General features: G+C 32.5%; 5 protein-coding genes, 1 long non-coding RNA gene and 1 pseudogene across 11 annotated transcripts; 2 read left to right on the top strand and 5 right to left on the bottom strand.

Moving 5' to 3' along the window:
* Positions 1 to 21495: 21495 nt before the first annotated feature.
* On the top strand, positions 21496 to 24781 carry LOC18101019 (alanine--tRNA ligase-like; annotated as a pseudogene).
* Positions 24782 to 35959: 11178 nt separating this feature from the next.
* On the top strand, positions 35960 to 49921 carry LOC7456318 (MAP3K epsilon protein kinase 1). 3 transcript variants are annotated; one of them, XR_008059687.1, is made up of 25 exons: positions 35962 to 36215; positions 36604 to 36738; positions 37239 to 37259; positions 37770 to 37843; positions 37941 to 38031; positions 38120 to 38203; positions 38715 to 38816; positions 38971 to 39102; positions 39392 to 39463; positions 39985 to 40085; positions 40442 to 40556; positions 40736 to 41128; positions 42563 to 42895; positions 42977 to 43021; positions 43647 to 43826; positions 43924 to 44007; positions 44250 to 44341; positions 44429 to 44512; positions 45049 to 45941; positions 46256 to 46635; positions 46732 to 46866; positions 47643 to 48049; positions 48253 to 48367; positions 48984 to 49378; positions 49541 to 49921. XR_008059687.1 is itself a non-coding variant. In XM_002310046.4 (24 exons), the coding sequence occupies exons 1-24, from the start codon at positions 36156 to 36158 to the stop codon at positions 49158 to 49160; spliced, it is 4305 nt and encodes a 1434-aa protein (XP_002310082.4). In that variant the 5' UTR covers positions 35962 to 36155; the 3' UTR covers positions 49161 to 49478. The 3 variants fall into 3 exon arrangements, 2 of the variants coding, with proteins under 2 accessions (XP_024461027.2, XP_002310082.4); XM_002310046.4 differs by lacking the exon at positions 49541 to 49921 and having other exon boundaries at positions 48984 to 49478; XM_024605259.2 differs by lacking the exons at positions 48253 to 48367; positions 48984 to 49378; positions 49541 to 49921 and having other exon boundaries at positions 35960 to 36215; positions 46732 to 46861; positions 47643 to 47811.
* Positions 49922 to 52658: 2737 nt separating this feature from the next.
* On the bottom strand, positions 52659 to 57424 carry LOC7456321 (eukaryotic initiation factor 4A-3). Its single transcript, XM_002310627.4, has 8 exons — positions 57060 to 57424; positions 55859 to 56099; positions 55664 to 55744; positions 55125 to 55232; positions 54910 to 55029; positions 53934 to 54101; positions 53339 to 53425; positions 52659 to 53102 (listed from the first exon to the last, which is right to left on the bottom strand). Exons 1-8 carry the CDS (start codon positions 57362 to 57364, stop codon positions 52989 to 52991), a joined length of 1224 nt encoding a protein of 407 aa, XP_002310663.1. The 5' UTR covers positions 57365 to 57424; the 3' UTR covers positions 52659 to 52988.
* A 12910-nt stretch (positions 57425 to 70334) lies between these two features.
* Positions 70335 to 71319, bottom strand: LOC112328210 (uncharacterized). Its single transcript, XR_002982904.2, has 2 exons — positions 70972 to 71319; positions 70335 to 70807 (listed from the first exon to the last, which is right to left on the bottom strand). It is a non-coding gene; the product is annotated as an uncharacterized LOC112328210 (long non-coding RNA).
* Positions 71320 to 83873: 12554 nt separating this feature from the next.
* On the bottom strand, positions 83874 to 99918 carry LOC7462548 (uncharacterized). Of its 4 annotated transcripts, XM_024605547.2 has the most exons (26): positions 99550 to 99918; positions 98486 to 99090; positions 98235 to 98359; positions 98045 to 98139; positions 97735 to 97956; positions 97132 to 97222; positions 96615 to 96666; positions 93738 to 93803; positions 91133 to 91290; positions 90840 to 90910; positions 90553 to 90747; positions 90356 to 90394; positions 90114 to 90221; positions 89353 to 89442; positions 89129 to 89204; positions 88714 to 88810; positions 88567 to 88636; positions 88297 to 88473; positions 88096 to 88218; positions 87412 to 87495; positions 86314 to 86498; positions 85984 to 86122; positions 85838 to 85894; positions 85631 to 85699; positions 84530 to 84601; positions 83874 to 84400 (listed from the first exon to the last, which is right to left on the bottom strand). In XM_024605547.2, exons 2-26 carry the CDS (start codon positions 99055 to 99057, stop codon positions 84293 to 84295), a joined length of 3141 nt encoding a protein of 1046 aa, XP_024461315.2. In that variant the 5' UTR covers positions 99058 to 99090; positions 99550 to 99918; the 3' UTR covers positions 83874 to 84292. The 4 variants fall into 4 exon arrangements, with proteins under 4 accessions (XP_024461315.2, XP_052310341.1, XP_024461320.2 ...); XM_052454381.1 differs by lacking the exon at positions 93738 to 93803 and having other exon boundaries at positions 99550 to 99917; XM_024605552.2 differs by lacking the exon at positions 85631 to 85699 and having other exon boundaries at positions 99550 to 99916.
* Positions 99919 to 105181: 5263 nt separating this feature from the next.
* Positions 105182 to 110482, bottom strand: LOC18109315 (glutamine synthetase cytosolic isozyme 1-1). The gene is made up of 13 exons (XM_006387529.3): positions 110247 to 110482; positions 110112 to 110151; positions 109924 to 110027; positions 109671 to 109719; positions 109473 to 109579; positions 106695 to 106782; positions 106475 to 106603; positions 106317 to 106391; positions 106174 to 106227; positions 106044 to 106081; positions 105760 to 105919; positions 105588 to 105648; positions 105182 to 105500 (listed from the first exon to the last, which is right to left on the bottom strand). Exons 1-13 carry the CDS (start codon positions 110318 to 110320, stop codon positions 105409 to 105411), a joined length of 1071 nt encoding a protein of 356 aa, XP_006387591.3. The 5' UTR covers positions 110321 to 110482; the 3' UTR covers positions 105182 to 105408.
* Positions 110483 to 125083: 14601 nt separating this feature from the next.
* LOC7462551 (uncharacterized) lies at positions 125084 to 135446 on the bottom strand. The gene is made up of 9 exons (XM_024605233.2): positions 135227 to 135446; positions 131974 to 134758; positions 131815 to 131895; positions 131292 to 131444; positions 126996 to 127159; positions 126717 to 126864; positions 126509 to 126631; positions 126036 to 126123; positions 125084 to 125505 (listed from the first exon to the last, which is right to left on the bottom strand). Exons 2-9 carry the CDS (start codon positions 134683 to 134685, stop codon positions 125312 to 125314), a joined length of 3663 nt encoding a protein of 1220 aa, XP_024461001.2. The 5' UTR covers positions 134686 to 134758; positions 135227 to 135446; the 3' UTR covers positions 125084 to 125311.
* Positions 135447 to 142158: the final 6712 nt, after the last annotated feature.

Below are 142158 nucleotides of genomic sequence, written 5' to 3'. Positions count from 1 at the left end.
TGTCTTTAAGACCCTTGTCTGCTGATTTTCCTCCACCCTACACTTTGTTTATTGACAAAATATATAATAAGGCTATGGTACAATTCTTTATTATGAAAAGTTCGCAAAGAAGGCCGTAAGGAAAAAAAAATTGTAAATATATCAATTCGACTCACAAATTACTTATCTTCTATCTTAGAGGTGAATTCTCGAGTTTGAGTATCATCTTTGTCAATTATGTTTGAGTTTTCTAATGGTCTGCTAACGAGATGGTTTATGTATAATTCGAAGATATATTGTAAAATTTGATTTCAAATATAAAATGTGTGAAGATGTCTCAAAAATCCAAGTAATTTAGTAATAAGGCTTATATATGTTAGGTAATCAGTTAATCTCTTAATTCTAGCAATCCGGTTTATTTTTTCTAGTTAAGGTGGTTGGTAGCCAGAACCTGGTAACTGATACCTACAAAAGGTTCTTTTTGATGGATTTGAAGATCCTTATATGCTTAAGTAAGTATCTTTTTAGAGAAATAAGACAATAATATTTTAGATAGAGATACTTTAAAAATACATATGCAGTAGAGAATGGATATTATGAACCTGGAGCTTGAAGATTCATGGGGTATTTATACCCTATTAGTCTTGTCCTTTTGTGGAGATAAAAGGCTAGAGTGTAATTTTGGATAATAGTTTTAATAAGGCTCTTCCTCTCAGTTGAGCCTATAGCATTGGGTTCTTCCCCAAATCTGAGACCATGGACAGTTTTGTCTAGGCATGTTGCCTGAGATCATGGATTTTGAGCTTTTAGGGTTTTTGAGCTCATTAAATTTGGGGTTATCTGTAGCTCCTAAGTCTTTGTAAAAATATTGTACAACGAGTTTGTTGAATTTTCTTCATATGAGAAGAGGGGTGAAAACCTCAAGTAATATACCAAAAGGTCCATATATAAGGGTATACACCATGATTGAAAAAGAATTTCTAAACAAGTAAAGGGGAATCATGGAGGAAACTATACTGAAAAAAAATATTCTAATTGGTGTAGAAACCCATGAAAGAGGAGTCTGTACTTATAAAAATTTCTAAGAGACAGAGAGGACAGACCTATGTCGATGCACATACTTAAAAAAATATTTTAAGAGGCGGAAGGAAAATTTAAGGATGATAAGTCTATACTTAGAAAATATTATAAGAGATTGAAGGAAACCCGAGAAAAGTGAGCCTTATACTTAGAAAATTTTCTAAGAGGTTAAGGGGAATCCGAGGAGGGTGCTACTAGTTCACTAGGGAAACCTCTGGTCCATCCTTTGAAGATGGGGGGAACTATGGCGACGCCCATACTTAGAAAAACTTCTAAGGGGCAGAGGGGACGGACCCGTGTCGCACTAGAATAACTAAGTCAATCACTTCCAAGGTTATGCAATTGCACTAGAGAGACAAAGTCAATCTCATCCTTGAAAGGTTGTGATGTCTATCATATTCTTAGATAATTGTGCAATCGCATTAGGATGACCAAGTCAATCCCTTCCAAGGTAAATTATGCAATCGCACTAGGGAGCCCGTGGTGATCCCTTCCAATGTAAAATGTACAACGCACTAAGAAGACTAAGTTAATCTCATCCTTGAAAGGTTGTGGTGTATATCCATTCCTTGAAGAGTTATACAATCGCACTAGGGTGAGTAAGTCAATCTCTTCCAAGGTAAATTATGTAATGAAATCATGGTAATTCCTTCCAAGGTAAATTATGCAATCGTACTAAAGAAACCAAGTCAATCTCATTATTGGAAGGTTGTGGGTGGAAGCTTACGAGACTTAAGGCCTAGTAAGAGCCAGGAAGAACATACTTACAATGAGTAATGTCACCTTTTATCTATCATTAAAGCTCTTATCTCCTAATAATACTTTTTGGCGTGTTCAAGTTGCCATAAAAATTAAAGTTTTTTTTTCTCTGGGGCAACATTGTTATTGATTAAACATTTGGTATGAACAAGAGATTTTTTTCTATATCTTTGGTAACTTTTAAATTTTAGGCTTAGCTACATTCCCTACCTCTAAGAAACCAATAGCATCATGATTAGTACTTAAAAGTGCATTTTTATCAAGGTTTTATATCATCATTTTGCACTTGAAGTATCAATAACTCCTTAACTAAAGCATGTTTTATAATAACATATCTAATAATATAAGATACCTTTAATTTATGGTAAATGTTTATCTTAAATGCAGGCCTATCACATAAATGAAAGAATTGATTGATGAGTTGAAGTACTGAAATTAAAAGGACAAAGAGATGGCCAAACTTAGAAAAGAGATGATTGGTGCAGTCCAAACTGGAACACTGTTTGGTAATCGGGTCATATCTGGAGCTATAGATCTCGGATTTAAGTCTGCCTTATATGGATGGAAAGCTAAGACATAGGCCTACAACGTTCATGGGAGTCCAAGATTTAACAAGGCCGTTTTCAAGTCCAAATTGTAGCAACAACAAAGAAGTCTGAATCTGTCCTGCAGCCCAGACACTGTTCAGTGTTCAGCCCATATCTCGAGTTCTAGAAGTCCAAAGGATCTCAAATTTTTACCCTGGAAAGATGAGACAATTTCCTAGAACTTTCATGATTTAAGTCTGTTCAAATTATGACGTTATCAATGACGTTTTTGGCAGACAAAGAGATTCACCAAGTCAAGATGTGGCCACCCATTCATCAATTAGTCAACAAATCAATAGTTCCGAATTTTGGCCTATAAAAGGAGGCATTTGCCATGTATTTAGGCATCTTGGTGTTCAGATCAAGATCATGCTCTTGCTCTCTCTTTTGTAATACTTAAGTTTTGTTTATATTAATCTTTTGTTTATGCCTTTCATTTCCTTTTGTTTACTTAGTTAACTTCTTTCTCATTTATGTTCTTATCTTGTTTATTTATGTTTCTTTCTTTCATTATGTTTAGCTAAGTTAATTATGTCAAGGTAAAAAGGGTACACTAATGGTGTAAGAATAAGTATAATATAAACTTAACATGGACCTTAATGTTGGATACTAACATGCTTTATATTTGTTATCTTGTTCACTTTTAATACTTTGCTTGTTAAATGGTTAATCTAGATTTATGTTGTATAACACTTGGTACAACAAATACTTGGCACTTTCATAGCCCATACTGTATGGTATAACCGACACCTGAGCTATGAAAGGAACTTGATTTGTTATTAACATAAGTTATAATCATGAATGTCTGACAACATTTACAAGTATTAACATTATTCGAATAAGATAACTAATGTAATCATGTTAACAATTTATAATCTGATTGGAACCTCCTTTGTGTGTGGTTTCCAATTGAATAATAAGAGTTTATACTATACTTGTTTGAAATACCATTAGTGGATCCTCTAACCTTGACATTTGTTGTTATCTTTGTTTAATCCTTACGTTAATCTTCCATCTCAAAGTTCTCATCAACTTCTTCTTCTTCTTCATCTTTATTATTATCATTATTAATGGTATTATTGGTATTATTATTATTACTTCTACTACTACTAGTACTACTACTAGTATTGTTATTGTTATTGTTATTGTTATTGTTGATACTATTGCTGTTGTATTATTGTTGTTTATAATTTATACAGTTAACCTTCCTGTGGTTCGACCCCGGTCTTGCCGGGTTATTTATTACTTCGACACTCCTGCACTTGGGAGAAGACATCAATCTTTTGGTCGTGTCAAGTTTTTGGCGCCGTTGTCAGGGAGGTAAATTCTTGTACAAATTATAGTATTTATTTTATTTTCTCTTTTCACTTTTCTTGTATCTAACTTTGTTTATTTTTTGTTTTGTTTCTTTTTGTTTTGTTTTCTTCTTCTTTTTATTCTCTTTTTACACGTGCATGAGAGTCTGGTCACGTACATTAAGTGGTAGACTTGGTAGGGTATCCTCATCATTTTCAGAAAATATGGCCGAAGAAGATAACCAGTCGCTTCATAATGAGAATAATGAGAATATTCGGGTTAGAACACTTAGAGACCACATGAATCCCACAAGAACAAGTGCACCCTCATGCATAGTTTTTCCTCATGATGCATCTAATTTTAATTTTAAGACAGACATTATTCAACTTTTACCTTCTTTTCATGGTTTAGATTTAGAAAATTCATACTTGCATTTAAGGGAATTTGAGGAGGTCTGTAACACCTATAATGACTCAAATTGTAGCATGAACACCATTAGGTTAAAGCTTTTTCCTTTTTCATTAAAAGATAAAGCTAAAACTTGGCTACAAAATTTGAGACCTGAATCTATTCGTGCTTGGGATGAAATGCAACAACAATTTTTAAAGAAGTTTTTTCCGTCCCACAGAACAAACTCTTTCAAAAGACAAATCATCACTTTCACTCAAAAACCAAGAGAAACATTTTATCAATGTTGGGATAGGTATCGAGACTTGCTTAATACTTGCCCTCATCATGGTTTTGAAACATGGAGATTGGTTTCACATTTTTATGAAGGGTTAACTCCTAGAATAGGCAAATGGTTGAATTGATGTGCAATGGAACTTTTGAGGATAAAGACCCTAATGAAGCCATGGAATACCTAGACTTACTAGCTGAAAATGCGCAAAATTGGGACACTACAGGAACTTATGAGGCACCAAGTAAAACCCAACCTCATACATCTAGTGGAGGTATGTACAACCTTAGGGAAGATCATGACCTCCAAGCCAAGTTTGCATCTTTAGCTAGAAAAGTCGAGGCACTAGAATTAAAAAAGAGTGGTCAACTAAAATCTGTTCAAGACATTGTGTGTCAAATCTGTGAAACCAATGAACATTCAACCAATGATTGTCCAACTTTGCCTTCTTTTAAGGAATGTCTCCATGAACAAGCTCATGCTTTAAACAGTTTCCAAAAGCCCAATCATAACCCATAATCGCAAACATACAACCCTGGTTGGAGAAATCACCCAAATTTCAATTGGAAGAGTGATAATAATAATAATAATGCACAAACTTCACAGCCACCGTTTCAAGCACACCATAATTTCCAAAATTCTCATGGATATACACCTCCTTATGCTCCACCTCTTAGAAGAAATCTTGAGGAAACATTGCATGCATTCATGGAAAAGCAGGAGACAATCAACACTCAACTTGCTCAAAGCATAACAGATTTTAAAGATACTCTTGCAAAATTGACATTTGCTCTCAGTTTCCAAGAGAAAGGTAAGTATCCATCTCAACCACAACAAAATCCCAAGGGGCAATACAATGTGAATGCAAGTAGTTCTGGAAGCCAACACATGGATCAAGCCAAATCAGTCATCACTCTTCGCAGTGGTAAGGTTATTGAAAAACCCATTCTTGAACCTTGTGAGAAAGATGATGAGTCAATCTCTGAGGGTAAGGAAGGGGTTGAATCTGAACATTGTAAAGAAAAGACTGATTCTTCGCCAGCACTTCCATTTCCTCATGCCATGACCAAATAAAGAAAAGTCAATCACAACTCTGAAATATTTGAAACTTTCAAACAGGTAAGGATCAATACACCTTTGTTGGATGCTATTAAACAGGTTCCTTCTTATGCTGAATTTTTGAAAGATCTGTGCACTGTGAAGAGAAAACTGAATGTGAAAAAGAAAGCCTTTTTAGCTGAACAAGTAAGTGCCATTCTTTAGAACAATAATGCATTGAAATATAAAGACCCTGGTTGTCCTATAATTTCTTGCTTTATTGGAGAACATAAAATTGAAAGAGCCTTACTTGATCTTGGAGCTAGTGTGAATTTACTTCCATATTCAGTTTTTCAAAGTCTCAATCGAGGTCAGTTAAAACCAACTTATGTAACTCTCTTACTTGCCGATAGATCTGTAAAAGTGCCTAGAGGAATAATTGAAGATGTGTTAGTACAAGTCGATAAATTCATTTACCCTATGGATTTTATTGTCTTGGATACACAACCTGTTGAAGCATGTAATTCATTTCCTGTTATTTTAGGACGTCTGTTTCTTGCAACTTCTAATGCATTGATTAATTGTAGGAATGGACTGATGAAGCTATCTTTTGGAAACATGACATTGGAGATGAATATTTTCAACATTTGCAAGCAACCTGGAGATGATAATGATTTACAGGAAGTGGACTTTACTGAAAAATTAGTTCATGACCAATTTCAAACCACTTCTAGTGAAATTGAGATAGATGAATCTAATGATTTGCAAATGGTTTATTTTCAAGAAGAATCAAAGGCAAATAGTTGGGGACTGAAAATTAAGGAATTGCCACCACGATCAATTGAGTCCATACCTTCAAGTGTTCAACCACCAAAACCGGATTTGAAGCCGTTACCATTCAATCTCAAATACTCATTTTTGGGAGAAAATGAAACTTTTCCGATAATAATCTCTTCCAAACTTAATGCACATCAAGAAGGTAAGTTATTACAAACTCTGAAAATACACAAAAATGCATTAGGATGGACCATAGCTGACATAAAAGGAATTAGTTCTTTGATTTGCACAGACAGGATCTATTTGGAGGAAAATGCTAAACCCTCTAGAGAAATGCAACGAAGGCTTAATCCTAATATGAAAGAAGTAGTGAAAAATAAAGTCATTAAGCTTCTAGATAATGGAATCATTTATCCTATTTCTGACAGCAAATGGGTAAGTCCTACCTAAGTTGTACCCAAGAAGTCTGAAGTCACTGTGATAACAAATGAGAAAAATGAGTTAATTCCAACTAGGACTATTACTGGTTGGCGCATGTGCATTGACTATAGGAAACTAAATTCAATGACTAGAAAAGATCATTTTCCTTTACCTTTCATGGATCAAATCCTAGAAAAAGTTGCAGGTCATGAATTTTATTGTTTCCTAGATGGCTATTTAGGTTATAACCAAATTGAAATTGCATTGGAAGATCAAGAGAAGACTACTTTCACATGTCCATTTGGTACGTTTGCATATCGAAGGATGCCTTTTGGATTATGTAATGCACCAGCCACGTTTCAAAGATGCATGCTCAATATATTTAGTGATATAGTTGAATGTTTTCTTGAAATTTTTATGGATGATTTTTCTATTTTTGGTGATTCATTTGATGATTGTTTGACTAACTTAGAAAATGTTTTGAGCAGGTGTGAAGAGAAGAATCTTGTACTGAATTGGGAAAAATGTCACTTTATGGTAACAAACGGTATTGTACTTGGTCACATTGTTTCATCAAAAGGAATTGAGGTTGACAAATCTAAAATCGAGTTAATTGCTAACTTGCCAACACTAAAATTTGTTAAAGATGTTAGATCATTCTTAGGACATGCTGGTTTTTATAGAAGGTTCATCAAAGATTTTAGTGTGATATCTAAGCCCTTGAGTAACCTTCTAACAAAAGATAATATTTTTAAATGGACTGAACATTGTGAAGAAGCCTTTGTTAAACTTAAAAACCTACTTACTTCCGCTCCTGTCATTCAACCTCCTAATTGGTCATTACCTTTTGAAATAATGTGTGACGCTAGTGATTATGTCGTGGGTGCTGTCTTGGGACAAAGAAAAGATAAGAAACCCTATGTGATTTACTATGCAAGTAAAACTTTGAATAGTGCTCAAATGAATTACACCACCACTGAAAAAGAATTACTTGCAGTAGTATTTGCATGTGAAAAATTCAGGTCTTATCTTATTGGCTCACCTGTTGTTGTTTTTAGTGATCATGCAGCATTGAAATATCTTCTTTCTAAGAAAGATTCTAAGGCTAGATTGGTTCGGTGGATTTTGTTACTTCAAGAATTTGATATCACAATCAAAGACAAGAAAGGCACCGAAAATGTTGTCGCAGATCACTTGTCAAGATTGACAACATATTCGAGATCTGACATCACACCAATCGATGACTACTTTCCTGACGAATCTTTATTTTCTGTCTCTACAATGCCTTGGTATGCTAATATTGTTAATTTTCTTGTTTCAGGACAATTGCCGGCTCATTGGAGTACCCAAGATAAAAGAAAGTTCTTGAACGAAGTAAAGAACTTTTATTGAGATGACCTTTATTTATTCAAATATTGTCCTGATCAAATATTTCGAAGATGCATTCCTGACAATGAGGTAAATAGTGTCATTAAATTTTGTCATTCTGAGGCATGTGGGGGTCATTTCTCATCAAGAAAGACCACTGCAAAAATCTTACAAAGTGGATTTTACTGGCTCACCATGTTCAAGGACTCACATGCATTCTGCAAGACTTGTGAAAATTATCAAAAGTTGGGATCTATTTCAAAACGTCACATGATGCCCTTAAATCCTATTTTTGTCATTGAGATCTTTGACTGTTGGGGTATAGATTTCATGGGTCCATTTCCTCCATCATTTGGTTTCTTGTACATATTAGTCGCAGTAGATTATGTTTCAAAATGGATAGAGGCAATTCCAAGTCGAAACAATGACCACAAAACAGTCATAAAGTTTTTGAAAGAAAATATTTTGAGTCGATTTGGAATCCCTCGAGCCATGATAAGTGATGGTGGAACACATTTCTGCAACAAGCCATTTGAGTCTTTAATGAAGAAATATGGAATCACACACAAAGTTGCCACCCCTTATCACCCTCAGACAAGTGGACATGTAGAGCTTGCTAATAGGGAGATCAAACAAATCTTGGAGAAAACAGTGAACCCTAATAGGAAAGACTGGTCTTTAAGACTTAATGATGCACTTTGGGCTTATCGAACTGCTTATAAAACATCATTAGGTATGTCACCTTATCGACTAGTCTATGGAAAACCTTGTCACTTGCCTGTGGAACTTGAACATAAAGCTTATTGGGCTATTAAAGCTTTCAATTCAAACCTTGATGATGTTGTCAGCTGTGTAAGTTACAAATAAATGAGCTTGAGGAAATAAGAAATGATGCATATGAGAATTCAAAAATTCATAAAGCAAGAATCAAAGAATTTCATGACAAGAGAATCTTGAGAAAAACATTTGATATTGGTTAAAAAGTTTTGCTTTATAATTCTCGACTTCATTTATTTCCTGGAAAGCTAAGATCAAGATGGAGCGATCCTTTTATTGTGAAACATGTATATCCATATGTGGTCTGTGATATCGAGAATCCAAAGAATGACAATGTTTTCAAGGTAAATGGACATCGTTTGAAAGTTTACTTTGACAATTTTTCAGTTGAAAATGACTCTATTGAATTGAGTGATCCTGTATATAAAGAATGATTCTTTTTCTCACATTGTTTTGTGTTTCGTTTTGGTGTGAATTTTGTTTTGCTAGTCTCTCTCACCCCAGTCAAATGGCGGATAACGGTACTCCGTGACTTCAGTCGGTTCTTTCAGTTTCCCATAATAACTGATATCTGTATATATTTGTGCAATTCTTTGCTCTTTCTCCCTTCTTTGAATCTCTTCTCCAATTCTCATTTGAAAATGGACACCACTCTTGAAAAATTGAAAAAGTACTTTCCCGCTCTGCCTCAGAATACGATTACAAAAATTTACCGTGCTAGGTGTGCAAGATTGAGGTTGTTAATGAATCATGGAATTCCTGAAGATATATGTTGGTTGATTGAAGCAAAGGTTCGATTATCAGGTGAGTCCTCCAATTCTTTCATCTCATACATGCTTGGAACAGGTAAAAGCACTTTTGCAAAGAAACGTCGTGCAAAACGACTGAAAGTCTATCACAGATGTTCCAGATGGACTTGTAATACAACATGTCGTTCTTTAGGAATGATATCTATAAACCGTGAAGATAAAATACAATTCATTAAGGATGGCCTGAGTAAGGGGTTGATGCAACCATATTATTCAATAGTTTCACCCATATTTAACTAGTGTTTTGCCTATGTTTTATATATAAAATCCCTTGATATTTTTTGTTTTATGTTTTGAAGGCACCTTTGGATGAAAGATGCAAAAAGGAGTAAATTGGAGATAATTGACAAATTTGACCTTCAGTCGATGTTTTATGCAGAGAGTGAGCTCTAGAGGTTGAAATGAAGTGATTCCAGTGGCATTAAAAAGATAACATCCATACCTTTCTGGACATCTAAGGCAAGAAAATAAAATAAGGAAGACCATGGAAATCGCAGCCTTCAAAGTCAAATCTCGCAATCTGCCATATTGACCTTCATCCATTCCAACTTGAATATATGGAGCTACAGAAGTCCAATTGATGCAAACTCAATTTTTTTGGATTCATGACTTAAAGGTCTATAAACTCTCCAAATTTCAGCCACAACCGATGTCATATGAGGGATATATGATTTTTCAAAGATGACATCTGAATTCTGTCAGCAAACAGGTTTCGTGAAGAAACGAGTCCAAATTACGTTCCGAAGCATCTAAACCGATATCCAAGTTTTTATTTCAGCAATTTAGCTCCTCTAAGTCAAAGCTTGAAGATTTCATGCAAGGCTATTTCTCCTTTTTTAGGAAAATAGTTATTGAAGTACTTAAATGTAAACAGTCTACTTAATGGAGGACTATTTTGTAAAATAGAGACCTAGGGTTTCCTAAGATATAAAAAGAATGAAAGAAGAGAAGGGGGGCAGCCAGCCAAGAAGAGAAAAACGCTTCCTTCCTCTAAGAAACCCTAAATTATACATTCTTCCTTTTTTTTGATTAGTTGTTCAACAAACATGCAAGGTTAAACACTTTTTCTTGGTTGCAAGGACACGGAAACCTTCGGATTTCAAGAACGGTGAGATTTATTTTACCTTTTCTTTTCAGTTTATATGATGAATATGTTTGTTCTCCTATGCTTATTTTTCCTATGATTGTTTATTTTAATTGCTAGAGCGGACTCTAAGTTATTATTGTAGACAATCTATTGTTAAGTTTGATATCAAAACCGGAGTTGTGGTATATGAACTTGTGAAGCAACTGAGTTTAATAATTGTGGCGGATCTACGTTATTAATCTTAGGGAGAACATTCAATCAAATCAAACATAGACTGCGGACAGTTATGTTTTCTTGATTAATCAACTTATCTAGTTCTTAAGGCTGCCATTAAATTAAATTACTAGTGCGGACACTGTGGTTGTTTGATGGTTAGGGTTAGTTATACGGCGGATCCGTTAACTAACCAATGTTAAGAAGAGATAAATATTCAGAATATAAATTGATGTTTCGTTTCCATGATCAGTTCTGATTTCTATAGGTGGATGTGTGTTGTAACCAAGGTTTGTTCTCTTGATAATTTTCTGATTTTATTAAATTTCGTTTGATAGTTTTTTGTTTTCTTTTGCTTTAGCCTAGATAACGTCCAAAACCCCCCCCAAATTGCATATCATCTAGCATAAAAATCTAACTTGAATCTTCCTCATGGGATCGACCCCTTGCTTGCTCTATACTATCTCGTGTGTTGTGTTTGAAGTTAGGGTAATTAATTTGTGCGACCGCGACATCGCAACAAATTTTGGCGTCGTTGCTGGGGAGGTAATTTTAGTTGATTCTTGTGCTTGTACTGTTATTTTTATTTAATGTGATTCAAGAAAAAAAAAGAGAGAAACAAAATTTTTGCTTGCGGCGGTACTGTTCACTTGCGGCAGCGGTACTGTTCAAAACAGAATTTTTGGTGGAATTAGGTTTCGACCTTTTGTTTTCTTAAGGGAAACGACGTTCTGAACATGACTAGTGATAAACAACTAGCCTCACCCTATCGAGGCCAAATTCCACTGTTTTCTAAGGTTTTTAGGCAGTTTTAGTTTTCTAGCATAGGATTTTCATATAATTTGCATTGTTTTTTTTATCTCTTGTGTGGGTTGCTTTGTTTTGAGTTTTCTTAGCGATTTATGCCTGTGACCCATTCTACTAATCAAATTCAAGTGCAGGTTGATCTTGAAATAGAAAGCAATTTACGCAAGTTAAGAAAGGAAGCTCGCCTCAACATCATGGCGGTTGTACGGCAACAAACACTCAAGGAGCTTGCTGCTCCTAACGTGGAAAATCAACCATTGTGCATAAACATTGACAATAATGCAAACTTTGAGCTCAAATCTGGTTTTATACATTTGTTACCAACATTCAATGATCTTGCAGGAGAAGATCCTCATACTCATCTCAAGGAGTTCCATATAGTTTATGTTGGCATGAAACCGAATGGAGTTGATGAAGAACAAGTTAAGTTGAAAGCTTTCCCTTTCTCTTTGAAAGGGGCAGCAAAGGCATGGTTTTTCTCTATTCTCCCAGGTTCCATTGGAACTTGGAATGCCACGAAGAAGATTTTCCTTGAAAAGTATTTCCCAGCATCTCGAGTTGCCAACATAAGAAAAGAAATATGTGGGATTCGACAATCTCATGGAGAGACACTTTCCGAGTATTGGGAAAGATTTGAGCAACTGTGCATTCAATGCCCTCATCATCAAATACCCGATCAGCTGCTCATTCAATATTTCTATGAAGGATTGATGCCTACTGACCGTAGTATCATTGATGCTGCAAGTGGAGGGGCATTGGTAGATAAGACACCCGAGGTTGCACGCCAATTGATCTCAAACATGGCAGCCAACTCGAAACAATTTGGCACCCGTGGAGACTTCTCAAACAAACGAGTAAATGAGGTAAGTATTTCTAACCTTAAAAATAAAGTTAATGATCTTACTTCTCTTGTGCGTTCTTTGGCTTGTGGAAATGCACAGCAGGTGAAAGTTTGTAGCATATGTTCCTTACAAGGACATGCCTCAGATATGTGCCCAACAATGCAAGAAGATTACATTGAACATGCTAATGCAGTTGATGGAGCATTCAATGGACAACCCTAGCGTAAATATGATCCCTTTTCCAACACGTACAATCCCGGATGGAGAGATCATCCAAACTTATGTTATGGGAACCCACCTCAACAAGGCAATCAAGGCCGACAGTTCCATCCCCATGGATTTCAGCCCCAACAGAATTATCAAGCAAGACAACCCCCTCCATTCACAAACTCCAATGTTATGGGGTCGTCATCCAGTGATGATCTTCGTGAGATGATGAAAACTTTGGCTTCTAACACTGTGACCTTGCAACAAAATGTCATGTCTTTTCAACAGGAAACAAGGTCAAGTATTCACAACTTGGAGAAGCAAATGGGGCAAGTAGCTTCAAGTGTGGGGAAATTGGAAGCACAAATGAATGGAAAATTGCCCTCCCAAACATTGAATCCAATAGAGAATGTTAGTGTGATCATGCTGCGATGTGGGAAACAATTTGAAGAGAAAAGGTCGAAACAAATTGAGATGGAGGAAGAAGAAGAGATAGAAACTGAATTGAGTACAAAGAAGGAATATCCTCCTCCTCCACAAACTGAAACATCGACCAACACTCCAAAGGTAACTCCTCACTCAATGAATTCCAGTTTTAAAACAATTCCACCTTTTCCTGTGAGTTCTTCTAGGTCAAAGAAAGAGGACAAAGAAAAAGATATTTTAGAGGTTTTCAAGAAAGTAGAACTCAACATTCCTTTGCTTGATGCTATCAAGCAAATTCCCAAGTATGCCAAATTCTTGAAGGAGTTGTGTACTACCAAGAGAGCTTTCAAACTAAAAGGTCATGAAATGGTAAGTATGGGTGAAGTTGTATCTGTTATTGTTCAAAAGAATATGCCTTTGAAGCAAAAAGACTCAGGTGCGTTTACTATCCCATGTGTTATTGGTAATGCTGGTTTCAAAAGGGCCTTGTGCGATTTAGGTGCATCCATTAGTGTTATGCCTAAACATGTTTATGATTCTCTTAGTCTTGAACCTTTGAATAAAACTAGCATTGTAATACAACTTGCGGATCGTAGTTTTGTTTACCCACTTGGTGTGATAGAAGATGTCCTAGTCAAGATTGATAGTTTGGTCATTCCATGCGACTTTTATATTCTTGATATGGAATATGATTCTTGTGATTCATCAAACAACACTCCTATATTGTTTGGGAGACCATTCTTGAAAACTGCCAATACAAAAATTGATTGTGGTAAGGATACTTTGTCTATGGAGGTAGGAGATGAAAAAATTGAATTTAATTTTCATGATGCAATGACATATCCTTATAGCAATGTTTATTCTATCACATGTTATGACCAAGTTGATAAGTGTGTGCAACAAGTTTGTGATTTTGATAGTGAGGATGAATTAAGCGTGGCTTTGAGCAATGACTATGAATTTACTAAGATAAAAGAGATGGAAAGGCATATATGTGTTCCCCAAAACATGCATGAATCAGCATTGGATTTGCAAACTGTTCCCCATGATACAGGAGTCATTCACCCCATCATGGACAGTGAATGGGTGGCGCCTATCCTTTTGGTGCCTAAAAAGATTGGAATTATGTTGGAAGAAATACAAAATGATGCTTATGAGAATGCAAGGATTTACAAAGAAAAGACTAAGAGTCTCCATGACCGAATGATTACAAGAAAAGAGTTTAATGTTGGAGACAAAGTCCTTCTTTATCATTCACGTTTGAAACTTTTTCCTGGAAAGTTACACTCTCGTTGGATTGGACCCTTTGTTGTTTCTAATATTTTTCCTTATGGTGCAGTTGAAATTACAAGTTTAGAAACCAACAAAGTACTTAAGGTCAATGGGCATCGCTTGCAACCTTTCTATGAAGGTTGGACAACAGAACTCACCGCTTCTGTGGAGTTAGCTGAACCAATCTATGAAGAATGAGCATGCAACATGTCGAGCCAATGACATAAAACAAAAGCGCTTACTGGGAGGCAACCCAGCACAAAAAGAAAAAAAAAACAGATTTGCTTTCTTTTTCCCTTATCTTTTATTTTTCGCATTTTACTTTATTTTTTTCATTCTCTTATATTCCTTTTCTTTTATTTCAACATTGAGGACAATGTTGTGTTTTAAGTGTGGGGGTATTGGGAGAATGTTGGTTTTCTAATTTTGGTTTTCTTTGTTATTTTTCAAAAAAAAATTATGTTTGATCTTTTGAACTCCCATTGGTTTTTGAGAATATAAGTATTATATATGAGAATTAATTGAGATAGATTAAGATATAAATCAAATGAATGAGTGTGCATGCAAGTTTTAATGTTTAATTGGTTTAGGGATTGACTTTGAGAATATGTCATGTTGACTTTATAATGTTATACCAATGCAAGCTTTTGAGCCTTCAACATTATATTCTTTGATTATGCATTCTTTCAATGATATGTATCTCTAGAATTTGCTTCATATCTTGTTGAGATTACATTCGCATTACATATATACATGAAGATGATAAAGGCATTAGGAATTTTAACCACTTGAGCCAAAAAGCCAACCTAAAGCATATTATCCTTAGTGAGCCCCTTTTGAGCTTGTTTATCTTTTCTTTGCTTTATCCATGTATAAGCCTTAACTTTTTATATGTTTTCCTTTTCCCCTGGCCAAGGATTAGTAGAGCATATACTTATGATATCTCATGGAATTATGGTTGAAAATTATGTGAAAAGAAAGAAGAAGTGATGCTTGATGAAAAGATAGGCAAAGTTGCCAAAGGTAAAAAAAAAAAAAGGAAAAGGAGAAGAAAAAAAAAGTGTTCCTTTATGTTCTTAAGATTTTATGTTGAAAAAGCTTGAAATCAAAAGAAGTTAAGCATTGGTGATTAAAGATGGAAAATTTATGTGCTTTGATGGAATATCTTGTTTGAAATATCATTTTTTAGAATGCTCTACTTTCTTTGGTTTGAACCTTTTTCTTTTACTCTCTTTTACCTCACCTTAACCTTAGCCCCATTACAACCAGAAAATAAGACCTTTTGATTCATGCATTGTTTGTAATATGTTAGTAATGGAGATGAGATTGAAGAGCAAGCTTATGGTAGAACATATTCATTGATTGAATTTGAGAGATTTAAACACATAAGCCTTAAACACGTGAGTGTTAGAGTGTATATCAATGAGAGGACCTATCATTTTGGCATGGCATAGATTTCATTTAAATCTCGACGATTAATTGAATTTTGAAGTTTGCATGTAAATAAATTCATGAAAATTTATACTCTTTATCCTTCTTAATTGTGTTCTTGTTTATAATGCATATATTCTTGGATATTGATGGGAGATTAGAAGATTAGTCATAGTGATTTCATTTAATTTAACTTCAATTTGATTTTACCTATCCTTTCTCGAGGACGAGCAAGAGCTAAGTGTGGGGGTATTTGATGCAACCATATTATTCAATAGTTTCACCCACATTTAACTAGTGTTTTGCCTATGTTTTATATATAAAATGCCTTGATATTCTTTGTTTTATGTTTTGAAGGCACTTTTGGATGAAAGATGCAAAAATGAGTAAATTGGAGATAATTGGCAGATTTGACCTTCAGTCGATGTTTTGTGCAGAGCGTGAGCTCTAGAGGTTGAAATGAAGTGATTCCAGTGGCATTAAAAAGATAACATCCATACCTTTCTGGACATCTAAGGCAAGAAAATAAAATAAGGAAGACCATGGAAATCGCAGCCTTCAAAGTCAAATCTCGCAATCTGCCAGTGTTGCCCTTCGGCCATTCCAACTTGAATATCTGGAGCTACAGAAGTCCAATTGATGCAAACTCAATTTTTTTGGATTCATGACTCAAAGTTCTATAAACTCTCCAAATTTCAGCCAAAACCGATGTCATATGAGGGAGATATGAGTTTTCAAAGATGACATCTGAATTCTGTCAGCAAACAGGTTTCGTGAAGAAACGAGTCCAAATTACATTCCGAAGCATCTAAACCGATATCCAAGTTTTTATTTCAGCAATTTAGCTCCTCTAAGTCAAAGCTTGAAGATTTCATGCAAGGCTATTTCTCCTTTTTTAGGAAAATAGTTATTGAAGTACTTAAATGTAAACAGTCTACTTAATGGAGGACTATTTTGTAAAATAGAGACCTAGGGTTTCCTAAGATACAAAAAGAATGAGAGAAGAGAAGGGGGGCAGCCAGCCAAGAAGAGAAAAACTCTCCCTTCCTCTAAGAAACCCTAAATTATGCATTCTTCCTTTTTTTTGATTAGTTGTTCAACAAACATGCAAGGTTAAACACTTTTTCTTGGTTGCAAGGACACGGAAACCTTCGGATTTCAAGAACGGTGAGATTTATTTTACCTTTTCTTTTCAGTTTATATGATGAATATGTTTGTTCTCCTATGCTTATTTTTCCTATGATTGTTTATTTTAATTGCTAGAGCGGACTCTAAGTTATTATTGTAGACAATCTATTGTTAAGTTTGATATCAAAACCGGAGTTGTGGTATATGAACTTGTGAAGCAACTGAGTTTAATAATTGTGGCGGAATCTACGTTATTAATCTTAGGGAGAACATTCAATCAAATCAAACATAGACTGCGGACAGTTATGTTTTCTTGATTAATCAACTTATCTAGTTCTTAAGGCTGCCATTAAATTAAATTACTAGTGCGGACACTGTGGTTGTTTGATGGTTAGGGTTAGTTATACGGCGGATCCGTTAACTAACCAATGTTAAGAAGAGATAAATATTCAGAATATAAATTGATGTTTCGTTTCCATGATCAGTTCTGATTTCTATAGGTGGATGTGTGTTGTAACCAAGTTTGTTCTCTTGATAATTTTCTGATTTTATTAAATTTCGTTTGATAGTTTTTTGTTTTCTTTTGCTTTAGCCTAGATAACGTTCAAACCCCCCCAAATTGCATATCATCTAGCATAAAAATATGACTTGAATCTTCCTCGTGGGATCGACCCCTTGCTTGCTCTATACTATCTTGCGTGTTGTGTTTGAAGCTAGGGTAATTAATTTGTGCGACCGCGACATCCCAACAAGGGTCTTTAGATAATCTTCTATTAACCCTTGAGACGCATCCTAGTGGAGATGTGCATCGTGCTATTCATGATTTATGGTCACAATTCCATAAAGAACATGATCGACTTAGTCTTGGGAATCTGACTATAAAAGACCCTGTTTGTCAATTTTTAAGAAAACTGGATGGGAAGCCTATCCCTGACCCATAGAGGGCGTTTAAGCCGTTCTTGGATGTAAAACCAAGGGAAGATGTGAGCCACAATCACAACTACCTGTACATACACATGCTTTTTCAAAATAAATAAATAAATAAAGAGAGAGAGAGAGTGTGAGACTCCAGCTGGCCTACATATAGGTGGTATGATTGCATCTTCAATTTCTCATCTATAAAATCTTATCTTCCTTCCCCTCATTTCTACTCAACCCATACAATTAACAAATATAAAAGTGTGTAGAAATGGCAGGTTCCTCAAGTCATCACATCAGAAATATTTGTGTTTTTGGTGGATCCAGTCCTGAGAAAGAAAAAGAGTTTTTAGAATCAGCAAATCATCTTGGTCAGGTATTAGCTGAGAGAAAGATTCATTTAGTGTATGGAGGAGGCAGCCTTGGGTTAATGGGGGGTGTGTCAATAGCTGTATTTTTAGGAGGAAGTCAAGTTTTGGGGGTCGTCCCCAAGGCTTTAGCAAAAGGGGACATCATTAGAAAAACAATTGGAGAGGAACTACAGGTCTCGACAATGTTTGATCGAATGAATGCAATGTTTAACCATGTTGATGCCTTCATTGCCTTACCAGGAGGTCTGGGCACATTGGAAGAGATCTTTCGTATTTCCTCTTAGGCCCAACTTCACATTCACCATAAACCTATAGGTCTGTTAAATTTTAATGGTTTTTATGATAATTTGTTGTCTTTTCTTGATCAAGCTGTGGAACAGGAATTTCTAACATCTTCGGCACGACAAATCATAATCTCTGCTGCTACTGCTGAACAATTGATCGACCAACTACAATCTTTCACCCCTGTAATTGATTCTTCCATGAGTCGCATAAATTGGTCAACTAAGGAAAGCCATAAAAAGCTTAGATTGGATTTGAGCCTTCATTTGTGAATCCTCGTATCTTTTGGTTTTATTATTAGCATATTATTTTGTTTTGTTATATTTGTTTAAGTGTGTTTCAGGTTTGTCAGTGTTCGTTGTTTCAGGTAATGTCTTATATACTCTATCTTTCTATCTTATGACATTGAGGACAATGTCTCGTTCTGGTTGGGGGGAGAGGGTAGTAGTTGACATTACAAAAAAAAAAGTAACTTACCAACTGTTTTTGCTATTATTAAAACCATTTGACAAAACTGTTATTAGGATGGCAGAGTAAGGAGGAATTTTATTGACTCTTGAGACACATCTTAGTAAATATTCTTATCAAGGCCTATCATAATACTTCTTGAAATATTCAGGTTTACAAACTCTCACATTGTTATCACTTGATTCTGCTCATACACTCATTTAACAAATATTCTTAAACCTTCATTTTCACACACACACTTTAACATATGATTGTGGGTTGCACATTGGATTATTACATTATTTATGTTTTTTTGTTAAAGGTAACAACTAAGGGAAAGGGATAGTATATAATTTTCAAAAAAAAAAAAACAAAACAAATCGATAATATTGATGATAATAAAAACGTAGATAAGTTTGGTTTCGTAGCCTCCCTAACCTAAGCAATTAAGCCCGAAGGGGTGTTTTAACACCTAATACCCTAAAGTCAACTGACTTGGGAGCTATTGGCCCAAAGCTTGTTACATGGGTTAAGGAGAAAAGCTTAAGGGAATCAAACATTGCACTATCTACGTATCAGTATCTGCAACCCGAGTTACTAAGCTCGTAGGGGTGTCTCAACACCTAATGCCCTAAGACCAACTGGTCTGGGAGTCATTAGCCGAAAGCTCGTTACATGGGTTAAAGATGCATTGTGTTTTAAGTTATATATATTTCAAAAAAATAATAATAGTAATAATAGTAATAATAATCTCAACCCATGGAAGTTAACCTTAAACATTAGAACAAAATATTGTTTTCTTCCAATAAAAGCCCTATCATCTATGTTTTCATACATTGAGCACATAACAAGGAAGGTTTATTAATATTTTGTTTAAGAGCTATTGAGCAGATATATAACATTTAATGAGAGTTTGTTTATCTGGATAGATTAATGGAAGTTGAATGATGAATATCTTGCTTTGTGGAATTTGCAAATTGTTTTTTCTATTTTAACGCTTTGATTACTAGGGACTAGTAATAAGCTGGTTGGGGGGTGTGATTAGTACTTAAAAGTGCATTTTTATCAAGGTTTTATATCATCATTTTGCACTTGAAGTATCAATAACTCCTTAACTAAAGCATGTTTTATAATAACATATCTAATAATATAAGATATCTTTAATTTATGGTAAATGTTCATCTTAAATGCAGGCCTATCACATAAATGAAAGAATTGATTGATGAGTTGAAGTACTGAAATTGAAAGGACAAAGAGATGGCCAAACTTAGAAAAGAGATGATTGGTGCAGTCCAAACTGGAACACTGTTTGGTAATCAGGTCATATCTGGAGCTGTAGATCTCGGATTTAGGTCTGCCTTATATGGATGGAAAGCTAAGACATAGGTCTATAACTTTCATAGGAGTCCAAGATTTAACAAGGCCGTTTTCAAGTCCAAATTATAGCAACAACGAAGAAGTCTGAATATGTCCTGCAGCCCAGACACTGTTCAGTGTTCAGCCCATATCTCGAGTTCTAGAAGTCCAAAGGATCTCAAATTTTTACCCTGGAAAGATGAGACAATTTCCTAGAACTTTCATGATTTAAGTCTGTTCAAATTATGATGTTATCAATGACGTTTTTAGCAGACAAGAAGATAAGAATTGTCACCAAGTCAAGATGTGGCTTTAGCAAAAGGGTACACTAATGGTGTAAGAATAAGTATAATATAAACTTAACATGGACTTTAATGTTGGATACTAACATGCTTTATATTTGTTATCTTGTTCACTTTTAATACTTTGCTTGTTAAATGGTTAATATAGATTTATGTTGTATAACACTTGGTACAACAAATACTTGGCACTTTCATAGCCCATACTGTATGGTATAACCGACACCTGAGCTATGAAAGGAACTTGATTTGTTGTTAACATAAGTTATAATCATGAATGTCTGACAACATTTACAAGTATTAGCATTATTCGAATAAGATAACTAATGTAATCATGTTAACAATTTATAATCTGATTGAAACCTCCTTTGTGTGTGGTTTCCAATTGAATAATAAGAGTTTATACTATACTTGTTTGAAATACCATTAGTGGATCCTCTAACCTTGACATTTGTTGTTATCATTGTTTAATCCTTACGTTAATCTTCCATCTCAAAGTTCTCATCAACTTTTTCTTCTTCTTCTTCATCTTTATTATTATCATTATTAATAGTATTATTGGTATTATTATTATTACTTCTACTACTAGTAGTATTACTATTGTTATTGTTATTGTTATCGTTATTGTTATTGTTATTGTTAATACTATTGCTGTTGTATTATTGTTGTTTATAATTTATACAGTTAACCTCCCTGTGGTTCGATCCCGGTCTTGCCGGGTTATTTATTACTTCGACACTCCTGCACTTGGGAGAAGACATCAATCTTTTGGTCGTGTCACATCACTAATAAACTAAAAGTTTTAAAGTGTTTTAAAGTGCAGATATAACATATATCAATATGAGAGTATTGTTGGGTTTACTTTAACATTGCATCAATTTCTTCTTAGTCTTTGGCTATTGATGTGTTCCCATTTTCTTCTTTTCATGCTTTTATTGGTGATACTACCTTTTTCAAATGAACCTGGATTATTTCTTTGCAATGCCACATGTCTATTTAAAAACTTTGATTGCTCTTCATCTTATTTTTAGGGTATTGAGAAATTTAAAAAGGCTACTCAAGAGGTTCAGGGAAAGGTGTCGAGTAGGCAGGCAAGTACTTGTCTACATAATTCTAATTTGTAAACTTTCACTATTTTACATGAAGAAGGGAGAGGAACTCACCTTGTTTTACATGTTTTCTCTTCAACTTAGTTGATCTGTTTGTTACAGGATGCAATTGTCTTGTGGGACATATATGGCTTCCCATTATATTTGACTCGGGTACATTCTGGAATTCGTTTTTTTATTTTGCATGTTCTCATATGTGCATGCATCCTAATTATTCTGCTATACCAGCTGATGGCAGAGGAAAGACGAATGCGGGTTGACGTTGAAGGTTTCAATAATACGATGGATGAAGCAAGGGAAAGATCAAGGAATGCCCAAGATAAGGTATTGCATTCTTCATTTGTAAATTCATTGTTAATCTATTACTATTACTCGGATGAGCTGTTTGGGTTAAGGCCTTCACAATAAGAGAAGGAAAAAAAATGAACGGAATAAGCATCGTGGAGCTACAAAGTAAATCTAAATGTAGAAAAGTTTAAATTTGTGTAAAGAAAGAGTTATTTGCACCGTCCTCTTTTCTACTAATATCATTCTTTAGGAGCAAGTTGGTGGTGCTATTGTCATTGATGTTGATGCTACATCAGCATTACACAAGAAAGGTATTTCTGCAACAGATGATTCCTTCAAATTTATTTGGTTTGAGGTCAGCGCATGAGATTTTTGTTTGTTGCAAGATTTTGTTTCCAGTGATTTTGAGTTAGATTCAATTTATGTAAAAATCAAGTTGTAAAACTTTTCAATTTACTTTGCCTGAATTTGTGTCACCTGTGTTTTTTTCAAGACCATGAAAGTGAAATAAAGGCTATCTACACCGGTTCTGAGTTCTGGGAAAGTGCCTCTAGCGTTGGAGGCGGTATTGTTTTGGAGTCTACTAGTTTCTATGCTGAACAAGGTGGAAACTTAATTGGAAAATGCCATGGATTTTATTTTTTTTTATGTTTCAGAATACTACTTTTTTCTTACTGTCAAATATCAGATTCATAGTCTTGGAGAATGATACACAAACTGCTTATCATGATAGTATTGTTGTGTATGTTTCCCTTTTAATCTTTTTTGTTTTGTTAAACTCAATCTTCTGAGTCTTAATTTTTTAGTTCTAGATTTTTTATACTGGAATAATTGAAGGCCCTTTTGGTTCATTCCAAGTTTGCGATGTCCAAATTTTTGTTGGATTTATTCTTCATATTGGTTCTCTTACTGGAGAAAGTGGCAGATTTTCTATGGGTGACAAAGTTATATGCAAGGTATAACTAGTAATATATGCTTCCTTTATACAAATTATTTTGTGATTCCTTCTATTTGTGAAAATTTTCACTTCTCCTAATGATATTGTGCAGGTTGATTATGACAGGCGTAAACTCATTGCCCCCAACCATACCTATACACCCATGTTGAACTTTGCTCTCAGGGTACGCTTGAAAGGCCCTTTATCCTTGAATTTGTTTATTATTTATCTTGTGGGGTGAAAAACTATGGTTTTCTGAATGTTCTATGTAATATGAAATCAGGAAGTGCTTGGCAATCATGTCGACCAGAAGGGATCAATTATTCTTCCTGAAAAACTAAGATTTGATTTTTCTCATGATAAGTTTTATTAGAGGATATCTAATGCTGAGAGGTTTGTTCAATGTGCTTGTTTTTATTTATGAAGTTTTTTTTAAATGTTATTGGAATTTGTATAGGTAAACCAGTGGATCCTGAACTTTTAAGAAAGACTGAATCAATTGTGAATTAATGGGCAAATTAAAGATGAATTAGATGTATTTGCAAAGGAAGCAACCCTTACTGAAGCCAAGCAGATCAACAACTTGCAAGCTGTTTTTGGAGAAGTGAGCTTGGTAGCTTTATTTGCTCTTTACTAAAGATGTTTTTGCTTGTTTTCTTCGATCTCTCTCTCTCTCAGGTCCATCATGATCCTGTTAGAGCCATTTCAATTGGTCAAAAAGTTGAGGACCTCCTAGCTAATCCAGAAAATAAAGAATGGTTATTAGTTTCAGCAGAACTCTATGGAGGTTAATGTTGATCCTACTTATAACAAATACGCGGGAAGCCAAGGCATTTGCTCTTTTATCTGAGGAGGGAATTGCGAAAGGAATTCAAAAGATAACTGCTGTCACAACTGACTGTGCTTTTAAAGCAATGGAATTGGCACACTCACTTGAGCTGGAAGTTGATGATACATCTAAGGTGGATGAAAGTTTGCTGGAAAAGATCCTTTTCAAAAACTTTTTCAGTCATTTACTTTGTTTTTTTTTTTTTTTTTGCATTGGCTTTATTTATATTGCTTTAGAAATGGTAGGATTATGCTTTTATCCAACCTGAAACCAGTCTTTAGAAATGATGTAAATGGACATTTGCTCTGGATGTCTATTTACTTTCGATAGAGACTTTAAATTTCATGTTTCAACAAATTGACTGCTTTTATTTCTAGTTGAATTTTTCTGGATGTGGCTTCTGATAAGTAGATAAGAATAGTATGCGGATTTATTTAATCATGGATTATGAACACCTTTCAAGTTTTAAATTTTATATTTGTTGGTCATTAAATATCTATCTATTTATTTATTTATTCTTTTCATTTAACAGAAAATAGCTTCTCTAAAAACTCGGGTGGACTCGACACTTATTCCTGCAGTCAAAAAAGCTCATATTAGGGCCAAGATTTCAGTACTGCAGGTATTATAGCCAACCTACAGTGCTAAAAGTATTCCTTTTGGTAAACGAGTTTTCTATTCCTTGTTTGTTCTTGTGGTTTCCTTGTTTCTGTTTTATATTTCACATCTGGTTCTAGCTTATTCTAAAATAGTTTTCTGCATCAAAATCAAGTGAGGAAAGCACAAAAGAAAATCGCTGAAGAGAATATTCAGAAGGATGTCAAGTTCGCAGTTGAGATGGCTGAAGTTGCTTCTTCAGATGGGAAAGGCTTCTGCATCTCTCATGTTGATGTTGGTCTGGATGCAGCTGTTTTGAAAGTCTTGGAGCACAAGGTTGTTAGCCTTTTCTGGTTCTTTATGTAGTACAGTTTGCATTGATTTTCCTTTAAAGCCTGGATTATTAACACTTTAAAGCCTTGTAACAGTTATTCAATTTTCAAAATCTTATGGGACTATCAAACTGAGTAATAGTTATTTTAAAGATTTTTCCATGGTTTAAGATGACTGAATTACTTTGTGGGTCGTGGAAATATCTGTGACATGGTATTTTGTGTGCACAGAAAATAGAGCAAAACCATTTGAATTTTGATGTCTAGCTATTTGTCTAACAGAGATGAAAGTTGTGTTGTTTCTTCTCTGATACTAGTTAACAAACTTGGGCAAGTCATTGTTGAAATGAAAACGGAAACAATGATTATACAGTTGCTGCTACAAGCAACTAGGTGATCAAAAGCAATGAATTGCAGATAGTTACTGCAACATGACTTCTCTGTATGAACTGTTAATTTATAGGAGGTGCTGTTAATTTTTACAGTCATTTACCTTCTGCTTTCTTTTAAAAAATTCTTGCACCTTATAATGGTTAACCTGTGTTGGTAACAAAAGATGAAGTCATACTGTTCCAAGTAATTCAATCTTCTCCCAACACATTCTTTCCCATAAGATGAATCTGTAATGTCCAATCTCTATTTTTGTTTTTTTTTTCTTTCTTTTTGTTTTTATTTTTGAAAGGGCTTTAGTTTTTCGAAGTTAGGGTGTGGACTATCTGTTTGCTATGAATAGACATGTTCATGGGCTGGACTACTCCGATGGACTAGTTTGAGCTTGAGGACTATTTGTTATCCTTGGATACGGGTTTTAAGTTAACTGGGCTTCGACTAACCTGGCAAGTAATAGGGTCAGATTTGAGCTCATCACTCTTATACCAGCCAGGCCTACCCGGCAGAATCAGTGAGGTAATATTATAATAAAAGCTAAGTGGTATGGGAAAATCATTGTAAATTAAGAGATATTTTACTGTGGATTGTAATAGTAGTTTGACTTTCAATTTCTCATCTTTTCGTGAGCGGATAAATGTTTCTTTGGCTTTCTTCCACAATGACAAACATGTTTTCTCAATTTCCAAGCACAAGCTAATAACGAATTTAGCCTTAAAAAAGACAAAAAAAAGCTTTGCCTTTGGGGGTATTTTAGTATTTTTACATGGATATTTTGTGTAATTAAGAGGATCATGGGGGTGTCTTAGTATTTTCACGTTATATTTTGTATTTTTTTAATCAAAAAGTTGTTGGAGCATGTTCCACACACCTCAGCGAGTGGGTGGTGCCTGCACCATTAAGGAGGCACGTAAAACACTTCCCGGTGGCTAAATCTACCCATCCTTCGTATCACTAGATGCACAGTCGTGCCCTCTTCCACATGGAACGACGCGTGTAGACATATCATAGTTGGATTGCTGCCAATGATCAATTGTTTAAGATCTTTCTTTCTTTTCTGTCTCCTGACAACACTATTATCATCTCTTTGTTTGTTGTTTGCCTGGGTCTGGCAACCATGTGTTATGCCCAGACGCAGGCGCAGGTCTGACATGACTATCACATCCAAGATACTTGAATCTAACATCCTTAATACAATATTGACATTGTAATATATATATATATAAAAGGTAAATTCAACTCATCATCTAATTAGTAAAATTTTTGAAAAGAAAATTCTTAATTCATAAAAATTGACTATTTTATAGAATGTAGCATAAAATACAGATTACTCTTATTTTTAATTCATACACCATGTAAAACTCTAAATAATACAAATAAGCTACTTGACAATTAAACTATATAGTACTATCATTATACTTTATTTCAATTATCAAAACTCTAAAAAACTTTAACAAAAAATATAAACATTAAAATTTAAAAATAATTATTCTACTTCAAAACTCATCAAAATAAATTGAACTTTTTATTAATTTTTTTATAGGTTATTTTTAAGCTACTTGACAATTAAACTATATAGTACTATCATTATACTTTATTTCAATTATCAAAACTCTAAAAAACTTTAACAAAAAATATAAACATTAAAATTTAAAAATAATTATTCTACTTCAAAACTCATCAAAATAAATTGAACTTTTTATTAATTTTTTTATAGGTTATTTTTGCTACTGTCTTACCTTGTTTTTACTATTTTAAACAAAAAATGATAGTTTCAAAGCTTTTCTTGATTGTTGTTTAGAGCATGATAATAGTGTCTATTTCAATTCTTTTCACGAATCTGAAACTAATTTATTTATTTATTATTAATTATTAATCATATAGCATATAATTCAATTTTGTCCCTAATTTTTAATTAAGGGAAATTATAAATTATATTATGTGTTTCAAAAATTAAATAAATCAATTATTATCTGATAAAACAAAAGGTTAATCTGGTAAATATTCAAATTTATTCATTTATAAATAATTCTAAATAATTTGACTGCTGGTTGGGTCTGGTAAAGCTGTCAGACCCAAATTGCTAGGGTCTGGAATCCTTAATACAATATTGACATTGTAATCTATATATATATATATATATATATATATATATATATATATATATATATATATATAAAAGTAAGTAAATAAATTCAACTCATCATCTTATTAATCAAAAGACCAATATTAGTAAAGCATTTGAAAAGAAAATTCTTAATTCATAAAAATTAACTATTTTATAAAATGCAGCATAAAATACAAGCTACTCTTATTTTTAATTAATACATCATGTAAAACTCTAAATAATATAAATAAGCTACTTAACAACTAAATTATATAGTATTGTCGTTATACTTTATTTCAATTATCAAAACTTTAAAAAGCTTTAAAAAATTAACAAAAAATATAAACATTAGAATTTGAAAATAATTATTATACTTCAAAACTCATCAGAATAAATTGAACTCTTTACTAATTTTCTTATAGGTTATTTTTTGTTACTGTTTTACGTTGTTTTTACTATTTTAGTATCAAAGCCTTTCTTGGTTGTTGTTTAGAGTATGATAGTATTGTCTACTTCAATTCTTTCCACGAATTAGAAACTAATTTATTTGTTTATTTATTATTCATTTATATCATGTGGCATATAATTCAATTTTGTCCCTAGTTTTTAATTAAGAGCAATTATAAATGATATTATGTGTTTCAAAAATTAAATAAATCAATTATTATTTGATAAACCAAAAGGTTAATATGTAAATATTCAAATTTATTCATTTATAAATAATTCTAAATAATTTGGTTGCTGGTTGGGTTTGGCTTGGCCACCAGACCTAAGGCTCTTAGGTCTAGCATGGCATCTCAAAGAGCCTCTAAAAAATAAAATTAAAATTAAAAATAAATAATTAGAATTTTTGTTTATAATACTTCAAAGATAATTTAAATATTTTTTTATAAAAAATAGAAAATATTTATAAAAAAATATTATTTAGTATACTTCAAGAATAGTTTAAATGTACTTCAAGGATAGTTTAAATTTTTTTTATAAAAAATAAAAAATTTATAAAAAAATAATTAAAATTTCTATTTAGGATACTTCAAGAGTAGTTTAAATGTTTTTTTTAAAAAAAATTAATTAACATTTATGTTTAAAATACTTCAAGAGTACTTTAAATATTTTTTATAAAAAATATAATTAGGCATGGCCACTAGACCCAAGTCTATTGGATCTGGCATGGCCTTAAAATCCAAGTTTGTTGGGTTTAGCATGATTGTCAGATCTAATGTCAGTCAGACCCAAGAGATTTAAAACATTCTTTATATTCTTAATGTTTTTTATATTTTAAAAAAATGATATTAACCCGTTATGAAATGCGGGATAATATACTAATGTGCATGCGTGTGTATATTCTTTATCTTTCCTTTAAAATGCGCATTCATGCGGGATAATATACTAATGTGCGTGCGTGTGTATATTCTTTATCTTTCCTTTAAAATGTGCATTCATAGCCTTGCTTACTCTATTGTTCTAATGTTGTTTGCATGTTTTGATGATGCTTCGTTTCCTCTCATTCATATATGTAAACAATGGCCTACATTTCTCAGTGATATTTGTTTGATTCTAGGACCTTATTAATTTCAACGAAAAAAATATCAACTTCTCCAGTCTTGGTAAAGGAATATGCCATTGATTAAAAATGGAAAATGATGGAAAGCCCAGAATGTCTCGTTGAGGTTTTCTAATACTTATTTGGAAAGGTACGGATTCGTTTGTAACAACTTTTTTTTTTTGACAATTTTCTCAAAAGAGAAAAAGAGAAAAGGTTTTCTGAACAAATGATGTGGAAATTATTTTGTTTTTATTTTAAATTTGTTCTTAAAGCTTGAATGAAGTATGTATAATGAAAAGGCCTAGGTTAAGCCGACATGAATTCAGCTCTACCTAGTCTATGAATAGGCCTCCTCGTGCTTAATGGTAACTTCGATGACCAGATTGGGCAGATACCAACGATCTTGTAACAGTGTCCTAATTCCTAAATCAACAGCTCACTAATTCTTCATACATGACTCCTTTTTCTTTCCTGAACAAGAATATCTTATTATGGCTCAATGGATTTGTACGTGTAATGCCAATGACTTTTTGTTTGGTCCTTATTGTAATAACATAAAGAGCCATGACTAATGTTTGGATGTTGTCTTTGAATATCTTTTAAGATATCCAAGAAGACAGACACCAGATAAAAAAAAAACATGTTTTGTGAATAATAAGTAATTTGACCAATGTTAGCAACCAACCTTTATATTTATATAGTTAGATTTGTGTGTAATAATAAGGATGCAATACACTACACAAGATCACAAAACTATACAAGGTAAGTAGTATAAAAGTTGTACAATATAATTTCCATGATACCCCCCACCCCCGAGGTGAAATTGAAGACTCCATATGAAGCTTTGACCGAAATCGAACAAAGGTAGCATGAAAAAGAGGTTTAGTGAGAACATTATCTAGTCGAGCCTTAGAAGAAATAAACAAAACCTAGAGCTCTTTCTTAGTAACTCTATTACGAACAAATGATATTTAACATCAACATGTTTAGTAAAAGCATGAAAAATAGAATTCATAAATAAATATATGGAACCTAAATTATCACATCATAATATAGCTGGACAAACAGGGGAAAGCTGAAGTTTTGAAAGAAAGGAGCGAGTCCATAAAACCTCAATAATACCATCACTTAAAGCCTTGTATTTGGTTTTGGTAAAAGAAAGAGTGATGATTTTTTACTTCATAAACTTCCAGGATATAGGAGTAGTGCCTAGATAAACAAGATAATAACTAGTAGATTTATGATCATCAACACTTCCAGCACAATCAACATTAATAAACCAATGAAGAGAAAAGGTTTAAACTACTAGTGATTTGTAAACCATGGCTAGTCGTAGCGTACAAATAACACAAGATACATTTAACAATAATCCAATAAGCATTAGTAGATGCATGCATAAATTGATAAACCTTATTCACTATATAACATACATCAGTCCTTGTGGAAGTAAGATATTGGAGAGCACTAACAATTTGTCTGTAGCATGTAGGGTAAGAGTACAAGACACCAAACAACATGATGAACTTTAAGGAGAAATATGTAATAGTATTAATAGGTTTACAAGAAGAAATACTAATTTTGTAAAGAATGTCAATAGTATACTTCTATTGAGTAAGCATAAGACCCATAAAAGTAGATTTAACTTAAATTCCCAAGAAATAATACAAATAACCTAAATCATGAAGCTTGAACTCTGAACCAAGAAAGGAGTTCAAATGTTAGAGCAAGGTTGATTTACTCATAGTAAGTAAAACATCATGAACATACACAAGCAAATGAAATATATCACTACCACAAAGAGAATGAACAAAGAAGTATCAACTTTAGAAGCTTGGAAATCAATGGAGAAGAGATAATCACTTAAGTGATTGTACCAAGCCCGAAGAGCCTGCTTCAAGTCATATAAAGACTTATGAAGATGGGAAAAACGAGAGGAAAAAGTACAGTGAACAAAACTAGGTAGTTGTTTCATATACATCTATTTTAAAAGTATCATATTCAAGAAGGCATTATGAACATCGAGTTGATTAATCCGCTAACCTAGATAAATGACAATAGTAAGAATCAAATAAATAATAGTTGGTTTAACTACATGACTAAAAATCTTTAAATAATCAATCATTTCCTATTAAGTAAACCTTTTAGCAAGTAAATGAGTTTTATATCTCTCAACACTACCATCAATTTGCCTCTTAATTTTATTCCCTCAATGACTATTAACAATATTCATATATGAGTGAAAGGGAACCATAACCTCTACATTAAAAATGCCATAGGCATTGGGGTTTTTTTTTTCAATTTTAATTTGGGATAATTACTAAAAACTTTTGTAGTTTAGTTATTTTTTTACTTTATCTTAATTCTTTCAAAAATTATACTTTGTATCCTTGGCCAACTTAAAATTTAAAATAAAATAAAAAGATAAATTTATCATCATATATAATATAATACAAACACACACATAACATTTCAATTCCTTCTCTTTCGTTCCCTCTCTTCATCTTTTCTTTCTCTTTAAACATCGACAATTAACAGTCAAAATTCATGTAATTAAACTGAAAAATTAACCTTTAAAACACAAAACCAAAATCAAAATTGTTCCTTTTATTGTAAATAACAAAACCCAATATGGTTTCAATTTGGATACTAAGAAAATCAAATCTTTCACACATGGCTAATGAAGAAACCAATGATCAAAGCCTCATTAATAATTAGAGGGGTGAGTGGTGTTCGTGTGCCAATGATTTGTTGGGTTTTTTTAATCCACAAGTTTTTATTTTAACAAGCACGTGACACGAATAGGGTTAAATCTGCAGTGCTCTTTCTTTTGTTGTATTGTCAGGGAACTTCTTGCTTGTGCGATGATGCGACCAATGGTAAACTTCGCTAGCCCATGGTAGTCTTTTATTATTTTATGCTGTCATTTTCCTTCTTTTTTTTCTTTTGGTTTTTCATGTTCATAAATGAAAGAATTGAAAGGATTGTCGTTTCTAAGGCTCATCAAAGAGTTGTTGTATCATAAGAGACATCTCATATTTGTCCCTAATTTCATCTTCCCAAAAGTCCAAGATGAACATCAACATCTATATTCCATATTCAATATGAGCACCAATTTCTCCACAAAAAAATGAATGTAAAACAATACACATGCAGGACTATCAAAGCACCATTTTTGCAAAGATCAGCCTTGTGGTTAAGGTAGTTTCAATTCTTCTTTCAATTCCTTTATGTTCTTTATCTATCGTACCAAGATGCGAAATTAACAAACCATCATTGAAAATGAGAAGATAGAAGCAGACAAAACAACTTTGGTCATGTGGGGTTTATTTTCTTAAAGAGATCCAATCAAAGATTTTATATTGTGCTTTGGAGGAGTAATGGTCATGTAAGATTGGTTGGAGTATGAGGTGGGCATGTTGGCGTTGTAGAGAAATTGTTTAATGAAATGCTTAAAAGAGATGTCAAGATGGAAAAGGTGGTTTTTCTTATACGTGACTCTTTAATCATTAAATAAAATATAATGGCATCTTATTAATAATTTGTCATTTTTTTATAACTTTTTTGTACGTGTTAGAGTGAGAAAATAAAGTGTCATGAAATTATAAATTTTATGATGTAAAATGTAATTTCCAAAAGAATGGAAGAAAAGTGAAAAAATATGACTACACTATAGGAAGTTTTTTGTAATTATCCCTTTTAATCTTAATTTTAATATTAAAAAGACCTAAATTAGAGGGGGGAAAGTTGAACGTGGTCAAGTTTATTATAAAAAAACTAAGAGTACCCCACCTTTTACTATACACCTAAACACATTGCAATATGAATTGCTAAGTGTAATGACAAATTTGCTCTTCTAGAAAAACAACAAACTTGCTATTAGAGGTAATATGATTTTTTCCTCAAGTTACATTGGTCATTATCAGATTCATCATAGATAAATTGTTTTTTTTTTACATTTTTATAGCATAGTAAAATGATTAAATTACCCTTAAAAGAAAAATTTATTTAACTGATGTCTAAAGGCTTTTTCAAATTTTACTTTTAAAGTACATAAAATGACTAAATTACCCTTAGAAGCAAAATTTATTGAACTAGTGTCTAGGGGATCTTTCGTATTTTCATCCTAGTTTTTAAGTTATGATCAAGTTCATCTAGGGGAAATTTAGTATTTTAATAAATATAAAATATTATCTGAAAACCAAAAGTTGCTAGCACATGTAACCCATATGTCAACACGTTGGATACGTCAGCGCCCTTCGGGTGGCGCCCACGAAGTCGTTTGTTGGCTTTCATGGTTGTGTTGGGAGCAACACACCAAGCTCTTCCAGGTGTTGGGGCGTATATTAGCGGAGGATCGACAATGTGACTACAACTAACTATTTTTCTTGCCTAACCTTCCAAAAATTAAATGTGCCTTGATAATTTGTATTTGTATTGATTTTGGTCCTCAATCTTATGATTGCTATTTGTTTTACTTTTTATACCTTTTGAAGTTGATTTTGTGTTTTAATTTTGTCTCTCAACATTTAACTTCATTTAATTTTCTTTTATCCAATTTGTTTTTTATTCTTTTAATTGCTAATTTTGATTTGTTTTTTTTCCTTTTTCTGATTTATTTTATTTTTCAATTTTACCCCTCATTATTTTATTTCATTTCATTTTTAGGGATAATTATAAAAAAAACCTCTTAAGTTTTGATCGTGTTTTCACTTTCTCGTTGTAGTTTGAGAAGTTACACTTTAGATCCTGAACTTTATATTCACGTTAAAACTTAACATCATAAAAAAAAAGTCAATAAAAAAATATATGATCATTTACATGTTTGCCATTATATTTATTTTAATGACTAAAAAGACCCTTAAGCCTTAAAATAACAAAATTGTCATCCATAATTTATAATTATAATAATGTCATCCTTAATTCCATAAACACAAATCCATTTTAAGCATTTTGTCAAACAATTTTTAGGCATTATTGGTATTCTTTTTTCTATTGCATTTGGAAAGAAAGGAACCAAATAATTCATAATAGTGTTGCATATAAAAAAAGGAACACAATTCATTCATTCAAGAACATTGCTTGACTTCATGTCTCGATGAATAATGTGTAAGATGCAATTGTGGTGTAAAAAACAAAGTCCCTTCACTACACCTCTAGCAATTACCACACATGAAGAGAATGTTTGGATATGTGAAATTTTAGTGACCTTTTTGGTTGGAGTATCATTTTTTTAGTAAATTCTCTTTTACATGGCTCTTTTTTTCTCTCATTGATTTCATGCTCTGAATAGGGAAAGTATATATCCTTAGTACCTTAAGGTCATAATTTTCCTATTACAATTGCTTCCTAAATGCGAAGCAAAGATGTAAAATGAGGAGGAAATAAAATGCTAATAGATCTAACTACTTAAGAAGAGAGATGCCTAAATAAGAAACTTGTTGTAACCAAGATAGATGCAAAAAATAAAAATAAAAAAGAGACCAACCATGTACTTGTACCTCACCCTAACATGGTAGTTGAAAGACAAATTGCAATTTATGGTATTCTTGTAGTGTCTTTAGTTGTTGTTTATTTGTCAATTTAGGAAGTTCTATGTATGTAACTCTTCAAGGCAATATGTGCAATCTCACAATCTTCTCAAGCATTGGTGATGAAGACGCCACACACTCAAATTCTGGAGGAGCAAAGTTATAGAAATCAAGTTCTTATAATTTGCAAGAATCCTATCAAGAACAGAATCCAATACAATTACAAATGACATGAATATGTGGGAGCTAAGCAAATAGATAATCCTACTCCATTCCAACATTATCTTGGGTCGCGGGGTCATTATCATATGGGACTAAACTAATTAAGAAAGGAAGGGGGGAAGAGATTGGAAAAAGAAGTTGTCGTGATTGTTATTTGTGTTACATTATATACGAGAGCAATTTCATCTTTTGATCATTTTTGAAATTTTTGTTTGATCTAGAATGTAAAGTATAATTTCTCAAACTACAATGGAAAAGTGAAAACGCAATCAAACCTTATGAAGCTTTTTGTAATTATCCTTAATTATTATACTATACCAGATTTAATCTCTATTTTTTTATTGCTATATATTTTAATTTCATCCATCGATATTTAAATAATTGAGAATTTTGCTTTTTGATATTTTTGTGTTTGCTTTCTATAGAGTAATTCTTATTTCATGACCTAGGTTATGAGTTTGAAAGATTAGTCTGATTTGACTTCGATTTGTTTTAGGTCATTTTCTTAAAATTATTTTTTCTTTCAATTTAATCCTTCGGCATTAAGTTATTGGGCCTTGAGCTTCATGATTTATTTTGCTTTTATTTCTATAGGGTTATCTTAATCTTATATCTTAGGTCTCGAGTTAGTTTACTTAACCAAGTTGACTTATGATTTTTCTTTGATGTTTTTTAATAGTTTTTTTTTTCAGTTTTGTCTTTCATTATTTAGTTTGCTTGAAAGTTAACTTCTATTATTTAATTTAATTTTTTTGTATGAGATTATCCTAATCTCACGATCGGGCCATGAATTTAGCATGATGACATGAGTTGGGTTTTTTTTGTCATTTTTATTTTTTTAGTTCTTCCTTTAATGTTTGATTTGTTGGTAATGGAACTTCATATTTTTTTTTCTCTTTATGAGGTTATCTCGTTCTTATTTAATTTTTTTTTTATAAATAAGATTATTAAGAACTTTTAAAAATATTTAAATGATATATTTTCATAATATTAGCAAGTATTTTTTTTTTATCAGTCATTGTTTATTTTTGTCATTGATTTTTTTTATAATCATATTATTAAATTAATCAAGCTTATTAAACTTATTTAAATCAATGACCAAATTTTTTTCTCATTTAAAAATACTATAATCACATGATTTTTTTATATTAAAATAAATTATCGTGACTTGTAGCATCTATTTAGTAACAACTAAATATAATTTATCCTCTTACTTCACTCTATTAAAAGGGTGTTTAACACTTTATTTTTATTTTTAAATATTTTTTAAAAGTATTTTTAATTTGATAAAGATATTAATTTAGTATTTTTTTTATTTTTTAAATAATTTTGATATATTAATGTAAATTTTTGTTTTTGAATATTTTGGATTTTAATGTATTTTTTTATTTAAAAAACTATTTTGAACCACGCCCTTAAGGTCAATTCCGTCATTGAAAAAGCAGACACTCTCACTAACACGCCCATAGTTTCTCTCTCGCTCGTATGTCGCCGGAGCTGAGGCTTCCGTAAACGTTATCCGGCTGGAGAATACGGTTATTTTGTTTCTGAATTCCCGAAATGGAGAGTCTCTAGGATTTTCTTAAGCAAAAGCGTGTTCCATTTTTGACAAGAAGAGATGTCTCGGCAAACGCCATCGTCTCATTTTCTTAAATCGAAGACTCTCGATAACAAATATGTGAGCAGTCCATTTCTCCTACAATCCTCGCTATTTATGCCACTTTTATGCACGTTATGGATTTAATTTTCCGTGTTCTGTTTGGTTGCTGGGAAAATCGAGGTTGAAAAGAGAAATTTCTCGATTCGAGGTTTTGTTTTTTTTAGTGTTTGTTTTGGTGAGTTTCAGTCTAGGATTTGAATTTTAGTTGATTAAGAGATTAAATTTGAACTTAAATTAAAATATGAGACTTCAATTTCGAATTTGTTAATTTATTTATTTTTCTTTAGTTTTATTTAATTTTAATTTTGTTTCCTGATTGTCTCTTAACTATTGGCTTTAGTCAATAACGAATTAGCGCGAATGCATGATTTTTAAGTGAGTATGGTGTATTTTGTTTTTGGTGTAGATGCTTGGAGATGAGATTGGAAAAGGAGCGTATGGTCGAGTGTATAAAGGTTTGGATTTGGAGAATGGGGATTTTGTTGCAATTAAACAAGTTTCCTTGGAGAATATTGCCCAAGAGGATCTTAATATCATCATGGTTTGTTTCTAATTTTCTCTTAAAGATATACATCTGTGTGCAAGTGTACGCGCAACTCTTTTAATCTTAAATGTTGCTAGCTAGTTGAAGATGATGAAGGGCACTGTTATAGATAATTTTCTTGTTACTGTTTTAAGTTGGCCTGAAAGACTAGAGAGTTTATTGCTGACTTTCTTCGGAAACAGCCAACTTCATTTTCTGTGAGCTGTTTAGGGGTTGGCAAAGTTGAATTAAGTAGTTGAAGCATTTACTATTGACATCTCATAGAAAGCCAGAAATGGTTTTGTAGTGGTTATAGTTATTGTCTTTTCCATATCTTCTGTAATTCCTCAAGTGGAACTTCCTTTTAAGCATTTATGTCTGTTAATAAAGCATTTACTTTTAATGTTTCATCTGGTTTTACAATGATATATTTTTTCTGTCTACTTTGTAAGTTTGGCTGACAGTTGCTTCTTTCTTTTTGGGTACAATTTCTTTGGTGGAATGGATTGATGTTTCAGCAAGAGATAGATTTACTGAAGGTAGCTCTTGTTCTTTATTGTTATGTTTGCTTTTTGATTGAATATTCTTTTTTGCTGCACTTGAACTTTTCCTTTGTCAAGTCCATAATTCATTTAAGACAGCATATTTTGGGCATAAGGTTCTGGGCTGACTTTTAAATAAGGACCACTTTGTCAGTTACTGAAACTATTATGGTATCCGTGACCATGGCTTTCTTTACTAAAACCTTACTCCCTTCATCATCTTCTAGAGTTTCTATTGTGGATCTGTGTTTCAAGCATAAAGCAGGATGAACATGATTGTCTTTTATGTCCCCTTCACGCAAGTGGCAAACCCAAAGGAACTTCTTGGGCAGGACCATAGCTGTCTAATGACCTTTATATAATAATTCATATTCATATTCATATTCTAGCATTGGAGGTCCCTGGGCTTTCATGCTTTTAAAGTTAGTCATGACGAGAGTTCCCTCTAGAGAATGCATATTCTCAGTATGTGATCATACTAGTTTGAACATACTAATTTGATTGCAGAATTTGAACCATAAAAACATTGTGAAATATCTCGGATCATCGAAGACAAAGACTCATCTTCACATAATCCTTGAGTAAGTGAGCTCTTATGTTTTTGACTAACTGATAAATGAGGTTCCATGTAAACTCTGCTTCAAATTCATATGGTTTAATTTCTTTATGTTGATGCAGGTATGTTGAGAATGGCTCGCTTGCAAACATTATCAAGCCAAATAAATTCGGGCCTTTTCCAGAGTCTTTGGTGGCTGTTTACATTGCCCAGGTTTTTGATTGTCTCTTCAGTTAGTAGCTGCTTTCTGAGTTTTTTTTTTTCTTTTCTAATTAATGCTTATAAAATATTTTGATTTTAGGTTCTGGAAGGATTAGTTTATTTGCATGAACAGGGTGTTATCCATCGAGATATCAAGGGTGCAAACATATTGACGACCAAAGAGGTAATGCACTGTTTATGGTGTTTTGGTAACGTTTCATTTAGATGTGAGCACCTTACAATTACTTTGATTTCAAATACGCTAGGGTGCTCAATCCAAAATTGTGTGATGTCATATTTATTCTCTCAAATAGTGCATTTCTGTAAATTCAGAGTTGCAGTGTATAATTGCTATATAATGTTAAATCTTGGGAATGATGCACACTTTCCATTTAGGGAAATATATAAGTGACATGACTGTTTATGGCTAATTCAACGAAACCCTTTTCCATTTGACAAGAGTTTTTGTTTGTATTCTTAGACTACTTTTAAAAAATAATGAAGAGAGACGAGGTGCCTATGTGACTATAATGTTTGTAAATGGATGTCCTGTGACGTCACTGTACTTTTTCACCTCTCATGTTTTTTACTTGAAGATTTGCCTTTTTTTTCCTTCATATTATGTTCTGTATTCCTCCTATATCTTTTAAAATGGTGTCTTTAAAGCAGTTACTTGACCTTATTTTTACTTCCAGGGCCTTGTGAAACTTGCTGATTTTGGTGTTGCAACAAAATTAACTGAAGCTGATGTTAATACACATTCAGTTGTTGGAACGCCATATTGGATGGCCCCAGAGGTATTCATCTCTTACCTGCTTTCATTTGCTATATGTTTTTTCTATTTGTTCTAATCCATTATGATCAAAATCATGGTTGGAAAGGATAATACATATGATGTAGCTATTGAGGTGTTTACAAGCCTTGATCATGTGAAACTTGTTTATTTTTCAGGTTATTGAAATGTCAGGGGTTTGTGCCGCTTCTGACATCTGGAGTGTTGGCTGCACCGTGATTGAACTTCTTACATGTGTACCACCTTACTATGATTTGCAGCCAATGCCAGCTCTCTTTCGTATTGTTCAGGTTTGATCAGCTTTATATATATATAAAGTCTTTTCAGTTTATTAAAGTGAGCAATGTTTCCTGTTAAAACCTTTTGGGTTCACTGTCATTTTTCATCTTTTCTTCTCCATGTTGATGCCATCTCATGTTTCTTGTTTAGATTTTACTTGGGATTCTTATTGTCTGGAATGCAATAGTCTTGTTTGATGTTACAAGTGCTTTTTTTAATTTTTTTTGGGGCTAATTGAATTTGTTGAACTGGTCTGAGGATTGACTGCGCTGTGATGACAGAACTCTCTTTCTCTCTCAGGATGATAATCCTCCGATACCTGATAGCTTATCTCCTGACATTACAGACTTTCTGCGCCAGTGCTTCAAGAAGGTACATTGCACACGTCTAGTGCTCTAGCTTGATCAATTTCTCAGTTCTGTTACATAATTCCTAACTGCCTAATTTCATGCATCGACGATTTCTTGCTTGGTTTCCAATTTTAAAGTTGTGAAAGAACTATCCCAGCCACACCAATTTGGTCAGGCCCAACAACCTAGACCAAAATTAGAAAGGGATGGGAATTACCACTTCCCTTTTATAGGCTAATCTTTTGCTAGAAAGGATAGATCATATACTGAGTTTTGCTAGAAAGGGATTCCAAGAAAGAAGCACAATTGCTGGTAAGACAGCATAGCATTGTCTTGTTTTCCCCTTTGTGGTTATTCCAATCAACTCTGGCTTGCCTAAGTTTGGTTTCAGATCTGATTCAGTTTTGCCTTATCATTGTATAGAGCTTTCAGCTTTGTAATTAATGTTCAATTGGCTGACCCCCAAAATTTGTCGGCATGCGTCATTCAGTTTAGATTTTATTCATTTATTAAGGAAATGAGATATTTGGTTGTGAATTTCAGGATGCTACGCAGCGGCCCGATGCAAAAACACTACTTTCTCATCCTTGGATACTGAATTCTAGGCGTGCATTGAACTCTTTCCGTCATAGTGGATCAATAAGGTTGAATTTGATCTTCTTATTTTTGTCCATCTGTTTATAGTTCTGCTTATCACTTTCTTAACCAAGGTAGTTTATATGGATTAGCCTTAAACCCCAAGCCTAAGATTTTGCATGTGAGACCATGTGTGCCCTCAGATATTCAGTTTGAGCGTGGAGATGAACCAGTAGTTAACTCTATCCAACTGCTCTGCTGTGATTTTTGGAAGTGGCATCCAGTGTTTTATGCTTTAATATTTAAACAGATGTCATGTCACCATAAATTGAACTGTTTTTCTTTGTTTGCAATTAGATGACTTCCTTTCAAAGTGTCAATGTAGTATCTTACTGCAAGCATGGATTCTTTTTCTTTTTTGTAGAAGCATACAGGAAGATGTTTCAGTCGATGCGGTAATTTTAAATGGAGATAATCAGAGTACTGGCCAAATTAGTTCTGTGGATAAAACAGAAGCTTCTGTTGCTGATTTTGAAGCTGTGAGAATCATGTGATCTTTAACATTGTGATAAGTTGTTAACTTGGGGACTTTTCTTCATATCCTTAGCGGAGAAAGAAATCAATTTTGCTTGAAAAGTGATTCACACCTTATTTTTCCATGGAGAAGCAATTAAAATATATTGGCACTACATCCTGATTCAAATCTTTTGGTTTTCAGGTTTCCAGGAAAGAATTATTGACAGTGTCTGATGATGTCAGTAAGTCTTGTAAGGATAATTCCTCAAATGATGAAGTCGAGGAAAGAGCTGATAAATTAGACAATGATCTCCATTCAGATCAAGTCCCGACCCTAGCTATTCATGAAAATTCATCTCTCAAAACTAGTTCTGGCAGACTATCTATGAATAAAGTAGCTGCTGCTTGTGCTCCGCTTCATGGGTCAGCACATATGCATGACCAGGATCAGGCTCTGAGTAATTGTGACATGGAATCTCCTGATGCAAGAGGGAAAAACATAGATAGAAGGGATGGGGGAAAAACAAATTCTACTCATGTTGAGAATGGATCATTTGGTTTTGCAACAAGAAGTCAAGATAATGGGCTTCAAAAGGTAATTAATATCTGTTGCTTTCTTGGCTATGATGTTGTGCTCATTTGTTCATTGATGCTCGCCCCCCCCCCTCCCTCCCTGCGTCCCTCTCTCTTCAAAGGCTAAGACTGTTTATTGTGCACACTGTGTCGATTCATAGTGAATAGACAATTCTTGACATGATTAAAATGACACACAAAATAGAGAAAGAGATAGATGCTTTGTTGGTTCCTATCATGCAGGGTTTCATTTGGTCTTCTAATATAATCTCAGTCTTCTATATTTTGCTTGGTGCATTTTGTGTTCAGAGTCCAATCTTTTTTAAGTAAACCATTTCTTTTTGTGAAGAAAAGGAGAAATAGAACATGAATATAAAATTTTTAAAGAGCATGAAGCTTGGACAGCATGTTAACTAAATATACTCAATATGCCTAGATCTAGGGATGTAGGTTCCTTGAGCAGTTCTATATTGTTATGCACTTTTGAGGATTTCAGCTGGTTCTGCTTTTGTTGCTTGAAGTAAAACTAAGTTGAGGATTTTTGGTGGAGCAAACTCATCTATGCCTGCAGTGATGGAGAGGAACTGTGAACTAATTGCAACTCATGGCTTAAGGACATGGCCGAAACAGATTTCTTGATTGCCCATTCCTGATATCGCCGCTTAGTTAAAAAAAATATGGTTGATTAGATTTTAGATTTCTACCTTTTAGTGATCTTTACCTTTTGGATTTCCATGATATTAGGTTCTTCTATGCCTCCTGGCCCTTCCTTCTAGTTACAAATCTTCTGTTGCGGGTTATGTTACATTTGCTTCTACCTAATCAAGTTTTTTGTGTGTTTAGTAATTCAGTTGAAAGTGCTTTTTGGCTGAAAAAGCACCAAATTAATGTCTTTTTAGGTGCTTTTCGAAGGTTTTGACATCCTCGTATATATATATATATATATATAAAACATCAATTTGCTGCCTTCTTAACTCAAAAGCACCTAAAACACAATATCAAACAGGCTCTTTGTAATGTCACTGTAGTTATGTATTCTTAATTTCCTAAAACAGTAAATGTCTGATTATTCCTCTTCGAATATTGTGTATACCTTACGTGAATAGCTTGTCTATTCTTCATCTTCTTCTTAGTGTGGGTACACTCTACTTTTATTACTTTCCTGTGCTGCCATGTTGGAATGCATATGTTATAGTTATCATATGTGCCATGCAACGCTTTAGATGTATTCAGATATATTAGAGCATATGGTTTTCTAATGTCCCATTTGTTTTCTTTCTGGTCGTAAAATATGGGGTCTTGTCCTGAGTTCAAGTTCAGGTTTCCAAGGGAGCTTGAACATTGACATTTCCTACAACTTGCTCTCCTCCTCACCCATCTCACTTTCTTTCTTCTTTCCCTGCTTGGATACAATAATTGTATTATCTTATGCTTTTGTATAACTGGGACTTTGAAGGCTGTGAAGACATCAATGAACTTGGGAGGAAATGAGCTCAGTAAATTTAGTGACACTCCAAGAGATGCTTCACTGGATGATTTATTTCATCCCCTCAATAAAAATCCAGAGGATCGGGCAGCTGAAGCCTCAACATCTGCCTCAACATCACATATGAACCAAGGGAATGCTGTTGTGGCTGATGCAGGGAAAAATGATCTGGCTACAAGGTTGAGAGCTACAATTGCTCAAAAACAAATGGAGAATGAAATGGGGAAGACAAACGGTGGTGGTGATTTGTTTAGCCTAATGATGGGTGTTCTGAAGGATGGTGTGATTGATATTGATGGTTTGGTATGTTTTAACTGCTCAATTTTGTTCATTATTTAGATAATTAGTTTAATAATTCCTGACAACATATGCTTTTCTTGGCAGGTTTTTGATGAAAAATTGCCTCCAGAAAATCTCTTTCCTCTCCAGGTAGTCAATCAAATTTTGAGCACCTCAATCAATCACTTGATTTAGACTACAGTAGCATTGCAATCCAGACTTTTTTGAAGTATTTAAATTGATGAACAAAAGACATAAGCTCATTAGCAACCTCTTTTTATTGTTTGGATTGAGTGATGCCTGCTAAAGACAGGTATTTTGAAATATGAAGCTGCACTAATCTATTGTAGCTCTTCATGTTACGTAATAACCTTAAAAATGATAGTCCTTTATGCTTTCTGTTCCTTTCTTGATAATTCGAGAATCTGATAGTATTTTAGTTTCCAATGGAGGAGGAAAGCAACCTGTTATACAAACTTGTAATCTGATGATTAATATACTGGCTCCAATCTTTAAAGTTCCTCTTTACATGCAGTGGATTGACTATTTTGATGATTTAGTGACAATGTGAAGTGAAATGACATCTCATGCTGTTGTGGGTTGGAAACTCTTGAATCTTTGTCTAATTAGTCCTCAGATAAATTTTTTCATCAATTCCTGTTGTCTAATCATAGTGGATTCTTAAAAATAAGAATGCTATGAATATCAATTCTTCACTATCCTTGTTTTTTTATAACATGGGCTGGTTGTAATTGTTATTGTTTTTGCTTTGTAGGCTGTTGAGTTTAGCAGGTTAGTTGGGTCGTTAAGACCTGAGGAATCAGAAGAGGTGATTGTATCTGCATGCCAGAAACTTATTAGCATCTTTCACCAGCGCCCTGAGCAGAAAATTGTTTTTATTACCCAGCATGGATTGCTTCCTCTAATGGAATTACTTGAAGTTCCTAAAACTCGTGTATGCCAGCTAGCTATGCATTGTATTTTGTTGTTTCCACTTGCTATGAGAGTTGCAGCTTCTAATATGAGGAGATAATTGCTTCCCGATATTTCAGGTTATATGTTCTGTCCTCCAACTTATAAATCAGATTGTGAAAGATAATACCGATTTCCAGGAAAATGCATGTCTTGTTGGCCTGGTAAGTGATTCTCCAAGGTTTGTGTTCCCTTGTTGGAAGTAATTTGCTCGAGTTTTGAGTTACTACAATCAAGCATTCTGTATTTTTTATAAAAGGATTGGCTCATTCCATCCTTAACTGGGGCTTGCGCTTTGTTCTTACATTTCTGCATGTATCTCTTATCACTAATCCTTCTTCCTGAAATACTTGGGCTAGAACATTATTTCCATCCTGATATATTTATGGCGAATGTTATGTGCCAGATCCCTGTGGTCATGGGTTTTGCTGGACCTGATCGCCCCCGTGAGGTTCGCATGGAGGCAGCTTATTTCTTGCAGCAGCTATGCCAGTCAAGGTGGAGAGTTTCTCCTTTTATAATTCCCTTGCTTTGATTTGCTAAACAGATAGGATTAGGACTAACACTGTTGGCTTTCTGGTGTAGCTCGTTGACATTGCAAATGTTCATTGCTTGCCGTGGAATACCTATCCTGGTGGGTTTTCTAGAGGCTGATCATGCTAAGTACAGGTTTGTAATTTCTTTTCTGGTATGTGTTTGCAAGGTCCGGTATTTTTTTCCTTTAAAGCTGACAAAAAAACAAGTATGCTTGGAAGTTTGAAATGGTGCCTTTTTTCATGCAGAAAGACAGGCGGTTTGGTTGTATAGTATGAATTTTATGTCACAATGCATGAGTGTGAAGCTGGTGAATTTCATTAGGATTTATTTATCAGCCACCTTTGTTCATGCTCCCCGGTCGTCTCAAACCTTATCTTGGAATAGAAACGTCACTGTTCTCTAAAAAGCATTTTCCCTAGGAAAGCTTGTTTGTTGCTGCTCAATATCACATTCTAAATCATGTAGCAACTTTGAAATCAAGTATGGTCTCTGTTTAAAGTAGACAGGATGACCCTGTACAAAAGCTCTACAACAGACTGCACAAATTTCCAAATGCTCATGGTTTTGTCATGGCAATGTTTAGAGCATGCTTGTTAGCCACACATGATTTCCTCTGTGTACCCTTTCCATTATCTTATAAATACACTGATTCAGCTCTTTGCATCCAGGGACATGGTTCACCTAGCTATTGATGGCATGTGGCAGGTCTTTAAGCTTCAGAGATCAACCCCAAGAAATGATTTCTGTCGCATAGCTGCGAAAAATGGAATACTGTTCAGACTTATCAACACTCTTTATAGCTTGAATGAGGCAACTAGGCTAGCTTCAATATCCATGGGAACTGGATTCCCACTAGATGGTTTAGCTCAACGACCACGATCTGGTCCCTTGGATTTCAATCATCCTATTTTCATTCAGAGCGAGCCACCACTTTCTGCATCTGATCAGCCTGATATCCTTAAATTTAGGCATGGAATGATCGATCATCCCTTGCCTTCTGTGACACAAGAACCATCACGTGCTTCAACTTCACATTCCCAAAGGCTGGATGCCATTCAACCAGATGCCAGATATCTTGGGACAGACACTGATGGGCCTCAATCTAGTAATGAAGCAATCGAAGCTACAGTTGCTTCCAAGTTGCCAGATCCAGCAGCTTTAGGAAAAGCTGCAAATATGGGTATCAAAGAACCTCCAGGAATTGCTTCTAAAGAGCGGGATAACTTGGATCGGTGGAAAAGTGATCCATCACGCCCAGAAACTGAACTTAGGCAGCAGCGAGTCACTGGTTCCACGCAAAGGACATCTACTGATAGGCCTCCAAAGTTGATAGAAAGTGCATCAAACGGTCTTACTTCTGTGGTATCTGCTCAGCCAGAGCAAGTTCGTCCTCTTCTAAGCTTGCTGGAGAAGGAACCCCCTTCTAAGCATTTCTCTGGTCAGTTGGAGTATGCACGTCACCTCTCAGGGTTGGAGAGACATGAAAGTATACTGCCTTTATTACATGGATCTGAGAAGAAAACAAATGGTGAATTGGATTTTCTGATGGCAGAGTTTGCAGGTAATTGGTTGTGTTTGTCTCCCTCTCTCGTTTTCTCCTTCATTTGAATTGGTCAACATGATTTCCAATTGACTTCATGTTATTTGAACTTTTAGTGGGATACGGCTCTTTTCCTGCATGGTCTGTTGTTAGCAACACCACAACAAGTTTTGAAGTCTTATTTTAGGAATTTTGTGATAATTTCTTCCATCTTGTTTGCAGAAGAATTAGTATTTCTTGCAATGTTTATTATGGAGCTGCTGTTTGCCCTCAATATGAATTTCCAATGAGGAACACTTATATTTTGGGAACTTCTCTTGTTTTTATGGTTGCAGAGGTTTCTGGGCGTGGAAGAGAAAATGGAAATCTAGACTCCATGCCTAGAATTTCACATAAAACAGTGAGTAAGAAGGTTGGACCAGTTGCACCTAATGAAGGAGCTGCTTCCACATCTGGTATTGTATCTCAAACAGCATCTGGTGTATTGTCTGGTTCGGGTGTTCTAAATGCTAGACCTGGGAGTGCAACATCATCTGGGTTACTTTCCCAGATGGTATCAGCAGAGGTTGCGAGGGAATACCTGGAGAAAGTGGCGGACCTTCTGCTCGAGTTTTCTCAAGCTGACACAACTGTAAAATCCTACATGTGTAGCCAAAGCTTGCTTAGCCGTCTTTTTCAGATGTTCAATAGAATTGAGCTCCCTATTCTTTTAAAGGTACAAAAGAGAGTGTTCTACAGCTTTGTGCTTAAACTTGTTTGAGTATTTTTTTTTATATGCTATCTCACCTTGCTGCTCTTTATTGATTCACAGATACTTAAGTGTATCGATAATCTGTCAACTGACCCAAACTGCTTAGAGAATCTTCAGCGAGCAGATGCAATTAAGTACTTGATTCCAAATCTTGAACTCAAAGATGGACCTCTTGTAGATCAAATTCATAGTGAGGTTTGCCTTCCCAAGTTACTTCCTATAATTTTAGTAGTTTGTGATTATGCTACAAGCTGCCTTTTTACTGTCTTTGAATTTGCATTTATAAAAAATATGAATATGAGTGTCTTTCTGTCATATAATAAATTGTTGGTCCCCAAGGCACATGGAATTTCTAATTTACTCCACGGACCTTTCATTAGCTGCTGTTCTGTTTTAGATTTGTTTGTGCTTGTATTTTAATACTGCACTTGTTGACATTATAGAAGTACAGTGTTCTCCTTGTATACTGTACACTCTAGGTTCTTGGATCATCCCTTCTGCAATTTCTAATCCCTGTTCCTTACGTTACCATTCATTTGCCCGGGTGCCTGGGTATAGTCAACTAGACATTTGGTCTTGTAGTGGAAAAAACGACATACCAGTTACACCTCAACACAACCTTTCATTCTACGCATGCTAAAAGCCTCATGTTGGAAGTTCTTCTCTTAGTCTAGGAAGAGAGGACATGGCAGTTGCACTGCAATGAAAGCTTTCATTCTATGGTTACCAAAATTATCGCATATCAAGTTCTTGCCTATCTCTTAAATATGGGAACTGTGTGGGTGCTTATGTATGAAATGTGAACTTCAATTTCTATCAAAAGCTGCGTAGGTCATCTTCATCACATGTTATCGAAGTTTCATGGCTAAATTGGTTTGGTTTGTTTATGTTGCCCAAGTTTTTTATTAGTGGATTTAATTATTGCAAGCATTCCAGTTCTCATAACGTTTGCTGAATTTTATTGTTTGAAGGTCCTCAATGCACTTTTTAACCTCTGCAAGATAAATAAGAGGAGACAGGAACAAGCTGCTGAAAATGGAATCATTCCACACTTAATGAATTTTATTATGTCTGATTCTCCTTTGAAATCGCATGCATTACCTCTACTGTGTGACATGGCTCATGCATCACGTAATTCAAGAGAACAATTAAGGGCCCATGGTGGATTGGATGCATACTTGAGCCTACTTGATGATGTGGTTTGGTCAGTGACAGCACTAGATTCAATTGCTGTTTGCTTGGCTCATGACAATGACAACCACAAAGTGGAACAGGCATTGCTAAAAAAGGATGCAGTTCAGAAATTAGTGAAGTTTTTCCAATGCTGCCCCGAACAACAATTTGTGCATATATTGGAGCCATTCTTGAAAATTATCACGTATGAACTTTTCTCGTCTTTCTATTCATTTATTCATTACCAATTGTTAAGTTTAACTCACGAATGGCAATCCATTGGTCAATTGAATTGTGAAAAAATGAACTATGAATGAAAAACTAGTAAACTGTGCAGATCCTCTGGGATCCAAACTGCTTAAATTATCAGTATTTTATCAGCATTTCATTCGTACTTGTTGAATGCAGGAAATCATCCCGGATAAATACAACTTTAGCTGTTAATGGCTTGACACCTCTGCTCATTGCAAGACTGGATCATCAAGATGCCATAGCTCGTCTTAATCTGCTCAAACTAATAAAGGTGAAATTTAGCTTGACTTTTACCACTGCACTGAGGAATAACATACAACATATAGATCAATGTTGCTTGCATTGTTGATTCTGCTGATGTTATCGCTCTTCTCGTGCTAGTGCTGGTAGAAACCTTGTTTATCTCAATTAGGTCTGCTTTAGAAATAGTTTTTAGTGTATATTTTTTTCTATCCAGTATTTTTGTTCCATTATTTTTTTCGATGTATGCAATTCATATGCTGATTGATATCTCCTTGCTCCAATGATCAATCTTTTAGGGATCTCTTCTTAACAATCAATGTAAGCCTTGTTTAGTAGTTTCTCCTCCACAGCTAAAACAACCAGCAATGCAAGTCTGCTTAGCATGGTGTCTTATCATGTCAAAAAACCACCAGCTTGTTCTTTTTTATATTATCAGTAATTAAGTAGCCAAGCACGTGTTCTTTTTTATCACCATGAGTCTAAAACATCACATTGTAGCATATTTGGTGGAGAGAAGACCCTAGTGCTTGCCCTTTTCTCATCAATCTCGTTTCAGTTATTTTTTTCCATGCTGGAAGCTGCATTTGAAAGTAGGTGTTTGGTTTGATCATATCATGAATTGCTCAATGAAATTTGATGTGCAGGCTGTGTATGAGCACCACCCACGTCCAAAGCAATTGATCGTGGAGAATGACTTGCCCCAAAAACTTCTGAACTTGATCGAGGAACGTAGGGACGGGCAAAGCTCCGGAGGCCAAGTGTTAGTGAAACAAATGGCTACTTCGCTACTTAAAGCACTTCATATAAACACTGTTCTGTAAATTCGTGTCTCACAGTTTCTTTTCAAAATGTACATGGTTTTTTAGGAAATTTTATTTGTTAGATTTTTTCCCCATTAAAAATATGGTTTGCTTGTGTGTGTATGCTTGCAATCATGTGGATGCAACAAGTTTTAGGAGGGTGTTCTACTTATCCAGGAGGTCTCAGAAACTCGAGAGTTCCAAAGGGTGGCTGTCTTTTTGCATTAGCGAGCTACCAGGTCGATTTCTCCCCCCCCAATTTGTTCTTAAATATTCTAATTTAAACTCCAATGTTTGTAGTGCTAACTGTTTATAATTTTATGACCTTTTTTTTTTTTTTTTTTCTTCTTATAATGGATTTTTCATTTATCATTTATTACTGGCTTTTAATTTGGAGACAGGATTTCTTCCGTGGAATAATTTGACTGCTCAAAGTGGCTATAACAGCTGCTTTTTATATGGTGGCCTCTCTCACGTAATTGTCTCGTGCCCCCCACCCCCAACTTGCTTTTGCGATCTAGTTTTTAACATTTGGGATTTTTACTGGGTCCTGGGTGGGTGATGCAGGAGGTTGAAGTTCTCAGGGAATTTTTTTTTTTTAATTTAGAAAATTAAGTAATATATTTAATAATTTTGTTTTTTCTAGTTTATTTTGAACTTTTATTTTTAGATATTTAAGTTTGTTTTGGTTGGATTTTGAGTCAATTTAAGGAGTTGTAAATCTCTTAAGAGATAGACTCCTTGAAGATAAATATTTAATAGCAAAATTATAAATTTCATCATGTCATAGTATCATTTAGAGGTTTATGAATTTCCCTTTATTTATTTATTTATTTATTTATTTCTATGGTTGGGAACCTAAAAATTCACAGGACACAAGAAAGTGATAGACCTTACTGTAAATATAGATCTCCAACAACTAACACAACAAATAGTAGTAAATGTTAACTGCCTAAGAACAATTCAAGGCTTTGCCTCTTCCTCCATGAGTAGGGAACGCTAATAGCTCCACCATCTGCACCACTAATAATTTAAGATGATGAGAATGGAATGTATATGTTCAAAGGATTTGAGGTGGAAACATTGTTCATGTATTAGCTATTCACATCTTTTTTTATATATATAGTATTTTTAGGTTTTATTTAATAATTGTAGTTTGATTTTTTAAAATTCATACTCGATAAATTATGGAATGATATTTGGATTATGAACACTAAATCACATCAAACTTTTATCTTCACTCACATCTTTTTTTTTTTTTTAATATTGGATCCTTTTTCTTTAATTTGCATATTTTTTTATCAAGTCATTTTACTTTTCATTTAACAACTATAGTTTGGTTTTGTAAAATTAAAACTCGGTAAACCTTGTAATGATGTTTATAATCATGAATATGTAAGATAATATAAGATGAAAAAAAATATTAAAAAACGATGGAAATAAAATATAGAAGAAAGACACAATCCATCATGGGTTGCAATAGTTACCCATGATATTTTATATATATATATATATATATATATATATATATATATATATATATATATATTATTCTAATATGTATATATATTTTATTTTATATTGAATAATAAACAACATTCAGATAATGAATACTTATATAATATCTAAAGTTAGATGAATAAGATATAAATATTTAAATTTTTTACCGGTTAGGTGATGAATAAATAGAATATAAATATAGTAAAACCGACCTATAAATACCCATTTACATCCTTACTTAAATGCATTGTAACATGGCAGTGATAATAATATTTTTTAAGAAAATCTATGTTCTTGCTCCCTAAGAAAAGTATTTTTTAAAAAAAATTTATTTTTTATTTTTTTCTTTTCATTAAATTAATATTTTTTTGGTGTTTTTAGATCATTTTAATGCGCTAATGTTAAAAATGATTTTTAAAAAATAAAAAAAATATATTATTTTGATACATTTCCGAGTAAAAAACACTTTAAAAAACAACCATGACCACACTCTCAAACACACATCAATAATAATATTCAGGGAGGGATTTAGTCCCAAGTAATTTGATTTAAGGATACCCTAATTGTCAAACAAAAAAATAAAAACACATTTTTTAGCCAATTCATCATTCAATACAAATGGAGGATCATATTACTCCTAGAAAATTGTCCCTTCTTCAATTATCTATTTTTTTAAAATAATTTGTGTATTAAATTTTATAATACATCAAATCAAATAAGTACCAAGTAGCATAGAAACTAGTAGGAAATCACTGATTTTTTAACTCTGCTGTTTCTTTGAGTTCTCTTGGACTTCTTGCAAGTCAATAGTCATACAACATTTTGTGTAAGCTCTTGTTGTATGGATTAATAAGGATATATAATATCCTTCGTGTTACCTTTTTTAACCTGTCTTTCTTTAAAGTCGTAGTTTAAAAATAACTAAAATTAAAAGATTATAGCAACCGAATGAGAAAACTCTAAAGATCAGGAATCAGTTTTAATATGAAGGATGCGTCATTTATGAATGTAAGGTGGATATTACCACTATATATTATCTTTAAACAGAAGCTACAAATTAAGTGTAAAAACATGGACCAAATAGAGTGTTGCTTTGCTATGGTTCACCAAGAACTTTTTTAAAAGGAGAAATATTTTCCAAGCCTTAGGAAATTATTTGGAATTGTAATTAAGTCTAGTCTAGTGAATAAATCTTAAAGCTCCTGATTCGATTATTTACCTAGTTAATGTTTCAAAATAAATAATATTAGATTTATCTTAGTCATTAAAAATATAATTTGGCTTTAAAAAAAATCTTTAAGTTATATTTTTTTTTTTAAAAAAAACATTAATACTACAACATATTAGATTGCACCGATAAAAATCATGATGCAGCTTATGAACTTTTCTAGATTTAATAACCTTGTTTTTTTAAACTATTTTCTGCTTAAATATATAATAAAAAATACACTTATGAAATTAAATACAAATCTCATATCAGAATGTTTATTTGAGACCTCAGCAATTCTATAGAAAATAAATAAAAACCAATTATAAAAACTAATTCTAGATCAATCTAAATCAACCCGCCACATATACAATTCAACAATTCAAGTCGTGAATTTTATCTTTTTAAAAATTATTTTTTATTTAATTATACCTCTCAAAACCAAGCTAATCACATACCTGCATGTTTTTTTTAAGACTTGATAAATAACATTAGAAAGACAGAAAAAATCAAAGTGAAAAAGAAGATGGGGGAAGACATGGACAGTGAAGCACATCAGCAAAACCAGATCTTTTAGTGTTTTTTGGTAATTATGATACTTGAAAAATTTATGATCAAGCGAGCAAAGTTCATTATTTTTATGAATTTTTTGCTAATTGAAGGAGCTCAACGTGGGGTCTTAGTTCGTTAAAAATTATCATAGAACTCACAACTCCTATCGTGCAAAGCTTCAACTCCCATGTCATATTAAGAGCAACGTTTATATCAAGATTGTCCATTTTTCGCTGGGGTAAACAAGGACAAGAACAAAATAAATAATAAACATTTAGATGATAACTCAATTTCAGATTGATCCTTGTCCCATTGTCGCTAAACAATGGGAGTGCTGGTTGAAGGATATTGGGGAAAAGTACCCAAGCAACCAAAAAAATGCATGTCTGTAACTTACAAGTGTATAAATTCGATAAGAGAGCATCTTAATCACAATCTTATCATAGGAGTTAAAGCTACTCTAGCATTTTTCTTGTCAGACTTACCCGCATCTTAAACGCCAAAAAAGTGTACAGTGCAGCAGCGCACACAGATGCCAGCCACAATTCACGAACATTGTCCGCAGCAAGTAATAACCACCACAGCATGTCTTATATCAGATCACCAATATTCATCGGCATTTCATCAATCTGGGTGCTGTAATACTGCTCAATATCTCTTAAGATCCTGATATCATCACTTTTGACAAAATTAATGGCAACACCCTGCAAACCATCACAATAATATTAAACAGTCAGCTAGCAAAGGATAGTGATCAAAAAGGTAACAAGACAGCACAGATGAGTATCCAAAACACAATCTTTTCCAATGAAAATCAAATTGTGTAGCCGTAGATCTAAAAAGACATCAACTCAGTGAAGCCATTTTTTAAAGAGTGGTCAGTTCAAGTTATACAGGTGTCGATTCTCATTAGTAGAAGTACTCCAAACCAAGTATATACCTTACGTCCAAAACGACCAGAACGACCAATTCGATGAATGTAAAGCTCTCGATTGTTTGGAAGGTCATAGTTGATCACCAAAGAAACCTGAAGAGAAAAATGACAGCAGCATGAAGAAGATGAGACCAAACTGCAGAGCTATGCTCTTAAACAAAACAATCTATAAAAGAACGCATGTCTGGCCAAAAAGAACAGGAGGAAAAAAGGGAACACCCAATATAATCAGATCATGAAAATGAAAGCTCACTGATGTTGCATTAGCTAGATAACAAGAGATTTGGTCAAGAATAATCTATTTTTACACAGCATAACGATGATATTAAAATGAATATCATCATTTGAGTGGTCAATGCAAGTCTGAAAACACATTTTACTCGTGGCACAGAAACAACAGAGCTAATGAAACAGCAAATTGGGTCGTTCCAAGGCCAGGTTAGATCATCAACCTCAATATAATATGATTAAAACAGATAAACCTATCTCAACATCAAATATATATATTTTTTTCATATCAAGAAAGGAAAGCATCATCATGCATGTGAAAACACTGCATCCAATGAAGACATTATAAGGGAAGAGGAAGATGGGAACTTACTTGTTGAACATCAAGCCCCCGAGCCCAAACATCAGTTGTGATCAGTACACGAGTTTCACCCAGACGGAAATTAGACATAATTGCATCTCTCTCCCTCTGAGGCATGTCACCATGCATTGCTGAGACAGTAAAGTTAAATTCAACCATCTTGGCGGTTAACCAATCAACCTGTCCAAAAGGAAGAGAACTCTTAGGACTACTTTTCAACAAGAAAACATCTTCCAAAAGCAGGCACAATTTTTTTTTCAGGAGGGCACATCTAACCCATAATAGAGTAAACATCTGTTGCAAAACTAAAATCACTCTTCCTTTATCACTTATTTAAATAGCTTGAAAACCTATCTCTCAATTTCTGTGCATTAATACACAGTCACACATCAAAATCCCATTTTCGGAGAACGGGTATTGGAACTACAAAGAACATCCTTTATCATCCTACTCCAAGAGAATGTGCTGATTAACTTCAATATCAAAATTATGGTTTCTGTAAATAAGTTTGCATCTCACATATCTTAAACAACTGGTTAGGTCCAAACAAGTTTGGTGCAGATCTGTTGCAAAACTAAAATTACTTTTCCTTTATCACTTATTTAAATAGCTTGAAAATCTATCTCTCAATTTCTGTGCATTAATACACAGTCACGCATCAAAATCCCAGTTTCCATACATAGAGAAGAGAACGGGTATTGGAACTACAAACATCCTTTATCATCCTACTCCAAGAGAAGTGCTGATTAGCTTCAATATCAAAATTATGGTTTCTGTAAATACGTTTGCATCTTATGTATCTTAAACTGGTCAGGTCTTAACAAGTTCTGTGCAGACAACATGCATATCACCAGCTATATAATAGAACAGTCCATATATCATGATCAAATGACAGTACAATTGCTCTAGTGTTAACGCTGGTATAGAATGTTAAATTCTTCATAAGATACTGCTATCAAAAAGGAAATTATGCGAGTAACAGCTTTACCTTCCGCTTTGTATTGCAGAAAATAACAGCTTGAGTGATGGTAAGAGTATCATAAAGGTCAGTCAGAGTCTCAAATTTCCATTCTTCTTTTTCCACAGCAACAAAAAATTGCTTGATGCCCTATCACCATAGAAACACAACAAAAAGGAGCAGTTCTCATTACATACCAGCTTTGCACCCATAGGAAGTTTATATACAGCTAGAATAATGCTCACCTCCAAAGTCAACTCATCACGTTTCACAAGAATCTTTACAGGATCTGTCATGAACTTGCTTGTAATCTCCAGAATTTCATTAGGAAGAGTGGCAGAAATCAGGACAACCTACAATATATTCATAAATTAGAAAAGGGAACATAACCAATAGCTATAAGCTTGCCTATTGTACGAGAACACACAACTACACATCACATCAAATCACAAGATTACACTGACACCAGCAAGACAGAAGCTGCTTGCAAAAACTAGGAACTACACATTTTCACGATATGCTCCATCCCATATAGACATACAATATTTAATGTTTACATACAAACCACTAAAGAGAAAGATGTAAGCTAAGTTGAATGAGGAAAGGCTAATGACCACTAAACTAGCTTAATATTGTTTTCCTCATTTTCTATGATAAGTTAGAGAGGCAGAGAAAGGGAAACAAAACAAAATACCTTGATGGAATACAATTGATGGGACCAATAAGTTAGCTGACATAATAACACAGAGATCAATACTTAAAAAAATATGGAGAGAGCATAGACCTGAAGCTCGGGTGGAAGATATCTGTAAACATCATAAATTTGATCCTTGAACCCTCTGCTCAACATCTCATCAGATTCATCCTGCAGACAAATAATAGAACAAAATTCAGCAACAATTCCTCAAGGCATTCATTACCATACTTACACCTTTAAGGACTGCCCAAACAAATGCAAGGCAAATTGAGATTTACTCACAAGAACTAGTACTCTGATGGCTCTAGTACGTAATGACCTTCTCTTGATCATGTCACAGACTCTGCCTGGAGTTCCAGAGACTACATGAACTCCATATTCTAGTTTTCGAATATCCTCGCCCACGCTTTTGCCTCCAATGCATGCATGTACTTGTATATTAATGTTTTCACCAATTGCCGTTATCACTTTCTCTGTCTGCTCTGCCAGTTCCCTTGTAGGTGACAATATCAGTGCCTGGACCCTGTAAAATCAAGCCAATATAAGCATGGCAGAGACATCAACTGTAATGTCAACCCAGATTAAACCAGCCCAAATTTCAAGAACCAGTATTCCCTTAATTACTTACAACAACTACAATAAGACTAATGTTTTCTTTTTGTCAACATTAGGATTTTAGCATAAATATCATTAGAATACCAAAAACAACCAACTTAATTGTAAACCTTAGCTATCCAAATCATAGCTTTAAGAACATTGAAAAACTTTAGCTTGCATGACAATAACAAAAAGTGGAACAAAAGAAAGGAACGATCTTGGGTTTTTCAAAATTAGGGTCCATTCAAAAACAGCAATAACACCAAAGCAAAAACTTAAATTACAACAAACAACAACCTTATCTATTAACACCTATGACATTAACACTAAAAACAACTCGTCAAACATAACCACTGATAAAACCCATATTCGAAAAAACTCCATTTATTTCTACAATTAGGAAAAGGAAAAACAATTTTAGGTATCTATAATTATGTCCTTTAAAGTTATTCAAATTCTACCGCATAAAAATTAGGGTTTGTGTAACGAATCAAAATCTCTAACTTAATCAACGTACACTAACATAACCACGTTAAAAAAACTTTGGGGTTGCAACAATAAGGACGATATCTGATTTTATTACACAACACTAACAGAACTCACATAAAAAAAAGACAAAAAAACTAGGGATTTCAACATTCGGTAAAGAAACCACCTTAGCTATCCAAAGTTATGTCTTTTCAATTTAGGGTTCCTCTAATAAAACAAAATTTGTAATCCCATTAGACATTAAAAAAAAAAAAACAACATAAGGATTTTTACAATTAGGGTTCATCTAACAAAACTCAAATTCAAACATAATTACACAAATTAACAAAAACCATATCACAAAATCTCAAAAAATCAAAGCATTTATTTTAAAAAAAAGAGAAGTGCAAAAACCTACTCTCTGTTAGCAGTATCAACAAGCTGACAAGCAGTAAGGGCAATCATAGAGGTCTTTCCAGTACCAGATTGAGCTTGTGCTATAACATCACGCCCTTTAATTATTGGCATTAAAGCTCTTTGTTGTATCGCTGACGGCTTTTCAAATCCATAATTATAAATTCCTCTCAGTACATCTTCTTTCAATCCCATCTCATCGAAACTTGCAACAGGTTCTATTCCCTCCGTCGTTTCAAACACTAACTTTTCATCCTCCGCCGCAGCCCTCCTAGCGCTCCGCCCAGCCGGTACTACGCTTGTGGCCATCGCCGCTGATTATTTTAGAGAGGTGATTTTTTCTCGAGCTAAGGAGAGATGTGAATTAAGAGGATTATATTAATACGGTCTTCTTTGAGAGAGTTCGGAACTTTTGTTTAAATGCAATAATGGGCTTAGCCCATCCATTTTATTTCTTATGGGCTGGATTATTAAACCATCTATCTTATATTTTAACCCAGTAATATAGACATGTTGCCCGCACTTTACTGTGGGCTGGACCCATTTTTCTATAAAGTAAAAAAATAATGCTCGGGCGCAAAAAAGAAAAATCTACGTTAATTCAATTGCATGATAGAAAATGCAGTGACAAATAAATAAATCAATTCTTAAAAGAAAACGTGATATCAATAACCATAAGAAAGGGAACGCTTTTTTCTTATAAAAAAAAAAAGCCAAATTTTAACATAACCCAAAGTTAAGAGAAAATTGAAATAAAAAAATAATAATAATAAAGCTTCTTGAGTCAACTTGAACTAGTATGCAAATTCACAACCCGGGTAATGAGATTGAGCCAATTTTATAAAAAACAAATTAAAAAAAAATAATAATGGCAATCCCCAATAATCCAAATGTAGAAGGCTGAAATAAAAAAAAAATTCAGCCAACAAAAAATAAACACCTGCAAACCCGGGTAAATTCGTTAAATCTCGCGAGGTAGATCATGCAATGGTATAATCTAATAGAAGGTAAAATGAGAAAAATAACAAAGCTTTATTTTAAAAAGAGCTCAATTTTGAAGGGTAAAATCGAAAAAAAAAAAGATATAAAAAAATGACACCAAAAAAATACTTGGGTTAACTGGCCAAACCTATTGACAAGGTCATGAGATTGAGATAACTTGATTGAAAAGAAACTAAATAAAGTCATAAAGCCTCTTTTTTAAAATAAACAACATCAAATGATGAAATTAAAAAAAAAAGTAAAAAAAAAACTATGGAAGGAGGTGTCGCCTCATGTGGATGGAGGTGCCTCCTCGTATGAAAGGAGGAGTCATGGCATTTAGCCACCGAACGATGCCTCACATGCCACTCAAAAGGCACAGACGTTCTTACCCGCATGCGCCAACCATTTTTTGTTTTTAAATTCTATTTTATACTTATTAAAATACTAAATTGTATCTCAGTCAAATCCACTATAACAAAAAAATCAGGATGAAAATACGAAAAACACCTCGGAGCGCTAGTCAAAGAAATTTTGCTTTTAAGGGTAATCTGGTCATTTTCCTGTGCTTTGGAAATAACAAAATAAAAAAAACAAGCAAACTCAGGTGAGTCTCCTAAACTTATGCTAATCTTACACACTCACAACCCTATGAAATTCTAGACCAAGGCTCAATCATGAATCTCAATTCACAACCAATTTAATATTAACAAATAAAAAAATATCAATCCAAAAAACCTAACAAAAATAGCACTTTTTAACAATTTAGAGATTCTTCACACTTTTTTATTCATAATTCTTTCATTGTTTTTCAAATGAAAAAATGACATGAACAATACACTTTTCTTTATACATATAAGCACTTTTTAACCGTTAAAAGATTCATAATTTTATATTTTTGTATTTAGTTAGTGTCATAAATATTGTTTTTATTATAAATCTAATATAAAGATTTTTTTTCAGTTACTAATATAACTTTTTCATGATAATTTTAATATAAATAAAATAAAACTAATATTCTATAATTAAATTATCACAAATATAAAATAATAAGATGACTATTATAAAGGATGGTTTATTTTTTTTTATTAAAAATAAATGTAATCTTGATGTTTTTTTTTATTGAAATATCATTTTTTTTCTAACTAATGAACATGTTTTTCAAGTGAAAGGAAAACTAAAATAAAAAAGATAAATAATTTTGTTTTTATATTAATGAACAAAACTTAAAGATCTGAATCATACTCTCAGACTTAGAAATATATTTATTTAACTATAAACTTTAACAAAAGAAATACATGTATATATTTATCTTTTGAAAGCTCTCAAAAGTATTCATCATTGAAAGTCTTGTACTTTTTATAAGTGTCGCATATATGTGGCGTCACAATGATCATCATTTCAAATCGAGATCCTCAAGTGTGGATGAAAAGAAAAGGAAATTTTTATCCTCTATCAGTTAAAAAAATACAAAGTTTGGAGTCACCACCTAATATTTTGGTCACTAGAAACCCTAAGTGATATCAGAATCTGAATAAGCAGACTGATTGTGTATAGGGAGAATGTATCACCTCTAGTACACTCAATTTAAGGTAAGTTGCATTGTTTATTTGTCTGATTATTAAGCCACTGATGTGTTTCTTTTAATTGTTGATATGTCTAATGGTTAAAAATTGATCCACCCCAGTAGAGTAAACCTTAATTTTAGGAGTCACACCTAGCCATTCTGGAGTGCGAACATATTTTTGCATTTGTTTCTTTTAATATCAGGAATACGTCTTATGTATAAGTTCATAATTCTAGATATTAAATAAACATATTGATTTTTTTAATGTTTTTGAAACATAGGCCAAGTTCTTCTTAATTTAATAAATTTGTTATTAAATCCAAAAATACATGCAAAAATATATACAAAATATTTTTTTTCTTGAATTTTAGTATTTTAAAAAAAATGTTAAATCATGCCATGTATTTTTTTTATTATATATTTTTTTATGCAAATATGATTTTTTAAAAAATTTAAAAGACATGGCCATATGCAATTTAAAATATGTAAATATATTTTTGAAAGAAAGATTTTTGTTGTTTTTTGTATTTTTTAGACAAAAGAATGGTTTATTTAATACCAAAAAAAATACCTCACATGTAGGTCACAATCTTAAATATTAAATAAAAAGGAGCAAAAAGATGAGAAACATAAAATTTGTTACAAATAGGTCCCTTGAAGGCATAAAAATGAATTAATTAAAAAAAAACAAGAGCTATGTTTGGCAAATACTAAAAATGAGAAAAAGAAACATTGTTTAAAAGTCAATAGGCCATGTTTACCAAACACGCCCTTAACTAAAAGTTAGAGGCTTAAAAATTATCTTAAGATCGCGTTTGGCAAACATGTCTCAAGTATGGAAAAATCCATTTTTCTCTTTGCAAAATTTCGGACCAAACAAATACGCCTTCAACTTGATGGACCCAATCCAACCATATGGGTTGAGTTTCTCAATTCAAAAACAAAAGCCTAAAAACATGACCCATTAATAGAAAAAAAAGTAATGAAAATCTAAGGGGATTTTTTTTTGAATTTTGGTTAAGAATATTTATACCAATCCAGAAATTGAATCCATGGTAAATACTAAATAAGATTAAATAAATAGCATAGAGAGATAAAGAATGGAAAGTTAAAGTATAATGATGCACTTAACAGAAACAATCAAACCATAAAGTATATGAATTATACTCAACAACCTTTAACCCTAACCTAGGCATTCAAAAGTGTTATAGATCAATTGATCCAAAACAAGCTTCAAATGGGTAAAGTAAAGGCATATAACAACCATGCATGAGTTCGAGCTTCGATCTAACTGCAAGAATTAAGCTAAAGCAACATCCTATAGGAAATCCAAATACAAACTTGAACTCTATCAATTATCAAACTTTTATTTTTTTTTCAATTTGGCACCTAATTTGAATTTCAATTTATAAGCTTATATGTATTTTGCACTTTGGTCACTAGGTTTGAAAATTTTCAATTTGATCTTTAATCAGCCTTCAATCTTTAAATTTATTTCCATTGAATCCCCGACTGCACCAATTTAACCTTTAATAATTTTAATTGTGTGCATAATCTTTCAATCTTTATGAATTAATTCGAATTAGGCCTTCAAACTTTTTTTTTCTTCAATTGATTCCTTAATTGAATTCACAAAACCCATAAAAAAGCCTAAGTTTAAAACTTAAAAAATATTAGCTTAAAAAAAAACAAGTAAACCCGGGCGAACCTCCTAAACCTAGGTTACTCTATAAAACTCGCAACCCATAAAATTCTAGACCCGTACTCAATCATGAAGCTCAATTTCCAATTAATTTAATGTTGAAGGATGAAATCAAGAAAAAAATCAATTTAAAAAAATTGTCAAAGTGAGAAAAATAGCAATCAAAAGATTGAAGATCAAAGTTGATAGGTAAAAAAGTTATGGAGGATGAAATCGTAAAAAAAATCAATTTAAAAAATTATTTAAAATAAACCAAATAGTAATAAAAAGAATAAATATCAAACTTGAAAGATGTAAAAACTAAAGGGGGATAAAATTGAAAAAGAATTTTAAATTCATCAATTATTCCAAATAAAATAAAACGTAATTAAAAGAACATGGATAAAATTTGAAGGAATAAGAAATTGAAGGGTTGGTTTGAATTTTTGAAGGGGCTGGTGCTAAAATTGAGGAGGAGAGAAAGAAAAGAAGTAATAAAAAAAGATCGTTAGAGCCTAATCTAACAGTCATTAGTCACACGCGCCTCTTCATCACATAGGAAATGCTAAGATAATTCAAACGCTGTCGTAGAAAGCGATGCATGACTACTATATGGGCCCTGCATGTGCCACCCGAAAGGCATAAGTGTCACCTAAGCACTGATGCATATATTGTGCGCGTCAACAACATTTTTGTAATAATATTTTATATTGATTAAATGACAAAATTGCTCCTAGACAAACCTTTAATAACAAAAAAAGCCCGAGTGAAAATGCAAAAATACCCCTGATATAAGCTTAAGAAAATTCAACTTTCAAAGGCATTTAAGTCATTTTATTGTTCTTAGAAATACAAAATACAAAAAATCCCCTTGGCATTAGCTTTAAGGAACTTGATTTTAAAGGCAACATAGTCATTTTACTGTGCATCAGAAATATAACAAAACCCAATCACCCCATCAATATAATAATGACCAAAACACCCTTGTAAAAGAACAATATAACCCTAATAGCTAGCTATGTGACTTGTTTTGAGAAGGGAAAAAAAGTAATTTTACATGGACAATCACAATATTTTTCCCGCATTTTTTAGGTTTATTAGTTTTGGATTTTGAATTTGTTATCATTATTGGCTTATTATTGAGCTTTTTTAGAGGTTTGAGTAACAAAATAAAGAGTCAATGAGGTAAATTATAATAATAGTTTAAAAGTAATTTAGCAAGTTTATTTTTAAGCAATTTATGAATAGGCATGCAAATGAAACAAAATGAATTGGCATTTTAAAAATATTAAAACATTTTCACGGAGGGATATTTTTGACAAATGAAGAAGAGTTTTGTGAAAATTTGTGGTTATATAATATAATTATAAATTATGGATAAAATAGCAGCTACTAATAATAGGAATTGAAAACTTTCTAAATGAGATTTATGTTAAATAAAAAACATATTTGCTTATTTTTTTCAGCAATAAAAGTGAAGTGGCTTACATTTGAAATTTGATATTATGATTATATGTTTTACTTGCCTACGAATACAAACCTCAAGGTGCTGAGAAAATTTTTTGTTGCTCGGTTGATACTTGATTTTGTAAAATAAAATTCAATTTTGTTGGTTTAAAGCAATAAAGTTTGGGGGACTAGGTTTAGGTCTATGAAAAATTTTAGACATCTTTAATTTTATCCCATTAGGGATTGGTTTCCATGGGAAAGGAAAATATTTCTGTCTTTTTTTTTATTTAGTTGTTGCTATTTTTTTTTTAATTTGATTCTTCCATATGTTTTTTTTTCAAATTGAATTGATAAAATGTTTTTTTTACATAAATACGTAAATTGTTTTTTTACATAGATATAAAGATTTCACAATGTTGAGGAGAAATTCTAGTTCTTAGTTGATGCTTAGTTTTTTGGAATATGTTTAAACTTTGTTGATTTAAAGCAATGAGGGTTTCAAAGACCAAATTGGATTATGAAATAAATATGGGGTCTAAAGCTAACATTCAGGGTAAAAAATGGTTGCCTCGTGCAATATACACGTCAAAGAGTGAGGGAGGCCACAACGTTATGGCAGTGTGTGTGACCTCTCTCGATACCAAACCTGATCGTCTAGGGTTGTGTTGGATGCATCTTAATGTGCTCTTCCATAAGGGGTAATGCATGTAGGCTAATTCATGGTGGTGTGTTGTCGATCGCTTTTTCTTTCTTCTTTCCATTTTCTCTTTTTTATCCTTGAAATTTGCATTGACCATTCAAGTTTTCAGAGGGTTCCTCTCATTTTATTGTCATTTCAAATTCAATCCTCATTCTTTTGATTACTAAATTTCTTTCTAAAATTTAAAAATTGTTTTACAGGTTGTCCTTTTATTTTTTTTCAAATTTAGTTCTTATTCTTTTAATTGCTATTTTTTTTTATCCTTTTGTGAAATTGTTTTTTTTTTTAATTTCATCCTTCTATCTAAAAATTTAAAATGTCCTCTTATATGTTTTAATTTCTAATTTGGTCCTCATTCTTTTAATTGCTAATTTTTGTTTTACATCCGTTTGTACAATTAATTTTTTTTTTCAATTTCATCTTTCAGAACAAGATTGATTGACTTAATATATCCACATATGTTTAATCCTCTTTAATGCAATCATTATCATCTCTAACCAAACCTTTTTTTAATATAAATTCTTTACAATCACTTAATCAACATTAAAACATATAAATAACATTGTAAGAATTTAGATACTGAATTAAAAAATAAAGGTGCAATAGCACCTACCTGAATTTCCAATTAAGCGTGCTCCTCCAGCTGTCGAGGATGCTGCTCTTGAAACTCCTCCTAATCCAAGGAAATATCACGATTAACATTTTCCTCATTTCATCTCATGATATACCCAAAAGTCTTTTAAAATCAACTTATAGTTTCAGAGTCATATTCAGTATTTTCCTTTCCTTATTCCCGAATATATTTATATAGTAATTTTGTTCTATTCTAGTTTTCCCTTTCATTTCTTGTTCAGTATTTTTTTTATGTTAGAAAAAAATTTTGGCATATATCCAATACAAAATTTGGCATATATCCAATAGTAATTTCTTGTTCTATGTAGTGCAGACCACCTATCTTGTTAATAACAAAAAATCAATTTCATATTTCTTCAAAGAATTTTGTTCATATTTGGTCTCTATACTATTACGGGAAAAAAAGATTAAAAAGAAAAGGTAAGAAAAAAGAAGAAGCTAAGAAGAAGAAGTCAATAAAAGAGAAAAAAAAATAGCTAAAGAAGAGAGGAGAAAGAGAGGAGGAGAAGTCTATAAATTTTAATAATTCATCATAAAAACTGACTATATTGTAAAAAAAAAGTTTAAATAGTAAAATCATAATCAGAATTAAATTTGAACCTCAAAACCCAATAACTAATAAAAATCCAATACAAAATAATAATTTAAAGTTCAATAATAAAACTAAATAAAATTCAATAACTTGGGCTTGGATATGTTCTATCTCTCAACTAAAGAGTAACAAGTTGAGCGATCTTCCGTCATATTCGTCCATACACATGCATAATTTATGCCACTAATCTAATATCCCCACCAACTCTCTCGGGGTTGAAGAACTTGACCTCATCGAGTGTAGTTCACACTACAACATTTAATAGTTTTACCGACGAAATTTTTTCGTCGGCGTAAGACACATATTTCGTCGGTAATTAATTTACTAACGAAATCACCGACGGAAATGCTTCGTTGGTGAATCTTTCATCGGTAATTTTTTGTCCGTCGGTAAATCTGTTGGTGATAAAAAAAATATTATTACCGACGGATTTACTGATGGAACAGACGGGTCGGTAATAATATTTTTCTATTACCGACGGAAATTCCGTCGGTAATTATTTAAAAACATTTTTTAAAAAATTATTTTATAAAATTATAAAATAATGAAATTAACATAAATCAACACTCTATAATATATACTCAAAATGCTTGGAAAAAAGAATAAGAAAATCAACTCAAACAAATTTGCAACAAATAAATAAAACGAAAAAATAAATTCAACTAACAAAATTCATATGAAAAAAATGAAGTTGCAATTGCTAAAAATTTAAAAATCCTATAAATAAATTAACTAAAAATTGATCTCATATGAAAAAAAAAATCTCACAACAACATTTATACAATTATTAAGAACAAAAACAATTAAAAATAAAAAAAACAAATATAGTGAAAAAAATCATGAAAAAAGAAGAAAAAAGAAAAATCTTACCTTAATGTAGTTGCAAGTGAAGCTAAGGAGAGAGAGAAAATTTCGTAAAGCATATTAATTAAAAAAAAACTAAGAGGATAAAAGAAGAAAGAAGAAGAAGACATACCCGAGCATGGAGGAAAAGAGAAGGAGATGAGGAGAGAAAAGAAGAGAAAGAAATAGATATTGATGTTTTTTACATATTGTGAAGAAGAAGAAGAATAATAATAAGCAATGAGTCTGTCTCTTGTGAAATAAGGGGATTCAGGCTTTTTATTGGGGCGCGTTAACGATGGATTTACCGACGGATAATTGAATATTAATATTTTTTAATTATTCCGTCTGTAAATCCATCGATAATATTTAATTTCAATTTCGTTAAAAGTTTTCAGAAACCGCCAACAATTACCGATGATTTTTCAATCCGTCGGTGATTCCGTCTGTAATATTTAAATGAAAATTTTAAATTAATTGATTTTTTTTCAGAAAACCGCTAAATAACACCGACGACTTTTCAATCCGTCGGTGATTTTGTCCGTAAAGAACAACACTTAACAGTGCAATTGGAAGGTGAACAGTTCTGGAGCTCTTTGGAAAATACCGACGGAAAATTCCGTCGGTGATTCCCTTTGTAATTGATATGAGGAACAGTGTTCACAGTTTACCGATGAATTTACTGACGGATTTTATTCCGTCGGTAATTCCGTTGGTAAAAATGGCACGTCATCATTTTTTTTTGCTTTGTTTTAATTTTGTTTCCCATGGTAATTCCCTCGGTATATACCGAGGGAATATTTCCGTCGGTAAAATCCCTTAGAAGTTTACCAACGAAAATATTCCCTCGGTATATCCGTTTGTATTTATCGATTTTCTAGTAGTGTCAAGGCTGCTTTGATAATGCTTCTAAAGATTAGGATTAAGTTGTTGTGATGTCAATATGATAATCCAAGTAGAGTTAGGATCTGACTGATGTGCCCACAAACTACGATTCACTAAACTTCATAATCTTTGGTAAGAACAACTTGTGTATCCAAAATACTATTAATATGTTCAATGCCAATTATAAGGATAAAGAGGTAGGGATTTCATAAGGATCATTAAAGATATGTTTTTGTATTTTATTTATAAGCATGTCCTTCATGTTAAAAGTAGAGCTAATATTAAAGTTTGATGGAAATTTAATGACATAACTATTTGATTCAATCATTTGCAATACTTTAAAGGGTTTAGCATTACTTCTTTGTAAATTTTTTATTGGTTTTTGAAGACACCATTTAGGTATAATCTGTATCATGAAATAATCTGTCATTAAATACATCATAATACTTATATAAATCAACTTGAAATTTGAATTTTTCATTACTTGCTTGAATTTGTTTTATGATTTTAACATGAAAATTATGAACTCTACATACAAAAATCTTAGATGAACCAGACATCTTAGCATGAGAAGACATGGAAAAGAGATTTAAAGACTTCTTAGGTTTGTAACTATAAACACTAAATGACCGGGGATATGAATGGAACAAACACTAGTCAAAATCTAAGTAGATATGGTTTGGACACAACCTAGTAAATAAGAATCAACTTCATCTTTCTCATCGCGTGTAATGGGTAAGGTATCGGAGAGCTTAACATGTTCAAAACCTATGACGTGTTAAACATCAAGTATAGAAAGTAAGGAATCATATAGTTTAGGAGGATTAATATAATGAGACTCTTCTAACATTACATTTACTTCTTCAGGCAGTTTCACTAAAGAGTTTCCTAAAAAATTTTCTACAACTAGAGTAGACTCAATAGACTCATCACAAAGTCCTCAAGATTAAGCTCATATACTTGAGAACTATAATATTTCTCTTTACCTATATCTTTATGTTCTTAGATGACTAAGGGTTTAGTTGTACAGTTGACAAAGATATGCTCAAAACCTTGACATTTAGTACATTGAATCTTTAAACTCATCTTATACACTTGATTGACAATTCATTTCCTTTTATCTTCTCTATAAAGTTGGGCACTACTAGAATTAGGTCTATAGGGGTAGAACACCTAACAAAGAGTTTTTATTCCTAAATTAAGACCTTTTAGGGGTACTATGAGTGTCCTGATATTTTGTCCATTGACTTTTTATAACCAACTTATAATCTTGCACTATAATTTAGGCTTGGTCAAAAGTGGAAAGGCATTGGAGTACAACCTATCTTTTAAGATCATGATTCAAGCATGTACAAAACCTACTTAAAGTCGTGGTCTCGTTCTCTCTAATAACACGTTCCTCCTTATACTCATCAAATGATGCTATGTATTCACTACCAGACTTATTCCATTTCTTGAGATTGTTATATTGGTCTAAAAGTTTATTATTGTAAGATTAAAGTATGTACTTCTCTTGTAATTTTTGTTTTATTTTAGTCTAATCAATGATAAGAGGTTTACCTCTTCTCTCCAAACAATCCTCAATACTTTCCCAGTAAAATTGAACTATACCAATGAACATCATCTCAACAAATTTAACTCTTTTATTATCATACAAGCTAAACCAATTAAAAAAAATGATCCATGTCATGAATTCACCTATTAGAAATCCAAAATCCAAGGGTCATATTGATTGTCAAAAAGTAAGGGCCTTTATTTTATTAGATCTCATGACTCACTCATTAAGGTTATCATAGTTAAAGTAACCTAAATGGTAATTATATTGGTGGTGTTCATGGTGAACGTGCGTATAGTGGTCATTATTGTAAATTCTACTAGTCTTAAGATGACTTGTTTGGAAAATCTCTAAGGGTTTAACTCTATAAGACAAGTTGTTCATCTAGGTTTGCATAAGATATGTTTCTACTTAAAAGGCCCTAAGGATACCCATAAGAATTGAATCCATGGTAATTGTAGACATTGGGCTGGATATTAGAGATGATTGTGATACAAATACATTCAATACTAACTTAGAGATGAAATTGAGATCACAAACAATTCTTCCAAGTGAAATCATAATATAAAAATAAAACTAATTCCATTCATTTTCTTTTCAACGTGGATATTAATTACTATCAAAATACACCTGAAAAGTTATAAGGATACACTTGCAGATGTTTTAAGTGTAAACGATTAATCAAATAATAGTCACAACTTTCTACTATTTTTTACAAGCTTTGCAATGAATACAGAGGACCAAATGCTAATTGTAAGATTGATAAGTAAAAATATTAGATAGAAATGCAAAGTGGTATATATATATATATATATATATATATATATCTTGTTTTGTATTTTTAAGGCACAAAAATAATATTAATGACAATTTCAAATGACAAGTGCAAAACTAGAAAAGTAAAATTCAACAAATCAAAATGTAGAGTAATTTATTGACCAAGATGCTTAAAAGATGAGTAATTCAAATCGTCAAATTTGATCGTGATGGACCTTTTTGGATTGTTGATGTAGTGTTGTTGTACCAACTAACTTATTTGTTAATGTGTCTAATCTCTCAACTGAAGAGTAACAAGTTGAGCTATTCTCTGTTGATTCTATCTATAAATATGCGTAATCTATGCCACGAGTTTGGTGTCCCACCATATACCCTTCAAATTATTATTGATTAAAGTCTACTTTTTTTTATATTAATTGAGCCCGCTTAATTGTTATTTTATTTTGTAAAGACCCATTTCATCATAACAATTAGTTCATACGCCTATATGGCACATTTCTATAAGAATAACTCTTCCATTTTTGAAGTGATGTAATTAAAAAATTGTGAAAATAAACACAAGAAAATTAATTTATTTTAACTAATTATGCTTGTTCAATTACTTTCTTTCAAACATTTAATTTTAAAATTAGAATATAACAGGTTTCATAAAAGAACATTAATTATCAAGCATTCAATTTGATACCCTAACATAAAGGTGTTATGTAGGCATATTAACTAACGATGTTATGATGGAGGAATTTTTAGGTAGCGTTTGATTATTACTGTCAAATTTATTTAATGTCTTTATTTATTCAATCAAACATATTAATGTTTCATCTGTATATGTCATTTATGTTCTGAGACATTAAAATAGTATTTGGTTAGAGCTTTGGGATAAAAAAATATGATGATAGTGGAGACATTTCTCCTTCTATTCTGGTTTTATAAGCACAAAAATTCACATTAATATCATGATAGAGACATGTTTATTTTATATATTTGTCATTTTTTTAAAAAAGAAAATACATGTATTTTCCGTTTCTTCTCTCTCATCTTGAATTTTTAACCAAACACAACCTCACCGAATGCATTTGAAGAACAAAATAAAGAATGAAAGAAACCAATCAATAAAAGTACAGGTTTCTAAATATAAAGATGGATAAGTACATGACCGAATATTCAGGTAAACCAAAATTATTGTGTTTAATTTATTAATAATTTCATCACATTAAAATTACAATTATTCTTAATAGAATTAGGGGTGAGAAAAAAACCAAAAAATCAATTAAACCGAGAAAACCGGAAAAAAAATAATCGAAAAAACCGAATCGTGAAAAAAAATCGATTAAAATTTTGAAAAAACCGACCAGTTAGGTTCAGTTTCGGTTTTATAAACCTGAAACCAAAAAAACCAAACCGAACTGAACCCAAACCGAAAAAAACAAAAAAAAAACCGAGCCAAAACTCGTTTATATATATAAAAACCGAGCCAGTTAGAATCATTCATCTGAACGTGTCATTTTAACTAACGGAGACATCACAATTTTGGCGTTCATACTTATTCAATCTCGACCTCCATTTTGCTCGCAGATTATTTTTAGAACTCTGCAGTCTGTACATGCCATCTTCTCTAAGAGAGAAAAAAAACTCGTTTATATATATAAAATTAATTTGAAGAGTCTTCCCCATGCAAAGTAGATGATGGGGCTTTCACCTGCTTATAGACAAGTAGTTGAAAGACTTTTGATTAAATTGGGAATCAACTTGCTTAGCCTTTCATGTCACAAAAAATTGCCTACAAAATCTGACAAGTTACCCATTGATGTATAGGAAAACCATAAAGAGGAACCACACTTTCTTTATGTTTTACTCTTTTTATCCACCTAAAAAGAAAAGAAGATCGATGAGTTTTGCTGGATATGATTGTTCTAACTTTCGCATTTGAGCATGTCTGTATATATATATAGGATGCAGAAAATTATAAAGCGGATTAAGGGAATTATTTGCTCGAAAAAAGGCAGAGAAAATGGAAGATAAGAGAACTCCATACCTTCAAAGAGCTGTGTTCTATTTTTCCTGGATTTAATTGTTTGATGAATTAAATCGGCTATAACAAAATAAAGAGAGAGAGAAAAAGTTGAAGCTCAGATCTGGTTCAACCATACCAGGTGATCAGTTGTGCTTGTAATCAAAAACATCTCAACAAGTTAAATTCTTGATTTCATGAGTAAAATTCATAAGGAAATCTGGTAAGAAATCTAAGCATATTACCTTGTGAACGAGGCCAAAGTTTTGGCAGATAGGGATAAGATTACACCACAAAATCCTTTCATATTTTCCCACGGCTTTCTTGAGCTTTGTACTAAAGAGACTGATATGTATGGATTCTTTGAACAGGAAAATTTCAAAGAACGAAAGGAATAGAAAAGAAAGCCTAGCCCTTTACTCTCATGTCTCTTGAGTGCCAAGTTCAAGAAAGCCGTGGAAAAGCATGCAACGACCTTAGTTTCTTCTCTTCTTCCAAGAAAATTATGCACCCAACCCTTCTCTCTCTCTCTCTCTCTCTCTCTCCCTCTCTCTCTCTCTTATATATATATATATATATATATATATATATATATATATATATATATATATATATATATCCATCACCTCTCCTCATAAATCCACAGCCTATTTTCTTGGTTTTCAGCGCTTCAAATCTTCAGAATTCTATTTTTCTTTGAAACAGCAGAGAATTTTATTAGCTCTGAAGCTTTTTACAAAAAAACAAAATATACTTCTTTTATTTGGAGTGAACATTTTAACAGGATTCACATGGAATCCTTGAAGCAAAAGTCGTAGACATCTCTTTACAGGATTGGGTTTCAAAAGGGTATGGAAAGATACAATTCAGATAGGATTCTGGAGGCAAGAACCTCTAACATTTCTTTACAGAACCAGGTTTCAAAAAGGTGCGAATAAAAATTGAAATCTTAACCAAAAACGTAAACAATTCATGAAAGTTTTCTTTGTGTCCCAGTATTTTTGAATAAAAATTGAAAACAACAATTGACATACTATTGATTGATCTTGAAAACAAAAACCTTGAACAAGTGTATACAGGGCTGAGATCCAAAGGGTATAAATAAAATTGAGTGGAGATTAAAATCAAAGATAGAAGAGCAAGGAAAAACCAAAGATAACGGCTTTGAGAGATAGAGATAGGAAGATAGAGAGACAGAAGTGACAGGATAAAGAAAGGAGGTGGTCTTGTGTGTCTCGGCGTGTACAATACAAGGGTCTCCACACCTGTTGTTGTTGTTTTATATATATATATATATATATATATATATATATATATATATATAAGTGTTTAGAATTGTGATTATGGTTATTTTTTAAAATTTTTTTTATTTAAGAATATATTAAAATAATTTTTTAAAAAAAAATTATTTTTGATATCATCATATCAAAATGATCTAAAGACACTAAAAAAATATTAATTTAAAATAAAAAAATTAAATTAAAAATATTTTTAAAAACAAAAAACAACCCATATATATATCAACAGAAAACGATGATTCTCTGGAGCCACCACACGTGCGACTGACAATGACCTTTGGTAAACTATATTCTAGTCCCTTTAGATTCTGCATTGCTCCACTTTGATTCATATAGGTTAAGAGTTTGAATGTGGCTTCTTTTTTTTTTTTTAAGAAATAAAACGAACTTTATTGAAAAGTAATAGAGCCAACAAGATACTGACCCTAAAAGTTCAGCAAAGAAAGACTAACATAATTGCATCCAAGCTAAGAGTTTTTTTTTTTTTTTTTTAATTTAGAGTATGTTTGTTTTTGTGTTTCAGAATATTTTTAAAAAAATTAAATTCAAATTATTTTTTTTGATGATTTTAGATCGTTTTGATGTACTAATATAAAAAAAAATATTTCGATACATTTCCAAGTAAAAAACACTTTAAAAAACAACCATTACTACAATATCAAACATGCTCTAAACCTTGCTTTGCAAAATCTCCACCACACAATTTCCTTCTCTATTGACATAAACTACATTGACGAAGTGTTTTCTTTTCCTTCTTTTATTAAACTAGCAATAAAATTAAGTACATTTTGGTTTTTCAAAGTTTTTGTTAATACTCTCACATGTATATATGAAGTCTTAAAATAAAATTTTTGATTACTCGACTCATGGACACGTGAATAATAGCCTGTTTGGGAGTATGATTGTGGTTGCTTTTCAAAGTGTTTTTCGTGCTGAAATACATCAAAATAATATTTTTTATTTTTTAAAAATTATTTTTTAGATCAGCGCATCAAAACAATCCAAAAAATAAAAAAAAATAGTTTTTAGCAAAAAAAAATTATTTTTTTTGGAAACGCGGGTACAACCGCGTTTCCAAACGCTCACTAAATCTATATTATAAAATTGTGATTTCCTAAGAGAGAGATTGACATTTTATAAAATAATTTTCCTTTGTTCATGGGACATTGTCCACATTAAATTAAAACTTCTACTAGAAAACTATATATTTCATACAAGAAAACTTTAATCTATAGGGACTGAAGTAAAACATTACTGAAACTTATAGGGGCCAATAAAGTATGTTCCACCCTAATAATCTTCTGTGACCACACAGATTTCAGGGAAGATGGGCTAAACTGTAAAGGACACGTTTCAACCAAACAGTGGGCGGTTACGTGGAGGACTGGATAGTCTGTGGAGTACTGCTGTACCAGCCGTTCGGGTATTTGAAAATACGATGATAATTATTTTTAAAAATATTTTTTATTTAAAAATATATTATTTTTCATATTAATGTATCAAAAAAATATTAAAAATATTAAAAAAAATCAAATTAAAAAAAATATTGAAAATCAATTTTAAACACCCTCTTCAAATAAATAAATTGCAGTGGTGTTGTTTTGACTGTTTCAATCCTTTTTTTTTTTTTGTTGGTTTCCGATGACGATTGAATGCTAACCACCGTTTGCTAATACTGCCACCATCTTTCTCCGCCCTTTCCGCCGCATTTTCTGCTGATGATTCCTCTTTTGTGAACTTGTTTATCACTCACTCTTTTGTGTGGCAGTTTCTTTGTTTTGCCGCTTTTGACCGTGGGATCCATACCAAAATGCTTTTCTTTTTTGTTTCATCGGGAGATACATGGGTGGGTAGTTCTTTTCTTTTCTTCTCTTTTCTTTTCTTTTCTTTTTTGGAATTTATTTGTTTTATTTTAAAGTCAAGAGATATTCTCATAAACTATTCATACTTGAATTAGAGAATTCATTGTTCAGTAGGAAATTGTAATAATTATTATGTTACAAATCATGAGACAATATCAATTTTTATTGATCCTAATTCATGGAAAGAATAACAAAATCATATGTTATATCACAGATAATACAAATAATCATAATAACAAATACTTATTTGATCGAATAAATAATTATTTTGATAAAAAAAAAATAAAACATATAAAAATTCATCAAATAGTTATAACTTATCATGCAAATAAATCTTTAGGGCATCATAAAGTGTATGTGAGAGAGTTTTACTCATGAGTTTTAATCTTAAATTAATATTTCATTCTAGCAAAAAGTGTAAGATATATATATATATATATATATATATATTTGTGTCATAACTTATTTTTAGGTTATTCTCCACAATTTACTTTTGTTCTTTTTTTAAAATAATAATAATAATAATAATAGCATGAGGACAGGTGATGTGGCAAAAACTGGCCGAATAAGATCTCAAGTACGTACAGAAAAATTGAGTTGAAATTAATTTTGGATAAATTTGGAGCATAATTATACCACGTTGTACCCAAGACTGGAGAGACAATATAGATTTAAGGTCAAATTAAATGATTATTGGACGAATTTGAATAAAAATTAAGTCTAGGGACTTAATTAGGTTTTTAATATGCCAATTTGATTTAATCATGACTCAAATTAAGAGTTTAATTATGTTTAAGAATTAATTTGGGTCAAATTAAAGGATTTAATTAAGTGCAAGAACTTAATTATACTTTAAATAGATCAAATTAATTTTATTAGGGACTTAATTGGTGAAAAATTAAGTTTGGTAACCCAATTTGGGCTTAATTGAGAAGATTGAAATTTTAAAGGACCAAACTTAATTTTTACAAAGTTAATTGGTTGAAATCAGGGGTAAATTTGCAAGAAAATTAGAAGTTTATGGTCAATTAGGGGCTAAATTGAAGAAATTTACAGCTAAGAATCTTTTTGAAAGAGGCGTGGAACTTTGAGGACTAAATTAATCGAAATCAGGGGTGAAATTGAAGAGATTTGAAAGTTTAATGGTCAATTGAGAGTCAATTTGCATAAATCCAAAACCAAGGACCATAATGAAAAAGACGCTGAAATTCGGGGCTGATGTTGAAATTTGACTGGGAAAAATTGCATTAAATCAAAAGTTTGAGGTCAATTAGGGGTGTAATTAAAGGAATCAAAAGTCGAAGGACTAAATTGAACTTTGACTAAATTCCTAAATTAAAATCTTAAAATCCAAAATAATGTTGTTTCATTTAAATGAAACAGCATGTTTTGTCCAAACAGTAAAAAGAAAAACCACACAACGCATCGTCTGGTTACTATTTATCATCTTCTTCTTCTTTTGTTAGAAAAGCTACTTAGATGACTACTTTTCAATGACATTTAATGCTTCATCTCATCACCAAACTTGACAAAACATACCACTATAATAGCCTAATATTTGACCATACCCCAGTATGGTTCGTTTCGGCTGATTGACACCACAACAATCGTGGCACTGGCCTAAAAAGGCTAACTCAAGCAGCCTTTAATTGCCAAAATTTGATAGTTTATGATGGCCACTTTGAGCTAACAGTTGAGATCTTTTCGGGCTGAATCAAAGGCCAAGATTTGTATCGAGGGCCAAGATTTGTTCTCAATAAAGACAAAAATATTCCCCTTCCACCCCCTATAAATAGGGGTGGATTCCATGCATTGAGGGAGAAGAAATTTGGGTCCAAAGTTGACAAAAAAACCTACCCCTTCCCAGTTTCTTTTATTTGACATTATCACTCTTCTTCTTCTCTGCCGTCGTGACTTCAACATCTTTAGCCACCACCCTCACCTCACCTACATCGTGACTGTCAGTGGCCCATCATCCTTGTAACCCTATTTCCTCATTAATGACAGGAACAACCACCACAAGCTTCTTCCTCTTTGCGCAAGTTTCTCTATCAAACTCTCTTTCCAACCAACAACCATACCGTGCGCCATCAGCTAGGGGTGATCATTTTCGGTTCGGTTTGGTTTTTTTTAAAAAAGAAACCAAACCGAAATTAAAAAAACAACTGAAACCGGTTCAAACCGACCGGTTTTGGCTCGGTTCGGTTTTTTAGAGAAAAAACTGGTTCAAACCGGTTTGGCTCGTTTTTTTCCGGTTTTTTTTGTTTGGGTTCGGTTCAGTTCGGTTTGGTTTTTTTGGTTTCAGGCTTATAAAACCGAAACTGAACCACCGGTCGGTTTTTTCAAAATTCTAATCGGTTTAATCCGTTTTTTTTCGCGGTTCGGTTTTTTCAGGTTTTTTTCCGGTTTTCTCGGTTTTTCAGTTTTTTTGCTCACCCCTACCACCAACCAGACCACCATCCATACTACCCCCTGCACCAGGTAACCTTCTCCTCTTCCCCGCAAAATCATGGTTGTTGCATGCAGAATGATATTCTGCATGCAACATAATTAATTCACATGGAAACTGGGCTAGGCTAGCGACCATGTGAGCCGGGCTAAACCCGTTTCAGCCCAGCCCAGATGGCTAGACCAGGTTCAACTTAGAGAGAGAGAGAGAGAGCGAGTGGTCTGTTAGGCCAAAAGTTAGCCCAACCCGACTGAGTCGAGCTAGACCCGTTCCAGCCCAACCCAGATGGCTAGGTCGGATACAGCCCAATATATTTAATAATATAAAAAATTAAAAAAAAAAACTTCAAATTTTTCAAAGGTCATAACTAAAATATTTATGGGTCCTCCACATGTTTTTTCTATAATTTTACATAATATTGGGTTGTAGACTTACACTATAAGATACAAACCCAATATTAAAAATACTCAGTTTTCTACGTAACTTTTTTAAAAAGAATTCAAAAATTCAAAAAAATTCAAATTAATTTCTTTCCAAAAAACAAAAAAATATTTTTGTTTTCATGCATACGGCTAAATCCTAAAAAAATTTCATTTTTATTCTTAAAAAAAAAGATAAAATCGCATTTTTATCATGTTTTAAAAATAAAAAAATAAATATCGTAACCAATTTATTATTATCCATTAGGGCTTAACCAAAATAAAAATAAAAAAACATAACAATTATTATGTCTAAAATGTTAGAAATTAGTTATATTTAGAAAATAAATGCAATGCTAAAATTTGAGCTTTAAAATAGTTAGGATTTCATTTAATAAAGTAGAGACTTCCTTATGAAGGGAAATCTACCTTCAGCCATAGACAAGACCAATGGATAGAAACATGACCTATTAAAACAATTAAACAACAATGCAGCTTACCTTAGATAGGGTACACTAGGGGTGATGCGTCTTCCCCTTGCATAACCAATCTCATACTCGGACTCTCGCAGACCATAGGTTTTCTTGTAACCATAATACTAGGCAGCGAATCCTAAGCTTATAATCATAATGATTATCCCCAAACCCTTTTTTCACCATCACTTACGAGGCAGGCCGGTCGTTCGACGCCACGCACGCCGCGACATGATGGCGACCTCTCTAGGGAATGCCTTGTCTAGTTGGAATAAATTTTCTTTGTTTGTTTTGGTTTGTTTAATTTTAGCTCGTATTTTTACTGTTTTAGCATGCATTTTTACTTCATGTTCATACATAGGTACATCGAGTATGAATTAATGCCCTCATGTATTTTAATTTTGCGAATAAACCTATTTTTAAGTTAGGTGGAGAGTAGTAGTCAGCCTCATAACTTTTAGTAGGGGTTCAGATTCGTGAAACATCTAACTATGAATTGAGTATTTACTTGGTAATGACGGTCACATTGTGTCCCAACCATTCCTTGTAAACTCTTATATTGTCTTTACATAAGGTGGTCATCAGACAGTTTATAAACCTTTTTTAGACCAGGTAGAAAATTTACCTCTCATGTAATAGACTAGAACATTCTCTTAGGATACGATCTCCCTAATAATTTATTTTGCATCATGATAGACTTGATCAATAATCCTGAACTCCACCGGATTTTCTGACATGATTATTATTTTTCCTGAATATGGGTAAGAATCTGAGATGATATAATTTTCCAAGGATCTAATTGTCTAACAATGGCTCTGATACCACTGTTGAGATTTCCAAAACACATATATACAATGGAAACTGTAAATTTAATTTTTTTTTCAGGAGTTCCAAGAATTCTATTAGACAGATCTAGGGTTGTTTAAGATTTGTATGAAAATTACCTGAAAATTAGATGTTCTTTTCAACTTTCAACAATTGTTTCAACATGCAATCATGGAGTGTGTTTACTATGTCAAATCACGTTTATTCTTGACACCATAGTCATTGATTCTTTAAATAAGATTTAAAACTATTTTTAAATCTTATTCCACCTTACGCAAGGATTTACTATCAATATTATTTGAGAAGAGATGACACCATTTTTCTAATTCACCAAAAGTGATAAATCATCTCTTGATTACTTAAATACCTTCATATAATTCATGTTATACCCAATATATGCTCATTTGTTATCCTTAATTAGAACAACGTGTAGCAGGATCAAAATATAACACTTTCTAACCATCTAGGTGGTGGCCCAGTGGTAAGAGCTTGGGACCAAGATGTTTGCTCCCTTTGTGGTCTCAGGTTCGAGCCCTGTGGTTGCTCATATGATGGCCACTGGAGGCTTACATGGTCGTTAATTTCAGGGCCCGTGGGATTAGTCGAGGTGCGCGCAAGCTGGCCCGGACACTCACGTTAAACTAAAAAAAATAAAAAAAATAAAAAAAATATAACACTTTCTATATAAGATAATCTAGTGATATCAAGTTTAAGAATCACTTACACAACCATTTCGTGAGCCATTCCATAGACACAAATGATTTCTCCATATGAAATTCTCATGCGGGTCGGTTTAGTGTACATGTCATCTGACAAGAACCTACATGTTAATTCCAAATATCCCTCATACCTCAGTTTATGAGAAAAGCCGTTTTATTTCATATAGAAAAGAACATAATATGTATTAGTCTTAACTGCTATAATTAATGTCTAGTTTTAATAAAGTATTGACTAGGACCATTTAGGTATAATGTTTTGATGCAATAAAAATTTTATAATTATAACAACTTATAATTTTCTTTTCAAGGTATTTTTGTTCCAGGAACTTGATCTTTATTCTAAATTCATTAAGCAAATAATATATTTATTAATAAAATATTTAAAGAATATTAAATACGAATAATTTTTTATTAATAAATTAAATATATTTATATGAATAATATCAATATTAAACAATGGACTAACAATTGGCTGGACATATCTTTCATGGTAACCACGTAGCAATCAGCTTTATTACTTTAAATCTTCCTTTGAAAAAAAGACACTTTATTTTACCATCATCTGTTACTTATTCAATTAATTTTCAATTTTTTTTTCTAGTTCAGACCAGACTGCATCATCACTGACAGAGAGGATGTCACGAACTTTCATGTGTTTGGAAAAACTGCTGAGAATTTCCTAGGATCATCGACACACCAGTTCATCTACAACAATCCATCCATTTTCCCACCTCTGATGATTCAAAAACTGACCAAGACTTTCATTTTCCAGCTGTGTTTTGGAGCCTTCAGATCTGTCGTGTCGATGTGGAACCGTCGTGACAAACAGGCTTGACAACGACCCCATCACTGCAGATACACACCTCTTATAGCACCTTCAACAGTCATGACAGTTGTTGCGTCAAGCTCTGGAGCTCCTCCTCCAGCAATGTTTGGCCCACCTTACACTGATACAGCAGCTTCAAATGGCCATGCAACCTATTGCATCGAACTCTAATGCTCCCCCTCCATCAAGCCCAACAACTCCTGCAGCCCTTGGTCCACCTGGCGCTGATCTTTGCAGCAGCAAAAACAGCCATCACCGCTCCACGACAACCTCTAACCCATTCGTTCACCACAAGCAAGAAGAAGGCTCCAGTTTAGCGCTACAGCGACATATGAAAGGTATAGAATACACAGTCATATACATCTTTCTACCCATAGTTGAACAATACCTAAAAGTTATCGTACACCATCTTTAAGCTTAACGAACCAATCTTTTTTCCTTGGCCAGCATAAACAACTAACAATCTTATCAATCTCTGAGTTTTTTTAAAACAGTCCCATCGAAAGCTAAGGGACCATCTTGGCAAAAAATGTTGGAGCAGGGGTAAGCCCTCTTCTTCGACCATGATGACTCGAAAACAGTACTCGTCAAGAAAATGTGATCCTTAGCATCGTCCGCCCCTGAGGTGCCTTCTCTCAGTGAAATAAAATGTTCCTCTTTCATTAGTTTGTGCAAAGCAATCGTTTGCTTCGGCAGTGGACATCTTTGTCATACCTACCCTTGACAAGAAAATCAAAAACCAATCCCTATGCAGTTTCTATTCAACAACGTTGTCTTCTTTCGTCAGCCTTTGCTACATCAACTTTCACTTTTCTTCCTGCCCTTTAACGTGTTGATGTTGCCTTTACAACCTTTACAGCTGCATCAAACTTTGCTGTCATTCCGGCCCTTTACTGTAATTCTTGCTTCAACAACGAACATCTTTGTCATTCCTGCCCTTCATCATTTCTTGCATAGGTTAGAAAATAATAATGTAATTCCTTCAAAATTCTGTGATTGTGACTGGAAAGAAGGGTTTAAGAATTCTTTGCAGCACCATGATGGAAAGATAAACCAAGATGGTTTTGTTTATGTAAAATCCAGTAGAAAAACAGCAAGCTAAGGAAAGGCTGCTCTAAATCAATACTCTTGGTTTTGTCTTGGTTGCATTGAACTAATGGCAACCTTTGCAGATTGGTATCGATATGATAAGCGCAATGATTAATGAGATCCACGCTTTTGATCACTCTTTTGCTCTGTAAATGATGGTGTTGCCTCTGTTGATTTTGCTTTCCTTTCACGTTTTCGCATCATTCTTTCACACTTCCTTTCGTTACTTGTTGAGCATGATGCGAAATCACATGATTCTCTTACAATCCCATTTTACATTCAATTGTGATTCAATTTTTGCTTTCACCTTTGTTTTTGAATGGCAGCTGCCAATAATCACAGTTTAATCTTCTCCATTACATTCAACTTGATTTTTACATCTCCATTTTACTGCAACAGAGCAATCTTTTGGCAAGGGCTCAAGTTCCACAACTTCACAACATTAATATTTTCATCTCATGTAAAATTTTAAGTTAATTTTTAATATAATAAACTAATATACAAATATTATGGATAAGTTTTATTATATCATTCTTTTTTAATTGAGAAATACAAAGATAAAATCTATATTTAATAAAATAAATTTATCAATAAATTATAAAAAAAATTGTTAATATTAATTAAATACTAAATTTTTCAGCCAACATTTTTTATTAAAGCAAAAGACATGTGAGTGTGTAAATATTTAACACCCACTTTTATTTTGAATTTATGAGTTTTTTTTTTTTTTTTTTAATCTTAGAGGTTATCTTTTTTCATCAACATATAAATTATTTTTAAAAAAATACATCATATAAATATAGTTTATTTATATCATATATAATAGAAAAAAAATAATCTCTTTGAAACATTATAAAAATATAAAACAAAATAAAAAAAATAACTACTATTTAAAAAAAAGTCAACAAAATAATTTAAAAAATATAGAGGGATATTAATTTAATTTGAAATAAAAAAAATTAATATAAACTAAAAAATACATTCAAAGGGAGGGTATCAATTAAAAATTTTATAAAAACAAAAGTGAGAAAGACAAGTGAGGTTCTAGCTACTAGGACTGACTAACCACCGGAGCTCAAGCCTACATTATTTTTCTAAAATAAAACCTTTTTTTATTTTCAAAAAAATTAAAGAAATCGACTCGTTGCCTATTGTCTAATTTCCAGTCATCTCAAGTGGTCGAAAACCATTTAGAAAGTCAGGTTTTTAACTTTTAGATTAAAAAACTCATTTTTAACTAATGTTTTACACAAAAACACTTAAAAAACATGCTAGAAACCTCAATAAACCTATTTATGACCTTAAAATAGAAAAGAAAAAGGCTAAAAATTACCAAAAAAAACCCAAAATCACATAACTTTCCAAGCCTCAATCTGATTTTCCATCAAGATAAAAGCCAAAAACCACAACCATTGAATTTACTTCATTAAATGGAACCCATTTAACACTAAATTTAGCTTTTTTGGTTGTTTAAATCATGACAACTGACAAGTTTTTCTTTTCCGTTATTTTTTAGAGGCTTTCACCCTCCTCTCTTGAATTGAAATATAAATAAAATAAAACTTTTGATCAAAATTAAAATTGCTATGAATTTAGTAGTAGCATGTTCTACATTTTAATTCTTTGTCTTTTAATTTGATCTTTTGACCACATTTTTAAATTTAATCTCATCTAATTTGACCAAAGAAAGAAAAAAATTAAGGAAAAAAGAAAAGAAAAGAAAAGAAAAGGAAAGAAAATGGGGGAAAAATTAAAAAGGTGCTTTGCAGTGAAGCCTCATCACAAATCCCAGTTATTGTAGTAGTTTTGTTGATGTTAATGTTTGATTGGGGAGAAGAGTGGCATTATGATCAGGACAACAGTTATAACACTAATCGTTACTTTGAAGCATGATTGCAAATAGCCCTAATGGTATTTCATCAACATATAAATTATTTAAAAAAAAATACATCATACAAATAAATATAGTTTATTTACATCATATATAAAATAAAAATAATAATAATCTCTTTGAAATAATCTCTTTGAAACATTATAAAAATTATAATAAAAAATAACTACTATTTAAAAAAATTAACAAAATAATTTTAAAAATATAGAGGGGGTATTAATTTAATATAAAGTAAAAAATGCATTAAAAAAAGGGAGGGTATCAATTAAAAATTTTGTCAAAAGAAAAGATGAGAGGGACAAGCCAGGTTCTACTTGGACTGGCCAACCATCCAAGTTCAAACTCGCTCAAGCTTGAAAACTCAGGCTCACGCATGCAAGCCAATATTATTTTTCTAAAATAAAGCCTTTTTGATTTTCAAAAAAATTAAAGAAATCAACTCGTTGCCTGTTGTCTAGTTTTCAGCCAACCTTAGGTGATCGAAAACCTCCTAGAAAGTCTGGTTTTAACTTTTAGATGAAAAAAACTCATTTTTAACTAATTTTTCACACTAAAACACTAAAAAAAACAGGTTAAAAACCTCAATAAACCTATTTATGATCTTAAAATAGCAAAAAAAGAGTTAAAAATCACCAAAAAAAACCCAAAATCACATAACTTTCCAAGCCCCAATCTGATTTTCCATCAAGATAAAGGCCAAAAACCACAACCATTGAATTTATTTGGTTGAATAAAATCCTGTAACACTAAATTTAATTCTTTTGATTGCCTAAATCATGACAAATAACAAGTTTCTCTCTTTTGCTATTTTTAGAGACTTTCACTCTCCTCTCTTGAGTTGAAATATGGATAAAAAACTTTTTAACCAAAATGAAAATTTCCATGAATTTAGTAGTAGTATGTATTTTGTCAATGTTCTACATTTCAATCCTTTATCTTTTAATTTAATTTTTCTACCACAATTTCAAATTTAATCTAATTTCAAATTTAATCTCATCTAATTTGACCAAAAAAAGAAAAAAAATAAAGGAAGAAGGAAAACAAATAAAAGGAATGAAAATAAGGGGAAAAAAATATAAAAGAGCTGGTGATGTGCTTTGCAGTGAAGCATCATCACAAATCCCAGTTAATGTAGTAGTTTTGTTGATGTTAATGTTCAATTGGGGAGAAGAGTGGCATTATGATCAGGACAACAGTGATCTTTACTTCAACAAACACTAATCGTTACTTGAAGCATGATTGCATGAATGCTAATAGCCCTAATGGTATTTTATTGTCGAATTACGATTAACAAGCTGTAACAACAGAAGATTAAAATCATTGATCTAAAGAACTTCCACGGCCTTTTACATGCCATTTCCCAGTGCCTTGGTAAGACGAACTACAAAAAAAATAGATTTGGCATAACCAGCTGCTTTGTACTCTATTATTGAGAATTACTGGATATAAATGTAGAATTCATGTAATGTCAAAACTTCTGGGGTAATATACATGGCAGAAAAGTAGCCCGTAAATAAGGGCCAAAATCCTACAAGAAGCCTATGTGACATTGCATTATATCATCCGAGGCTGCCTCCCTTGCCCAGCGTTCACCAAAAAGTGCAGAAGCTCTACTTCGAGGATTAGCTGCTACTAGGAAAGGGTCTTTTCATTTCTTTTCTTCACCCTTTTTTACCCCAAGAATAATTGAAGTAGGAACCTGATTAGAGGAAGTTTCAGAAACCGAAAGGTGATTTTTTTCTGTTTCCACCTTCTCCATATTGTTCATTCCACTTCCTCAGCTCATTCATACTTGCTGCGTCAAAGGAAACTGACGGCCCCACCTATACAACAAGTAATAGATATCAATCTACCACAGATTTCATAATATCAATGTGGAGAGTGCATGATTTTGCAACCCATCTTAACCTTGTATCAAACTGCTAAGAACAGTCAATTAACTAAATTGTTACCTTTGCTTTTGACTGAATGAAATCTTCCAAATTAAGTGGTCTTAATGCCGGAGTTGCACCATTCTTGCCACCCTGTAGAAAAAGTGACCAGGTGGAAAAAAGAGCAGAGTCAAATACTTGGCCACAAATCAGAAGTAAAATGACTTCAGGCAACACATGGCAGGAAGAATTAGAAGTCTGCAGCTGGAGGAGGGTTGGTTCAACCGGCAAACAAGGGTATTTCTGAGGTGCTTCCCTAGGGCATTTGGGGCGAGGTCTAAAGTTCAGGAATCAGGATACCATCTGCTGTGTAACCTTACTAAAAGGCAGTAATGATTTTCTGCTCTTGTACAATTTTCACACCATATTAGACAATGAACACTTGATTAACTAACTATATTAGAAAGAACAGTTTTTTTTTTCATGCTATGCCACAACCTGTTGCATACCAGCATTAAATTGCTTTCTTATATTTTGCGCAAGTCATTAATTGTTGATGAAGGTACCTTGCAGATCATATGTTCACAAAAAGGTGGGGGAATGAGAAATGTGGCAGAAACATCTAACCTATTTTGCTTGCAAAGACATATAAATATTCACTGTTTGGATGCTAACCAAACAGGTGCCCTAGTTTCAAATTGAAAATAACATGACCAAATGCAAGAGAGTATACATGCAAGGAAAGATGACTGTCATAGAAATTATGATCAAAACTAGCACTTCACTTCTCACTTCACACACTGCCAATGACACTGCGTATAGCGTGGTTAAACGTTAGGGTTCTTAAACCCTAAAGTTACAGACCTAAACTATAGAGAAATTTCGAGAAAACTCTCTAGTGTTTTATTAAATATCTTAATAATAATCTTCTTCTCAAAATAAACTACACATCTATTCATATTAGTTTTAAAAAAAATTTATGGGAAAGAATTCCTAATTAAAACTAAAATCATTTATAGAAAAGGATTCCTAATTAACACTTACCTGGTTAATAGAATCCATCTAGCATTGGGATTTCTAAATAGTAAATCACTAATTAACTTAAAGTCCTAATCTAAATAGGAAAAAGAATCTAAATACAACAAGAAAAATAAAGACAATCTTGCATAGTAACTTCCGAACCTTATTTAAACGCCTTTTCCGATCATCATGAAATTTTAACTCAATAGAAAACAGGGCATTCAGAATCTTCTGTCAAAAATTATTTTTATTTCCCCATGTCAGCCAAGCACAAGTACTCTAACAAAAACAGACATATTGGGTGCCCAGGACCAGTATAAATTGAAGGAGAGCGTAAATCATGGAAAAAAATATATTAAACTCAATCACCTTTTCTTCTTCTAAAAGTTCTTCGACTGGTCTATATGCTGCAGCGATACATAGGTTCTGAAAAAAAAAATTCGAGACAATTAAGGCCATATATTTTCTTCCAAGAAACGCAAATTTGAAATTAGAAGCAACCAATACTGCATTACCTTCAAATCACTTCCGGAATATCCCTCGGTTGCATTTGCAAGTTTGTCAAACTGGAAGTCAGCTTCTAAATTTTCTCGATACAGAATTATTCTGAGAATCTTCATACGATTTTCGGCGTCTGGTAGGTCCACGTGTATTCTAAACAATGATACAACACAATTATACAAGTGATATTGCTATTGCTTTAAACAGCAGCAGACATGACATATGAAAACATAGCAAGCTTTAAACAGCAGCAGACATATGGAAACATGGCAAATGTGATATCTTAAACCAAAAGATAGGCTGCAATACTAAAAATACCAAGGCATTTCCTCAAGCAAACTTGCCTCCTAGGTAACCGGCGGATTACAGCATCATCAAGATCAAATGGTCGATTAGTGGCACCAAGGATAAGGATTCTCTGGCTATCTTTTGATCGCAATCCATCCCATGCTGCCATGAATTCATTTCTCATTCTTCTTGTAGCTTCATGCTCAAAAGAGCCACCACGAGCACCAAGCAAACTGTCAACCTACACATGCAAAATCCAGTTAACAGAATAGCATTCCAAATGTAAGAGGTGTTTAGGAAATGTCATAGGAAAGTAATGTTCACGCTGTTTGTTGTCAAAATGACCCCAAATGAGGTAGAAAAGGGAAAGGGAAAGGAAGATTATTTATCAAAACACCATTCACCTGATTATTGTACAGACACCTACAGGCAAGAAATGGAGAAACTAGAGAAAGATGCAATTTGTTTTTCCCAATTATTAAATTATGACAACATTTTCTACAAGAATTTCTCCATATACTGAAAAGTTTCTCAATTTAAAAAAAAAAAGTTTCACAGCACAATTTGTGACACAATGATACAAACAACAAATATTTATCACTTTGCAAGGACATTAGAGACCTACAATTTACAGAGAATATAATTCAAAATCAATTTCCACCGATATTTTAACACTTAACCCATTAATCTATCATAAATCTCAGTGATGATCATGGGACAGGCCATTGGTGCACACAAACAAACTGTTAAAAGAACTCCATGGTTATCTTATTTGCTGAGGAAGCTTCACCAGCATCCAAATTGAAGTAGTCAGATTAAGAACTAGAAAAGAAGATAAGGATGAAGGTTTGCGAAGATAACTTTCATATTTCCCTGTATTTTGTAAACAACATTTTTACTGCATGAAAAAAAAAGTGAGATAGATCTGTTTCTGGAAGTTCTCAGTGTTCCACAATAGCTTCTTTCTATTATTCACATCCTGACTTTTACTAAGGGTAAAAATTGTATACTGAACAATATTATATCATGAGGACAACGAAATTTAACTTTACAAGTGCAAAAGTTGGTTTCTTTATGCAATGCAATAACCAGTTTATTTACTTTGTCACACACACACTCATGCACACGCGTACACTGAAAAAGGAGAAACTCACCTCATCAACAAATATAATGACAGGAGCCAGCTTGCTGGCAAAGGAGAAGAGAGCCTTTGTGAGCTTTTCAGCATCTCCAAACCACTGTCTCGGGAAACAGGAAAACATCAAGTAACATACAGAAACAAAAGACAATGACTAAACAAACTGAAAGTACTCAGCTATATCAATAATCAATGATTTAGCAGCCAGTATTTTGTATAGAAGACATCTGTTTCTGAAAAACTACCAACAGAAGCATATGTATACCGGTGCTAATTTTTTTCTCAAATTTAATGTAAAGAAACAAGATAACATACAAGCAGGCATTTATGTATATGATAGCCTTTGTATCACATGCAAAGCATGCGATGCTTTGTCCTTTATAACTTAAGTTGATGTTTTTAGATCAATATCAGTTTGGAAGTGTTAAAATGCCATGAATTCATATATCACACATAAGAAATGAAATGAAGCGCTTTTGAGCTTTGTGCTCTTGTGTCTCTGTACTCTTTTGTCCCAAGCATCCTTAATAGGTTTAGAACCCACTGGCAGGATGAATTTGTTACCTGACTCTTTCTGGAAAAAAATTGAAAATAAAAGCAGTTCTTTTATTGTAGGTAAAAGAATGTGAAACATGGCTAAATTCTTCATCTTGGAACCTAAACCTCACTAAATGGATACAACATCCATTTTTTATTGTACCTTTGAAGTAAGAGTTGAACCAGTTATGCTGATAAAGTTTGCCCCTGCCTCTGTTGCAAGCGCTTTGGCAAGAAGGGTTTTCCCAGTTCCAGGAGGTCCAAAAAGCAAAATCCCTTTGCAAGGCTGGAAAAAAGCTTTACAAAATCACACTCTGAAATAAGGCTAACAAATAATTGTTCATGTGAAGAGTAAAATCAGTACCCGCAGCAAATTTCCATGAGAGAAAAGTTCTGGTCTCCTCATTGGAAGAATGACAAGTTCATTCAAAGCCTTCTTCACTTCTTCAAGAGCACCTACGTCATTGAATTTGACACCAATTTCACCTGGAGCTACCACAGCTGAGATAAAGTTGCTCTCATACTCATCCTTGGCCAAGTTCTGCTGATATTTATATTCAATAGAGATCAGCACATAGTATCTAAAGCTTTCAACATACTCATAGCATTGAGAAGAGAAAATGTATACACATGCCTTCAAATTCTGTGATGGTTTTTCAGATATGGTTTCTTGCTCCTTCAACCTCACAATTGCCATCTCAAGGCTTCCCATGAAAAAGAACAGATATCAGCTTCTAGGTGCCAAAAATTTGACTAACATACAACAATGGGGTAGGCATACCTTTCTCGGGGCAAAGACAATCGATCCCCTTTTATGCATGGGAGCAGGCATGATGATAAGTAATGATTCTTAGCCCAGCCAATGACTTTTTCAGCCTCTGAGGAAAAAAGAAAGAAAAAAAGAAATTCTTAGCCCAGATCCAAATGGTGTATCAGAAAAGAAATTCTTCAACCTTCATTTGTAAAGTTGAACTTGTCAAACTAGTTAGGCTCGTAAACATTTTTGGAAAAGCAGCGGTAAAGTTTATCAGGTTGATATTAACTTGGGACTTTTTTCTGGTGGAGAAAACTTTCATTTTGTATTTCTCTTCCCTAAAAATCCATAGTCAACATAAGGATATTGTGATCTTGAATACGGAACCAACAGTTCAATAATAAGCTGAAATCGGCTCAAATAACAAGCTTCAGTTTCTTACTCCGCTTTGTTAGAATGAGGCCATCAGTATTTATATGCAATAGGTCCATGCATGACATCTCATTTTCTTCAAGAACCTGCAATAGAATTATATCAGTAAATTTCGAAGACAAATGGGTATTAAATTTCCTAGTGCAATTTGCAATTTCAAATAGTCCACTCCATGCAACAGTTAAAACTAAGACACTGCTGTGATTGAAACGAACTTTGACAGTGACTCCCTACCTTGTGCAGTTCAATTAAATTGCTCCTTGATATCACAATTCTTCTGTCCTCTTCAACCTGTTTATTGAATGTTCTAAGAAGATCTTCCTCCTGCAAGAAGCAAGCAAAAATATAAACCAAAACAAGTATAAAAAAATTAAAGAGATAATGCCACATTTAAGATATAGTAGAGTACTATATCTAATCAGGACAGAAGTCAGTGCAGTTTGACAAGAAGGATCTCTAGTTCCAACCCTACCATCTAAAGCTGAAAGTAAGCTTCAGTCATGGTCTCACAAGACACCAAAGCCTGTAAAAGAATCCCTACCACTACATTTTCCTTAAAAGGAAAGCACATTCACTTAAGCACAGTCAGGCCAGCAAATAACATACTTTTGTTCAATTCTAGGCACTAAACGGCACACTATACATTTTTATTAAATTGTGCGAGCTAACAACTTCTTGGCTCCTAAATTAACATTTAGCTTTAGTAGAACACTGATCACTCATGCACTCTTATTGATTCTAAGCCATACATCACTCATCTTCCTAGAAAGCATGGTATCAAAGAATGCACTTTACGGGATCCCAAGAAAGAAGAGGGGCAAGGTAGGAAAGAATAAGTAAAACAAAAACATGAGAAACAAGACACTAGTACACAACAGTTATACTATACAACAAACATCTTTTCATTATTTGAAACAGATCAGAATAAATACAACAGTCATTTACCAACTTTTCATTATTTGAAACAGGTCAGATTAAATACAAAAGTCAATTACCTTTGGGGGATAGAGGCACAAAATATTGGTGAAGAGCTTAGTTATGTCATTTTCATTGGACCTCTTTGCACCTCTGAGTCCATCAGTGAGGTGCTTCAAGGAGAGAGGCTGAAAGATAAATCAGTTCTCAGTTAATTACATAGAAACAATAACGAAGCGCAAAAGCTGCCATGGATAAATATGATACTAATCAATAATTTTCTTTCAAATTTACAACGTTTTAAGAGTTTTGCAAGCCTTACCAGCTTTGCCAGCCGTCCAAGATTCGGGAGTAGCATTGTCTGTTGAATATGAGATTCAGAGAGAAAAGATACTAATGAAAACAAAAAGGATGGGAGAGAATGGTATCTACAGCTTATGAAAACAATTGAAAATGGAATCAAATGCTTCCAACATGTATGTATGTGTGCATATAACTTGAAAAACTTTAGAAGCTTACAAATCTTTCTTTCTCCTTTGACCCAGTTTCAGCTTTGTTTTGTCCACATATCAAAACAACAGGACCTGATAATTTGTCAAACATTTCTTGCACCTTGCTTAAAAAATCCTTGCGGTTTGACTTGGGAACCGCCCTAGACAACCACTGAGAAGAATCTGGAAAATAGACAATAAGGGGTTGCACAGAACACAAAACCTGCAAATGAGGGAAGAACAAACATCAATTCTTAACAGCAAAATCAAGGAGAGGGACACTGGACAGCGAAAAGGAATACCAGGCAATAATACCTCACATAAAACCTCCATCGCAATATAGCAATATTCTATCCCAGTGTCGGGATCATGCTCAATATCCTTAGCTACACAACAGCCAAAGTTAGGTTATTTACAGACACAAACACTGACAAATATATAGTTAAAGGGGAAGCCAGTTTTAAATTTCAAAATTGACTTTTTAATTCAGAACTTCCAAATGTTGCTTCAACACCTCATACAATTTCCATACAGTTGATGACTGTGATCAACTTTACATCATTTCAGTTTAAACAGGTAGTTAAATCCTCACTGATGCAAGAAATTACCATCTATCCAATAAACTGGTGCTTTTGCAGGCTGCTCCATGAGCTTCTCATCCTTCTCTCCATCATCTTCTTTGTTGTCATTACTGATATCTAAAATCACAGCGACTCGATCTCCATTCACCTCATATACCTCCCCAAGTTGACCGCTTGATAAAGGCCTGAAAACATAACACTCTCTGATCAAAAGTTCTGCCTGTCAATTTTATGGATATGAAAGTTCATGCACTGTAATGCCAATTGAGTTAGTGTTCTCCCACAGCTGATGGCCAAAACTCTCTGAGCTTTGATAGTCCAAGGCAAAGTGCAAGTCTGATGAGACTAAAGGTGTAATTGAGCTGTTAAAGGAAATGAGAACTTGTATCTGGTTAAGGCAATTCCAAAGAAAATTTATGGCTAGAATGATTATCACAAGTTTCACTTGACATTAGTCCAAAGGGTAGCATATAAGGCTAAATCATAAAAGGTGCAGAAGATTTCATATGTTGCATCATCAAAGTTGAGAATTAAATGTTAGAAGACAAAGCCTCGGAAAAGAAAAGGACTGTTCATTTATTCACCACTCTTTCTACTCTTTCAAATTGTCAAAAGTAATATGCCTACAAATCTGAAAGGAAATGAGAGCTTATATCTGGTTAAAGCAATTCCAAAGAAAATTTATGGCTAGAATGATTATCACAAATTCACAAGTTTCACTTGACATTAGTCCAAAAGGTAGCATACAAGGCTAGATCATAAAAGACGCAGAAGATTTCATATGTTGCATAATCAAAGTTGAGAATTAAATGTTAGAAGACAAAGCCTCAAAAAAGCAAAAGACTGTTCATTTATTCACCACTCTTTCTAATCTTTCAAATTGTCAAAAGTAACATGCCTACACATCTGAAAGGAAATGAGAGCTTATATCTGGTTAAGGCAATTCCAAAGAAAATCTATGGCTAGAATGATTATCACAAGTTTCACTTGACATTAGTCCAGAGGGTAGCATACAAGGCTAAATCATAAAAGATGCAGAAGATTTCATATGTTACATCGTCAAAGTTGAGAATTAAATGTTAGAAGACAACGCCTCGGAAAAGCAAAAGACTGTTCATTTATTCACCACTCTTTCTACTCTTTCAAATTGTCAAAAGTAATATGCCTACAAATCTGAAAGTTGCTGTGTTTGCCCAAAAATATAACTTGGAAAAAGCAGGGCATGCAATGCTGCCAAAAGATTGTGATACCAGCAGAACACTATGTGACCTCAAAGTTGTCTGTAAGTCAAACCACACCAAATCTAGCAAGTATTACCAGAAACACAGCATCAACTGACTATCATCTAGAATTGTGCACCAACAGTTTGCTGGTTACAACTTCATCAGAATCATCCACTCTATGAAGAATGTATTGCCAAGGACAATAGTTGTCACTTAACCTAGTAAATAAATATTGAAGAAAAGTCGTTTAGCTAATCAATTCAAAGGTGCTGATACTATACAACTTTGCATTTGTCTCTCATCACATCTATATGCTGTAAAGTTGCTGAAAAGAAAATTATCAGTTTCCTACTGATGCCTAAAAGTTTCATATGAAGACAAACATATATTAATTGTTTCCTTTTTAGACAGTACATAAGGCATGCAACTGTTATCAGCATGACCAGTGATGTTTTTAAGCTTCATTCAGTCTCTATGTATTTGCTTCAATTAGTTAACTATAGCTATGCAGATCTTGGTGTCTTTATAGCTACAAGTTCCGGTTGATTTAAAAAATTTCTTGTAAAATCAATAAGCTCAATCCCTGGTGCAAAAATATTTGATATGCTTCAGAAAAAGGGAAAAAATGATTGCTACACTTAAAGTGCTTTAAAAAAGTTACAGAGATAGGTCTCCATCCCAGACAATTATCCTTTAAAAGAAAATTGTCATGATTAGCAGGTTAGTTGAAGACTTTTGGAAGGATGTGGGAACTGTGCTAATTAGTTGGAGCATGTAAGTATTTAACTGTTTGATTCAACATAGCAAATGCATCTACATTTGCTCTCTAGAATGGACCAAAGTTGGAATTGCTTGATTCAGAATATAAAAGCAAAAGCACACATCAGAAGGCAGGAACCTCTAATATCTCCATCTTTGTGAACCATGTAATCCCACCCACCAAAGAAAATAATTCTGTCTGGTGCAATAATCACAAGAAAGACTGCACAAATGAAAGGAGCTGCCTTGGACTGTATGCTGACAGAAAATGAAGCAACCAAGAGCACATTCAGCTCCAATAAAATGTCAGCGGTGCAATGGCATCTATATCAACGTTAACAATAATAATCACATTTGAAATGGACACAACACAAGAATCTTTTGAAATAAGCATTGCCCTTTTCAGCTACTTCAGGATAAATTGGTTTTTTGACTTCATCAGGGTCTTTGGTGCAAAAGTTTTAAAGGAGTATCCATACCAGACATGTAGAGAGATTGGGGAGCTTTTTTCTTCTGATTATGAAATTTTCTTGTTTTAATTTTTGTACTGCAATAAACCTCTCCAAACTTTCTCCTATTGATGAACAGGAAGGAAAAGAATGTTATCTAGGTGGTTTTGTTCTACACATCAGGACGAATTACCAACCCACCTGCCACGGATAGTTGTATAAGCATTTTTCAGACCATCAGATGTTGGTATCTTCCCCAATATGACCCTGTGATGTCAAAGTTTATGTGGTTGATGAGTTTATGCTAAATGTTTTTAAAAACAATTTACCAGAACACCCTCTGATCATGATACCCGTAGTCATAATAGTTAGGCATCAAACCAATAAATAGATTGACACCATCTTATTTTCAAATATGTGCCTTTAGCAAACCCATATAAAATACATCACATTCTTTTAAAAAGAAAAGAAAATCAAATTAAGAACCAAAAAAAACTACAAAATTTTAAGGACAGGAAATTGCCCTAACCATGCATAAAAAATACAAACTGTTAGATGCAGAAATAGCACATTGACGTGGGGAAATTTCTTCCATATACTTAGCATAATAATGTTTCTTGTATTATTTCATTAATGGTTAAGATTTTTAGGTTTCGAAAAGTTTAAGAGTCTAAGACATAGTTTGGTAAGTCAAGCATAACTTTTAATCTAACAGTTGGATTAAGCTGCAATTTTGATAAAAGATTTAGAAGATTTTAAAGGCCTTATTTCTCATTGAGTTAAAATTTCATGATGATCAGACATCAGGAAGGCCTTCGAATAAAACTCAGAAGTTACTGTGCATGATTGTCTTTATTTACCTTGTAGTACTTGGATTCTTTGTCATGTTTAGATTGGAACTTTTAATTTAATTAGTAATTTACTTTTAAGAATTTTAATACTAAATGAATTCTATTAATTAGGCAAGTTTTAATTAGAAATCCTTTCCTATAAAGGATTTTAGTTTTAATCAGGAGTCCTAGTTTATTTTGAGAAAAAGATTATTATTTAGATTTTATAAAACACCAAAGAATTTTTTCTAAATTTCTCTACAGCTTAAGTATATATCTTAGGGCTTGAGAACTCAAGCTTTTATTTACGTTATACGTCGTGTCAATTGGTATCAGAGTAGGTTGGTCTCTTTCATGGACGGAGATGATTGAACCTACTCCGCGATGCAGGAGTGGAGACCCTCCAAGTCGTTGTGCTGGCTTAGGAGCAGAAACTACATCCTTAGGAACAGAGGTTTGTTTGTTTGGAGCTAACCATAGCATATCTAGTTCGGCTAATGGGTAACGCAAACAAGGATAGTGAAGAAGAAAGGAACTTGCCCAAAGACTTATCTCGAGACAGGCCAAACCCCAGACCTATTCCTGAATTTCATTCTATCATGAGAGGTTTTTTAAGAGAAGATTTATTAAGTGGTTGGCAGAGTTGGAAGCTTACTTTTAATTCAACAATGTTCCTTATCATCAAAAACAAATTTTAGAGAATGGTGGTTTGAATTTCTAGACTTTAGAGCTTGTATTGATATGCCTTTAATTTCATCTTGGCAAGATTTGAGACAATCATTAATTTTGGAGTTTATATAAGATGATTATGAAGAGATTTTATATTTGGTAGACAAGAAAATAGATTATTATTATTTGCCTTGTGTTCAACCTTCTCAAAAGGCAAGGAGGAAACACTTAGAGGAGTTTGGTGAAAGAAAAATTTCAAAGTTAACCAATCATGTTGAAGATATCGTAATCAGAGAGGGTCAATTTCAATCTTTTGACCTTAAGTTAAAGAAGTTAGTGGCAAGCGATGATCTTCCAGTCATGGATGAACTTGCAAACAAGGACATTGAGGACATGGTAATTTCTGACAATTTTCTTAAAGCTACTATGGAAGATTATCTCGGTGTTCCCTTACATACAATGGTTAAAGTATTAAAGGTCATAGATGATGATGAACTCAAGTTTGAAGTTAGAGAATGTGTGGAGGAACTACAATAGACTTCATAGGAACAGAAAATATAACACTAGATATGGATTTTTCTTTCGCATGTGCACATCATAAATTAAATTTTGAAGTTCACTAGTCAAAGACATGCAACTTCATGAATAGACTAGCTACGATGTTATATTCGAAGTATGTTTTCCTTTGGAGTGGTCGAGTTCAATTTATGACAGATAACTCAAAGGCAAGTTTTTCAAAAGTAGAGTAGACTGACGTGGGGAAACTTCTTCCATATTCTTGGCATAATAATATTTATTGCATTATTTCATTAATGATTAAGATTTTTAGTTTTTGAGGAGTTTAAGATACAGTTTGGTAAATCAAGCATAACTTTTAATATGACCATTGGATTGAGCTACAATTTTTATAGAAGATTCTGAAGGCCATGTTTCTTATTGGTTTAAAATTTCATGATGATCAAAGATCAAGAAAGCTTTCAATTAAGGCTCAAAAGTTACTATGTAGGATTGTACCTTATTGCATTTGGATTCTTTTTTCTATTTAGATTAGGACTTGTAATTTAATTAGTACTTTACTATTTAGGAATTCTAATGTTAGGAGAATTATATTAATTACTTAAGTTTGAATTAGAAATCATTTACTATAAAGGATTTTGATTTTAATTAGGAATCCTAGTTTATTTTAAGGTCAAGATTATTATTCAGATTTTATAAAACACCAGAGAGTTTTTTTCTAAATTTCTCTACAGTTTAGGTTAGTAATCTTAGAGCTTAAGAACCATAGTTTTTACTCACTCTATACGCCATGTCACATATCAATATTTCAAACAAGCAAAACCACAAAAGAACAATACACAACATGCCACAAATAAAATGTATAACAAAGCAGAGAATCAAACCCCTTAAGATCTATAACAAGTCCTTCAATAGATTATTGAACGAGTTACAAATTCCTTGTATAAATGCATTTTCAAAATATTTAATTATGTTATTGAACTCACTATTATATTAGTTGTGTAAAACAAGAAAAGGCTTGTTACATCTTTATATGCCAAAAAAAAGGGAGATGAAAAGGCACCTGTCATCAGCCTCAATGCGTATGGACGGCCCAATGTACTTCACCCGATCCCCTAGTAAAAGATGAACAAAGCAAGATAAATGGATGAACAGAGAAAACCAAAAAAAATGCCAAACTTCTTTTGAAAAAAAAATTCCAATAAAGTGAAACGACTAAAATCAATACTAACAAAAATATACTGTGAATCTGTTCAAATAGAAGATCAAACAATCAAAATTGAACTACCATCGCAACATAAAACAATCCAGGAACAGTCATGCAAACATCTTCACCTAAAAAACATGCAACGGTTACTACTATTAGAAACATTGCCACCACAAACCAAACTGTAATGACTGCCTTAAGCTAACAATAGACACAAAGTTTATTGGAGAATCATCTTTGCACTCACTTGTTTCAAAAACAGAAACTAGAGAAAGAACACATTAACAGTCAAGGAAAAAAACATATTACAGAGCATAGTTCTAAAATGGCGAAAAAATAAAAGCACAGTGCAAGGCTAGCTGGAAATAGTTGCCTTTGTTAAGTGGCCTTTTGGGGATCTCAGAAGTGCCTGTGGACTCATTCTTTGAGGACTCAGAGGAACTGTCACATTCTCCAGAAACTCTCTGCCACAAAATGAATACACAATAAGAAATCCTATCATGTCCTTACTGAAAAAAATTGTTTCTATTGGCCAGAAACTAGAGAATATTTACAGCTTTTCACAGTTTTCAAGCCCACAATACAGAAAATAAAAATCCTAATTATGAAAAATTTGAAAGCAATAAATTATAATTATGAAAAGTTTCAACAGCAGCCATAAATTCATAAAGATCGGCTGCAAAAAGAATCAGAAACAAATAGGCAGGCATATTAAAAAATCAAAAGCCTTTTTTTCTGACATCATCATCAGAAGTCTCTTCCCTTCAAACACTCATGTCTCGTCTGTATCAAACAACTGGAGCTGCTTTCCAAGTCACTGTGTTATCCCCAATTCCAGACCTACTGTTGCTGAGATCAAGCTAGCATCTCACAGAAAATGCATTCCTAATTCCCTCCTAACCATTCCTCCAATTTCCACCGGAAGAGAAGCAGTAAAGTACCTCCTATCAGACAGCTGATACTTTAGAGAACATACCTTCTCAAATTCTTCAAGGCTACAGGGAAGAAGCTTCTTCAAGGCTGCCTCAGCATTTGCCTCCAGGTCAACTGCATCGTCATCACTACAATCTGATTTTGCCTCTGCACTGCTTGTCCATTCCTCTTCATTGACTGCATCATTGTCATCCTCAACTTCTGACTCCGAGCAACTCTCCTCTCCTGCACTATCATCTGATTCAATCTCATCATCGCCAAAATCCTGGTACAAGATCAAATAATGATCATCAAACTCAATTTGGATATCAGAAATACAGATATATCACCGCAAAAGGATACATTAATCTTACATAAGGAGCAAGAACGCTGCTATCAAGCACCAACAGGGGAACTTGTAAATCCCGTGCAAGTGCTTTAACTGTTCTTTCCCGATAAAGCTCAGTTCCTGTAGATGGCATCATCACATGGCTAATCAATTCAAAAGCTCAGTTTTTGTTTTTACACCAATAGGACTCAATAAAACAAACGGTTAGTAAAAACCTGGAACACTCTGGAGCATAATTCTCCCACTTGAAGATGTCAGACGGGCCCCATAGGAAGTGGTGCATTTTTTATGTTTCAAATGGGAAGTAACACATTCCACCAGAGTATTTTTAGTGTGCTCACTGGCAGAGAACAGAAATCATTTATTTCCTTCCCAAACTGATTGATTTAGTGATAGAAAAATCCAGTGACTTTAAGATAAAAGAAGATATTGATGAGAAATAACAGAGACGAGTCGGAGTAATTACTTGATGTAGTACGGAAAATTATCCCAAGAAACATGTAACTTCTCCCATGGAACAATTCTCCTCAAGAATTCATTTTTAAACTTTTCTCGTCTGGTCAAAAATGGAGATTCCTTCCTTTTACTTTCTATAGCAAGCTTCTCATTATGAAGCCACTCCTTTTGATCTTGTTCCCCTAATTGAGCGTGTGCATCGCAATGCTTCGCATCTTCACTAACTCTTTCTCGCTGAGTCTTCTCATTATCAAAGCTAGCCCCATCTTTCACCGGGCCATGTTTATCCTCACTTGTATTCCTTCCATTGGCTCCCGAACTACATGTGCGGAATTGAATATTCGTCCAACACATATTAGACCTTATATGTAAACCACTATCACTATTTCCAAAGGCAGTACTCCTTGATGAAATTGAATGTAATAGCTGTCTTTTAATGAAACTAACATGTGAAAAGTGGTCCCTCACTACTGTTGTACAACTCAGAGGCCGATCCTGGCAGTTTGGCCTAATGAAATGCTTTGATGGATGAAAGAAAGAACACCATCTCTGATTCCTACACTTAAATATTCCAGTATACATTGCAGCTCCTTGCTCCTACTAACTCCTACAGTGCTGCAAAAAAACGAGGAGACTTGGTTCACATTAAATCATAAACTGTACTAAAACAAGAATTTGATTATAAAATCTAAGATGAACCTGCCACTCCCTATATATTCAACCAAAAAAGGGGCAGACAACAAGCCCCCAAAAAATTGTAAAGCAGCAATGTATAAACATAAATGGCAAAGAACTATCGACATACGATTAGCAATTTTGCCCTTAAAAAACTATTCCTTTAGCTATTCCAATTATTCCAGATGAACAAAGAAAATGATAAATGAACATTCAAAGTCCCAATTTTTCGCTTTCTAATATTTTGAGCAATCAAAAACACTAACAAAAAAGAACTAGATTATAAAAACATAAGATGAACCCATTACCCTTATAAATTCAAGTAAAAAAGGCAGTCAACAAACCCTCCAAGAATTTCTAATGCAGCACTACACGCACATGAACAAAAAGAATACTTACCAGCTGCTCCAAAAAATCTTGATAAAGATTAATAACCTTAGTGAATTAGAAACTTCAAAACCTAGTTAAAAAAGTGAAGTCACATGCCCATATTACTTGCATACAAACAAGCTCTCTCTTTCTCTTCTTTTCTTTTTCTTTCTTTCGTTGTTGACAGAGAGAAGTAAAAGTGGAAGCGAGAGGAAATGCGAAAGCGTTGCTAATAAAAGGGAGAGATAAGATCTGGGGTCGAGATAGAGAGAAGGGGGGCAGACAAGGATATGGGGGTGAGAGCGTTCGTTGTGGTCGCAAGTTTTATGTTGCAGGCAACATCTGTTGATGTAGGTTTCAAGGTTTTCTTTTTCTCTTCTGCTTTGTTTTAGAGCTGCTAGAACCGTGCTTTTAATTTTTAAAAAACAAATTAGTTTTAAATTAATTTTATTTTGATATTTTTGCATTATTTGAATAAAATAAATTTTAAAAAAATATTATTTTAATATATTTAAAAAAAAAAAAAACCTTAAAAAAACTAATTTTAACACATTCTCAAACTTTTAACTCTTCAAGTACTTAGGTTGTCCTGTTTTATACATCATGGGTCTATGTGGGCTGGCGCTTTGGCCTATATTTTAGGACCTATTTGTTTTTACTACTATTGAGTATTAGTTTGAGTCAATTGCCAGTCTGATTCAAGATTCGAGTTTTAAATTTTAATCGGGTTATCAGGTCATTCGAGTCAATTTTTTTTAACTCAAAACGATGTCATTTTAGTAAAAAATAAAATAAAAGTCAACAGATTGCAACCGGGTTTTTGACCGGGTCTTGCCGGGTCACATCGGATTTTTTCTTCCCCTATTTTTTCTTCAACCCGGCCCGGTTCCAGCTCCTGATCAACCTACCGGGTCTGGCTGGATTTCAAAACTATGATCAAATGAGTAAAATATAAGATAGCGAAGCTAAACAATGTATTTTATTCAAATAAAATATTAATCAAATAAAGTTTATTTAAAAAAAAAAAAGAATGATGGAATCTTAACACACCTATAAGAAGTATATAGGACCATCGGATTTTTTCTTCCCCTATTTTTTTTTCAACCCGGCCCGGTTTTAGCTCCTGATCAACCTATCGGGTCTGGCTGGATTTCAAAACTATGATCAAATGAGTAAAATATAAGATAGCGAAGCTAAACAATGTATTTTATTCAAATAAAATATTAATCAAATAAAGTTTATTTAAAAAAAAAAAAAGAATGATGGAATCTTAACACACCTATAAGAAGAAGTATATAGGACCATAAATTTTAAGTCATCAAGTATCTATTATTATTTTGAAAAATAAAAAAGATTCCATTCCAATTAAGATTTATGAATTCCCTTAATCTGGGGATTCCCATTTGGATCCAATCAATGGTGAAAAAGTTTTTGGGATCCTAATATTGGTGTTTTTAGGAAGATCCCAAAGCTAAATGCTCTTTGTTATTCTTTTTATTCAATCCACTTCCATTAATTAAAAATATGTATATATAATATAAGTACAGAGATCTTCCATTAATGGCCAATAGGTTTATTAATCCAATTTTATGGAAATGGGCTCTTGTCTACAATAAAAACAAAAATGGGCTCTAGGAATTAACAATGCAAAAGCTAGTTTCAATTTATTAAGTTGATGAGGATTAAGGTTAAACCATGATTTTAAGAAATTTTGAAATTTTTTTTGTTTTAAATTATTATTATTTATGTTTTTAGATCGTTTTAATATATTGGTGTTAGAAATAAATTTTAAAAAAATATATTATTTTGATATACTTTCAAACAAAAAAGCAATATTCACCACACTCTTAAACAAACACTTTAGTATATATATTCTATGTTCCGAATAAAAAAAGTAATGTTCAATCAAAAAAGTTATGTTTTTTCAATGTGAAATTTGAAACCCTTTGGTATATATATTTTATGCTCCCAATAAAAAAAATTATTTTTTCAATGTAAAATTTGAAACCTTTTAATATATATACTCTCAAGAAAAAAGTTATGTTTTTTTAATGTGGGATAAAAAAAATTGGTTTAAATATTTCAACTTAAAAGGATAACATAGTATCTTTTCAATGTGTGATAAAAAAAATTTTAAAATATTCTTTTAAACTTCATTATTTACAACATGTCTAATATATATTCATATGAATTTTTTCTTAATTTTTTCATATGAAATATTAAAAATTTAAATATTTTTTTAATTTTTCTGGGTTGACCTGTGACCCGGCCCCTTGACCTGGTCAACCCCCGGGCCAGGTTTGATAACTATGGTTTAACGACTTTGTTTATAAAAATTATTTTTTATTTAATTAAATGATAATAAAAATAGGCACACATGAAATTGATTAAATAAAATAAATGGGAAAAAAATATTGTACAATGTTACACATATTAAAAATATATTCTGAAAATAAATATTTTTATTTTCTTAAAATAAATTTCATTTATATAAAACATAAAGAAATTATAGATGAATTAGAATGATTTTTTAAAAAATTAAATGCATACAAAATAACTAACAAATAATTGTTATTTAAAAGAGGTTAGGTAAACAAAAATAAAATAGAGAATGAATATTAATTTAAATATAAATTTAAAAATTATTTTGAAAAAAACATTAATTAAAAAAATTAAAAAAAATGAAGAGGAAAGCTAGTGTGCTAGTCCGTGTGATAAGGGTCGCACTTATTTTTTTTTTTTTTATACGGTGGATAACATATCATCCATCCTGTTTATTTTGAAAAAAAAAAAAGTTAGATAACATGTTGTCTGAAATTGCCCAGTTTCCAGCCACCATGGTGACTTGGAAAATAGAGAGAGAAGTTTTTTTGACCTGGAAATTGATTTTTCAACCTTTTTTTTTACCAAAAGTATCTAGAATACATCATATTCAACTTGATAAACTCTTTCATGACTTCAAAAAACAAAACAAAAATCATTTCAAAACTCGAAATCAACTTGAAACCAAAAATCTTACCAAGTTCAGATTTGTTTTTCTAAGCAATTTCAAGGTTAAAAAAACACCTCATGTGAACTTCACTCATCAAATGAAACAATTGGACACCAATATTGATCGTTTTTGTGTCCAAAATCAGTGCTAACATAAATATTCTCTCTCTAATGTCGGGTTTCAGCAATTTTCTCTCACCTCTCTCAAACCATGAACAAAAAAAATAGAAAAAATAAGATTTAGGATCAAAATTGATTTTGCCTTTAAATTTTAGAAACTGAAAGGATGTAATATTTATAATTCAGAAAGTATGAGAATTATAATAAATATTTAATCCAAACTCTGCCATCCATTTCATTCGTGTTTTTTACTTTGATCCCCATTTTTCAATCTCACAATTCCCCCAATAACTTGGCCTATAATTAAGTTAAATAAGGGCTAAATTAAAAATAAAATGACAAAAATAAAGTCATGGTGAAAAATTCATCTATGGTGCCGTGTCAAGGATCTATAATAAATTCTTAAAACATTTTAGATTTATAGTTAATGATAACTCTACCTATTTCTATTTAATTATCTGAATTAAGAGATGATAATTTCATTCCATCATGGAATACTTAATATCACCAAAACATGATTAAAAAATTAAAACAGTTATGTTAAATTCTATTAGTTATTTGATCACATATTAGATAAGATTAAAAAAATTTAAAAAATATTTTGAGTAAGATTCGTCAAGATATTTTAGATTTGAATTCTATTTTTTTATTGATAATATTTAAGTACAATTAATTTATTTATAGGAATGTTTTAATTATAATTATGCAGTTTAGTCTCTTTTATTGTTATCACAAAAGATAATTTAAATTTGATATTTTTTAAAAACAAATAATATTTACGGTATAAAGATATAGATATGGATGAACATATTCTCTTTAACCATGTGCATTGATTTTAAAATAAAAATAACTATAATTATACCAGAAGAAATATTTTTCTTAAAAATGACAAGAAAAGAGGAAAATATTTTTTTTAATGTAATTAAATAGAATTATATATTCTTTTACAATTGATTGATCAATAATTCAAAATAATGAATCAAGTTTATTAATACTTTCTTGAAAATCTAAATCAATTTAAATACTTGTAAATATGAAATACATACATATATATATATATATATATATACATACATACATATATATATATATATATATATATATAGAAAAGAAAAGGAAAATTATTTTACACTGTACAGGATCACATTTTTAATACCAATATTTATTGCTCTTAAAATTTATACATAAAAACAGACAGAACATGTTAGTCACGACCAGTACTCCTAGTATGTGTTTAATATTATATATAAATTAGAGTTTTTTTTCAAAACAATAAATTTTTTTAATAAAATTTATATAAAATTATGATATATAATAATTAATTAAAAAATAATAATATATATATATATATATAGAAAAGAAAAGGAAAATTATTTTACACTGTACATGATCACATTTTTAATACCAATATTTATTGCTCTTAAAATTTATACATAAAAACAGACAGAACGTGTTAGTCACGACCAGTACTCCTAGTATGTGTTTAATATTATATATAAATTAGAGTTTTTTTCAAAACAATAAAAACTTTTTAATAAAATTTATATAAAATTATGATATATTATAATTAATTAAAAAATAATAATATTTTAACCACAAAACAAAACACGAAAGCTAATGTGTAGTCAATGTTTTTTTTTTTTAGAAAAAAAAACACAATAGCAATCTCAATCGTTTGATCTTTATGAAAAACGTTGTCGTAGGCCACTGCCACGAGGCGACTCGGCTCGATGCCTTGAAGGAAGCCTTGGCTGAGTTCATCTCCACCCTTGCTATTATTGTTGTCTTTGCCAATGAAGGGTTCGACATGGCCTTTGCCAAAGTCACAGACAGTGCTGCCAACACACCCACTGGACCCATCACTGCAGCTATCGCCCATGCTTTCGCTCTTTTCGTCGTTGGTGCCACCATCTCCAAAAAGCAACGGTGTCTTGCAGCAGTTAACAAACTTCTTGAGAATTCATATTACTTCTTCTTGCTGATTAACAAACTTCTTTCAGATTCCACATCAAAGTAACCAAAAAGAAAAAACCTTCAAGGTCTCCAAAGGGATGTCCAAGCAGTTTGGACTTGGGATTTTCACAAGGGGGTCTCCACTTCGAATCACAGAAACAGCGGGGTGGTCGTCTTGGATTGGGAGAGGATTGCACTCCGTAATGTAGATGAAGACCATCTTGAATCAAAAAGCCACCGAATTCTCATCAACTCAAGCATTCTCTCCTTGGCAGTGGATAGAAATATCAAAAGAATAAAGAACAAAGAGAACCTTTTAGGAAATGTTCAGAAATGGATACCAGTTGATTGCCGGAACAAGGAAATTTCATGGTGATGGGGAATAACTAATAACTATTGGTATCATTTTAGTTATTTCCTGAACGCACCTCGAAGAAAGAAACAAATACAAAAAAAACGCCGTAAGAAATTTCTTGATTGCCTGGGCTTATGAATCATTTGATGCTACTGTTCCCTGGCGATGGAGACATCTTGCTTAAGGATTTGGTTGAGCGTGCAAGCATGTTTTGATTCATGACAAGATAAGCACAGCTATGGATGATCTTAAACTACCTTTTTATTAAACAGGAGGTGGATATGTTCATAAATGATCAACAGCCAACATAATGGCATTTAAAGGAAACTATAAGAAAAATGGGAACAGAATGAAAAGCAAGCCATCAATCCAAAGCAGAGAAAAATAAATAGGGTTATTTGATTTTTCTTGGATCGAAAGAAATTTAGAAATTGTTGTCATCCATCATCTTCCAATACTCAATTCCCTCTCTATGGCTTCCAGATAATGGTAGTTTCAGCTACCATTGATGTGACAACATAGGGATCCATGTTGGATGCTGGCCTTCTATCTTCAAAGTAACCTGTCATTTATAACGAAGATATATAAGCCTATGCTCTTAATTTGAAATTGTGAGGTCATGAATCCAAATCAACAGGATGTGCTTTACCTTTTCCATCTTTCTCAGTATCACGACCAACACGGACAGATGCTCCCCTGTTTGCAACACCCTGTATGGTTTGGAAAGTGAAAAAGTTACTGAACAGAAAGCCAAATAAAAGGATGGCATGGTTCTATAGTGTATGAAAGAAAAAAAAAGGAAATTAAGGAACTGAACTCACCCAGGAGAAAGTGTTGATATCAGCAGTCTCATGGCGACCTGTCAGCCTTCTCTCATTGCCCTCTCCGTAGGCAGCTATGTGTTCCTTGTGGCGCAGACCAAGCTTCTCGATGGCCTTCTTGATCACGGCAAACCCTCCATCATTTCTCATCGACTTGGTGCTGAGGGGAAAAATTAAAGCCAAACCATCAACAAGTACATTTTCTACATGTTTAAGCTCTAAAGAATCGAAGGTCTATGAGCATATAGTGAGGTCGATTAAGAGATTTTGGTTTAGTGCATTACCTGTAGTTAGTGTGAGCACCAGCACCATTCCAATCACCCTGGATATGGATATGAAAAACAAGTGATTTAATTAAATGCACAACCTTCTGAAACAAGCTGACAAAAAAATAGATTTGCAAGGAAGACAAACCGGGATTGGTTTCGGGTCAAAAGAAACCACAACGCCAGCGATTTCAGCAATTCTCTGTGTGACCACGCAGAATAAGATGTTGGAAGATTCCATTGAAAAGGAAAATATATTGACAAGAATGTCTTTGTAGTTGTGATACATACCTCAAGAATGTATCGAGCAACCCACACTTCATCACCAGCAGAGATTCCTATGGCTGGACCAACTTGGAACTCCCACTGTCAATTAATCCAACACATGAGCACGAATACTAAATAAGTTTATTAGACCAGCAAAACAACAATGGTAATCAAAAGCATACCTGACCAGGCATGACTTCACCATTGATACCACTGATGTTGATGCCAGCATACAAGCATGCCTTGTAGTGGGAGTCAACAATATCACGGCCAAAAGATTTGTCAGCCCCCACTCCACAGTAGTATGGACCCTGAATTGCATGAACACAGAACTTGTAAAGTGACATTCTGATAATTTATTTTATTAATCATGCTCAGAAGATATCGAAACAACTTCTGAACCTGGGGACCAGGGAAGCCACCGACTGGCCACCCAAGAGGCCAATTGATGTCCTTCTGGAGAAGAGTGTACTCTTGTTCAATTCCATACCTGATCATAGCATACAAGACATCCAGAATTAAGTATCAATGCTATTTGAAATCAAATTTATGGTCAATGCAATAAAAGAAGGCGATCCCAGGATGTTCATGAAACAAAATATAATTGCTACAGATAAATAATTCTCTTTTTTGCAAGCTAATGAATATATTTATTGGTTTCTGGATAGATCTTGAATCAGTTTACGATGATTGACCTTTGTTGTTAGGGTAGAAAACAGCATTCTAGGTGTACAAGATTCTTTACATTCTTTTTTTTTTTTTTTGATAACCCGGGGTGTCCGGGCCAGCTTACGTGCACCACGACTAATTTCCGGAACCACTAAACACCCTGCAAGCCTAGTAGGCAGGTAAAGCACCGCGGGGATGACAGACATGCACACAAAGGTTCGAACCTAGGGTGCAGAGGCAGGGAATTCCTTGCCAGGACCGCTAGGCCACGAACCTGGTTGCAAGATTCTTTACATTCTTGTATTACGGTGTAGGAGCAAATTAGTAAGTGAAAGGCATGATCGTCTATTATGTTATAATCAAGATAGTTGAAGGATTTGGTCAAAACCATTGTTGTTTTCTGATGCTAACTGATCGTCACATGCCAGCATATGAACAACCAGCTACTAAATTCTATAAAGTCATTATTGTAAGGTGGTAGCTAAGCACTTGATTCTGTCACAGTAGCGGACACCTAACCAGAAGGGTTTTCTTTTCTTTTCTTTGCAGACATGTGTACTACCACTTGGCAAAGGCAAAGTCCTAAACCAAAAGAGTTTTTTTTTTCTGAAATTATTATTTTCATAGAAAAACCAAGGTCAGGCAAAAAATTGGAAAGAAAGTCAAGCCTTGGAAAAAAAAAAAAAAAAACACATCATGCTGACAAAATGTTATCATAGCATAGAGCAATTTCCGAACCTTATTTTATAAAACTCTAAAGCCCAATGTTGACTAATTCATGCCCCAATAGTTGACTCCAAATGAAGCATAAACAAATAAATTTGAAACCCCATGTAAATTATTCAATCATGAAGTGTAAAGAAAGTGATATCACAGAAGATAAAATGCTATAAAAAACACAAAGCCGACCCATAACACAAATCAATCCAGCTCAAAATGTCCATGTAGGACAAACAATTGCTTGGTTCAAGCCCTAATTGCATTAGAAGCTAGATGACCTCACATAGTTCAAATTATTGCAACAAGAAACTTTGGAGAAGATGTGCAAGTTGTATACATAGATAAACTAATAATATAAACAATTTATTTTAATTCCTGTGATGATGATGATGGTAACAAGAAAGTTTCCAGCAACAATGGAAAGCAATTTGTATGTGAGCGAGTCTATCAAATCCTCTCTTTAGACAGATCGAGACATATGGCATAACAAAACGATTAAAACTGTATATTTATTTATCTCTAAATCTTCTTATTACCATAAATAAGTTGTGAAACAAACCCAAAGAGTTTAATTTCTATATCAATTTCATACTTTTAAGCCCTAAATCTATGGTTAAGCATGAAAGATTTGTATGTCGTATTATTAAGATAACTACAAATCTAACGAATACTTAAAAAATAACCATGACTAAATCATATTTAGTATTGTGGTTGCGGTTGTTTTTTAAAGTTTTTTTTGTTGGGAAATAATTTTTTTTAAAATTTTTTTTTGATATTAGGACATCAAAACGGTCTGAAAACATCAAATTTTTTAATTTAAAGTAAAGAAAAAAATAAAAAAATTATTTATTTTAAATATTTGTAAAATACAAAAACAATCAAGCTCTAAAAAATATGCTAATGGATAAATATGGATAAATAGTAAAAAATACCCTTTTTTTTTTCAGTTTTACAAATTTATATAACCAATTCAATGGACTTTTAGCCAAGAAAAAAAAAACTTTAGACTTGAGGAAAATATTAATGGCAACTAAGCTATGCACACATCTCACCAACTCGTGGTTAAAAAATTCAAACATATTAACCATTTTTTTTGGTAACCCGGGGTGTTCGGGCCAGTTTACGCGCACCACAACTAATTCTCGGATCCACTGAATACCCTGCAAGCCCAATAGGCAGGTAAAACATCACAGAAATGATAGGCGTGCATGCTAAGACTCGAACCTAGATGACAGAGACAAGAAAACCTTATCTCTACCGCTAGACCACAAGCCACGGTGCGCAAACATATTAACCATTGTTATTGATAAAGACAATGTCTTTGACCATTTTTAGATTCCAAAGGGCACCATCTGTGTCAAGTTGGGGTGCGGATGTGCTTCATATACAGAGGCCAAAAAAACGTCACTTCAAAGAAAAGAAAAATAATGGCTTTGGACCCCTCGGAAAGGACACCACCGTAAATCACAACCAAAATTGCCAAAATATTATATGGTATTTGACTGTAAGAGGGATGTTTTTTAAAATATTTTTTATATAAAAATATATTAAAATAATATTTTAAAAAAATTATTTTCGACACTAATATAATAAAACAATCTAGAAATATAAAATACTATATTACTGTGACACAATAAATGCCATCTAGCATGTGATAACCACAAAACCATATTTTATATATCCATGTGTATAATATGTTACTACATACTGTATTATATATATAAAAGCTATTATTTTTCAGAGAGATATGTTAGGTATGTTTTCTCCTGTAGAATCAGGGAAGGTAATTACCATGGCTCCTCAGCAGCAATAGCAGGGTTGCTAAAGATCTTGGCAGCATTGAACCTCTTGTTTGTTGGAATTGGCTCACCAGCTGGTGTGTAGGCATCACACATCACCTAAAATTTGGTTCAAGCCCAAGAGACATTATATTTCCCCTTCACGGGACGGATTCGAGAAAATTGAATCTAACGGCCAATAATTAATTACCAAGATGTTGTTTCCTTTTCTAAATGGATCCTTGAATATTGCTTGTGGGCTGATACAGTCAAGATTCAAGAAGTAAAGGGATCAAACTGTTAGATGCAGAGGGAGAAAAAACCTGTTGATCGAACCCTCTTATTTCAAGAAAAATACTCAGCAAGATCTACCATTACTCGTCGAGAAATCATAGCATGGCCACTGATCAAGATCGAAAGCAAAGTGATATGCAAATTAAGAGTGATGAAAGATTGGTACATACTACAAAATGACCTCACTGTCTTCGCCAGGGGCCTGGCCTGTGCTAGAACCATCATAGTTCCACTTGGGAAGTTTGGCAGGGTCGGTCACGGGACCTGGCAGAGTCTGTTAAATACATAACAAAACTGAAGGTAAAACACTGGCCCCAAGTGATCAAGAACTCCAAAAAAGAAAGAAAATAAACCCCACCCTTGCTTTGCTCCTCAAGTCCATTCCAGATCCACCAATCCTACACACACACACACACACAAAAAAAAGTGTTAACATGAGTGAAACAACTTGGTGATCATGATCGTAGACTAAAGAGGGGAAAAAAGAGAGTACCATATGTATTCAGCAATGATCTTGTCAGTAGTATCAGAGAGATTGATGTTGATGAGATCATTAAGGAGAGACATGGTTGATACTGTGAAGAGGGTGGAGAGTGGCAATAGTCAAATAATCAAGAGGAGAGGAGAGGAGAGGAGAGTGGTAGAGAAAGGAAGGCGTGGTGGGGGTTGTTAAGGAGAGGAGATTTTCCAAGTCAATGCCACCTTATTAAATTCTCCAACAAACAAGGAGGGTAAAACACGAATTCAGGGAAAGTTCTAGGAAGAATATTCAACACGAACATTGCATCCCCAAAGTCAAGGAGTACCGATCAAGTTTATGAAATTTGTGGTTAAAAAATATTTTTATAAAAAAAATTAATTATAAAATTTTTATACAAAAATATATAATCCATAATTATAATTATAAAATAATGGATTTTGTATTTTTATTTGATAAAAATATATATTATTTATCTGTAAATTCAAAATATTCTATCTTGTTTTTTTAAAAATAAACATGTTATCTTACCTTAAAATAATTGTACCCCAAAATTAAAAAAACTTAAAGGAATTTTTTTCTTAATATGACACTACCAAATATATGCAAATACTGATAAGCAAATTAAACTAGGTATCTAACTAGTATATTAGCCCGCACCCTGTAACGAGTTAATATCAATTTATTTTTTAAATGTTAAAAAATATTAAGAATATAAAAAATATTTTAGACGTCTTAGGTCTGGCTGTGATGCGAAGCATGTATCAAGAAACTAGTTTCATATAAATTAGTTCATTTGCCAACGTTCCATTGCGGGCCGAACCGTGTTTTTAAAAACGTAAAAAAAATTATTAATAATGCGGAGATTTTTTTGCAATGCTATAAACTCAAGCAAGACTATAAATCTTTAAGAGCTAGCTCAATATGAATTAATTTATTTAATAGGTTTAAAGGAAACCTAGATGACTTTTTTTTTCTTCAAAAATCAATGTTAAATGATAAAATTGAAAAAAATAAGGCAAAAAATAAAAGAGAACGTCGAGTCATGTAAACTTTTCAAACTAGTAATCGGGATATTAGACCAAAAATACCATACATGAAAAAGCAGTGAAACTCAATTCCCAATAAACATAATATCGAATGATGAATAATCACTATTATTATTATTATAATAATTACTATTCTTATTATTATTATTATCATTACTAATATTGTCACTATCATTATAACTATCATCATTACTACTATTATGAATAAGTAATATCATAATTATTATAAGTATTATTATAGTGATCACTAACATTATTATCGTTATTATTATTACTGCTTATACTATTTTTATAATTATTATCACCCTACTATAACTAATATTATCATTATTTTTATTCTTTTCACTATCATTATTATTATTACTTATAATAATTATGATATTACTTATTGATAATAATAGTAATGGTGAAACTATAAAAGGAATAAAAACAAAATAAGAAATTAAAAGAATGAGAACTGAAATAAAAAACAAACATATGAGAAATTGCATTTGAAGGACAAAATTGAAAAAAAAAACTTCTATAAAAGGAATAAGGACAAAATAAAAAAATAAAAAATAAGGACTAAAATTGAAAAATAACAAGTAAAGAGGACAATTGTGCATTTTAGCTGTCAAGAGAGAGAAAAGAAAGAAAAAACTAAAAAACTTGATCACCGGTGGCAATCCAACCATTATCATCCTACACGCGTTACACCATGTGAAAGAGAGCACGACTGCGCATCTAGAAAAACGACAAATAGCCAGATTTGACCACCGGGCAGTGTCACATGGCGTACCTACTCACTGGTGCGTGTGGAACACAAGCTAGCAGCTTTTGGATTAAACAATTAAAAAAATATGAAAATACCAAAACACCCCCATGACCCTTTTAATTACACAAAATACCCACGTGAAAAATACTAAAATACCCCTAAAGGCAAAGCTTCTTTTTGTCTTTTCTAAGGTTAAAGGTGTTATTTTACTGTACATGAAAAGTGAAAAAACTTGAAATAGCAGCCCGACTTTTTTTTTTATCTTGAGGACAAAGAAATATTTTTACGATTATAAAATTATTAAAAATCAAGAAAGTCCTTAATTAATAGTTTAAAATTTTGTTAACTCTAGAGGTAAAAAAATATTTTTACTGTGTTAAAAAATTTAAAAAGACACATACCACCCCAAACAATCTTTTAATAACCACTAAGCTAGAGGGAAAGACCAAAAAACCCCAAATCAAAGGCTTAAATTTAACTCATTCAAGGGTAAAAGGGTAATTTCACTACTTAAATTTAACTCATTCAAGGTTAAAAGAGTAATTTTACTATAGCAATCCACAATAATATGTGTATAAAGCTATAGTGAAACCCCTTTGCAGTTTAGTTTTTGTTAATAGACGTGACAATTATTTTGTTTGTAAAAACTAATCATTTAAGATTCATGGGGCTTATGTTTTACTAGGTCAATGCATTAGTTTCTATGAAAAATTTGTTTGTAATTTTTTTTTATGATTTAGAATGTGTTCAAAAATTAATGAACTAGTCAAAAACTAAAAAATGCTAGATTTAAGAGGTGTTTGAGAATATGACAGAGATTGCTTTTCAAATTGCTTCTTATTTAGAAATGCATCAAAATTATATATATTTTTTAATTTATTTATGATATAAGCATATCAAAACAAAAAAATATAAAAAAAATTAATTTTAAACAATGTTTTTTGAATTTTAGCCAATCTTTGTTTCTATTCTAAAACTAGTTTTTTTAAATATAATTTCTCATTAACTATTGAGTTTGGAAATGGATGAAAAAGATAGATTCAGTCTTTGTTTCCACAAGATAGCCCAAGTGACTGTTAAAACATTCATCGGAGTGCTTAATTTGCTTGTTTTTTAAGTTTTGATATAACTATTATTCTTCAATTCACTGTCTATTATTCCATTATTAAAAGAGTTATTTCAATTAATTTCATTATTTTTATTAATTCGTTGAAAACGCTTATCTATTATAATGTTGTTGGTTAAACATCTATAAAGAGCAATGAGATATTATTAGAAATAAAAAGAAAAGCTTATAACAATGAATTATATAATGAAAAAGAGTACTTAATTACTCAAGAACCCAAGATAAATTTTGTTTGCAATTTATTTATGAATTGGTGAAAATTATTAATGTTTGTTCGTGATTACACTTTTTATACTACCATTAATATAGTTGTTAATGCTTTACATACTGAGATAGGAATGTGGGAACTCAATCAACAACAAAAAAAAAAAAAACTTTTTAAAATATTATAAGTTTGCTATTATAATTAATTTAATATCCAAAATGTTTCTATAACATCTTTCCCCTTTTTATTGTTTTTTTCATCCAACTTTCCCTTTTTTTTCTACTTTTTTTATTTTGTTTTGTTCTAACACGTAGATCAAGCTCAATACATTAGATGCAACATACGAATATGCTTTGTTTCTCTAAAAGCTTCGTTGATGTCCATTGGTTATTTTGTGTTCTAGCTGACCTCTTGCTTATTTGTTTTATTCATCCTTATAGCTTATATTCTTTTTTTGGGAATGCCTAGTCTAGTTTTCCATCATAATTTATTGTGTTCAATCTGGGTTTTGCATCTTTCTCTGTATTTAAGAAATTTCTTTGCTTATCTAATTATTTGCTTTTTAGACATGGTTTTTCCTTCTTGAATTGATACTTTTTGTATCTTCAATGTCTTTTCTAGTTATCTTAGTTTAAGTATAATGATTAGCCTTCATTTATACTTTAATTGAATTTTTCATATTTTTTCTCACACCTCCACGTCCATGTGTGTATGTATCCCTAACATGTCAAGAAAAATGGTGTTCGGCTAGCTAATGATTATATCATGATTTGTTATGTTTGGTGTCATAACCTAATTTTTGACCCTTTTATTTTAATTATTATTATTATTTTATTTACTGAAAAGGATATAAAAAAATGATGATGAAAAAATAATAATGATGAAAAGCAAGTAAAATAAAATAAATAAAGAATGAATTAAAATTTGGGTTAAGAGCAACATGGTTGGAAGTTTTGAGATTTAATTAAACTTTGGAATTAATCTAATTAATCCAATCAAGGGTTTAATTGGTGAATTGATAAGTTTTGAGACTTAATTAAGCTTGAAATTAATTTAATTAATCCAATCAAGATTTTAATTGGAGAATTGATAAGTTTTGAGACTTAATTGAGCTTGGAATTAATTTAATTAATCCAATCAAGGTTTTAATTGGATAATTGATAAGTTTTGAGACTTCAAGGGTTTAATTGGTGAATTGATAAGTTTTGAGACTTAATTGAGCTTGAAATTAATTTAATTAATCCAATCAAGATTTTAATTGGATAATTGATAAGTTTTAAGACTTAATTGGACTTGGATTTAATTAAATTAATGAAATCAGAGACTTAATTGAAGAAATAGCAAAGTTTGGGGTTAATTGGGGGTTAAAATTGAAAACTTAAAGTCCAAGGACTAACTTGTAAAAGGCGCCGAAATGCAGGGGTCCAATTACGAATTAACTAGGGGTTTAATTACAAGACTTACAAAACGTTAAGGACCAAAATGAAAATCTCCATTAAACACTCCACTGTTCATCTCCTCCATCCCGATTCAACAGAAACGGCAGAGAACGTGGGTAACGTTTTTGCCCACGATGTGCCATTAATACATGCTAGGAGGTGTAAGGGTGTTGGGTGGCTTATAAAGATTGAGCACAGCAAAGAAAAAGCAGGAAAGAAAAACTGGGAACTAAAAAGAAAAAAGAAAGAGCAGACTTTCGTTCCCCTGGTTTCTTCTCAAAGAAACAGAGGAGATGAACGAACAGGGGAGGAGAAAAAAGAGCAGAACCGAGAAAAAGAAAAAAAGAAACAGAGGCGTTCGGCGCCATTCTCTGGTAAGCCAGAGAAGGCCACAGAGAAGGAAACAAGTAACTCAGGGGGCACCACCTTCCCCCCTTACCACTGAACTCACAGACGAAGAAGAAAAGGCAGAAGACGCAGGAGACGGAGACTGGAAAGGACAGAAGCTAAAACCCAGACGAAAAAAACCAGGGAAACGGGGAGGAAGAAACAGAACAAAAGGGGGGAAAGCGCACTGGACAGGAGAAAGAGAGAAGCAAACGAAACAAGGTGGAAGACGGAGCAGAACGTGAAAGACAGGGGACAACAAAGCAAGAACCAAGGAGAAGGGAACAGAGAGGAGCTTAGCCTACGAATCTTCCATCACGTTTTCATCTTCAGAGCTACCAGGTAAGTAAGCTTCTCTTTCCCCGCTTTTCATTTTAATTCACCGGTTACTGTTTACTTTGGACTTTGATTCATTTCCTGCTTTCTTTGATTTTTGCCCAGCCGGGTCACTGGCTTGGGCCAGTGACCGGGCTGGGCTGGCTGGGTCTAGCCCAGCCCATGTGGGCTGAGCTAGGCCCAGCAAAAAAAATAATAAATAGAAAAATAAAAAACAGAAAAATAAAAAAGGTAGAAAAAAATAAAAAATGTGTATGCATGAAGAAAAATAATGTGAATTTATTAGTTTATTCACTGACGTCAGAGTCAGGAATAAAAATATTGGTTTAAATTTATATTATTTTTATTCGTTGTATTTTATTTTATTTAGCTAGAAAAATAAAAAAATATGTGCATGCGTAAAAATAAATTTATTTTTATTTATTTATTTACCAGCGCTAGAGTAGAGAATAAAAAAATATTGATCTAATTTTTTTATAGCTACGAATTTTTACCAACGCCAGAGTTGGAATTATTCGAGCTCGAATATTCACCGGCGCCAGAGTCAGGAATATTATAAAAAAATTATCATAGCATAAGCGAATAAATGTTTAGCAATTAAAGACAAAACCAACAATGCAGTTTGCCTTAGGCAGAACGTTTAAGGGGTGATAATATCTTCCCTTTTACGTAACCAGTCCCGAACCATAGAATCTCTGTTGACCAGTTAGGGTTTCTAGTGACCATAATACTAGGTGGCGACTCCTCAAACAATACATTTTTCCTTAAAAGAACCAGATGCTAGAAATCTGTTCTTTTTCCATATTCGAGATTATTTTGTGGGCCGCCGCGATGTCGGGTGCGACACTTGGCACCTATAACCTAGGTTTGTTTTGGTTGTTCCTTTTAACTCATTGTTTCTTTCCTCCTTTTAGTTTTTCTTTTCTTTTCATGTCAATTTCATGATCACGTGGTCACGCAACCCATAATAAAATTGATAACGAATCTTGAAAAGCCAAAATAAGTCATATAGAAATGTGACAAGATGAAAACCTGTTCTAAGATACCAACACTATTGGAATAAGAACCTCTACCTACAAATACCAATTTGCAAACGAGAAGCATAAGGAAGACGTCACGAAACTAGTTAATCTTTGTAGGTTAATTTAGTTCGTTAGAGGTTCTTTTTTTGCCCGCACTTGCTGCCAACAACTTTGTATGAAAGTAATAGCCGGTAATAATTTCAAATAAGTACTTCTACCATCCATTTGTATATATATATTTTGAATGATAACCATTGGTGCTCTTTTTTTTGTTTTTCATCATTTCAGTGTTGAACCAAAACTCTCCATTCTTCACATTCTTTATTGATTTCTTTATAAACCTTTGTAATTCGTTCTGCCTCGTGCTCTTTATCTATCATCATAAAAGCATTATGATCACAAGTATTTGAAACTCATGACCTAAATTTCTTTTCCTTACTTGTATTGAATTCCCTCCGATTAACTCTATGTTGAACTCCACCATTTTGTTGTCTCATCAAAGTCATCTCATCTTCTAGATCCTACATCACTTTAGTTATTAGCTCAAGTTGTTTGGAGAAAACTTGCATCTGAAAGGTGTTATCTACTTTCAATATAGTGGAGTCATTATTTTCAGATATCTTTGAATCTACAAAACTAATTAGTAACAAAAAAAAAATATCCTTATAACTCCCGTATTTCACACAATTCAAGGCTTTTCACTTAATTAACAATGCTTTTTACCTCTCGGCTCACCTTATTATTGTTATTTCAAAATTGAAAATCAATAAACCAAAGTCAATGGCTATCGTAACGCAATCCAGATATATATAAAGTGACTCAAGAATCAATAATATACTGAAAACAAGCAAAACAAAATTATCATTATGATTTCGAGAGTAACAAAGCAAATTCATACGAAATATAGATGATACGAAAATTCGAAATAAAACAAACTTTTTTTAATGAAAACACTTATTTGACTCCTAAATAACCCAAATATAAAAGAAATAAACTCAAAATACTAAAAAAATAATACTAAACATGTTTTTATAACTAGACGCAAATCTGACACGTTACATAATTTTAAACACCAAAATTGAAATTCAGACCAAACGATATTGGAACAATCTCAAGTTTGATATGTAGTATCCTTGTACCTTATCACTAATATATGTTAGTTTATAAATTGTTATCTTATGCCTAGGTATTGAAAACTCATATATGTTAAGTTTGCGATATAATTTAACTTAGAATCGAAACCCCAATAAAATGAAATAAAAAAGAGCCTAAATTTAACATATAGTGTAATTTCACCCCAAATAACCAGTATATGAATTTTGAAGTGATTTTAAGATGGTTTGATTTGATTTCTCTATTGTTTTATGTTTTCATAACAAAATTGAAACTAGATTGAATAGCATCTATTCTTCTTGTTCTTTTTTTTTTTGGCCTTTTATATTACTTATATGTTTAAGGACAATAAAAAAAAATAAAAAAACACTTTCTTTTTATTCTGAGATGCCAAAAACACAAAGAGCTAAACTAATGAAACACAAAGAAAATATTTTTTTAAAAAAGATCCGACCTGATTTTAGAGCCTAGCTTTGATACCAATTGATGCATACCTGATGATCATGTGGTCACGTAACTCATAACTAGATTGACAACAAATCCTGAAAAACCAAAACAGGTCTAATATGAGTGTGACACAATAAAAATCTATCATAAGGTACTAACACTATTGGAATGAGAACCCTCACCCTACGAATACCAATTTATGAACGAGAAGTATAAGAAAGATGCCACGAAACCAGTTAATCTTCGATAAGTCAATTTAGTTTGTTAAAGAACCAAGAATATAAGAATCTTTCTCACAGAAGTTGAACAAATTTGGCAACCATAATATTATCAAATATTTTTTTTATTTCATCCTTACAAAGAGTATTTATTATCTTGAAAATAAAACCCTAACACTTATGGGTTAGAAATTTGCCCAATTTAAATCAAGTCCAAACTAATTAAAATAAGGTTTAGATATAATAAAAATAAATAAAATAATAGTCCAAAACTATTTTTCACCCTTGCTGTATATGATAGGGAAAAATACCTAAGATAAATAATTGTTGAAGAATTCTTGCTGAACAAAAACATGATGCCTTGTAAAATAAAAATAAATTTCTGACAAATTAATTCTTCATATTTGATATGGAATCCTTGTAAAATCAGTAAGTCAAAGGCTACAACATAAGTTCTCAATAATATTAAGTACTTCTTGTAGTGAATGAAATCTATAACTCTTACGGAAACAATATCTTGATGTCATAAGTAAGTCAAAGACTTATTTATTATTGTATCCACTTCATTTTAGGCCTTAGAATAGACTAAATGAACACTCCTAATGAATCCTTTGATGTCATAGCCAGGATCACATCAAAATTTGACCCATGTGAAATAATCCTTAACAAACCCCGATTTGAACTTTTTTTATGTATATAATTGATTGTTCTAATTATTAAGTAAATATTGATCACAATGATGTTGATCACTTTTTATCATATAATATTCTTTCTCATATTTTACGACATGATAACCAGGATGATGACATTATTGATTCAATTAGTCATGCATAAGTTAACGGTAGCGATTTCATTCTAGGCAAGCTTTCAAATCAAATTATTATCAAATATTTACCATTTTCATGGCCGATGGCCTTTCCTTTTATAACACACTATCAGCTTTAGTCGGTCATCTCCTAACCATGTTTTAAATTTGATTAATCCTATTATTTTCTTTTAAAATTATAAATATTTCATCATCTTATATAGTTGAAAAACAGATCTGACCTGCAAGTTCCTAATGATTCCACTAATAAAGGGTTTGTATCTATCTTTATCGCACTTTCTAATGTCAACCATAACATATATCTCTCACCTACTCAATAATCAAGATTATCTAGCCAGGTTTTTTATAAAAGGATTTGGAAGTGTAAGCCTCCATACAATGTTTTTCACTTTCTTTATAATTCATTTTTTGATGCATCTTACTGTTTTTTCCTCATAGACTTCTTTAAAAATGCTTATACATGTAGATATGATGAATATGTTAGACTTTGGTGATAGAACTTTTAAATACAAGCGTTGCACACTATTTTGGATTAATGAACACCTTGAGGATAACACTTTTTTTTATAGGTGGTCAGTTGTACCAATAATGTTTTATTGATGTGTTTGTCAATGTTGAGAAAAGTTGTTTTGATTATCTAAATGTTAGCCAAAAAGCTATAAGGGCATCTATGATGTTGTTCTCAAGGGTGATGTCGATGGCTCAATTACCGGAAAATCATTGTCCCTTCTTCTCTTATTGGTAGCCCATGGTATATATAATTAATAATGACAAAGACTTTATGGCTATCTGTAGACACTATAGTAATCTAAATATTTTTATTACATTTACTTGAATTTAAATTAACTTGAGATTTTAAGAGAGCTTCACAAAATAAGGATGTACAAATATTAAGATAAGCCAAATACCATTATACAAATTCATTAAGTTAAGCTTAATGATACGACAAGTTTCATTAAATCAAGGAAATTGTTTGGTCATACTATTAGTGGTAATGAACTTTTTTTCTCTTTTTCAATGGTGAGTAATTGCTGCATTTCCATTTTCTTTGCTTTCCCACTTTTATTAGATGTTTTTTTTATTGAGTTTTTTTTAAATTACCATATTGCCATCTATTAATTTGGCTTGAATTTGAGTTCAAATGTCACAATGCTTAACATATTGATTCGATCATGTTAGCTGAGATCCTAGATAAATAATCTAATCTTGAATGCTAAAACATTATCTCCCAGTTTATGATTCATAATGATGTGAATCTAGAGGGTAAGAACCCTATAATCTATAATTAAGATTCAATCTTAACCTAAGAAATCCAAAATCAAATTTGATGAAACCTGACCCAGTGATTATCTAAACCAAGAAATTATAGTTATTGAATGAAAATCCTGACAATTATAATGAACCAAGAACCGAAGTTATAAAGATTGAACGTCACAAAGAAGGAATATTTGATAAGTTTTGAATAAAGAACCAAGAGCAAGAGATATCCTCTCTAATATTGTTTCTGAAATCATCAAGTTGTTACAACTTAAAAACTGAAAAAAGTATTAATAGTTCAACAAAATAAACCCTACTAAATTATTGGACTAAATTAAAACCCAAATATAAGCTATTTTAAAAGTACAAGTAAAATAAAACACAAAGCCCAAGACTTGTATAAATAAAATCTCAATCCCTGAAGTAACTTCTTGGCCTTATTATAAGGTCTTTCCAATATTTGATCACTATAAAATTCTAACCCTATAGGAAACATGGTCATTAAAATTTCATGATAAAATTTCAGCTCAATCCAACAATCAAATTGAAAGTTATGATCATTAATATAAAGTTGTGTAGCCAAGCTCTTGGACATGTTAAACAACCTCGTCTCTTGCTTGGGTCTCATGATCAAAGCTTGATCCTCCTTTGAACTCAACTTCATGTTTGACGCCATTTTAAAGGACTTCTCGAAACTTTCTCGACTTGAATGTCATAAATAAGTCTATTGAATGCCTTTTTCATTATCTTGGCTTTTGCTCTAATAATTGGTCAAAACATGATATGTTGCCTTTTGATTCTTATCACAAAATCTATATAGTGTTGCCAATATAGAAGCTTTATGCATAAATTAGGTTAGTGCTCAAAGTGTTTCAAAAAAAAAATTCAAGTAAAAAACTATTTTCAATGCGAATGGTTTTGTTTATTATAAATGCTAAGATGATCAGTCAAAATATGTTATGAAAAGGAATATAAATCTCAACAATTACCATGTTGTCTCTTATAATAAAAGCTTCTTATTAGATACCAATATCAAATCAATATTAAAATTTATTATCAATAAATGCTTATAAAATACCTTTCAAATACATTAGCAAAGGCATATATATAAGTGTATAGTTGAGGTTGCTTTGTTTGTCCTTATAAAGTTGTTTGACAACTCTTGTAATTTTCAATCCATTTTTGAGACCCTCTTGTTTAGCACTTGTAGGTACACTTTCCATTGCAGCATTCAATATAGTTTTTCCAACAACTGACTCTCTTCATACATTTTTAAGAATGCCAAATGCAGACAAAACAATTTTGACATAGTAGTTCAGATATAGTTAAAACAACATTATTATTAGAACATTTTATTGCTTGTAAGTAATTACCTTATAAAAACATTTAGGACACTGACAAAAAAAATGGTCAAAAGGACGTAACAATAGTCAAATTATGTATGTTGTTTCTGTTGTCTAATAGTTATATATATATATATATCCCATGTTTCAATCAGCTTGAAAAGCCGTTAGACTTTCAAGCTATGATAGAGAATGAACAAAAACATTTGGCGATATTAGTTGTCCTAAAAACTTCCTCTCCATGAATATAGCATCTCTTCATGAGCATTATACTTTTTTGCAAAGTTGCTAGCCCGAGATATCTTCTCTTCATTTCTTAACCTTAATTTTATTAATGATGATATACTATTGAATTTAAAGACTTCATTTTCAATATAATATCAGGATAATAAATAAAATCTATGAGTTTAAGAGAGGAGCTTAAATATGATGTTGATATGATCCTAGAAAGTAGTGTTTGGATTTTATCACAAAACTAAGCATTGACTAGAAACAAGTCTATGATTTTGTTTGGAAATTATCCTTGCTAAAAAAATCCCATGTTTTTTATCCTTTGAAGAAACATAAGACTTTCACTAGATAATTTAAATGATGACGAAGTAAGATCATCACAAGCATTCGCTAACTAGAACCCAAATATTGAAGATTAAAAAATATACAACGCCCTCATCATTAAAGATACTAATGCATCTTTAAAAACATACCTGCCAAATTCACATGAATCAACACAACAATAACTATTTCAAAGAATGGAGCATCCTCAACCCTAGAAATAACACAATCTCTGATATAAAATAATTTCATCCGTGATAGGATTTCTAGTGAAAAACATGTTTATCTAAGCACCAATTTAATGTGCACAATGTCAACCAACATTGACAGCATAAACTTATTATGTCCTATTGAATTTATAAACGAGTAGAAGCCCTTCTTATTTTTTTATGCTTAAAAAATTAAGAAAAAAGAAAAAAACTTTTATAGCCATGAGAACTCACATTAGCATGGTTTTTTTCAAAAACAATTAGCAAAATAACATAATTTTTAAAAAAGTTGGCAAAATAGTATAGTTTATATATGTCACGATTGAAGAAAAAAAAACAACATTCAAAATTATCATTATTTAGAAATGAGATATGTCAAAGAGGCCCTAAAAGACACACCAGTACCATCAAAAAAATCTCAACGAGATAAATCTAACAACATTAAAGAAGATCATCAATTGTGATCGAAGTGAGCCATACTAGCCATCTGAAGATGGCAGGTGGCTTACTTGCCTATAGCAACAAGTGCAGCCCACTGTAATAACCATTGGTGAACTTTTTAGTGATGTTGGATTTCTCTCGTCAAGAATTTTTTATATGATACTAATGGTGTTGTAATAAGAGATTAAGTGTGTCTTTAAGGCTTTTTTCTTTATTTTCATTTCTCCTCGTAATTTATAAAGAGAGAGAGGAGAAAGAAAAGGAAACAAAAAGAAAAAATAAATCCAGGAGGCACACTAAAGCTCCAATTACAATACCATTAGTAATATCGAAATGATCTCGATGAGACAAGTCCAATGACACCAAGAAATGTCACAAACTGACTAGAGCGGGTTACACTTGCCATCAAAGGCAAGTGAGCCACTTGCCACATTTAAACGGCAAGTATGACACACTCTAATTATCGTTGGTAACCTTTCTTGATGCCAATGAATTTATCTCCTCGAAATTGATTATACCGGTGATGTTATAATCAGAGTTTCGGTGAGCTTACAAAGTCTATTTCTTTATTTTTTTTGTTTTCTCTCTCCTCTCTTATCATTGTAATTTGTGAAGCCCTTCTCATAATTTATTTGAAATGTCATGTTTCTCAGTCATGACATGTACAAAATATGATATTTCATCAATTTTTTTCATTAATAAAAAAATAAACACAAACTAATTACATTGTCTTTGCTATGACATAGGCATAAACTAAACTCTTTATTTATTTATTTTATTATTGATGTGTTATTTGATATTATAGGAGAAATTACAAAAGAACTCATTGAAAGAAAAAATACGTGGATACTAAAATGCAATGGATGAGTCACTAATGATAATTGAAGTGGGTCACACTTGCTGCCAAAAGCAAGTGAGCCACTTGCCATCTTTGGACGACAAGCATAACACTTTATAATTATCATTGGTAATCTTTCTTGATGTTATTGAATTTATTTTCTCAATATTTTTTTGATGGTATTGGTAGTGTTATAATCAGAGTTTCAGTGAGCTTATAGAGTATGTTTCTTTATTTCTTTGTTTTCTCCCTCCTTTCTTCTCATCATGATTTGTGGAGCTCATTTCATAATTTATTTAAAATGTTGCATTTTTTTAATAGAGATAAATTTGAAAATTATGTTTTTCAATCGTGACATGTACAAAATATATTTCACCAATTCTCTTATAAGGGAACTCATCGAGAAACAAATCATGATATGGACAAAATATAGTATTTTATCAATTTTCTTACAAGGGAACTCATCAAGAAAAAAAAAATACATGGATACCCAATCTTATATTTAATATGGACGTTATCTTTGGAATAATGTCACCAATTCTTTTTGAAATCTCATTACATGGTCACTTAATTATTATTATTTTTATGATAACTTCATATTAGAACAAGAAAAAACTATTGAAAAAGAATAAATGTTGACTCAAGTGATAAAGTACACTCGCAAGTTCTCCAAAAATTTAAACGGCTATATCATGCATATAGTTAGAACTATAAAGTTGAGAAATTTTATGGTATTTAAAAATAATTAATAATATTTTATTAGTTATTTCTTGAAATTTATTTTAAAAAATAAATAGATACAAGGAAAAAAATCCTAAATAAATATATTTATTTATTTTTATAACTTTTAATGAATAATAGATTTTATTTTCTCTAACCTCTTGCATCTATCTCTTTCATCAAAATAGCCTTAACATATAACTAATTAAATGTCATTAATTACTCTATGAAAACCATAAAATACATGTCAAGCCAACTAAAAATCAACATCAACGATAATAACCAATTAGGACCCCAAGGATGACACTCCTTTCCAAAGTACATAATTCAATGACAAATATAATTGTCAAGAAATCAATTTAATCTAAAAATTTAAACCGTTAAATAAAATCTCATAATATAATTTATATTATTCTCTAACACACACCCTTAATTAAAAACTCTTTTGGTTTAAAACTTGTACAAGCTCACACTACCTTGTGCTTAATTTTTATCAAATAAATAAGATAGTGAAATTCAAACTTTTAACCGCTTAATTATCAAGACTTTGATACTATATCAAAAAAACAATTCAACTCAAAATATGATTTATATTATTTTTTAAAGTTAATATTTTGAAATAAAACAACACTTATCAGATTTTTGTAAGAGAGAATCACTTCCATTTCAAAAACATTATGGAAGCCGATCTCTCCTTCCTAACATGATACAAGTCTCTCTTTTGGAGAGTAGCGTAAAATGAATCAATTTACGATGAAACATATCATGGGAAGGCGAAAACTAGGAAATGTGAAACCATTACTTTGATGCCTTGTGTTCGTGTCCTTCGGCTTGGCTAGCAGCTGATGACATTGTGCGCAAACGACGGGCAATTTCTGTGAAAGAAGGCCTAACAGCAGGATTAGGGGCCCAACATTGCTCCATCAACCTTCTCCATTCAGAATCACAATAACTCGGAATTGTTGGTCTCAACGTGTTGTTTACAATTCCTCCTACACGCAAGGATAAATATTCACACGTGTAGACAGCACAGGGTATAAATGCAACTGACATCAATAGCACACCAACAGGTCAGAGGAGCAGATTTATTGTGCAATTGCTGCAGATAATGTGCATAATATTCCAAGTTCCAGAGGTTAGATTGTGCCTAGAAGTAAAATTTGCCCATTGGCATGGAACTATTCCAAGTCTAGATACCATCACATGACAAAACCCCATTCAAGATCCACAGATAGCCCAGTTTCAGTACATGAGACACGAGTCTATAACAGAACAATATCAGACCCAGTGACTTGATTTTTCAAGCAAGTTTTCATTTTCATCACCTCTTGATCATTTAAAGTATCTCAGCATTATTTCCTCGTATAAATACATATCGTATATGTGCATTCATGCAGTGAGAATAAATCCATATGACTAGAAAGACTAAATTCAAATTTGTATTTTAGTAGATGTCCACTGGCATTTTTGGTAACACACACGTGCATGCACAAACAAAAGAAAAGGAGTACAGAAACTATACCTATAATTGCACCATAGTGCATGTTGGCATATGGCTCCTCACCGGTCAGAATTTCCCACAAGACAATTGCAAAAGAGAACACATCAACCTGAGATCTATTAAAGATTAGTAACTGATCTTAAGGGACATTAAACAACAGGGACTACAGATGATGGAGAAAGGAAAGAATGAAGAGATAAATTTCTGCATAAACCAAGTTCCGTATATGTCAACTAAAAGGTAATAAAAGCAGGACAAAATTTTAAAGCTTAAACCAGCTTGGCAACTTGTCACAAACTAGATGAAACAGAAAGTAGAGATTCAGATAAAGTTTTCAACCACCAAATGCCAACGAAGATTTTGAAACTTCCACCATGTCAGCAAAAAACTTAACCGAGGTCTGAATGGAACAAAAATCTAAATCTGTACAATTCTATAAAATTACACTCTTCTCATGCCATTGACAAGAGTAATTTCAGGAGTGAAACGTTTACCTTTTCTGAGACCTTATTACTGCTTCCGTTTAGCAGCTCAGGGGCCATCCATGGTAGAGTTCCGCTTACACCTCCAGAAACCAAAGTATTTCGCTTGATTTTTGACAGGCCAAAATCACCAACCTGAGCCATCCATTCATAAGAAACTGTATAGAAAGTACACAATCATTGATGCAATTGGCTTGTTCTTCATACAACTAGAATTTACCTTGCAGATTGGTCTCTGGGGATCTTTCAAGTTCACAAGCAAGTTGTCACATTTCAAATCAAAATGCACAATATTCTTTGAATGCAGATATTCCATTCCAAATGCAGCATCCATAGCTATGAGAAGTCTCTTGTGACGGTCTAGATACCTGCAAGTTAAGATTTAGAAAAATAAGGAACAGGAGAACACAACACAATTGACTGCCTGTGTATGAAATTCCAAACTAGTTGGAACTTAGCCAAACTGAAATTCAAAGAGCTGCAAAAGTGCACAACTTACCTATCTTTGCGAAGTAAAACACTTCTAAGAGAACCATCAACCATGTACTCCGTCACAGCAGCTAATGTCCCCCCATGTCCATCTTGAACCACGCCATAAAATGCTACAACATTTGGATGGTGGAGCTTTGAAAGGATGTCAGCTTCCCGCCAAAACTCTAAGGTCTGGTGATGCCAGTGAAAATAGATTATATAACATGGCGTTAAGAAAAGGATATGACAAGAAGAGGAAACTGGAAGCTGATCCTGGCCAATGTACATCTTGCAGAAAACTAAAAACAGACGTCTCCAATGATGGCTATAGCACAAAATAGCATATAGTTATTATGGCATGTGTCCACATAGCGTGAAGGCATCAGGATCAAGGAGACCTCATTTAGTTAATTGGTTTAGGGTTACTAGAAGACTCAGGTAGACTGATCTCATAAGAAATTCTAAGGTAAGGAACTGATTATGGCTAAGGAAGATATTAGCATCTCTAGTGCATCTTATCTGAGGTAAGCGGCATTGCATGGTCTGGATGTGGCTTAAATATATTAATGGATTCCTAACTGATGGTCCATCTATGACTTAAAATAACGATTTATTATCATGAATAAATCTAGCGTTTCGATTACATTATGGACTCGTATGTCTAAATAAATTCTTGTGGAAAGAATCTATATAGGTGTCCTGAGAAGGTTCACCTGTCCTTGAAAGCGAAAGAGTTTTTCACAACTTGTTTATTGTGGTGAAAAAAAATATTTTTGAATAAATTTGGTGAATACCCGAAATAATTATGAGAATTTTCTAGTCAACTTCTGGTATTTAAATGACAACCTATTTGTAGGTCTAATGTTTACATCAGAATGTTAACCATTAATTCTCATAAATTAATATTTTAGAAGTAATTGAAATATTGGTCAAGTTCTTATGAATTCAATAAACTGGTTATTAAATTCAAAAGTGCATGCAAAGATATTTTTTGAATTTTTATATATATATAAAAAAATGTTATATCATACCATATGTTTATATATTTTTTTTTAAGAAAAATATAATTTTTATCTTCTAAAAGACTTGGCCGAATGCACACCAAATAAAATACATTTCTGTATTTTTGAAATGAGAATTTTTTTTATATAAATTTTTGAGATTTCGACAAAAAACAGGTATTTTAATATTAGGTCAACATCTTACAGTGTAAGTCTACGACCCCGATATTAAATAAAGTTGTTGAAATAAGTAAAGTGAGGGACCCACAAATAATTTTAAATTGGTTCTTGAAATTTTTTAGAATTTTAGGAATTTATTTAGGCATGTTTGGCAAAAGAACCATTTTTATTCAAAAAAAATCTAAGAGCGTGTTTGTCAAAATAAATCTATGAGCGTGTTTGCCGAACAACACCCGTTAGGCCAAAAATGCCTTGACAAAATAGTAATCAACCAAACAAAGCCTAAGCACCTGACCCAAAACAAAACCACTCAAGTTGACTCGAAAACACTAGTTCAACCCTGAATCAAACCGAAAACCATGGTTCGACCCAAAACCCTTGGTTCGATCTAAACCGAACCAAAGACCACTGGTTTGACCCGAAAAACAAACCAAAACTTAAACCAGAAACCAATACAAATCAGACTTGAAAAAACAAACAAAAAAACTCAAAAATTATTTGTTAAAACGGATCAAAACCAGAGAAAATGAAGAGCACGAAGAACACCGAACCCAACAACATAAATCTCAATCCAGACAAGTTTTCAAGCAATCAAAGGTAAGGTTTTATTCGCAATCATGCATGGACCAAGAATTAAGCATCCATTCACTTCGATTATCAAAGAATCAACACGATGTTGTCAAAATAGGTTTCGGTTCAAAACTGAAATCCTAGGATTAAAAATCCATAAAAAAAATTGTTATTGATGCATGAAGACCTTAGATTATTGATTAAACAAGTCATACAAACATGCAGAAACCAAAATCGAATCAAAACGAAACCTCAAACGAGTAATCAAGACAATGTTCTTCGGATGGACGTGAAGAACATTCAACAGCAAAAACCCAGAAATGCCCTTTTGAAGCTTTAAACTTCTAGTTTTTGACCTTAACAAACCACATTGCCATATTCATAACGTTTTAATCAAAACAAACAACAAAAAACCACAAATCATGGAAAACATACATGAAATTCCTAAAACCAAAACTCCAACTCTATTGACAACCAACCAATACATTAAATTTACATCGAAAACTAACTCTTTGGGACAAAAGTCAAGCTCAGGAACCAAGGACATGAGCTAACAATTCAGAAATAGCCAATACTACTTTTGGCAGATTACAAAAATCATTTTATCTCAGCAAAAACAACATCCAAACGTTTCATAAACATCCAGAAACATTAACAATTAACTCAAACCAAAATCAAGCAAAAAAAAAAACTACATTTTTATACATTAAACAACATCCAAACTTAACACCATGGACACCAAAATAAGCCTAAAATGTCATTAAACATTAAGAAAGCATAAACGGGCAAGCCACATGGACTCCACCCTTTAAACTTCCAGTGTTTACATGGTTATACCTTCTCCAAGCTTGCTTGCTATACGTTGTTGTTTTTCCTTCTCTTTTCCTTCACTCTTTCCCTTTCACCTCTCTCTTCAAAGCTTGTTAGACCTTTTATGTTAGGCTCTTGGACCTTCACAATAGAGTCTATTGACAGAGTATTTCCCCACGTTTTTCTTTTCCTTTATTTCTACCCCTTTTCCTTGTTTGTTTTTCATATTTTCAGTGGGTATTTATAGGTTTTTTCTAGGATTTTTTTGGTGAATTCAATCAAAGATTGATCAAAGCTTAGCCCTTTGATCAAAATGAGAAGGTTCTAGATAAAAGTTAACAATTGGAAACTCTTGTACTAGGCTTTTTTTACAATGGTGGTTTTTGTCCTTGGTGGTTTTGCTAGACTTAGAGGGCAAAGAGCTATTTCTGGCCTTTTGATCTTAAGAGTGAGGTTTTAAAACCCTTGATAAGAATCCTCTAAGAGGCTTTCAAGAGTGAACACATGAAAAAAATGGTTAGTTTTTGAAAAATGGGTGTCACAGAAGGCCGATTGGGTTTGACAATTTTTGAGGCTTCGCCGAAGCAACTCCGATGTAAACATCATCGGAAACCACCTAAAGTTGGTAGAGAAGGTGCGAACATTTCGTTTGGGTTCAATCTTGCTCAATTTGGAGGTTTGTAACTTCACATTCATTCGTTCAAATGTGTCAACTCGATCAACCCAGAATCTAAAAATGTAGAGAAAGCTAAACGGGGACAAGATATTGGAGACTTTTGAGGAAGAATTGGGGTGTAAACGTTCAATTTCACGAGCATGGGGTTGTAAAGGGGGTGTTTCTCAGTTAAATGGTGGTAGTTACAGCCCCTGAGATGATCAAAGACGCCACATTTATTCGCCCGAACATGCTTACTCAATTATCCAAAATTGCCAAGGAAAGAGATGAATAGTGGGTGAACGACATGTCGTCTAGGTTAAACCCTAGAAATTAGGGTTTTTTTAATTTGAAATTTGACAAATTTCAATTTGGTCCTTACTCTTCCAATTCTTTTTAATTGCACTCATAATTGTCTCTCAACTTTTAATTGCATGCAATTGTACCCCTATCAAATTCAAATATCAGCTCCAAAGTTCAGCGCCTTTTACAAACGAATCCTTGGTTTTCAATTTGTTCAATTTCATTCTTAATTAACAGCCAAAATTTCAATTCCTTTCAATTTGGCCCCTGATTTGACCAATATCTACCCCTGAAATTGCGTGCCACTTACAAGTTGGTCCTTGGTCTTGGGAATCTGTAATTAAGTCCTTAATTGGCCTCCAAACTTTAATGTTAAGCCCCTGATTTGACCAATTAAACCTTCCAAAGTCTAATTTCAATATCCAAACTTCAATTTCTTCCAATTAATACCTAAATTGACTCCAAAAACTGATTTTCCTTGCAATCAAGTCCTCAATAAAATTAATTAAGCCTTCCAAAATTCTTATTGAGTCCTTAACCATCCAAATTTGTACTTATTTACCCTAAATAAAAATATTTTCACCAATGAGGCCTTTTGTCAGTCAGAATTGAGTTGTCAATTTTGTCAAATCTTATACATTTTGGTCTCTAACTTTTCCACTTGTCATCTTGGTCCTTTACCACCAACTTGGCAATCTTCTAGGCTTTCTTCTTATATTATTTTTTGTTGTTCAAAAGTGGGTAACAACAATTATTTTTAGGGAAAAAAAATGAAAACGCATATCAGGAGTTGTGCAATAGTTACCAGTCTCTCGTGCTCTGATGATCGTCCAGTAAAACATATCTTTTTTAGCATCTTAATGGCAACATCCGTTCCCCTCCATTTTCCGTGATACACGGTGCCAAAAGTGCCAGAACCCAACTCTTTCTGCTCTTCAAGATCTTCATTTTTTATGATCTGTTAAATCACCCAGAAAAGGATAAAAAAGAATTAAGCAGATGTTATTCTAAGGTAAATAGTAAATTGAACTAATTTTAAAGTAGAAGATGGAAGAGCATAAGCATGCAAGAGGAATAAAATGCATCCATAAGTTCCTGCAAGCTCATCATATTCATATCACAGTCACAGAAGCACAAAGGAGAAAAGGAAAACTAGTTAGGAAGCATATTGTGGTCTATCTCCAGGTTTGGTTTCTTTTCATATGTATTACCAATTGAAATTTGAGTCAATTAATATTTAGGCATGGCACAAGTAAATTACTTTGAACACTAAAAACAGGACAGGTTCCATCATAATACAGATGAGTAAATATATCTAGGATAGATACCTGCAAGGTATTGATATCAAAATCTCCCAGAAAAGGATCACGAGGAGGAAGGCCATCATTCCTGTTATCCAACTTCCCATCCTATAAGCATTAGAGTGAAGTTTAGCTGGCATGGTAGGAAATGAGCTCTCAAATCAAATTAAAATTGAGAAGAGACACCTCATACTGTGACTCTGGCGACTGTAGGTTCTCCATCATAGCCTCAAACTGCATACTTTCAGTGTCCTTCAATTGGGAAGGATCAAAATCGGACATCATTGTAGAATCAGCTACTGCCATTCCAGGTAAATTATTTTGATTGTCTTGGCCAAAATTAATTTGAGAATAGTCATGGCCCACTGAATCTCTACTGGCTGCTGAAGGTGTGAAATGATAAGATTTATCATCTTGTACATTTGTTAGAACAAACGGAGTAGTAGGGTGATCCTGGTCAATAATAGACAAATCTTTTTTAACAAACCCCTCCTTTGCCAACTTCTGAAAATAAGACCAGTGCTTAGGCTCATGAGTTTCCATGTTCACACTTGCACCAGCTCCATCATTATGTATTGGACTAACAACAAAAGCATCCTTGGTAAATATCCCTTTTGAGAATATTTCAGAAAGGAAATCACAAGGGAATCTGTCGTTAATATCTATTTGGATTTCTGCCTGCTTGGTTGACGAAACACCAACAGAAGGTATTCCTTCAACATCTTTAGTTGAGCTCTCTGTCCAAAAAAATGGCTGAGAATGCCCCAGATTGTCCTTATCAGAGACATCCCTGCTTTTTATCTCATCCTGTTCATCTGGAAGATCAGCTGCAGGATCCTTATGCTGCACAACAGAAGTTACTTGGCACAAAGCTGGATGTCCAGATCCCATTTCTCCCTTTTCATCAACCAGGGGCTTCCTTTGATTACCTGTGGTAATATCTGTCTCAAAGTCAGAGACTCCATCATCCATGATTTGAGAGCCTGTACATGATGGTTTTTCAGTTGAAATAGAGTGTTCAGTATGGGCAGCCAGATTACTCTCATGGAAATTTTCCACAGATTTTGTAGTTGGATTGTTCTCAGTGATGTCAGAACATGAATGAGTAATGAGCAACTGAATGCCAAGTGAATCACCAGACTTTGATAATCTATTCAGCAACTCTGCTTGCCCCTGGGGTATTCTCTCTGAATAATAAGCCCTCTGAGGTATAGACAGCTCAAGATAGCTCAAGTCAATTGGATTAGAAGCGGAATCAGCATTTCCTGGACCAGAAGCACCACTGGGTGCAGAGTGTTGATCATCTTCCCAAGATTTAGGTGCCTGCACTTGATTCACATCATCAGCAGAAGAAGAAACCTTCTTCGGTTCTAGGTGTTTTCCCTCATGTTTTGAGGGCACAGTACATATATCTCCTTCTGGAACAACAGCTGTTGCTAGTACTTCATCAACTGGAGCAGGGTAACCTTTCTCTATTGGATGAGTTTTTCCTGGGTCAATCTCTTGCTGAATTGAACCATCAGGTCTTGGCTTCACCTCCTTTACAGATATCTGTGAATTCTTTACCTGAAAGCTATTATATTGCTGTCCCTCGTACAAATCTGCTTCTTCACTCATGAGCCCATGAAGTTGTCTTGCATATGGGATTTCTCCCAAGGAGGAGTAGTTAGATGAGTGATGGTGATAGTGCAATGGAAACTGCTCGGTGTCTCTATGATCCATCATCTGGCCACGATAAACCTGTGGATAGGTCTCATAGGCATTGGAAAAACTTTGAAGAGTAGGTTGAGAAGACTGATAAATGTCAGTCAAAGGTGAAGCGCTGAGCCCAACATAAGTAGTTGCAACACTAATTGTCTCCCTGTTTGTGTTTGATCTATCTAACTCATCTAAGTTATTTCCTGAAGAGCTTGCTAAACCATGCAGGACCAATTCTCTTCTGGTTCCCACATCCATGCCATTGACAGCAACTATGTACTGAACCTCAGAATCAACCCCTCCAATGCCGAGACCAAATTGATCATCTTCCAAATCACTCATTGAGAAGAGAAACATTCTGAGTTTTTGTGATCCTTCTCTATCTTCAACTCCACTCCACTCATCCATCATATTTAGCAGATCCTCATCACATGAAACAGAAACCAAGGCATCAAGATCTTCTCCAGGAAGCTGATACTTTATCACAAGAGCTTGGCTATATATTGCTAAAGTTTTCTGCTTAAACTCATGCCAAGAAATGTCCCTTGCTATGCGCATGATGCGTGTTTGACCTCCAACATACCTCAGTTTTCCATCACTCGGACGGGGTAGGATTTTACCACCAAAGCTGCAGAGAACTTTCATTTTCCCAGAGGAGCTATCGGAGACTCCAGAGGAGCAAGCATAGCCATGTAGCGGCACTCCACGACTTTCATAACCTGAAGTTCTTGGAACCGACTGAACTGACCCATAGTTGCTTCTATCTTCATGTAAAGACGAGTTCGTCCTCTCAAATTCTTTTTGACCTCTCTCTACTATAGTTAACATCGAAATTTCTGATCCACTTTCAGACCCTGTATGACTAATGCCTAAAATGCCTTTTAATTCCAGATAACCAGTAGCATAATTGGGATCACCAACAGCATTTGGAATGAGAGGCTTCTTAGGATTAACTCGATCACGCATAAATTCAAGAGCAAACTCCTCACCTGTCTGAATGGAATAGTTAAGTACAGGTTTAACTTCTGGTGGTGGTGCATTTAGGTCAGCAAGTCTCATATTGGAATTTCTGCTGCTTGCAGGGTCTGGTGTATATGCCTGAGAAGCAGGCTGGGATCTCTCATGTCTGGGATCCCCAGAATTGTATTGATATTGTTTATATATCTCTGACTCTTCCATCACATCATCTTTTAAACGCATGAAAACAACACAAAACACACTCACACAAACAGTCCATCAACTAGATACCAAATTTCGCTCGCAACAAAATTTCCTGACAAAAGAATGGTAAAAATGCTCAAACGCGTCAACAACCCTCAAAGAAATTAAGAAAAAGGATACATTGCAAATAATTGAACAGAAATCCACACAGCAAAGAAAACAAAAAAAGCAAGTCAATTTACAAACTGGGATTCATTAAGACATGTAATATTACCAAATTTTAGAGAATTCAACTGAACTTCAAACATAGAAAAACACAATAAAATTTCTTTAACACACTCCCCCCAAGCAAAGCAACTAATAGATAGAAGTGGTTACAAAGCAACCCATCAAGACTCAAAATTCAACTACCACCTACTAAAGCTAAAACCTACACAAACTTAGAGTAATGATATGATATCTCACCATCAATTAACTATCCAAATCCTTAACACAAAACAAGAATCTATTTCAATTCATTCATAAAAAAAAAAACCCAAAAAAAAATTATTTCTCTCAGCTTGCTTGAGAACATAAATACCTGAAATATGAGGAGAAAGGCTATCTTATCTGTCTCAAAGGTTTGGTTTTTGCTTCAAGAACCGAGTAAAGGATCTATCTGTAAGCTCAAATAATAACAACAAAGCAAATACATTTCTCCTTTTCCTCTCGTTTTCTCTCATTGGGTTTTTGAATTTTTTTTGCTAAAAAATTGAACTTTTTGGACAACATAAAGTGAGTCCTTTTTGCAGATAAATTCTATAATTTCCGTTTGCTGAAAAGTATTTATTTTTAGAAAATTAATTTTAAAAAGATTAGTTATTTGTTTATATTTATAGTGTAATGAAAAATAAATTGAAAATTATTTTTTAATATTTGGTTATGTCATGAAAAATAAGTTAGAAAATAATTTATTTATGTTTTATTTTTCTTAAATTTATTAAAATAATAAAGAATAAATCTTACAAATTAAAAATTTGAATGAAAATAAAATTGAAAAAAAAATCTCAAACAAAATAAATAATAATCAAAATAATAGAAATCAAATTTAAAAAATAAAAAAAATAAAAGATAAAGAAATTAAAATAATAATAATAAACATTTTATAAATTATTTCAAATAAAATAAGTAACAATCAAAAGAATGAGAGTATAAAAAATTTCAATAAAAAATAATAAGGAAAAAGCAAATAACAATTATAAAAATGAGGACCAAAATTAATATAAAAATTAAATTTTAAGAGATGAAATTGAAAAATAAATATTCAAAACAAAATATATATAGCAATCAAAAATTTGAGGACCAAATTTGATATAATCAGCAAATAATATGACATTTCTAAATTTTTAACAACTTTCAAAAAGTGTTTTTCCTTCAAATTTTATAGGAATACACTTTTTGTAAACCAAGCTAAATTTTTTATTGACCGAAAAGTATTTTTTATTGTTTAATTTTTTTAATGACAAATAAATATAAAAAAATTTAAAAAATAATTTTTCAAAAATTACTTTACAAGACATAAAAATGCTATAAACTTGCAAAGGGGGCTTTCTATATTTTCATTTTTCTGAACAGTCAAGTAACGCATGGTGTCCAAAATCACGCGTCCACGACCGCGTTTGGAGAGACGTGTCGTCCCTTTTGTATTGGTGGGGCATGTGTGCATGAAAAAGGTATGGTTAGACTTTGGTTATCTTTTCTTTTTTGTAATTTAGAAATTCACGTGAACCTTCGGGTTTTTTTTAGATCCTTAATTAAAGTCTAACCATAAAAACAGCAAGTGTAACACATGAAAAAGGTATGGAGTTAGAATATTAATTTGATTTAATTTCGGTTTTTTTTAGATTTTTAATTAAAAAAGTCAATTTTATTATTTGATTTTGGGTTATTAAGCCTTAAACTTCATCATTTGTTCCACTTGCTGTTTTTATGAGTTCATCCCGATCTTATATCATGAGTGGTGGGTTAGTCGTGTTAACTTGAGTTAATTTTTTTTTCTCGACTTTTTTATTTATGAAATTGATTTATTTTTCGATTTCATCCTTTAACATTAAATTATTGAACGTTAAGCTTTGTAATTTTTCTCTTTTTTGTATGTTGGGTTATCTCGAGTTTTTTTTCAATGCTTTTTTAATTTAACTTATGTCTTTTTTATTGGTTTCTTTTTTAAAAATTATTATTTTATCGTGATTTTATATTACGGGTTACAGGTTAATCAAGTTAATATGTATTTACTTGGGTTTTTTTCTTTGACGTTATTTTTTTCAAAATTAATTTTTTTTTTAGTTTTATTATTTGAAATAATTTTTTAAGCCTTGAGCTTTGTGATTATTATTATTATTTTTTACATGGTTTTGTCATCAAACTACATCATGATTTTTTACCACAACTTTTCATAATATTTTAATATATATTTATAGTTGGGAGACTTACCGTAACTTTTCATACTATTTGATCATATTTGATAGTTAGAAAACTTAGGTATGAAGATCTGATTCATTAAATAATGAATTTTATTCAAAAACAAGTCGAAGAGTTGATTAGAAGGATTTGGCACCATCGACAAAGAAAGAGTTAGCAATACTTCTTATATATTTAAATTAGTCTTTACGTGTAATTATTATTATTATTATTATTATTATTATTTATTAACGTGAATGATTGAGTCAGTTTGTGCATATCTTAATTAATTTTATGGGTTCTGAAGTTAATGACCATGTAAACTTTCAATGGTCCTGAGATTCGTAGGACTCAAACGGATGATATTTAGAAAACAAATCCAAGATTTAACTAGTTGAACTACACCCCTCAAGATTATTATTATTATTATTAATCTATACTAATTGCACTTGGTATTTCATTACAGTAATAAATAATGAAATGTCAAGTTTTTATCATTTTGATACTCAAAATTTTTAAGGATTATTTTAATTTTTTTTCCTTTCAATTTTATTTTTTAATATTAAATTTGTTAGGTATTGAACTTCATAATTTGTTTTAATTTTCTTTTTATAGAGTTATTCTAATATCTTGACTTAGGGTCACGAGTTTTACGAGTTAACCATGTTGAATCAGGTTATTTTTTGTTATTTTTTAATTTATTTTTTCCTCAACATTTTTCTTTTAACATTGAGTTAATTAGGAATTGATGTTCATAATTTATTTATTTATTAATATGTTTTCTATGTGGCTATCATTGTCTCATGAGCCAAGTCACAAGTTTTATGGGTTAGCCAGGTTGACTTAAGTTTTTTTTTTTAATTGAATATATATTTTTTAATTTCATCTTTCAATATTGAAGTTGATTGAGAATTATACTTTATATTTTATTTTATTTTCTTTCTATGGAGTTATCATAGTATCCTGACCTGGGTTCGTGATGTTAACCACGGTTGACTCAGGTTATTTTTTTGTTCTTTTTTATTTTTTTTTTCAATTTAATCCTTCAACATTATGTTGATTGATAATTGAACTTTATATTTATTTTTATTTTTTTATATGGGGTTATCACGGTCTTATGACTCGAGTCGCTAGTTAGGTCGGTTAACTTGGTTTTTTTTTCTTTTTCTTGTTGACGTTTTCTCAATTTCATCTTTCAATACTAGATTGATTGATAATTAGATTTCATGATTTATTTTGGTTTGTGTTCTATGAGGTTATGCCGGTCTCATGATCTATGTCACGAATTTGTTTGGTTGACTTGAGATGTTTTTTGTGTTCTTTTTTAATTGATTTTTTTTATTTCATCATTCAACACTGAGTTAATTGGTAATTGAGCTTCATAACTTGTTTTAATTTGCTTTCTGTGTGGTTATCCTGGTCTCATAACCCAAGTTTGATAGATTAACCCCTGTTGACTTGACTCTTTTTTTAGTCTATTATTTTTAATTTCATCATTTAACATTTTGATTGCTTAAGAATTTAGTTTAAAAGTTTTTCTTTTTATTTGTTTTCTATAGGGTTATCAGGGTCTCATGATCTAGGTAGTGGATTTTGCAGGTTAATTCGAGTTGATCTGAGTCGATTTAATATGTTGTCGTATATATATTTTTAAAAAGATGTCGTCTTATTTTTTTAATCAAATTACATTTTTATTAACCATCTGAGTTATCTTTAAACTTACCAAGTTAACCAGATCAATCCGTATATAGTTTGATTTTTTCTGTTAAAAAACACATTAACAATACTTGGATATTTGTTTTACATATGCTAGGTGGGAATAATTTAAATATTTAATTATAATTTTTTAGATATTCAGTAAAACACATAGCATTTACTAGTTCTAAGTACAATTTGAATTTTTCTCATCTTTTTTATTTTTCATACAGCACATACTATTCTCTTTTTCTTTTTTTAAAAAAGACAGCCTTCCAAAAAAAATCGATGTAATTTAATGATGTGAACTTGAGTAATTTTTCTTTCTTTTTTCCTTTTCTAAAAGAGAAAAGAAACCATTTTTGTATTGATAATTATCCCCTGGATCGCGTTGTTGGTTATTGCCAATATTTTTCCCTTTTTCTCATAAATGTTTCTTCCTGAGATCTCTTGAAACTTTAATGGTTTAGAATCGTGAGGAAAAAAAAAAAAAACATTTGACTTATTTTGCAAGTTCAAGTACACTTGAGCACATTGGATCACCTCCCCGTTGCCTAACATCTACCCAAATCATATGTGCCAAACTATACAGCAAATCAGATCATGCCACGTTTCATTACAAAATCATTATACTTTTTGGCCGGTTATCGACATTGCTGCTCAGCTTTTGAATAGCTTACAAGAAAAGAAATCAATAGTTGAACGGAACACATGAAAATCTAAATATTATTTATTTAGAAATATATTAAAATAATATATTTTTTAAAAAATTTTATTTTTATATCACCACATCAAAACTATCCAAAAACACTTATTTTTTTTTAATTTAAAACTAAAAAAAAAATAATTTTTTAAAAAATATAATTAAATTACAATATCAATAAATATCCAAAACAAAAACAAAGTTTGTCAAAACTAGTGGATAGGCGAAGGGCAACCTTTTGTGTCCCTCTCCTTTTTCTTTTCCAAGGAAATTGACCATAACACTGGAGATTAAATAGATGTCTGATATTTTGCTTTTTCTGTGGTTTCATGTTCGAGCCATGTGGTTGCTCATATGATGGCCACTGGAGGCTTATATGGTCATTAACTTCAGGGCCCGTGGGATTAGTCGAGGTGCACGCAAGCAGGCCCGGACACCGACGTTAAACTAAAAAAAAAAAATACATGTCTGATATCGTGTTTTAAATAGAAATTGAATAAAATTTGATTTTTTTATTGTAAATAAAATTTTTTTATTTTCAAATCATTTTAATATACTGATATTAAAAATAATTTTTTAAAAATAAAAAAATATTATTTTAATATATTTTCAAAATAAAAATACAAAAAAAAACTCTAGTAACTTCCTATTACTCCCTTGAACAAATGTGGTCGGTACCGGTCCTTCTCCTGGCGAAGTAGATGGGACGTATTCACATTTAAAACTAGACTTTTTTGCTTGCCTGTGCTGCAGGGAAAGTCTCTGTACCTCTTTTTTTTTTTATTAGTTGGAAACATGTATATCAATAATTGTGGTGTACAAGTTGTTTTGCCCTTTTTGTGTTATACATCAAAATAGACCTGATTCTCTTGGACTATGGGTTTTTCTTTCTTGATTTTTTTTGTTCTACTTTTGTTGTGGTATGCAAGGAGGGGTGAGCGGAAAAAAAAATTGATTAAATAAAAAAATAATTAAAAAAACCGAACCATAAAAAAACTGATTAGAATATTTAAAAATATTTTTTTCAAACTGAAAAAAAAAACCGAACCAAACCAAACCCATTAGAAAGTAAAAAAAAAAACCTCAAAAAAATAACTGAACCACACTAGAACCGAACTGAATCGAAACAAGTCAGTTGGGTTTCGGTTTTTAATATAAAATAACCAAACCAAACTGAAACCGGTCGGTTTGAACCGGTTTTGGTTTTATTTTTTATATTTTATAAAATTTTGGTTTGGTTGTTTTTTTAAGTAAAAATCAAATCAAACAAAAAATAATCACTCTTATATGCAAGTTGTTTTGGCCTTTTTTCCCCGGGGTCTATGGTCGGGGGGTTTGGATCCTCTTTTACCTGCTGGTTGCTCATCCATGTTCTCTGCTAGCTTCGAGTCATTCTTTGTTTTTTTATTAACGTGGATGTCCAAGTTAGCATGCGCGCACCTCGATTAATCTCACAGACCCTGAAGTTAATGATCATGTAACCCTCTAGTGGCTCTGAGGTGTGTGAGATTCGAACTAGTGATTTTTAAAGAACAAACCTAGAACTTGACCAGTTGAGTTACATTACTCAAAGTTATTTCGAGTCATTCTTTGTTGCTGAGCTTCTTGACAAAAGCCAAACAAGAATGAATGTAAATGTTCAGGTGCTTACAGTTATCCTATGGTGCTCCTTAACCATGCATGCCATCTGCCCATTTGCCTCCATAAAAAAAAGAAAAAGAAAAAAAAGGAAAGCCCAAGATTTCACATGTATTGTTGATCTTGAATATCTCTGATTTTGTGCTTTGTTTTTACCTTTGATTTCACATTCTTTTGCTACCCAGTTGTAAGAGTTCATTTTGAATGAACTAGGGGCTTACAAAACACAGATTAAGGATCGAGTTTTATGTTGACCTAGAGATCTTTCCATTGAGAAGCTTCACTACTGCAAAAATGATGTCTGCATGTTCGTGTGTCGCTGTATAGAGAGGACTAGATGCCATGCCCGTGCAATGCTGCGAGCTTGTGGCTATTGTCATGGATTTGTGGAAAAAATTAAAAAACATTATATGAAAAAACAATTGTTGCAATTCACAATGTTTTCAAGGAAAAAACTACAAAATTAAATTTTTAACTAGATTAATATTTAAAAAATAAAATAAAAAAGAAAATTTTAGAAAAAATCATAACAAAAAAAAAACGAAAGGAAAAAAAACCTTGCAGGGAAACATTGTAGCAATCTATAGTGTTTTATGAGGAAATCTATAGTTGTAATTCTCAATCAGCTCAAAATTAAAAATAATAAAATCGATAAAGATAATTTTGAAAAAAAATCATGTGGGGGAACACTATAGCAATCCAGTGTTTTAAAGAAAAAAACTACGAAGCTAAATTCTCAATCATCTCAATATGAAAAAAATAAAATCAACAAAGATAATTCTAGAAAAAAAAACAAAAAATCATAAAAAAAACTATGTGGGGAAACACTTTAGTAATCCACAGTGTTTTAAAGAAAAAAAACTACAAAGCTAAATTTTCAACCAGCTCCATATTAAAAAAAATAAAATCAACAAAAACAATTCTGAAAAAAAAACATAAAAAGTTAAAAGAAGAAGAAGAAGAAGACAATTTTGGAAAAAATAATGAAAAAAAAAACATGTAGGGAAAGTTAAAGCTGAATTCTCAACCAGCTCAAT

This window comes from Populus trichocarpa, chromosome 7, assembly GCF_000002775.5.
Source record: "Populus trichocarpa isolate Nisqually-1 chromosome 7, P.trichocarpa_v4.1, whole genome shotgun sequence".
Taxonomy (NCBI): Eukaryota; Viridiplantae; Streptophyta; class Magnoliopsida; order Malpighiales; family Salicaceae; genus Populus; species Populus trichocarpa.
This window is presented reverse-complemented; position numbering and strand designations above follow the sequence as displayed.

What these genes read in the sequence shown, in the direction of transcription:
- LOC7456321 (XM_002310627.4), bottom strand. Translation starts at nt 57,364, where the DNA reads ATGGCCACAAGCGTAGTACCGGCTGGGCGGAGCGCTAGGAGGGCTGCG. An exon ending in CCATCAGAGTACTAGTTCTT is followed by an intron (nt 55,745 to 55,858) that starts GTGAGTAAATCT and finishes ATTTGTCTGCAG; the next exon opens with GATGAATCTGATGAGATGTT. An exon ending in TCTGCAATACAAAGCGGAAG is followed by an intron (nt 54,102 to 54,909) that starts GTAAAGCTGTTA and finishes CCTTTTGGACAG; the next exon opens with GTTGATTGGTTAACCGCCAA.
- LOC7456318 (XM_002310046.4), top strand. Translation starts at nt 36,156, where the DNA reads ATGTCTCGGCAAACGCCATCGTCTCATTTTCTTAAATCGAAGACTCTC. An exon ending in CTGTTGCTGATTTTGAAGCT is followed by an intron (nt 40,557 to 40,735) that starts GTGAGAATCATG and finishes TTTGGTTTTCAG; the next exon opens with GTTTCCAGGAAAGAATTATT. An exon ending in CAGCAGCTATGCCAGTCAAG is followed by an intron (nt 44,342 to 44,428) that starts GTGGAGAGTTTC and finishes TTTCTGGTGTAG; the next exon opens with CTCGTTGACATTGCAAATGT.
- LOC7462551 (XM_024605233.2), bottom strand. Translation starts at nt 134,685, where the DNA reads ATGCGTTTAAAAGATGATGTGATGGAAGAGTCAGAGATATATAAACAA. An exon ending in CGCCAGAGTCACAGTATGAG is followed by an intron (nt 131,896 to 131,973) that starts GTGTCTCTTCTC and finishes TAATGCTTATAG; the next exon opens with GATGGGAAGTTGGATAACAG. An exon ending in GCACTATGGTGCAATTATAG is followed by an intron (nt 125,506 to 126,035) that starts GTATAGTTTCTG and finishes CCTTGCGTGTAG; the next exon opens with GAGGAATTGTAAACAACACG.
- LOC7462548 (XM_024605547.2), bottom strand. Translation starts at nt 99,057, where the DNA reads ATGTATACTGGAATATTTAAGTGTAGGAATCAGAGATGGTGTTCTTTC. An exon ending in CAAAGGAGAAAGAAAGATTT is followed by an intron (nt 90,395 to 90,552) that starts GTAAGCTTCTAA and finishes CATATTCAACAG; the next exon opens with ACAATGCTACTCCCGAATCT. An exon ending in TTGGACGGCTGGCAAAGCTG is followed by an intron (nt 90,222 to 90,355) that starts GTAAGGCTTGCA and finishes TTTATCTTTCAG; the next exon opens with CCTCTCTCCTTGAAGCACCT.
- LOC18109315 (XM_006387529.3), bottom strand. Translation starts at nt 110,320, where the DNA reads ATGTCTCTCCTTAATGATCTCATCAACATCAATCTCTCTGATACTACT. An exon ending in TTGACCCGAAACCAATCCCG is followed by an intron (nt 106,082 to 106,173) that starts GTTTGTCTTCCT and finishes ATCCATATCCAG; the next exon opens with GGTGATTGGAATGGTGCTGG. An exon ending in GGTGCTCACACTAACTACAG is followed by an intron (nt 105,920 to 106,043) that starts GTAATGCACTAA and finishes TTTTCCCCTCAG; the next exon opens with CACCAAGTCGATGAGAAATG.